We start from the raw sequence: 144,179 nt of genomic DNA on the forward strand, positions 1-144,179 counted from the left end.
TGTGATGTGTGTTATACACCTGGTGATTATACATCCTGTAATCTGTACTGAGCGATGTGTGAGATACACCTGGGGATTATACACCCTGTATACTGTACTGTGCAACATTTGTGATACAGCTGGTGATTATACACCCTGTATACTGTACTGTGCAATGTTTGTGATACACCTGGTGATTATACACCGTTTACTGTACTGAACGATGTGTGAGATACACCTTGGGATTATACACCCTATATACTGTACTGTGCGATGTGTGTTATACACCTGGTGATTATACATCCTGTAATCTGTACTGAGCGATGTGTGAGATACACCTGGGGATTATACACCCTATATACTGTACTGTGTGATGTGTGAGATACACCTGGGGATTATACACCCTGTATACTGTACTGTGCAACGTTTGTGATACACCTGGTGATTATACACCCTGTATACTGTACTGAGCGATGTGTGAGATACACTTTGGGATTATACACCCTATATACTGTACTGTGCAATGTGTGTTATACACATGGTGATTATACACCCTATATACTGTACTGAGTGATGTGTGAGATACACCTGGTGATTATACATCCTGTAATCTGTACTGAGCGATGTGTGAGATACACTGGGGATTATACACCCTATATACTGTACTGTGTGATGTGTGAGATACACCTGGGTATTATACACCCTATATTATTATTATTATTATCCTTTATTTATATGGCTCCACAAGGGTTCCGCAGCGCCCAATTACAGAGTACATAAATAATCAATCAGGAAAACAGCAATTTACAGTTGATGACAGTATAGGACAAGTACAGGGTAAATAAACATAGTTACATCAGCAGATGACACTGGAATAAGTATCAGGTGGCAGAAGACTGCTGGATGTGGTACAGTTGAAGATTATTAAAGTAAGACAAAGGATAAGCACATGAGGGAAGAGGGCCCTGCTCGTGAGAGCTTACAATCTAAAGGGGAGGGGTAGACAGACATGGGTGACACAGATGGGGTACATAGAGAATGTGGAACAGAGGGTTAGGATGAGATTTGGCTGGGTTTGGTGAAGAAGTGGACCCCCAGAAGGCAGAAGTCAATACTTAACATTGCAACATTTTACTGGGCTATGCAGGAGAAAATTAAAAATAGGGGAAAATAAAAATAAAAAAAAAGAATCGATAACTTCTACCGCTTTCAAAAAGGTCAATGGAAGCTGAAATAATGGACAACTACCTCATGGAAGCCAGATACAGTATACCAAACAGTACTTAGCAGAGTTAGGAATGAGTGTTTATGAAATACAGTAACATTTTGTCATAATATTTCAGAAACTGCATGGCTGGTCTCTTGCACTCTTTTGCTCTAATACACCACCTGCTTTAGGATTTATATTCAAAAACATTGGCCCTCATTCCGAGTTGTTCGCTCGGTATATTTCATCGCATCGCAGTGAAATTCCGCTTAGTACGCATGCGCAATATTCGCACTGCGACTGCGCCAAGTAATTTAACAATGAAGATAGTATTTTTACTCACGGCTTTTTCTTCGCTCCGGCGATCGTAATGTGATTGACAGGAAATGGGTGTTACTGGGCGGAAACACGGCGTTTCAGGGGCGTGTGGTTAAAAACGCTACCGTTTCCGGAAAAAACGCAGGAGTGGCCGGAGAAACGGGGGAGTGTCTGGGCGAACGCTGGGTGTGTGTAACCCTTCTTCCCCTTATCGTAATTGAGGGTTATGTAGAATGTGGCGTGCCTCCACCCAAGCCAATAGCTAAACACCCGGGTAGCTTGGGAAAACCCTACTTAAACTAAGCCGTGGGTGTTGAGATGGTGTTACTGGTCATATATATATTTTTATTGGTAATATACTTAGCTCACCTCACCTTCTTTACCAATTGTTTTCTGGTTTTCTGGTTTTCCGCAGGTATACGATAAGTAGAGAACAATCCGGGATCTTGAGGATACACGTGACAACAGTATTCAGGTAATTAATTTTATTATCCCCATCACTATATAATTACTCATATGGTAGATATTAGTAAAGTGAGAGTTAAAGAATACACAATATAAATACCTCTTACAATATGATGTTACAACATAAATGCATGCAATACACAAAAAATATACACTAACCACAGTCGGATAGACTATGGACCCGGGGTTTACTCAGGACCTACTGCGCAGTATATATACTAGGTTACCTAAGTGATCACTGTACCGTTCAATATTATGAGGGCCCAGTCAGTGTATTTCACCTCCCCTAGGAATCCAGCATCCTGGTTGCTTATATTATACTCCTTTATAGATATTAGTCAATTAAAGCACTATCATCAATGAATCCGGAGTACCTAGGAACTGGGTACCACTAGTTGGTTGAGTCTACAACAGTTATATCCGGGTATTCCGGTTAATCCTGGCTATGCTCAAATCATGCTGCATTGGCGTCACTATTTCCATATGAACAAGCTGGTCCTACCATAGTGACAGCTTCTTCCTATAATGCTCCAGCCACACGGATGAACAGTACTTAGTGAATAACCCCAAATATATTTTAGAGCAGCGGTATACGGCAACAGTCCTCTAATAAGTGCAAATCATGTTTAGATAATCTCTATTTGCCTTGATATATATACAAGCAGGGGTGGATGATAACTAATGAGGATACCCTTTGTAGGGTGTGGTATGGCGTCCTTTTGAATATATTTCGGCCCTGGAGGATTCACGACTATCAGCTGGGAGTTCTTTAGTAGTGGCTACGGGTTCATAGATAACACTCCTATGAGGTAACCCCTTTTTCTGGACAGTCTTATATATGTATATCGTCTCTTCAGCGGTTCTCACTGGCTTAATCTGTCCTCCTTACCATCTTGCTTTACCAAAGATTTGGTTTCCAATCAATAATAATGGTATTTCAATATTCTGTATTTAGGGGATAGTGGGGTATTATAGGTGAATGGTTGCTTTCCATTTATCTGGCAGTGTAAGCTCACCTTTATGTCTCCCCCAGTCCCCGGGGTTATTGTAGCAGCTCCGATTCAGATACAAAGTGGCTGCGTCACTCAGCTCCCATGGCAACCGCGGCCCGGATGACTTCCTCTCACTCCTTCTTCCTTAACACGGCCAGCCTCCACACTCTTCGCCGTCTCAAAGTTCAGCGGCTCCGGATCATTGCCGCCTTCTCCGCCATACACTCAGGTACCCTCCGCTCTCCGTTCTGATACCGCGGTCTCCAGGGGTCTGCCGGCACCCTCGATAATCTCTCCTCCTCACTCAGACTCCGTCCGTCCTCCGCTCCAGTCCCTGGGGGGTCTCTCCTCTCTCTCGAGCCCTCTCAGCTTTATCTCCCCCACGCGAGCGCTTAACCCCCAGCACGAGGAGATTCTGGATCCTTCTCTGTCCAGCGCATGCCAGGCTATTTACAACAGCAGTCCTCCTTCGATGCCCAATAACATAACCATCTTTATTATATTTCATAACTGTACATCCATGCTTATTCTGAATTCTACTTCTGATACTATATATATATATTCAATAAAGTCCTAAAATTTACATACAGTTTCTAGCATATCTCTTTTACTTCATATACTTATTCCATAGAGAAATGAATATATATTAATAGATCCCCTTAAGATTAATAGATTTATATTCTAGGGTTACATTCTCCCCCTGGGGATTCCGAAATGCAACGCATAGGTATCACCACTCCTATGATATTCAGAAACTTGGGCTAATCCTGCCCTTTGCTATCAGGTATTACTACCTCTTCATATCCCACATCCAAAATAAGGCCATGGCACTACCACCCTAGGATGGATTATCAGGGGAACCTCTGTTGGTACCCCCAATTGATCATAAGTAAATATTCTAGGTGGTTTCCGTATTCTCTGTGGCCGTGGATCAGAGGGTCTATAACCTGATGTAGTCTCTTCACTACATTCTTCAGTAGTCATATGGGATTCACTAGTACTACCCCTACCATCACTTTCCATACTAGCAGATTCTTCCCATACCTCTGCTGGGTTAGTCCTATTATCCACTACTCCCCACTCTGGGGTGGATAACTGTACTTCTGGCGGTTCTAAGTCTAATTTAGTCGTACTACTGGGTTCCCCCCAGCCGTCATCTTTATAATATACCCCGCCTCCTAACTGGTCCAGTTCCGACTCCCTTTCTTCTTCTTCCAGGTAGAGCGTCTCTGGAGGGTCGGAAGCAGCTGTTGTACTGGGTTTTCCCTGATTATCCCCTTTTGGTCTGGCCTCATTCCATCGGATATCTTGAGCTATGGGCAGCAGGTGTTGTCTATGATAAGTCACTATTGACCCCTCTCCATTCTCCGGTATTAGCTGATACACCGGAATATCAGGTAGCTGTTTCACTACTACATATGGTTCATCCTTCCATCGGTTTCTGAGTTTCTGCCGTCTAGGCATGCCTAATACTTTGATTAAAACTCTGTCCCCAGGCTGTAATAGATGTTCTATCACTTTCCTATCATAATGTGTCTTGTTCCTATCTTCCATTTTCCCGGCAGTATTTCGAGCCAATTGGTAAGCATCATGTAATTGCTGTCTGAGTTGCCTTAAATACTGGGAATGAGAACCCCAAGAAGCAGGGTTAATTTTGGTCGGTAAACACACGTCAATGGGTAACCTGGCTTCCCTACCAAACATGAGTAGATAAGGGGAATACCCCGTAGCATCATTCTTGGTGCAATTATATGCATGGACTAGATATGTTATATGCTGTTTCCACTTCAGTTTCTGTGGTATATTCAGGGTTCCAAGCATATTTAATAGGGTACGATTAAAACGTTCTGGTTGGGGATCTCCTTGGGGATGGTATGGAGTTGTCCGCGACTTCTTAATACCACAACATTGACACAGTTCTTTAATCAGGTTGCTCTCAAATTCTCGTCCCTGGTCGGAATGAATCCGAGCCGGTAGCCCGTAGTGCACAAAGAATTTCTCCCACAAGGTACGAGCCACAGTCCCCGCTCTTTGATTTGGTGTTACATATGCCTGAGCATATCTGGTAAAATGATCCGTGACTACCAAGATATGGCTATCCCTTCCATCCGGTCCCTCTAATGATAAAAAGTCTATGCATACCAGATCAAAGGGTCCGGAGCTCTTGATATGGACTAATGGGGAATTATGCCGGGGTATGGTTTTCCTCAACACACAGTTTCCACATGACTTACAAAATTGTTCCACGTCTCTACCCATGAATGGCCAAAAGAATCTTTCGTTAACCAGTCCCAAGGTTTTTTCCTGCCCTAAATGACCATGGTTATCATGTAACGCTTTGAGTACTATGGTCTTATACTTGTCTGGCAATACTAACTGCATTCTGGTATTTCCCGTGGACCTTCGGGTAACTCGGTAAAGCAATCCTCTCTTTATCCGTAGATTCTTAATCTGTTGAATCAATATTTTAGTTTCTTTCGATATACCGGACATTGAAACTGAGGATGAGGGTTTCTCCAAGTATTGTATAATAGGCCCAATATGAACATCTTCCCTCTGTTCCTGAGCCAGTTCATCGTGCCTTATCATTTCCAACCCCTTCATAGCGGAAGGATCCAACCATTGATAAGAGGCCGGGATGGCTTGGGCCGATGCCCCCGTGGTGACTATGGCGGCCAAGGGTACTTGCGGAGTCACTCTAACTGGATGACATAGCCCCCTTATCATAGCAGCTGGAACCTCAATCCATTCTTCAGATGATATAGGAACTTCATTACCGACCCTCCTGGATAATGCATCAGCGTCCTGGTTGTTTACACCAGGTCGATATTTGATGGTAAAATTATAGTTGGATAAGGTTGCCAACCAGCGATGACCACTTGCATCCAGCTTAGCTGTGGATTGGACATAGGTTAAAGGATTATTGTCCGTATGTACAATAAAAGATGCTCCATATAAATAGTCATGACATTTTTCACTAACCACCCATTTAAGAGCTAAAAATTCCAGCTTATGCACCGGATAATTACGCTCACTTCCCGATAGACCACGACTGACATAAGAAATGGGCCGGAGTTGTCCATCCCTCCACTGATACAGCACTCCCCCGAGTCCTTCAAAAGAAGCATCGATGTGTACTTCATAAGGGAGTTCTGGGTCGGCATATGCTAACACTGGGGAGTTTGATAGACTCTCTTTTAGGTTGATAAAGGCCTTCTCACATTCAGCATCCCATCGATCTCCAAACATTTCCCTAGGGCAAAGGTACTCTTTGGTTTCCGTGGTTTTTTTCTTTCTTTTATGGACACTGGGTGGATATCCTCTGGTTAAATTGGTTAAGGGTCGAGCCAATTTTGAGTAATGCGAAACAAATTTTCGGTAATAGCCACAAAATCCTAAGAAGGACCGTAGCTCCTTAAGGTTTCTGGGTCGTGGCCAATTCCTCACGGTGGCTACTTTGTCTGGATCAGTAGTTATTCCCTCCCTACTGACAATATGTCCTAGGTACTTTACTGTAGATCTACACAATTGGCATTTCTCGATAGATAACTTTAATCCACGATCTTGAAGTCTGTCTAACACCTTTAATAGCCTTTCATTATGTTCATCCAGGGTCTTGCCAAAGACTATGATATCGTCTAAATAGACCAAAACTTCTCGATATCCCATATCTCCTACGGTCTTCTCCATGGTCCTCTGGAAGGTGGCTGGCGCTCCAGTGATACCCTGAGGCATTTTTAGGAATTCGAAAAATCCAATCGGACAGATGAAGGCAGTCTTGGCTCTATCCTCGATGTTCATAGGGATCTGGTAATAACCACACCTCAAATCCAACACTGAGAACCACTGGCTGCCTTGCAGACAATCCAATGCTTCTTCAATTTTTGGCACAGTATATTGATCCGGTACCGTACGTCTATTTAAGGTCCGGTAATCAATACACATCCGTATCTTCCCACTTTTCTTTCGTGCCACCACAATGGGGGAGGCATACTGGCTCTCTGAGTCAGCTATCACCTGATTCTCCAGAAGATTTCGTAGATGCTTCCGCACGTCCTCGAAATCGGCTGGAGCCAATCTTCGAGACCTTTCCCTAAATGGGGTGTTATTGGTTAATTTAATACGATGCTCGACTTCCTTGGCTGTTCCTAGGTCCCACTCACTTTGGGAAAATACAGCTTCTCGTAGCTGTAATTGTTCCATTAACCTATTTTTATTCTTTAGATCGATGTCGCTACCTTGAAAACATGCCTCTAACTTATGGACCCATGATTTTGGGGTGGATATACTGGATTCGGAACTAACTTGTCCTTGTCGACACAGCGCCATATTACTTTCTATAGTGAGCGGCAAATCATTCATGTTTTGATTTTGTCTCTCACACCATTTTATGAGACTCTTATACATATTAGTGTTTGTTCCAATAATTACTGGCAGTTCTCCATTATTGCCAGGAGAATCTGGACAAACCAACGCCACCAACGGTACCATTTCATTGGGGGAGATCAGCCCAGGGTCGAAAGTAATCTGGGCAATAATATATCCTAAATAGGGGTATTTTTGCTCACTCAACCCCCAGATGGTGAGTCCACTAAGAGGGTGTATGGGCACATCTTGTAAATAGGTCTGATACCAGGATTCAAATACGATGGATATCTGTGAGCCACTATCCAACAAGACTGTACAGGCATGTCCGTTGATCATAGCCTTTATTCTCGGTGCATGGCCCATCAGGCTTTCGGGTATTTCATTGGACCACTGAGCACTCCCCATGGCATGTACGGTAATTATTGGGGAGCCTGTGAGGGGTCCACAGCACTCCCGTTGGCGTTTTCCTGAGTAGACAGTCGTCTCCGGTAATTATTATTATTTCCTCTTTGGAAGTGTCCATACATGGGGCATTCAAAGGATCTATGACCCGCTTGTCCACAACTATAACAAATAGTGGGCAATCTGCTTACCCTCCTTACACTTATCTCCCCCCCGGAATCATTTCTCATCCCCTGACTATAAGGAGGATTGGTCTGTAAGGCGATTAGCTGTTCAATTTTTTTGTTCTGGTCTTCAATTAACTTCAACAGTCTTTCATCTATAGAGGGAGAAGAGGGGGTCGGTAAAACTACTTTGACCTTTTTTATGGTTTTCTCACGGTTTTCTATTTGTACCTCTTCGAGTTTCACTTCTCGCACGAGCTCATTCAAGGTCGGAGGGCGATTAATATTCATAGTACATCTGAGCCGTTGTGCTACAGTACTATTGGTTAAGGCCCCCTTAATTACCTGAGTCAGTCTCCTTCTATCCACCCCTTCCTTATCAATCCCCCCTTTATCTACAATCTTGTAAATTAACCTATCGACTCTATAAATGTAATGGGTCAAAGTTTCTCCTGGCTCCTGGTAAGTATGGTTAAGCCGAGCCAGTAGGTCCCCTACATCTTCCAAGGTACCAAAGGAAAAATCTAGAGCCTCCACATAGTCTTTTAGGGTAGCATTGGGGTTGCTCCTTCGGGTGGCTTGAATCACCCCCATCGCCGGTCCCCGTAGGCTTTCAACCACCCTCTGCCGTTTAACATGTTCGGGACACTGCCACTCTTCGGAATGTTGAGTGGCTGCCTCCCTCCACAGCTCGTAGGTCTCCTCTCCTGCTGGTACCGGGGTGATTCCCGAGAAAATCCTAAGGCGACGATAGCCTCCTTCAAAATGCCACCTCTCCAAGTGGCTAACCATTTTACCCATCACTGTTTCTACCTGATTCTCCACCTTGTCCTCAGAGTGGGTGATGGGATCAGTATTTAGCCCAGCGGTAGGAACACCACCTATGAGATGTGGTTCCCCAGTTCCGTGTTCACCCCCGGTGGGACCCTCTTCTTCCCCCACAGGGTTCCTTTCAGGCCACACCAGTTGTACTTTCCATCCCGGGACTCCCTCAACCACTACCATACCAGGGAGTAGCATTGGATCTATAGCGTTCTGATTAGTTATTAACACAGCGGTAATAGTACCGGTAGACCCTTTCCATTTATCTACGATGCGTGGCTCATTAATTCCATAAAGAAATTTCACGGCGTTGATCATACTCTCTTCGCTAGCATTATTCAAATTTCCTCGCAATCCAAAGCTGCAATCGACATCTATATCCTTCTCGTGACACCAACGAAAAATATCTTCCTTACTAACCTCCTCCATCCTATGTATGTTGGTAAACAGGATCCCGACTCGACGCCGGATCTCAGCAGTGCCTCCAAATGTAACCCTTCTTCCCCTTATCGTAATTGAGGGTTATGTAGAATGTGGCGTGCCTCCACCCAAGCCAATAGCTAAACACCCGGGTGGCTTGGGAAAACCCTACTTAAACTAAGCCGTGGGTGTTGAGATGGTGTTACTGGTCATATATATATTTTTATTGGTAATATACTTAGCTCACCTCACCTTCTTTACCAATTGTTTTCTGGTTTTCTGGTTTTCCGCAGGTATACGATAAGTAGAGAACAATCCGGGATCTTGAGGATACACGTGACAACAGTATTCAGGTAATTAATTTTATTATCCCCATCACTATATAATTACTCATATGGTAGATATTAGTAAAGTGAGAGTTAAAGAATACACAATATAAATACCTCTTACAATATGATGTTACAACATAAATGCATGCAATACACAAAAAATATACACTAACCACAGTCGGATAGACTATGGACCCGGGGTTTACTCAGGACCTACTGCGCAGTATATATACTAGGTTACCTAAGTGATCACTGTACCGTTCAATATTATGAGGGCCCAGTCAGTGTATTTCACCTCCCCTAGGAATCCAGCATCCTGGTTGCTTATATTATACTCCTTTATAGATATTAGTCAATTAAAGCACTATCATCAATGAATCCGGAGTACCTAGGAACTGGGTACCACTAGTTGGTTGAGTCTACAACAGTTATATCCGGGTATTCCGGTTAATCCTGGCTATGCTCAAATCATGCTGCATTGGCGTCACTATTTCCATATGAACAAGCTGGTCCTACCATAGTGACAGCTTCTTCCTATAATGCTCCAGCCACACGGATGAACAGTACTTAGTGAATAACCCCAAATATATTTTAGAGCAGCGGTATACGGCAACAGTCCTCTAATAAGTGCAAATCATGTTTAGATAATTTCTATTTGCCTTGATATATATACAAGCAGGGGTGGATGATAACTAATGAGGATACCCTTTGTAGGGTGTGGTATGGCGTCCTTTTGAATATATTTCGGCCCTGGAGGATTCACGACTATCAGCTGGGAGTTCTTTAGTAGTGGCTACGGGTTCATAGATAACACTCCTATGAGGTAACCCCTTTTTCTGGACAGTCTTATATATGTATATCGTCTCTTCAGCGGTTCTCACTGGCTTAATCTGTCCTCCTTACCATCTTGCTTTACCAAAGATTTGGTTTCCAATCAATAATAATGGTATTTCAATATTCTGTATTTAGGGGATAGTGGGGTATTATAGGTGAATGGTTGCTTTCCATTTATCTGGCAGTGTAAGCTCACCTTTATGTCTCCCCCAGTCCCCGGGGTTATTGTAGCAGCTCCGATTCAGATACAAAATGGCTGCGTCACTCAGCTCCCATGGCAACCGCGGCCCGGATGACTTCCTCTCACTCCTTCTTCCTTAACACGGCCAGCCTCCACACTCTTCGCCGTCTCAAAGTTCAGCGGCTCCGGATCATTGCCGCCTTCTCCGCCATACACTCAGGTACCCTCCGCTCTCCGTTCTGATACCGCGGTCTCCAGGGGTCTGCCGGCACCCTCGATAATCTCTCCTCCTCACTCAGACTCCGTCCGTCCTCCGCTCCAGTCCCTGGGGGGTCTCTCCTCTCTCTCGAGCCCTCTCAGCTTTATCTCCCCCACGCGAGCGCTTAACCCCCAGCACGAGGAGATTCTGGATCCTTCTCTGTCCAGCGCATGCCAGGCTATTTACAACAGCAGTCCTCCTTCGATGCCCAATAACATAACCATCTTTATTATATTTCATAACTGTACATCCATGCTTATTCTGAATTCTACTTCTGATACTATATATATATATTCAATAAAGTCCTAAAATTTACATACAGTTTCTAGCATATCTCTTTTACTTCATATACTTATTCCATAGAGAAATGAATATATATTAATAGATCCCCTTAAGATTAATAGATTTATATTCTAGGGTTTCATGTGTTTATGACGTCAAACCAGGAACGACAAGCACTGAACTGATCGCAGATGCCGAGTAAGTCTGAAGCTACTCTGAAACTGCTAAGTAGTTTGTAATCGCAATATTGCGAATACATCGGTCGCAATTTTAAGAAGCTAAGATTCACTCCCAGTAGGCGGCGGCTTAGCGTGTGTAACTCTGCTAAAATCGCCTTGCGAGCGATCAACTCGGAATGAGGGCCTTTATGTCTCCATAATCCCAAAAACGTCAATCGTCTAGGAAAGTGGTTTGTTCCTTTGTAAGGGAAAGAGAACAAACGTTCTCAAACAATGGTTTCTCAATTTCTTTTTACTCTGGGAAGGGATTGTGGATTTGCAGGAATAGCTGAGCATTTCTGTAATCAGAAAGCAGCGACTTTCTACAAATGTTTCTGAATAATTCCAGTGATTTTGTTATTTTCTTCCAGTGATTTGGACCAATAATACCATTGATTAGAACGAATAATTCCAATGATTTTGTCATTTTCTTCCAGTGATTTGGACCAATAATACCATTGATTAGAACGAATAATTCCTGTGATATTGAGGTGTTTGTGTCGCTTAGCTTAGCCGTCCAGCGACCACAGTGCACCTCTTTTTCTCTTTTCTTTGCATCATGTGCTGTTTGGGGCCAATTTTTTTGAAGTGCCATCCTGTTTGACACTGCAGTGCCACTCCTAGATGGGCCAGGTGTTTGTGCCGCCCTCTTGGGTCACTTTGCTTAGTCATCCAGAGACCTTGGTGCAAATTTTAGGACTAAAAATAGTATTGTGAGGTGTGAGGTGTTCAGAATAGACTGGAAATGAGTGGAAATTGTGGTTATAGAGGTTAATAATACTATAGGATCAAAATGACCCCCAAATTCTGTGATTTAAGCTGTTTTTGAGGGTTTTTTGAAAAAAACACCCGAATCCAAAACACACACAAATCCGACAAAAAATATTCAGGGAGGTTTTGCCAAAACGCGTCCGAATCCAAAACACGGCCGCGGAACCGAATCCAAAACCAAAACACAAAACCCGAAAAATTTCCGGTGCACATCTCTAATATCGATGCATATCTTTGATCCGGATGCAACTATGGATATCTTTGCTGCTTAATTAACTATGCATATCTTTTCTCCAGATGTAACTATGAATATCTGTGAAGCTGCTCTGGCAGCCTGCTGTGGTTGGGAGACAAGAGGGGCACGGCCGTCACGGGGTGTGCCATGAGTCAGGGGGGCCTGGCCTCACAGTATACCCTGTATACGTGTATGCAAGTGGGACGGAGGGAGGCGGCATTTACATGGCATATTCACATGGCATTTATATGGCATATTTACTACAAATCAGATATTCAAAGCCATTGATTCTCTGCAGCTTTAAGGGTTGGATTTAAAATAGTAGTGCATTCAAAATCTGGCTTGCTTTGCAAATATCACTTTTGCCTTTTCATATGGAGCCCTCAAAGCCGATCTTTAGTAAATACAACCCTACTAGGGAAGCCAATCCCGGGCCATTTTTTCAATCCCGGGGTTTGGCTTTTAGCTAGGTGGCCGCCCCCTCGCCCCACCACACCCCGCCCGCCCCTCACACATAACTCACCATATACCGGGGGCGGACAGGTCGGGAACAACATCTCATCGCTGCTGGCGGTTCCCTGCAGCAGCTGACTGTGCAGTGTGACCTCTCACGCTGCGCTGGGGAGCCAGAATAAGGAAGCAGGGCAGCATCTGAGCATCCTGTGGACGCCCAACGCTGATCCCTCAATCCCCGGAATTGGAGCTTCCAATCCCGGGATTGAATCCCAGACATTTTTGGCCCTAAATCCCGGGATCCCGCCGATCCCGATCCCGGGATTGGCCACCATAAACCCTACATTTTCCATACTATTCTAGTACTTACGAAGTAATCATTAAATCTGCACAATACAACAATATTATTTTTAATACAAATTGAGTACTTTTTCCTAATAGTAATCTTTCCTTTTGTGGGTTAAACTTACAAGCAGACAAATCTTTAAAATATATTTGTTCTTTATGAACAATGGAACTGTACTTTCATCACAGATATTTGTATGTAAGTACTGAATTGATAAGATTGATCTAGCTGATGGTTTAAGGATAGGCCTGAACATGAGATGTGAATCAATATGTACTGTATACTGTATGTGTCTTATGGGAATTACTGTGCGACATCTGCAGTCACATATGTCTGCTCTTTCTATGCATATAATTATGTATATTATTAAAGGCTGCTGACTAATATGTGAAGAACAAATTTGTATATTTGTTGAAAGCACACAGAGCGGTGTCTCTTATTATAGGATGCTGAGTAATATGTGGAATCATGCGTGCGTATTGTATATCTATAAATAAAATACATTACATGTGAAATATCTTGTGTCAGGAGGCAGAAAGCAATATGTGTGTTTTTTATTCTCTCTATGGGGTCTATTCAATTAGTGTCGGAATTTCCGACAAGTCGGAAAAACTGCACTTTTCGACTTTTTTAGGTCGAATCTGGATTTGACCTCTTCAATTCCAGTGCTGTTTTTTCCAACTTGTCGGAAAACACATGGATCGGCGTGTCCAACAGGTCTTTGGCCCGTTTTCCACAATGCCGATTCAACTTTAAAAAAAGTCAGATCGGCATTGTCGAAATAGGGAAAAAACATGTCGGAAATGCCCACAAATTGTATAGTGAAGTGTCGGATCCTCTCGTCGGAGAGGATCCGACACTAATTGAAAATACTCCTTTATGAACTAGAGATTTTTTTAAATTCATGAAAAACAGCTACAATCACAGAATGTGGGCCTGTTTTTGTTCCTACAGTATTATTACCCTCAATAACATTCATTTCCACTCATTTCCTTTCAAGTTTGACCACCTCAAAGCTTACAATATTGTTTTCATCCTATTTAATCCTACAGGTTGCACCGAGGTAGATGGATGACTAAGCTACGCAACAGCAGTGGGCGGCACAAACATGTGGCACTTAAACTTCCAACATGGCCATCTAGGAAACAGAGTGGCACTGCAGTGACAGATAGGATGGCCGTTTAATAAACTATAAAAATGTTTGTCGTCTACACAGGGTGACAGTCAGCAATGCTCCAAATAGTGCCTAATGTAAAGAAAATAGGTGCAAAATGGAATGGAATTGTCCTTGGGCTCATCGGGCCCACCCACCCTTATGCACAGTTTAACAAACCAATCACTTCAGCGACAGGGACTGCCACTTGTGGCTGAAATGACTGATTTGTTTGGGCCAAAAAAAAACAAACAACCAATGGGCAGTGGACATTACTGGCAATGATCTCTATGTACAAAAAACTGGCTCTACATAGGCAAGCTGTCGTGAACATCATCATCCAATTCCTCACCCTGTTCAGTGTGTACATCTTCTTCACACAATATTAATTCATCCCCGCTGGAAACCACTATTACAGGCGCTTCTATTTTATTTATATAATTGACAGTACAGGTCTTCCTTGTGGAATTTTAAGTTAATTTTGATGAATATCATATTTTCCACATTTTGGGGAAGTAACCTCCTATGCCAGTCACTGACAATGTTTTTGGCTGCGCTGAAAACTCTTTCTCTTACGTCCTAGAGGATGCTGGGGTCCACATTAGTACCATGGGGTATAGACAGGTCCACCAGGAGCCATTGGCACTTTAAGAGTTTGAGAGTGTGGGCTGGCTCCTCCCTCTATGCCCCTCCTACCAGACTCAGTTTAGAAAATGTGCCCGGAGGAGCCGGTCACAGCTAGGAAAGCTCTACAGAGCTTCTTTAGAAAAAAGTTTTTTTGGAGTTTATTTTTTTACAGGGAGGCTGCTGTCAACAGCCTCCCTCCTTTGTGGGACTAAGGGGGGGAGTAGTGTCCGCCCTGCGTGGTCTGAGCCACTATCTCCGCTGACAGAACACTGATCTCCTGAGGGGATCGATCCCCACCACAGGGGATCGCTCACCCCAGCAGCATCCCGCCGCCCCCTTACAGAGCCAGAAGATTGGTGGCGAGTGAGTCACCGACCCCCCTTGCAAGCGGAGGCTGGTGTGAATATGGCGGCAACAGGGTAGGGGGCTCTGGAGCTCAGAGGCACACTGTGCGGCGCTGTGAGGAGGCACCCTGAGCCGGCGCCTAAACCCTGCACTAGTCAGAAAGTCTGTCGGGGTCCGTGGATCTCAGCCAGCATTATCCTCAGGCCAGTATAATCATTGTGAAGAGCGGGAAGACAGTGCCATTTTGGGGGCGGAGCTTCTCCTCAGAGGGACCCAGCAGCGTTCAGCACCATTTTCCTGCCTGCACAGCACTGTCCAGGAAGAGCAAGTCCCTCCACAGCAACTCCAGCTATCTCTCACGGTACCAGGGGGTTGTAGAAGGGGGGGAAGCTAAATACAGACTGTGTAACCTATTAAGGTGCACAGTCAGCGCTGGAAGGGGATCACCTTTTACCTAAAAGGCGCTGTATGTGGGTTGGCTCCAGGGGCGGATCCAGAAGAAAATGATAGGGGGGCACCATGGAAGGGGAAGTACATTTGCATGCGGCTTCGGTGCATGTGAGGTGGCACTTCTTATACAATGCCCACAGTTGTAGCGCTCATTATGCAATGTCCACTGTACTGGTAGTGCCCCTTATATAGACCCCATAGTAGTGGTGCCCCTTATGCAATGCCCGTATTGCCCCCAGTAGTAATGTTGCCTGTAGTAATGCCCGCAGTCATTTAGTGAGTGTGGCCAATTAAAATGAGACGTGATACACAGACATATGCCCCCAATAGTGCAGTGCCAAATCCACAATTGCACCCACAGTGCCAGATCCACAAATGCCCCCACAGTGCCAGATCCACAAATGCCCCCACAGTGCCAGATCCACAAATGCCCCCACAGTGCCAGATCCAAAAATGCCCCCACGGTGCCAGATCCAAAAGTGCCCCTACAGTGCCAGATCCAAAAATGCCCCTACAGTACCAGATCCAAAGATGCCCCTACAGTGCCAGATCCAAAAATGCCCCCACAGTGTCAGGTAAACAATTGCCCTCACAGTGCCAGGTATACAAATGCCCCCACAGTGCCAGGTAAACAATTGCCCTCACAGTGCCAGGTAAACAATTGCCCCCCCCAGTGCCAGGTATAGAATTGCCCTCACAGTGCCAGGTATACAAATGCCCCCACAGCAGGTATACTATACAAATGCCCCCACAGCAGTTCTGCAGCTGCTTACCGCTGCTGCTTCTCTGCCGGCTGTGAGGGTGTCAGGAGGAGAGCGCGGCTATGTCTGGCGGCATGTAGGACTTCAAACTAGCCGCCAGTACGTGAGCCAATCAGAGCTCGTGGACCGGCGGCTCCTGATTGGCTGCCGGTCCGCGAGCTCTGATTGGCTCACAAACCGGTGGCTGGTTTGAAGTCCGCAACACGCCGCCAGATAGCTGCGCTCTCCTCCTGACAGCTGAGACACGCTGCCGCTGGACTGAGCGGCAGCGTGTCTCAGTGACACAAGCGAGGGGGGCGGATGGGGCCACAAATGACAGGGGGGGCACGGGCCCGAGTGCCCCCCCCCCCTGGATCTGCCACTGGTTGGCTCCAATCTCTGTGTCTCTTTTGCCATCCTTGGGGGAGAAAGTCTGTCTGCCCTCCCCTATGTGTGTGTAGAGTGTCTGTGGTCTCCATACAGCTATGTCCAGGGACTCTGTGTCATATGCTGCAGAGGATATGTCCTCTCAGGATGATCCCATTCCATGTAATCAGGATTGCACTGGTTTAGCACAGATACCAGCAAGGGAGCATGAGTGGTTATCCTCTATCAAATCTATGATTTCTCAGATTTCAAATATGGTTGCACAAAATTAATCTGCAACTCAGGCTTTACAGAACTCTATGGCAGTCTGGCCCAATTCTGGTACCTCAGGGCTCCCTGCTGTATATTCCCAATAACGTGCTCTTGCACAGATCATGCAGGATGACACGGATACCGATTCTGACACTACAGACGGTGGTGGGGATGTGTTGCGGGGAGCCACATCTCTTGCTAAAGGGGTGCAGTTGATGATAGAGGCTATTAGAGATGTGTTGAATATTGCTGATACAACACCGGAGCAGGTTGAGGAGGCTTACTTCACTGAGAATAAGAAAGCCTTGCTAACCTTCCCTGCATCAAAGGAATTAAATGCTATTTTTGAAAACCAAATTCCAGATCCCTAAAAGGGTTCTGGTGGTATTTCCTTTCCCGGTAGAGGATAGAATAAAAATTTGAAAACTCGCCCATTGTTGACGCGTCAGTATCCAGACTCTCAAAAAGAGGTGGTTTTACCTGTTCCAGGATCTACTGCCTTGAAAGAGCCGGCTGATTTTAGAATTGTTAATACACTCAAATCCATGTACACGGCTTCTGGGGCAATACTACGTCCCACTATTGCCATTGCTTGGATGCCAAAGCTATAGTAAAGTGGTCAGGCACGTTACTTGAAGATTTGGATACTATGGAGAAATGTGATGTTGAATTGTTTTTCCGTAACATTCAGGATTCGGCAGGATTTCTGGTAGAATCCATGAAAGACCTGGGTTCCATGGCTGCGGGAATTTCTTCCATGTCTGTCTCAGCTCATTGAGGACTGTGGTTGCGCCAGTGGTCTGCCGACGCGGAATCCAGGAGAAGTGTGGAGACCCTACCCTACACAGGTCAGGCTCTCTTAGGGGAAGCGTTGGATGCGTGGCTCTCCACGGCTACGGCGGGTAAGTCACCTTTCCTTCCCTCAGCTGCACCTGCTCCGAAGAAACCATTTTCTTCAACTGCATCACAGCCCTTTCGTCCTGCCAAGCCCAGAAAGGCCAAGCCGTCCAACACCTTCTTTCAGGGAGGTCGGCCCAAGTCCAAAAAACCTGCTGCTGCAGCTTCCCAGGAACAGAAACCTGCTTCAGGTACACCAAAGTCCTCCGCATGACGGTGGACTGCACGCCGTAGAGGTGGCGGTGGGAGCGAGACTCAGGCATTTCAGTCATGTCTGGGTGTCGTCCGGTCTGGATCCCTGGGTGCAAGATATTGTGTCCCAGGGGTACAGGCTGGAATTTCAAGATCTCCATCACTGATTCTTCAAATCAGGCTTGCCAGCTTTGCCGGCAGACAGCATGGTCCTGCAGGCAGCCGTCAAGAAGTTGGTGGAGGCACAGGTTATTGTACCGGTCCCTCCTCATATGCAAAACAAAGGTTACTTTTCAAACCTTTTCATGGTACCGAAACCGGATGGTTCGTTCAGGCCCATTCTGAACCTAAAATCGCTGAATCCCTTTTTGAAGGAGTTCAAATTCAAAATGGAGTCTCTAAGGGCGGTGATATCAGGTCTGGAAGAGGGGGAATTCCTGGTATCCCTGGATATCAAGGATGCGTACCTCCACATTCCAATTTGGCCGCTGCATCAAGCTTATCTCCAATTCGCACTGTTGGACTGTCACTACCAGTTACAGGCCCTGCCATTTGGGCTCTCGACGGCACCGAGGGTATTCACCAAGGTGATGGTGGAAATTATGGTTCTCCGCAGACAGGGGGTGAATATAATTCCATATCTGGATGATCTGATGACAAAGGCATCGTTCAAGAAGAAGCTGTTACAGTCCATTCTTCTCAAGACCCACCTGCTCAGAGAACATGGTTGGATCCTGAATTTTCCAAAATCACATTTGGAACCAACCAGGAGGTTGTCCTTTCTGGGAATGATCCTTGACACGGAAGTGCAAAGGGTGTTTCTTCCAGAAGAAAAAGCGATGGTGATGCAAACAATAGTCCGGGATGTTCTGAAGCCAGCTCGAGTGTCGGTTCATCAATGCATTCGCCTTCTGGGAAAGATGGTGGCCTCTTACGAGGCTCTACAGTACGGGAGGTTTCATGCTCGGTCCTTCCAACTGGATCTCCTGGACAAGTGGTCAGGATCCCATCTACATATGCATCAGAGAATATGTCTGTCACCAAAGGCCAGGATTTCACTCCTCTGGTGGTTGCAACTACCTCACCTTCTGGAGGGCTGCAGGTTCGGGATTCAGGACTGGATCCTTCTAACAATGGATGCAAGTCTCCAGGGCTGGGGCGCAGTCACTCACAGGCAGACCTTCCAAGGAAGGTGGTCAAGTCTGGAAGCCGGCCTGCCGATAAACATTCTATAGCAAAGAGCCATCTACAACGGTCTTCTACAAGCGGACCATCTTCTGAGAAATCGGGCCATTCAAGTGCAGTCGGACAATGCAACGACAGTGGCTTACATTAACCGACAGGGCGGAACGAAGAGTAGAGCTGCAATATCAGAGGTAATAAGAATCATCCTCTGGGCAGAAAAACACGCGTCAGTGCTATCAGCAATCTTCATTCCGGGAGTGGACAACTGGGAAGCGGACTTCCTCAGCAGACACGATCTCCATCCGGGAGATCGGGGGCTCCATCCCGAGGTGTTCAAGGAGGTAACAGATCTTTGGGGTGTACCTCAAATAGACATGATGGCCTCTCTTCTCAACAAGAAGCTTCGGCGATATTGTTCCAGGTCGAGGGACCCGCAAGCAGTGGCGGTGGATGCCCTATTGACTCTGTGAGTTTTCCAGTCAGTGTACATGTTTCCACCACTCCCATTCATTCCAAGATTGCTAAAGCTCATAAGGAGAACAAGAGTTCAAGTGATCCTCATTGCTCCACACTGGCCAAGAAGGTCTTGGTACATGTATCTTCTGGATCTACCGCTAGAAGAGCCGAGGCCTCTTCCTCTTTGGGAGGACCTGCTGCAGCAGGGGACGTTCGCCTATCAAGACTTACCGTGGCTGCGTTTGACAGCATGGAGGTTTAACGCCAGATACTAGTTCGGAAGGGCATTCCGAACAAGGTTAATTCTACCCTGATACAGGCTAGGAAAGGAGTAAATTGTATCTTGGTGTGAGTTCAAGAAGTTTCCTACGATGGAGTTTCAACTGGAATGTTTTCTCCTCTTCCTGCAAGCATGTGTGGATATGGGCCTGAGGTTGGGATCCATAAAGGTCCAGATTTCGGCACTATCTATTTTCTTCCGGAAACAGTTGGCTGCCCTCCCTGAGGTTCAGACTTTTTTGAAGGGAGTTCTGCACATCCAACCTCCCTTTGTACCACCTACGGCGCCCTCGGATCTTAACTTGGTGTTGCAGTTCCTCCAGTCGGACTGGTTTGAGCCTCTACAGGAGGTTGAGGTCAAGTTTCTCATGTGGAAGGCTGTCACTTTGTTGGCCTTAGCTTCTGCTAGACATGTGTCGGAGTTGGGGGCTTTGTCATGTAAAAGCCCATACTTGATCTTCCATGAAGATAGAACTGAGCTTCGGACACGTCAGCAGTTTCTTCCGAAGGTTGTGTCGGCATTTCATATCAACCAATCTATTGTGGTGCCAGTTGCTACTGACTCCTCAATTTCATCAAAGTCCTTGGATGTTGTAAGGGCTTTGAAAATCTATGTGAAGAGGACTGCTCGTCACAGGAAATCGGACTCTCTGTTTGTCCTGTATGATCCCAAGAAAATTGGGTGTCCTGCTTCTAAGCAGTCGATATCTCGCTGGATCAGGTTCACTATCCAGCATGCTATTCTACGGCAGGTTTGCCGTGTCCGACGTCTGTTAAGGCCCACTCTACTCGTAAGGTGGGGTCTTCCTGGGTGGCTTCCTGGGGTGTCTCGGCGTTACAACTTTGCCGAGCAGCAACTTGGTCTGGGTCAAACACGTTTGCAAAGTTCTACAAGTTCGATACCTCTGAGGACCTGAAGTTCGGTCAATCAGTTCTGCAGGAGCCTCCACGCTCTCCCTCCCGTTCTGGGAGCTTTGGTACATCCCCATGGTACTAATGTGGACCCCAGCATCCTCTAGGACGTAAGAGAAAATAAGATTTTGGTTACCTACTGGTAAATCCTTTTCTCGTAGTCCGTAGAGGATGCTGGGCGCCCGCCCAGCGTTGTTTTCCTGCAATTGTTATCTGGTTCAGTACAACTTTGTTTTTAGTTATGTACTACTTTGTTACATGGTAAGTACTGTTTCAGCGGTTGCTGAGTTTTCAAGCTAAGTTAGCTTGATGTGCCTTGTACGTGTGAGCTGGCATGAATCTCGCCACTATCTGTGTTAAATCCTTCTCTTGAAGATGTCTGTCTCCTCGGCACAGTTTCTAGACTGAGTCTGGTAGGAGGGGCATAGAGGGAGGAGCCAGCCCACACTCTCAAACTCTTAAAGTGCCAATTGCTCCTGGTGGACCCGTCTATGCCCCATGGTACTAATGTGGACCCCAGCATCCTCTACGGACTACGAGAAAAGGATTTACCGGTAGGTAACCAAAATCCTATTTTCTGAGTGCACACTGAAGGGTGGGCAACTTAAGTAAAGCAAAGCCAGTTTATGCAAGGGCCTTCAAATTGCCTTTTTTTCCTGCCAGTAGTGAAACGGACGGTCTGACTGCCTATTTAGATGCTATCACTAAAATAATCATCAACCATGAATATTACACTGCAGTACGGCCTGCAGCATCACAGTAATTGTATAAAATATTACACTGCAGTACGGTCTGCGGCATCAAAATACTTGTATGAATATTACACTGTGGTATGACTTACAGTGTCACAATACTTGTATGAAATTGGGATATGGCCTACAGTATCACAATACACGTATGAATATTAAGCTGCGGTACAACCTGCAGCGTCACAATACTTGTATGAAAATTACACTGTGGTACGACCTGCAGCATTACAATACTTGTATGAAATTCGGGGCGACCTACAGCGTCACAATTAGTGATGTGCACCGGACATTTTTCGGGTTTTGTGTTTTGGTTTTGGATTCGGTTCCGCTGCCGTGTTTTGGATTCGGACACGTTTTGGCAAAACCTCCATGAAAATTTTTTGTCGGATTCGGGTGTGTTTTGGATTCGGGTGTTTTTTTACAAAAACCCCTCAAAAACAGCTTAAATCATAGAATTTGGGGGTCATTTTGATCCCATAGTATTATTAACCTCAATAATCATAATTTCCACTCATTTTCAGTCTATTCTGAACACCTAACACCTCACAATATTATTTTTAGTCCTAAAATTTGCACCGAGGTCGCTGGATGACTAAGCTAAGCGACCCAAGTGGCCGACACAAACACCTGGCCCATCTAGGAGTGGCACTGCAGTGTCAGACAGGATGGCACTTCAAAAAAATAGTCCCCAAAGAGCACATGATGCAAAGAAAAAAAGAGGCGCAATGAGGTAGCTGTGTGACAAAGCTAAGCGGCCCAAGTGGCTGACACAAACACCTGGCCCATCTAGGAGTGGCACTGCATTGTCAGACAGGATGGCACTTCAAAAAAAAATAGTCCCCAAACAGCACATGATGCAAAGAAAAAAAGAGGTGCACCAAGGTCGCTGGATGCGTAAGCTAAGCGACACAAGTGGCCGACACAAACACCTGGCCCATCTAGGAGTGGCACTGCAGTGTCGGGCAGGATGGCACTTCAAAAAAATAGTCCCCAAACAGCACATGATCATAGAAAAATGAAAGAAAAAAGAGGTGCAAGATGGAATTGTCCTTGGGCCCTCCCACCCACCCTTATGTTGTATAAACAGGACATACACACTTTAACAAACCCGTCATTTCAGCTACAGGGTCTGCCACACAACTGTGACTGAAATGACTGGTTGGTTTGGGCCCCCACCAAAAAAGAAGCAATCAATCTCTCCTTGCACAAACTGGCTCTACAGAGGCAAGATGTCCATCTCCTCCTCATCGTCCGATTCCTCACCCCTTTCACTGTGTACATCCCCCTCCTCACAGATTATTAATTCGTCCCCACTGGAATCCACCATCTCAGGTCCCTGTGTACTTTCTGGAGGCAATTGATGGTGAATGTCTCCACGGAGGAATTGATTATAATTAATTTTGATGAACATCATCTTCTCCACATTTTCTGGAAGTAACCTCGTACGCCGATTGCTGACAAGGTGAGCGGCTGCACTAAACACTCTTTCGGAGTACACACTGGAGGGTGGGCAACTTAGGTAAAATAAAGCCAGTTTCTGCAAGGGCCTCCAAATTGCCTCTTTTTCCTGCCAGTATACGTACGGACTGTCTGACGTGCCTACTTGGATGCGGTCACTCATATAATCCTCCACCATTCTTTCAATGGTGAGAGAATCATATGCAGTGACAGTAGACGACATGTCAGTAATCGTTGGCAGGTCCTTCAGTCTGGACCAGATGTCAGCACTCGCTCCAGACTGCCCTGCATCACCGCCAGCGGGTGAGCTCGGAATTCTTAGCCTTTTCCTCGCACCCCTAGTTGGGGGAGAATGTGAAGGAGGAGCTGTTGACGGGTCATGTTCCGCTTGACTTGACAATTTTCTCACCAGCAGGTCTTTGAACCTCTGCAGACTTGTGTCTGCCGGAAAGAGAGATCCAACGTAGGTTTTAAATCTAGGATCGAGCACGGTGGCCAAAATGTAGTGCTCTGATTTCAACAGATTGACCACCCGTGAATCCTGGTTAAGCGAATTAAGGGCTCCATCCACAAGTCCCACATGCCTAGCGGAATCGCTCTGTTTTAGCTCCTCCTTCAATGTCTCCAGCTTCTTCTGCAAAAGCCTGATGAGGGGAATGACCTGACTCAGGCTGGCAGTGTCTGAACTAACTTCACGTGTGGCAAGTTCAAAGGGTTGCAGAACCTTGCACAACGTTGAAATCATTCTCCACTGCGCTTGAGTCAGGTGCATTCCCCCTCCTTTGCCTATATCGTAGGCAGATGTATTGGCTTGAATGGCCTTTTGTTGCTCCTCCATCCTCTGAAGCATATAGAGGGTTGAATTCCACCTCGTTACCACCTCTTGCTTCAGATGATGGCAGTGCAGGTTCAGGACTGTTTGCTGGTGCTCCAGTCTTCAGCACGCGGTGGCTGAATGCCGAAAGTGGCCCGCAATTCTTCGGGCCACCGACAGCATCTCTTGCATGCCCCTGTCGTTTTTTAAATAATTCTGCACCACCAAATTCAATGTATGTGCAAAACATGGGACGTGCTGGAATTTGCCCAGATGTAATGCACGCACAATATTGCTGGCGTTGTCCGATGTCACAAATCCCCAGGAGAGTCCAGTTGGTGTAAGCCATTCTGCGATGATGTTCCTCAGTTTCCGTAAGAGGTTGTCAGCTGTGTGCCTCTTCTGGAAAGCGGTGATACAAAGCGTAGCCTGCCTAGGAACGAGTTGGCGTTTGCGAGATGCTGCTACTGGTGCCGCCACTGCTGTTCTTGCTGTGGGAGGCAATACATCTACCCAGTGGGCTGTCACAGTCATATAGTCCTGAGTCTGCCCTGCTCCACTTGTCCACATGTCCGTGGTTAAGTGGACATTGGGTACAACTGCATTTTTTAGGACACTGGTGACTCTTTTTCTGAGGTCTGTGTACATTTTCGGTATCGCCTGCCTAGAGAAATGGAACCTAGATGGTATTTGGTACCGGGGACACAGTACCTCAATCAAGTCAGTAGTTGCCTGTGAATTAACGGTGGATAACGGAAACACGTTTCTCACTGCTCAGGCTGTCAAGGCCTCAGTTATCCGCTTTGCAGCAGGATGACTGCTGTGATATTTCATCTTCCTTGCAAAGGACTGTTGGACAGTCAATTGCTTACTGGAAGTAGTACAAGTGGTCTTCCGACTTCCCCTCTTTGATAACGATCGACTCCCAGCAGCAACAACAGCAGCGCCAGCAGCAGTAGGCATTACACTCAAGGATGCATCGGAGGAATCCCAGGCAGGAGAGGACTCGTCAGACTTGCCAGTGACATGGCCTGCAGGACTATTGGCTTTCCTGGGTAAGGAGGAAATTGACACTGAGGGAGTTGGTGGTGTGGTTTGCGCGAGCTTGGTTACAAGAGGAAGGGATTTAGTGGTCAGTGGACTGCTTCCGCTGTCATCCAAAGTTTTTGAACTTGTCACTGACTTCTGATGAATGCGCTGCAGGTGACGTATAAGGGAGGATGTTCCGAGGTGGTTAACGTCCTTACCCCTACTTATTACAGCTTGACAAAGGCAACACACGGCTTGACACCTGTTGTCCGCATTTGTGTTAAAATAATTCCACACCGAAGAGGTATTTTTTTTGTAATTTGACCAGGCATGTCAATGGCCATATTCGTCCCACAGACAACAGGTGTCTCCCCGGGTGCCTGACTTAAACAAACCACCTCACCATCAGAATCCTCCTTGTCAATTTCCTCCTCAGCGCCAGCAACACCCATATCCTCATCCTGGTGTACTTAAAAAGTGACATCTTCAATTTGACTATCAGGAACTGGACTGCGGGTCCTCCTTCCAGCACTTGCAGGGGGCGTGCAAATGGTGGAAGGCGCCACCTCTTCCCGTCCAGTGTTAGGAAGGTCAGGCATCGCAGCCGACACAATTGGACTCTCCTTGGGGATTTGTGATTTAGAAGAACGCACAGTTCTTTGCTGTGCTTTTGCCAGCTTAAGTCTTTTCATTTTTCTAGCGTGAGGATGAGTGCTTCCATCCTCATGTGAAGCTGAACCACTAGCCATGAACATAGGCCAGGGCCTCAGCCGTTCCTTGCCACTCCGTGTCGTAAATGGCATATTGGCAAGTTTACGCTTGTCCTCAGACGCTATTAATTTTGATTTTTGAGGTCATTTTACTGAACTTTTGTGTTTTGGATTTTACATGCTCTCTACTATGACATTGGGCATCGGCCTTGGCAGACGACGTTGATGGCATTTCATCGTCTCGGCCATGACTAGTGGCAGCAGCTTCAGCACAAGGTGGAAGTGGATCTTGATCTTTCCCTATTTTACCCTCCACATTTTTGTTCTCCATTTTTTAATGTGTGGAATTATATCAGTATCAATAGCAATGGCCTACTACTATATATACTGCACACAACTGAAATGCACGACAGGTATGGATGGATAGTATACTTGACGACACAGAGGTAGGTAGAGCAGTGGCCTACTGTACCGTACTGCTATATATTATATACTGGTGGTCAGCAAACTGTGCAAAACTGAAATGCACCACAGGTATGGATGGATAGTATACTTGACGACACAGAGGTAGGTAGAGCAGTGGCCTACTGTACCGTACTGCTATATATTATATACTGGTGGTCAGCAAACTGTGCAAAACTGAAATGCACCACAGGTATGGATGGATAGTATACTTGACGACACAGAGGTAGGTAGAGCAGTGGCCTCACTGTACCGTACTGCTATATATTATATACTGGTGGTCAGAAAACTGTGCAAAACTGAAATGAACCACAGGTATGGATGGATAGTATACTTGATGACACAGAGGTAGGTAGAGCAGTGGCCTACTGTACCGTACTGCTATATATTATATACTGGTGGTCAGCAAACTGTGCAAAACTGAAATGCACCACAGGTATGGATGGATAATATACTTGACGACACAGAGGTAGGTAGAGCAGTGGCCTTCTGTACCGTACTCCTATATATTATATACTGGTGGTCAGCAAAATTATGCACTGTACTCCTACTATATAATACAATGCAGCACAGATATGGAGCGTTTTTCAGGCAGAGAACGTATAATTCTGGTGGTCACTGGTCAGCAAAACTCTGCACTGTACTCCTCCTATATAATACTGCTGGTCCCCAGTCCCCACAATAAAGCAGTGTGAGCACAGATATATGCAGCACACTGAGCACAGATATGGAGCGTTTTTCAGGCAGAGAACGTATAATACTGGTGGTCACTGCTCAGCAAATCTCTGCACTGTACTCCTCCTATATAATACTGCTGGTCCCCAGTCCCCACAATAAAGCAGTGTGAGCACAGATATATGCAGCACACTGAGCACAGATATGGAGCATTTTTCAGGCAGAGAACGTATAATACTGGTGGTCACTGGTCAGCAAAACTCTGCACTGTACTCCTCCTATATAATACTGCTGGTCCCCAGTCCCCACAATAAAGCAGTGTGAGCACAGATATATGCAGCACACTGAGCACAGATATGGAGCGTTTTTCAGGCAGAGAACGTATAATACTGGTGGTCACTGGTCAGCAAAACTCTGCACTGTACTCCTCCTATATAATACTGCTGGTCCCCAGTCCCCACAATAAAGCAGTGTGAGCACAGATATATGCAGCACACTGAGCACAGATATGGAGCGTTTTTCAGGCAGAGAACGTATAATACTGGTGGTCACTGGTCAGCAAAACTCTGCACTGTACTCCTCCTATATAATACTGCTGGTCCCCAGTCCCCACAATAAAGCAGTGTGAGCACAGATATATGCAGCACACTGAGCACAGATATGGAGCGTTTTTCAGGCAGAGAACGTATAATACTGGTGGTCACTGCTCAGCAAAACTCTGCACTGTACTCCTCCTATATAATACTGCTGGTCCCCAGTCCCCACAATAAAGCAGTGTGAGCACAGATATATGCAGCACACTGAGCACAGATATGGAGCGTTTTTCAGGCAGAGAACGTATAATACTGGTGGTCACTGCTCAGCAAATCTCTGCACTGTACTCCTCCTATATAATACTGCTGGTCCCCAGTCCCCACAATAAAGCAGTGTGAGCACAGATATATGCAGCACACTGAGCACAGATATGGAGCATTTTTCAGGCAGAGAACGTATAATACTGGTGGTCACTGGTCAGCAAAACTCTGCACTGTACTCCTCCTATATAATACTGCTGGTCCCCAGTCCCCACAATAAAGCAGTGTGAGCACAGATATATGCAGCACACTGAGCACAGATATGGAGCGTTTTTCAGGCAGAGAACGTATAATACTGGTGGTCACTGGTCAGCAAAACTCTGCACTGTACTCCTCCTATATAATACTGCTGGTCCCCAGTCCCCACAATAAAGCAGTGTGAGCACAGATATATGCAGCACACTGAGCACAGATATGGAGCGTTTTTCAGGCAGACAACGTATAATACTGGTGGTCACTGGTCAGCAAAACTCTGCACTGTACTCCTCCTATATAATACTGCTGGTCCCCAGTCCCCACAATAAAGCAGTGTGAGCACAGATATATGCAGCACACTGAGCACAGATATGGAGCGTTTTTCAGGCAGAGAACGTATAATACTGGTGGTCACTGGTCAGCAAAACTCTGCACTGTACTCCTCCTATATAATACTGCTGGTCCCCAGTCCCCACAATAAAGCAGTGTGAGCACAGATATATGCAGCACACTGAGCACAGATATGGAGCGTTTTTCAGGCAGAGAACGTATAATACTGGTGGTCACTGGTCAGCAAAACTCTGCACTGTACTCCTCCTATATAATACTGCTGGTCCCCAGTCCCCACAATAAAGCAGTGTGAGCACAGATATATGCAGCACACTGAGCACAGATATGGAGCGTTTTTCAGGCAGAGAACGTATAATACTGGTGGTCACTGGTCAGCAAAACTCTGCACTGTACTCCTCCTATATAATACTGCTGGTCCCCAGTCCCCACAATAAAGCAGTGTGAGCACAGATATATGCAGCACACTGAGCACAGATATGGAGCGTTTTTCAGGCAGAGAACGTATAATACTGGTGGTCACTGGTCAGCAAAACTCTGCACTGTACTCCTCCTATAATACTGCTGGTCCCCAAAATAAAGATATTTGCAGCCCTGAAAGTTCTGAAACAAAGTGAGAGGACGCCAGCCACGTCCTCTCACTATCATTTCCAATGTACGAGTGAAAAATGGCGGCGACGCGCGGCTCCTTATATAGAATCCGAATCTCGCGAGAATCCGACAGCGGGATGATGACGTTTGGGCGCGCTCGGGTTAACCGAGCAATACTGGAGTATCCGAGTATGCCTCGGACCCGTGTAAAATGGGTGAAGTTCGGGGGGGTTCGGATTCCGAGGAACCAAACCCGCTCATCACTAGTCACAATAAGTACTGTATATGAATATTAAGCTGTAGTACGATCTGCAGCATCACAATACATGTATGATAATTACACTGCGGTCTGACCTGCAGTGTCACAATATGTGTATGAATATTAAGCTACGGTACAACCTGCAGCGTCACAATACTTGTATGAATATTAAACTGTGGTATGTCAAACAGTGTCACAATACTTGTATGAAATTGGGGTACGACCTACTGCTTCACAATAAGTATATGAATATTAAGCTGCGGTATGACCTACAGCGTTACAGTACTTGCATAAATTACACTGAGGTACAGCACAAAAAACCACAACAATTTTTTAAACTTATTTATCATATATTTGTAACTTTTTTTTGTTTACACTGGAGCAGAGCCTCTGGACGAACTCAGCAGAACCCCTTGATGACAGACACAGCAGCCCTTGGAGAACACAGCAGCCCCTGGATGGACAACACAGCACCCCTTGATATACACAGCACTCCTGGACGAATTGCATTATAGAATCTCTACCACCGGAGTGAAATTGCACACCGATCACCGGAACCTTTATGCAATCCAAAACCCACAAGAATCCGACAGCATGAGGATGATGTTTTGCCTTGTTTTGGGATCCGAGTCAGATGGGACACCTAGAGTCGAACTCAGATCCCAGCTCAGATTGGTTAGTTCAGGCGTGTCCAGTTCTCTGAGAACCAGACCCGCTCATCTCTAATATGAACTAAACTCCCTATTCCACTCTTTCTTTTGTTAGTGTGTCTGTACCTCATACAGGCTATCATTTTGCACTCATGAGATGTGATGTACACAGTTAGGGATGAGTACATACTGATCAATGTATCTTGATTTCTTAGAATGCCAATTACTGGTATACTTAGTATATAGGTATGACGTATGAATATAGCTTAATTATGCCAGTATGATGGTTTTCATCTGAAACCCATGTACTAAGTGAACCATGAACTGACATGTCCATATAATAATATAATGTGTCAATACTTTGTCAGATTAACTGATCACTGTGTGTTTAAAACTTTATACATATTTCAATTACATCTCATATGTGCTAAAAAGGCTAGCAGTTTTATCTGTATTTTATAAATATTGCCTAATGACATTTATACCCTATGGGGGTTTACTGAAGGAGCAGATCCAGGGGCAAACACAGGATTTCAAGAGGGGGGGGTTCCAAATGCAATCTACAATCTGTCGCTCTGCAGAACACTGGAGCAAGTGCGGCAGACTGAGGGAGCGGTAGAAGAACCTAGTAACAACCCTGGACATAAATATTAGTGATGAGCGGGTTCGGTTCCTCGGAAACCGAACCCCCCCCGAACTTCACCCATTTTACACGGGTCCGAGGCATACTCGGATTCTCCCGTATGGCTCGGTTAACCCGAGCGCGCCCGAACGTCATCATCCCGCTGTCGGATTCTCGCGAGATTCGGATTCTATATAAGCAGCCGCGCGTCGCCGCCATTTTCACTCGTGCATTGGAAATGTTAGGGAGAGGACGTGGCTGGCGTCCTCTCCGTTTATTAATGTAGATGCAAATATTTGTGCTTATTGCTTAATTGTGGGGACTGGGGAGTAGCTGTATTATATAGGAGGAGTACAGTGCAGAGTTTTGCTGACAGTGACCACCAGTATACGTTGTCTGCCTGAAAAACACTCCATATCTGTGCTCAGTGTGCTGTATATATCTGTGCTCACACTGCTTTATTGTGGGGACTGGGGAGCAGCTGTATTATATAGGAGGAGTACAGTGCAGAGTTTTGCTGACAGTGACCACCAGTATACGTTGTCTGCCTGAAAAACACTCCATATCTGTGCTCAGTGTGCTGTATATATCTGTGCTCACACTGCTTAATTGTGGGGACTGGGGAGCAGCTGTATTATATAGGAGGAGTACAGTGCAGAGTTTTGCTGACCAGTGACCACCAGTATACGTTGTCTGCCTGAAAAACACTCCATATCTGTGCTCAGTGTGCTGTATATATCTGTGCTCACACTGCTTAATTGTGGGGACTGGGGAGCAGCTGTATTATATAGGAGGAGTACAGTGCAGAGTTTTGCTGACAGTGACCACCAGTATACGTTGTCTGCCTGAAAAACACTCCATATCTGTGCTCAGTGTGCTGCATATATCTGTGCTCACACTGCTTTATTGTGCGGACTGGGGACCAGCTGTATTATATAGGAGGAGTACAGTGCAGAGTTTTGCTGACAGTGACCACCAGTATACGTTGTCTGCCTGAAAAACACTCCATATCTGTGCTCAGTGTGCTGCATATATCTGTGCTCACACTGCTTTATTGTGGGGACTGAGGACTACCAGTATATTATATAGGAGGAGTACAGTGCAGAGTTTTGCTGACCAGTGACCACCAGTATATGTTGTCTGCCTGAAAAATGCTCCATATCTGTGCTCAGTGTGCTGCATATATCTGTGCTCACACTGCTTTATTGTGGGGACTGGGGACCAGCAGTATTATATAGGAGTACAGTGCAGAGTTTTGCTGACAGTGACCACCAGTATATATAGCAGTACGGTACGGAAGGCCACTGCTCTACCTACCTCTGTGTTGTCAAGTATACTATCCATATAGATTCTATACCTGTGGTGCATTTTAGTTTTGCAGTTTGCTGACAGTGACCACCAGTATATATAGCAGTACGGTACGGAAGGCCACTGCTCTACCTACCTCTGTGTCGTCAAGTATACTATCCATCTAGATTCTATACCTGTGGTGCATTTTAGTTTTGCAGTTTGCTGACAGTGACCACCAGTATATATAGAAGTACGGTACGGAAGGCCACTGCTCTACCTACCTCTGTGTCGTCAAGTATACTATCCATCTAGATTCTATACCTGTGGTGCATTTTAGTTTTGCAGTTTGCTGACAGTGACCACCAGTATATATAGCAGTACGGTACGGAAGGCCACTGCTCTACCTACCTCTGTGTCGTCAAGTATACTATCCATCCATACCTGTGATGCATTTCAGTTGTGCGCAGTATATATAGTAGTAGGCCATTGCTATTGATAGTGGCATATAATTCCACACTTTAAAAAATGGAGAACAAAAATGTGGAGGTTAAAATAGGGAAAGATCAAGATCCACTTCCACCTCGTGCTGAAGCTGCTGCCACTAGTCATGGCCGAGACGATGAAATGCCATCAACGTCGTCTGCCAAGGCCGATGCACAATGTCATAGTAGAGAGCATGTAAAATCCAAAAAAATAAAGCTCAGTAAAATGACCCAAAAATCTAAATCAAAATCGTCTGAGGAGAAGCGTAAACTTGCCAATGTGCCATTTACGACACGGAGTGGCAAGGAACGGCTGAGGCCCTGGCCTATGTTCAAGGCTAGTGGTTCAGCTTCACCTGAGGATGGAAGCAGTCATCCTCCTTCTAGAAAACTGCAGTGCCACTCCTAGATGGCCAAGGTGTTTGTGTCGGCCACTTGGGTCGCTTAGCTTAGTCACACAGCTACCTCATTGCGCCTCTTTTTTTCTTTGCATCATGTGCTGTTTGGGGACAATTTTTTTAATCTGCCATCCTGTCTAACACTGCAGTGCCACTCCTAGATGGGCCAGGTGTTTGTGTCGGCCACTTGGGTCGCTTAGCTTAGTCACACAGCCACCTCATTGCGCCTCTTTTTTCTTTGCATCATGTGCTGTTTGGGGACTATTTTTTTTAAAGTGCCATCCTGTCTGACACTGCAGTGCCACTCCTAGATGGGCCAGGTGTTTGTGTCGGCCACTTGTGTCGCTTAGCTTAGTCACACAGCTACCTCATTGCGCCTCTTTTTTTCTTTGCATCATGTGCTGTTTGGGGACAATTTTTTTAATCTGCCATCCTGTCTAACACTGCAGTGCCACTCCTAGATGGGCCAGGTGTTTGTGTCGGCCACTTGGGTCGCTTAGCTTAGTCACACAGCCACCTCATTGCGCCTCTTTGTTCTTTGCATCATGTGCTGTATGGGGACTATTTTTTTGAAGTGCCATCCTGTCTGACACTGCAGTGCCACTCCTAGATGGGCCAGGTGTTTGTGCCGGCCACTTGGGTCGCTTAGCTTAGTCACACAGCTGCCTCATTGCGCCTCTTTTTTGTCTTTGCATCATGTGCTGTTTGGGGACTATTTTTTTGAAGTGCCATCCTATCTGACACTGCAGTGCCACTCCTAGATGGGCCAGGTGTTTGTGTCGGCCACTTGTGTCGCTTAGCTTAGTCACACAGCGACCTTGGTGCGCCTCTTTTTTTCTTTGCATCATGTGCTGTTTGGGGACTATTTTTTTGAAGTGCCATCCTGTCTGACACTGCAGTGCCACTCCTAGATGGGCCAGGTGTTTGTGTCGGCCACTTGGGTCGCTTAGCTTAGTCACACAGCTACCTCATTGCGCCTCTTTTTTTCTTTGCATCATGTGCTGTTTGGGGACTATTTTTTTGAAGTGCCATCCTGTCTGACACTGCAGTGCCAATACTAGATGGGCCAGGTGTTTGTGTCGGCCACTTGGGTCGCTTAGCTTAGTCACACAGCTACCTCATTGCTCCTCTTTTTTTCTTTGCATCATGTGCTGTTTGGGGACTATTTTTTTGAAGTGCCATCCTGTCTGACACTGCAGTGCCACTCCTAGATGGGCCAGGTGTTTGTGTCGGCCACTTGTGTCGCTTAGCTTAGTCACACAGCTACCTCATTGCGCCTCTTTTTTTCTTTGCATCATGTGCTGTTTCGGGACTATTTTTTTGAAGTGCCATCCTGTCTGACACTGCAGTGCCACTCCTAGATGGGCCAGGTGTTTGTGTCGGCCACTTGTGTTGCTTAGCTTAGTCACACAGCGACCTTGGTGCGCCTCTTTTTTTCTTTGCATCATGTGCTGTTTGGGGACTATTTTTTTGAAGTGCCATCCTGTCTGACACTGCAGTGCCACTCCTAGATGGGCCAGGTGTTTGTGTCGGCCACTTGGGTCGCTTAGCTTAGTCACACAGCTACCTCATTGCGCCTCTTTTTTCATTGCATCATGTGCTGTTTGGGGACTATTTTTTTGAAGTTCCATCCTGTCTGACACTGCAGTGCCACTCCTAGATGGGCCAGGTGTTTGTGTCGGCCACTTGGGTCGCTTAGCTTAGTCACACAACGACCTTGGTGCGCCTCTTTTTTTCTTTGCATCATGTGCTGTTTGGGGACTATTTTTTTGAAGTGCCATCCTGCCTGACACTGCAATGCCACTCCTAGATGGGCCAGGTGTTTGTGTCTGCCACTTGTGTCGCTTAGCTTAGCCATCCAGCGACCTCGGTGCAAATTTTAGGACTAAAAATAATATTGTGAGGTGTGAGTTGTTCAGAATAGACTGAAAATGTGTGGAAATTATGGTTATTGAGGTTAATAATACTATGGGATCAAAATGACCCCCAAATTCTATGATTTAAGCTGATTTTGAGGGTTTTTTGTAAAAAAAACACCCGAATCCAAAACACACCCGAATCCGAAAAAAAAAAATTTCAGGGAGGTTTTGCCAAAACGCGTCCGAATCCAAAACACGGCCGCGGAACCGAATCCAAAACCAAAACCCGAAAAATTTCCGGTGCACATCACTAATTAATATACACTTTGGTCTTTTTATAAACTGGATAGTGTATGGAATACAGTATTAATATTTAACACTATAGCTGGTATATAGTATAGGCTCTATCAAACATATCTAACTAATATAAAAAAATAAGTGGTCAGGAAAAGTTAAACATCCCATATTTAATTAATAAATAAATAAATAAATAAATACACAAACTTTATATAACCAGTAGGATCCAGAACTGCACTTTCTAAGCACATTCTTCTACCTCATGTCAAGGTGCCTGTCTCTTCTTCCTGTTAGCTACTCTCTGGTCCAGTGCACTAATTGAGGGCTCAGATCCACACACAGAAAACTTGGTAGAAAAAGCAGGTACACTATACCTCCCAACTGTCCCGATTTTCGCGGGACAGTCCCGATTTTTGGGGACTGTCCCGCTGTCCCACCCGCGGGCCGCAGTGTCCCGCGGTGGGGGGGGTCAGTTGGGAGGCTCCTGTCATCGCTGCCCTGCTTAGCAGAGCAGCGGTGAATAGACGCTGTGCGCATGCGCACAGCGTCTATTCAGCGCAGACAGTGGGAGAGAGGGCATGCCAGCAGCTCACAGAGCGCTGGGCATGCCCCCTCAGTGGCAAAAAAGTGGGCGTGGCTCGCGAAAGTGGTCCTCCCGTGAAGCCACGCCCCCTTTTCATAGGTCACACCCCCTTCTTGTGAGCGCGGCTTCGCCATGCGTGTGTCCCTCTTCATAGGATTACAAAGTTGGGAGGTATGGGTACACTGCATGTTGAGGTGGCAGCTCGAGTAATCATATAATATGCTACTGCTATTGTGGTCATAATCTGAGCCGCTGGCCAAGAGGAGGGAGGGTTTTGCCCATGAGATCTTATCTAATATAACAAAATCTATCAGTTATTTTGCTGCCAGTTTATGATTTTATTGTTAGTGGTACAAAAAAATGTAATGTACTATTTATAGACGTACATTTTTGTGTATAATAAATGTTTTTCCTTTTTTAAATCTACGGTATGATCTAAATTGCATGATTGATTACCATATTTGGAGTATATCCTATAATAAGGCTATTGGGGGTAATTCTGAGTTGATCGCAGCAATCTAGGAGTAGGTCTGGAGCTACTCAGAAACTGCAAGAAAATATTTAGTAGCAACTCTGCTAATCTTTTGTTCGCTATTCTGCTAAGCTAAGATACACTCCCAGAGGGCGGCGGCCTAGCGTGTGCAATGCTGCTAAAAGCAGCTAGCGAGCGAACAACTCGGAATGAGGGCCATAGGCCAAGTGCTACCACAGGGATATCTATTTGTTCATAGGGAGTGCTACCTAACATAGAAACATAGAAACATAGAATTTGTCGGCAGATAAGAACCACCTGGCCCATCTAGTCTGCCCCTTATTTTTTTTATTTTTTTTATATTATTTTTTATCACTAACCTTATTTGATCCTTATTTCTTTGTAAGGATATCCTTATGTCTATCCCATGCATGTTTAAATTGCTCTACTGTCTTAGCCTCTACCACCTCTGATGGGAGGCTATTCCACTTGTCCACTACCCTTTCTGTGAAATAATTTTTCCGCAAATTTCCCCTGAACCTCCCCCCCTCCAGTCTCAGTGCATGTCCTCGTGTCCTATTGCTTCTCTTCATTTGGAGAATGTTTCCCTCCTGGACTTTGTTAAAACCCTTCATATATTTGAAAGTTTCTATCATGTCTCCCCTTTCCCTTCTCTGCACCAAACTATACATATTGAGATTTCTTAGTCTTTCTGGGTATGTTTTGTGATGTAGGCCATGCACCATTTTAGTTGCCCTCCTTTGTACAGTTTCTAATGTATTAATATCCTTAAGAAGATATGGCCTCCAGAACTGAATACAGTATTCTAGATGAGGCCGTACCAATGACCTATACAGTGGCATTATTACTTCTTTCTTTCTGCTGCTGATTCCTCTCCCAATGCAGCCAAGCATCTGACTAGCCTTCCTCATTGCCTTGTTACATTGCTTACCTAACATCAGCTGGTTGCCTCCCGGCTGCCACTGGAGAAGGTAAAGTGAAAAAAGATCCAATTACCTTCCCCACAGCTGGGGGAGTGGGCTGTCACCAAAATTGCAAGTGCAACTGTGGTTCATATATCACATGTTCAGATGTACATGTGTAATGCGCACAGATGCATGCACATCACATGCGCGGACAGACAGGACATCGCATGCACTGCTGCGCATGCATGCTAGTAACATGATTATCTGTGTGCCAAGGCCTGTTTCCCCTGCAGATTTTAGTTCCAGTGGTTAAATATTGAGGACAGAGTTTCTGTGTCTGCCACATTTAGTTTACATGTGCTCCCATTTGTCAGTATAATATTAGCAGACAGCACACACAAATGCTGTCTAATTCTGACTCCTCCTCATCAGACAAAATGATTTTCAAAAGAAGATGAGCTCTGTTATATCAGACAGCAGCAGGGACAGTGCTGAGGCAGAGAGGGTGGCTCATAAGATTCATTCGCCCTCCATTTCTCCTTTTTCAAGCAAGATTTTGAGAAAAAGTACCCAGAGGAAACATGTGAGTGATATATCTAGATGTATTCTGGAAGAAACATCTCTTTTCCAGGTATTGACCATAACTGGAATACCTGAATAGTGTGTATCAGACTACCATCTCCTGCCAATGGCTGACACATATCTCCAACCACTGACTGGCACCATGTGCAACCATACTCTCATTAGTAGCAAGTAAGCAGCCGCCCAATAACCAGTATGAGGATGACAGTTACACCTCTGTGGACTGGGAATCAGAGGCGATTACCAGACCTACAGCGTCAACTAGAGGTGAATATAGTGATTTGAAAAAGGCCAGAGTGGCATTGGTGGGCATAACACCTCCTAATAAAATATACTCCCTTACATGGGGATTGAGGGATGCTCCCAAGTATATCATTTTGTTCAGTTAGCTTTTAGAACCACTGACATAAAAGAGGATGAAATTGTTCTTTGTAATCATACTGGGATGATGGATCCCAGATATTCCTGATTTTTTTAACCCTGAAATTGACCCAGCACTGTCTTCACTCATTAGCGATAAAGCTCAGAGTGACACTATTGACAAATTACTGAGGAAAATTCACTTTGAAGTATCAGATTCTACTGGCCCCTTGCTGTTCATACTAGATCAAACAGAGACAGAGGGAGCTTCTAGAGACTCCTTACACTACCTAGTGGCCTCTGGGGTGGCCCTAGCACAGCCACCTTAATGATAGGCCACATGCATAGAATCCACTGGCTAGCTAGAGTAGGACTAACTGATTAGCTCCCAGACCAGTGGATATCCATAAACTCATAGACACTTACCTATTTGGCCCAAGGTTAAGATTTGTTAAGTAAAAACTTTAAAGTCATTTGCAGACCTCAGAGATCACCAGTCTTCAAAGCAGCTTTATCACCAGGATGATCATTCTGTGGAAGACAGCAGTTTGACCCGAGACCAGGTAGGTGTCCCTGAGGAAAAGAGCAGGCTTCTCCAGGATACAAGTCACTAGAGGAGCTGTGTCTGCCATTCTCAGCTCCTCCAGGAGAGACAGAGATCATGTTAAGTAATTATGGTTACCTGCTCAGCTTGGCCTCTCTCATGCAATAGTGTTACCACAGACAGGTGACTGCTAAACATTATTCAAAGAGTTTGTTCCTTCCACTATTGAGATTTATTTGCAGAGGTTTCTCTTCACAACAAACTCCAGTTCTATGCTTAACACAAAGAGTTTGTTCCTTCCACTATTGAGATTTACTTGCCAGAGGTTTCTCTGCTCAACAAACTAAAGTCCTCTGCTGAACAAGATTTTGATACTAGTATTAATACAGGGCAAATAGATTGTCAGACACCTCCAAGACCGACTGGAACAGCCACCTTATCCCTATAAGAATGCAGTATTGTTTTTATAGACCCATTTTGAATGCCGAGTCCCTCAATCAATATATATAACACTGCACATTAAGAATAGAAGGTCTAACAGAGGTCCCTTTTCTTCTTGCAATGAGGCCTATTCATGCAATTCAGGTCCATCCAAAATACAGGAAGCTTCTAAGAGTCTTCTGGAACCACATCCTCTACCAATGGACAGTCATGGTCTTTGGGTTATCCAACGTCCCTTACACAATTACCCGGCTTATGTTTGTAGGTTTCTCTCTTCATTCCAATTATTTCTAATGCCTGATCTTTCTTTTGGTTACAGCTGTTCCAAGGGGATGGGTTCGATTTGCTGGTATATGGGATGCCGGTGGTCAGAATACCGACTGCCAGCATCCCGTTGGTCAGAATCCCCAACAGGGGAAGGTATAATTAGACTTACCTTCCCCCCCATGACTCCTAATCCAAAACCCTCCCCTCCCCACAGCCTAACCCTAATCATCCCCAGTGGTGCCTAAACCTAATCCCCTTCCGCACAGCCTAAACCTAACCCTCCCCCCAAACTTAACCCCCCTCCCTGCAGCCTAACCCTAATGCTGGTGTCAGCATTCTGAATAGTGCCGATGTTGGGATTCTGGCTGCTTGGATCACAACAGCCGGGATCCTGACCAGATCCCACTCCAAGGGGTCAGAGGAAACAGCAAGTGCAACCAACAATAGAAATGACTCCAGTCCTTTGTTCTTCGATTCTTCCTTTTTTGGAATGCTAGTAATTTCTTGGTGTGACACCTCTCCTCCAACATTCTTCATAGGATTGGCATCTGTAAGCATCTATAAAATATATAGGGGCTGGGCTTTGGCGCTCAGTTAATCATGCTTGTGTGCTAGTTACCAGCATATGTGCGCCAGTACTTGTGATAGCGTGCTTGTCCACACATGTGTCAGGAGGGGGCCAGGATGGGAGGGACAGGAGTGAGCGTGAAAGAAAGGGGATCTGTTGAGGTGAAGGGGGGTGTATTAAGTAGAGATGTTGGTCGACCCCTGTGTTTTGGTTTATTTCTAATTCATCATCGTACTATGGCCTTGGTTCTGCCAAAACTATCCTCATGTGTTTTTTTTTTCAAAATTGACAAAAACAGCTAAAATCATGTAATTTGGGTTGTTTTGTTCCTACAGTATTATTGACATCGCAACATTAGTTTTGACCACCTCACAGTTAACAATATTGTCCAAAGGCTGGCGGGCTATACTAAGCAACAGAACAGTGGCACAAACACACATCACAGAATATAGCAAATCTAGGAAACGCTGCCACACATCATAGAAACCAAGAATGTGTTTATTAATCAAGAACTGGGAGGCCGATAAAGGATTGATTGATTGATTGACTGATTGATTGATAATACCAGCTATAGCTGACATTACCCTTCATGTCCGAGCCCCAGCGTTGGGGCTTTAGTACATTTGGAAATGCGTCAAAAACCTTGAAAACAGGGTTTTACCACGTTTCTACTTTAGTACATCCCGCTTAAATCTATATCTATAAAAGGCAGCAAATACCACTTATGGTTCAGGAGATTTTGTGACGAGTAAGTAGTCTTTGCCTTTAACATATATATATATATAGATTTCAGATATAAGTACTGAACAACCCTATTTCCAGTCAGGAGAGGATAGTGACATAATTATCAGGGGTTAACCTAACCTGTCACTTGAACTAAACATTGCCGAACCTCTCAGAGAGCAATAGGAGGAAAGAGGACATATATTTTGGCTCTTAAATGCTTGATGGTCTGCAACTGCTTATCTGCTGTGTAAAGGGTACCGATAGCTCTCCCAGTGACCTTAAGTGTTGTGCAAAATTATTTACCTTTTTACTACAAAGGAGGAGCCCTAAGGAAAGCAAGAAGCTAAGCAATTAAACATAGGGCCTTTTGGAATAGAGCCTTTTGACAGCATCAATTCGGGGAAGTCACACCTGCAGCTGCGGCATGACAAAGATTAGCAGCGGCGGGCAGAGCCTGTTGTAAGTCTAATTGCTGATCTTCTGTGATAAAGTAACTAGTTAACTTTAGGTATATCCCATTGTGTAGAAAATAAGACACAGAGACTACAGATTCCCGTACAATAAAATCCATTTATTGTTTTGGTGTGTTCTCGTCCGGTTCCGTGGAGGGGCACTTTGATGCTACCAGTTCTTTGATTCTACCACAAGTGAGCCTATTTTAAAAGCAGTATTAAATTTGCTTAAATACCAGCGTTTTTCATCTCTTTGTGATAATACTTGAAATTCTGTAGCGAAGCAGACAGTGTTATTAACAGGGCAGTAGAGAGCGGGCCTGGGTACTGTAGGGGGCATGGCCTAATGGTGGGGGTGTGGCCACACCTCTGTTACAAAAATAAATAAGTATCAAACAGAGTATACTTAGCCTGGTGTAGATCCAAAGGGGGAATCACTGCAATCACTCCTCCACCCCCACCCAACCTCTGCACATTATGCAGGCAGAGGAGACTGCTACTGCTCAGTGGCAGCAGCTTCCATGGACCCACTGCAGGGATGAGGGAAAGAAGCTGCATGAGAAGTGTGTGGAGGGGGGATGGGGGGGAGGCCCAGTCCAAGTAATTAGTACCCGCTACCCATCCTCTTGGTTATGAATAAAAAACTATAGTACTAATTAAGTTCAAATAAAAATGTAACATTTAACATTTAAAAGACTAAATGGGAATCTGTTTTTGTGATTTGATCAATAGATATCAAATATAGAATGCAAACAAACAGTAGCATCCACACTAATAATAGTATTAGTGGGAGGAGTCAAGACTCAATCAGCTAATCAGAAGTGTATGGGGATCACCATCATCATCTTCTTCAATGTGTAACTTGTTCTAATGGTTGAGCACCTGCAAGTTATACGCCTCCAGTCAGATGTATGTGTATTTATTGTGGTCTGCATGAACACTCCCTTCCTGTTCTCAGCCTGCCCTTACAAGACCATTCCCTCAGACATTTCACTTCTTTTAAGGTTAGTTGTAAGTGAAAATTGCAATCAAATGCGTACACAGACGGATGCACAAGCATTTTTTCATAGTATAACAAAGTGCATTTTGCTTAAAAAACCCCAACAACAACAAAAAAGTGCTTAGGACCAACTCTACATCAGCTCATTAATGTGTATAAATTCTATTAGGAATTATAGCCAACACTATTGCTGCCTTTTATTGCCTTTGAAGTATTAGACATCGACAAAAAGCACAGTCTTCATCATCTTTGGAATGGATGGCTTGTGTAGAAATGTGATGGTAAGATCTGTACTAAGTTATTTATTAAACAAAACATTTTCTGCTGAGTATGGACATTCCACCTGTCTCCATAAACAGAAATGTGTACTTCTTCAATAACTTTTATTATTAAAGTAGAACACAGTTAATGAGACATATGTAATAGGGTCCAGGTTTGAGGTGGGGTGCGGGATGCTGGTCAATCTCAGAGGTTTTTTTTAAAGCAGCAATCATTTACAAGGCAAAACCATGCCATGTAAATGATTGCAGCTTTTAAAAAACCCTCAGAGATCGGCCCGGCATCTCCACCTCCGGCAAACATGCTGTATGTCCCAATGAGTTCAATGATTGATTGTAGTGCTGTTTCTGTACCTCTTAGGGTCCAATTGTACTAGTTTTATTTATACCATTATGAACAATAATAGTACACACCACATTCTGATAGGGTTGGGTCAGTTATGACATCTATTAATATCCTTTCCCTCATCTCATTTGCAGATTTCAGAATTGAAATGACTGTAAAAAGTGGTTGATTATTGAAATCTACCAAACAGTTCTCTATTCTTTACTCTATTAACTATTAAACCTTTGGCCTTCTTATCCAAAAATTAGACTAAATATCTTCTTGTTTAGTGTTCCTATACACTTTTATTGTACTCTGTGGGGCATATCCAACTAGGGGCAAAAAAACCTCACAAACCTTGCACCCAATTTGGATTATGTGGGCAAAACCGGTTGCATCCACCCCTGATTGTTTTTCTCTGTACACAACACCAGCTGCTGTGTACAGGCCGCTGCAATGTATAATAGTAGCACTGCATCTGGTTCCTTCTCTGCCGGGTGCACCGCTTCCATTACACAATGCAACGGGTAGCGCAGCAGCTGACTGTGCCACAGGCTGAGCAGTACTGTGTTGCATAATGTGTATAAGGGACACTGCTGTGTGGTGTAATTTGAATAACAGACACTACTGTGTGGTATAATGTGAATTGGTACTATTCTGTAGCCACACCCTTTCCTGCAAAGCCACTCCCTTCTTAGCAAAGCCATGCCACTGTATTTTTGGTTCCCACTTGCCCTATTTAAAATATGGGGTTTGGCATCAATTCTCTTTTTTGCACTGGCCACCAAAATGTCTGGCTTTCTAGTTCCTGTATTTCACAGTGCTGATACATTTTAATAATATACTGTATCTATCTTGCAGCATCATTTTTACCAATCCAGTATAATTGATTAAATGCACAGGAGGAACACTCCCTTAGATCCATGTAGTACTGACCCCTGTATCTGATTCTTCACTCTTTATTCTAACAAAGCAGTTCTAGTAACCTTTCTGCCCTACAAATTAGAATCTGATCTATCCTATCTCTCTGTATATTACACTGCTTCCAAAACCCCTATTTTCAGAGCAAGCAGCCCTGTAATCATGGGGTTTCAGCTGTAACCCCCTACAGCCCTCATCTGGATGTAACTTGGTTGAAACCTATTTGTCTTTCAGAGTACCAGCCTACAGAGGAACAAGATGAGACATATCCCAGGTTCCCTGTGGTGACTTCTCAGCAGACGCAGAGTTTCTTCTTCTTCACCCCTAAGCTCTTGCAGCTGGCTTATTTTTCCCAGGCTGAAATGATGAAGACACATTGATTTAGGGCTGTGTGGTATGAGCATCCCGCAGACTCTCTTAACACCACACAGAGCTACTGATTAACTACCTTGTCCTCTAATGTTGGAGTCAAAAGAAAAAGTTTTACGTTTGTCTGCTTTTTTTTAGGCAAATTTCAGAGGCTTTTTAAATGCTATTTATATTGAAATTCAAGAGAAACCATAAGTAATAGAAATGCATTAATTTTTCATACAGATTTAATGAGAGAAACTAACAATATGGAAAATCCTAGCAATGAAGAACACATGAAGAAGGATAGTATGAGACAAGTACAGTATATGTAAATTAAATGTATTTAATGTAAAAGTATCTTCACACCACCAGGCATTTACCCAATCGCATGTCAATGAATGTGTCACTAGGAAAAAAGTCTGTACTGCCATTTGCAGAATTGCAGGCTAAGGTGGGTACACTGGCGTAGCAAGGTTTCATAGCGCCAGGAGCACGCCTGCCCAGTATCCATGACCACTACTATAGATAAACCCCCTCCCCAAACCTGTGCAGTGGAGATAGAAGAGCATCTCCGTATCTGATGCTATACTTTTATGTCACTGAGTGATGAGGGAACACAGTGCCCTCATCACTTTAGTTCTAGCCTATCAGTGACTAGAATTTGCATCATCAGCTGCAAGTGTGAAACAGCATGGAAGAAAAGGGCACTCAGTAGAGGGATGAGAGCACTGATTGGAGCTGCTACAGTATATCTGCTCATGAACAATGAGATGCAAGATTGGGAGTGCACAAAAAGCTGCAGAGGGTTCTTAACCCATGGAATCCAAACTCACAGTAAAAACATAAAAAAAGAAAGCATGGTAAAAGTGCCCTGAGCACCGATGGGTCAGGTCACAAAGCAATCTTAAATAACCCTTTGGTCAGGAGGGGAGTCACAGCTGAGCAAGAAAATAAATTGGTACCTATATTAGAGATGAGCGGGTTTGGTTTCTCTGAATCCGAACCCGCCAGAACTTCATGTTTTTTTTCACGGGTCCGAGCGACTCGGATCTTCCCGCTTTGCTCGGTTAACCCGAGCGCGCCCGAACGTCATCATGACGCTGTCGGATTCTCGCGAGGCTCGGATTCTATCGCGAGACTCGGATTCTATATAAGGAGCCGCGCGTCGCCGCCATTTTCACACGTGCATTGAGATTGATAGGGAGAGGACGTGGCTGGCGTCCTCTCCGTTTAGAATTAGAATAGATTAGAGAGACACTTGATTTACTAATTTTGGGGAGCATTAGGAGTACTCAGTAGTGTACAGTGCAGAGTTTTGCTGATAGTGACCAGTGACCACCACTTTTATTTATAATCCGTTCTCTGCCTGAAAAAAGCGATACACAGCACACAGTGACTCAGTCACATACCATATCTGTGTGCACTGCTCAGGCTCAGGCCAGTGTGCTGCATCATCTATATATATTATATATCTGTCTGACTGCTCAGCTCACACAGCTTATAATTGTGGGGGAGACTGGGGAGCACTACTGCAGTGCCAGTTATAGGTTATAGCAGGAGCCAGGAGTACATAATATTATATTAAAATTAAACAGTGCACACTTTTGCTGCAGGAGTGCCACTGCCAGTGTGACTAGTGACCAGTGACCTGACCACCAGTATATAATATTAGTAGTATACTATCTCTTTATCAACCAGTCTATATTAGCAGCAGACACAGTACAGTGCGGTAGTTCACGGCTGTGGCTACCTCTGTGTCGGCACTCGGCAGCCCGTCCATAATTGTATATACCAGTGACCTAACCGTGGTTTTTTTTTCTTTCTTTATACATACATACTAGTTACGAGTAAACTATCTCTTTATCAACCAGTCTATATATTAGCAGCAGACACAGTACAGTGCGGTAGTTCACGGCTGTGGCTACCTCTGTGTCGGCACTCGGCAGCCCGTCCATAATTGTATATACCACCTAACCGTGGTTTTTTTTTCTTTCTTTATACATACATACTAGTTACGAGTATACTATCTCTTCATCAACCAGTCTATATATTAGCAGCAGACACAGTACAGTGCGGTAGTTCACGGCTGTGGCTACCTCTGTGTCGGCACTCGGCAGCCCGTCCATAATTGTATATACCACCTAACCGTGGTTTTTTTTTCTTTCTTTATACATACATACTAGTTACGAGTATACTATCTCTTTATCAACCAGTCTATATATTAGCAGCAGACACAGTACAGTGCGGTAGTTCACGGCTGTGGCTACCTCTGTGTCGGCACTCGGCAGCCCGTCCATAATTGTATATACCACCTAACCGTGGTTTTTTTTTCTTTCTTTATACATACATACTAGTTACGAGTATACTATCTCTTTATCAACCAGTCTATATATTAGCAGCAGACACAGTACAGTGCGGTAGTTCACGGCTGTGGCTACCTCTGTGTCGGCACTCGGCAGCCCGTCCATAATTGTATATACCACCTAACCGTGGTTTTTTTTTCTTTCTTTATACATACATACTAGTTACGAGTATACTATCTCTTTATCAACCAGTCTATATATTAGCAGCAGACACAGTACAGTGCGGTAGTTCACGGCTGTGGCTACCTCTGTGTCGGCACTCGGCAGCCCGTCCATAATTGTATATACCACCTAACCGTGGTTTTTTTTTCTTTCTTTATACATACATACTAGTTACGAGTATACTATCTCTTTATCAACCAGTCTATATATTAGCAGCAGACACAGTACAGTGCGGTAGTTCACGGCTGTGGCTACCTCTGTGTCGGCACTCGGCAGCCCGTCCATAATTGTATATACCACCTAACCGTGGTTTTTTTTTCTTTCTTTATACATACATACTAGTTACGAGTATACTATCTCTTTATCAACCAGTCTATATATTAGCAGCAGACACAGTACAGTGCGGTAGTTCACGGCTGTGGCTACCTCTGTGTCGGCACTCGGCAGCCCGTCCATAATTGTATATACCACCTAACCGTGGTTTTTTTTTCTTTCTTTATACATACATACTAGTTACGAGTATACTATCTCTTTATCAACCAGTCTATATATTAGCAGCAGACACAGTACAGTGCGGTAGTTCACGGCTGTGGCTACCTCTGTGTCGGCACTCGGCAGCCCGTCCATAATTGTATATACCACCTAACCGTGTTTTTTTTTCTTTCTTTATACATACATACTAGTTACGAGTATACTATCTCTTTATCAACCAGTCTATATATTAGCAGCACACACAGTACAGTGCGGTAGTTCACGGCTGTGGCTACCTCTGTGTCGGCACTCGGCAGCCCGTCCATAATTGTATACTAGTATCCAATCCATCCATCTCCATTGTTTACCTGAGGTGCCTTTTAGTTGTGCCTATTAAAATATGGAGAACAAAAATGTTGAGGTTCCAAAATTAGGGAAAGATCAAGATCCACTTCCACCTCGTGCTGAAGCTGCTGCCACTAGTCATGGCCGAGACGATGAAATGCCAGCAACGTCGTCTGCCAAGGCCGATGCCCAATGTCATAGTACAGAGCATGTCAAATCCAAAACACCAAATATCAGTAAAAAGCCTCTTTTTTTCTTTGCGTCATGTGCTGTTTGGGGAGGGTTTTTTGGAAGGGACATCCTGCGTGACACTGCAGTGCCACTCCTAGATGGGCCCGGTGTTTGTGTCGGCCACTAGGGTCGCTAATCTTACTCACACAGCTACCTCATTGCGCCTCTTTTTTTCTTTGCGTCATGTGCTGTTTGGGGAGGGTTTTTTGGAAGGGCCATCCTGCGTGACACTGCAGTGCCAGTCCTAGATGGGCCCGGTGTTTGTGTCGGCCACTAGGGTCGCTAATCTTACTCACACAGCTACCTCATTGCGCCTCTTTTTTTCTTTGCGTCATGTGCTGTTTGGGGAGGGTTTTTTGGAAGGGACATCCTGCGTGACACTGCAGTGCCACTCCTAGATGGGCCCGGTGTTTGTGTCGGCCACTAGGGTCGCTAATCTTACTCACACAGTCAGCTACCTCATTGCGCCTCTTTTTTTCTTTGCGTCATGTGCTGTTTGGGGAGGGTTTTTTGGAAGGGCCATCCTGCGTGACACTGCAGTGCCACTCCTAGATGGGCCCGGTGTTTGTGTCGGCCACTAGGGTCGCTAATCTTACTCACACAGCTACCTCATTGCGCCTCTTTTTTTCTTTGCGTCATGTGCTGTTTGGGGAGGGTTTTTTGGAAGGGCCATCCTGCGTGACACTGCAGTGCCACTCCTAGATGGGCCCGGTGTTTGTGTCGGCCACTAGGGTCGCTAATCTTACTCACACAGCTACCTCATTGCGCCTCTTTTTTTCTTTGCGTCATGTGCTGTTTGGGGAGGGTTTTTTGGAAGGGCCATCCTGCGTGACACTGCAGTGCCACTCCTAGATGGGCCCGGTGTTTGTGTCGGCCACTAGGGTCGCTAATCTTACTCACACAGCTACCTCATTGCGCCTCTTTTTTTCTTTGCGTCATGTGCTGTTTGGGGAGGGTTTTTTGGAAGGGACATCCTGCGTGACACTGCAGTGCCACTCCTAGATGGGCCGGTGTTTGTGTCGGCCACTAGGGTCGCTTATCTTACTCACACAGCGACCTCGGTGCAAATTTTAGGACTAAAAATAATATTGTGAGGTGTGAGGTATTCAGAATAGACTGAAAATGAGTGTAAATTATGGTTTTTGAGGTTAATAATACTTTGGGATCAAAATGACCCCCAAATTCTATGATTTAAGCTGTTTTTTAGTGTTTTTGGAAAAAAACACCCGAATCCAAAACACACCCGAATCCGACAAAAAAAATTCGGTGAGGTTTTGCCAAAACGCGTTCGAACCCAAAACACGGCCGCGGAACCGAACCCAAAACCAAAACACAAAACCCGAAAAATTTCAGGCGCTCATCTCTATAGTTCCCACTGGGGCTTGTGATGCCCGGGCAGAAGGCCAGAAGCTCCAGATGCTCTGCCAATGTTAACGCCCTGGATTGGAAAGTGTACTGTATGCTGAAAAGAGTAAAAAGGAAAATACTATTTCAAAGTGCTGCTTACATTAGAACCACCACTGCATTTATTTACATTTTTCAAATTGCTTCATTTGAACCTTATCCATGTGTTAAGTCAGGAGAGAAAGGAGACATTGGAAGTTACTACATGGTGTCTGATATGTTTTGGTAACAATCAGAATGCAGACCATATGATATCCATATATACAATGTCGAAAAAAAATGTCAAAATGTTAAAAATGTCGACATCCAAAATGTTGACTGGTACATAATGTTACCATACTAATCAAAGCCTCAACCCTAACCCTAAAATTTCTATTGTCAACATTTTCGGTGTAACAATATTTTGCATGTGTTCCCATGTTGGGTGTCAACATTTGTACCACATAGACATTATGACAATCGACATTTTGTTGTAGACTTTTTGATTGTTGATATTGCAATTGTCAACAAAATACAGTGATACAACCCCATTAATTGTGTAACATTTGAAGCTAATGGGCCTGGGTCTTAAAATTATAAAGTGACTATTGGTAGCTGCAGAAGAGGTTTTACCTAATCTGCTGGCTGATTGGAACAAAAGTCCAGCAATAAATGGGAGCAAATGACAAAAACAGTCATTCAAATTGCTTAAATACGCTTAACCAGCTTTTATCCAAGCATAATCTGTACTTTTACAACTTTACCACTAAGAATCTGATTCACATTGTACACTACATGTGTCACCTCACAGGTTTTTCTAGATCTGACTCATTTTCAATTATTTATTTTCTCCATGTTGGTACAAATTGTCTAAATTATGTTAGTGTCATTGTTGTATATATGCTTCTTTGTGCATCTCTGTGGAAGATGCTGGCCCTTTATAAAGCAAAAAAAGATTTAAAAGCAACACTTTGACATGCATGTTCCAGAATAGACAGACAGACAGACAGACAGACAGACAGACAGATAGATAGATAGATAGATAGATAGATAGATAGATAGATAGATAATTATTTCATACAGTGCATATTCCAACATGTCAGGAAAGAAAATGTAATACTAATGATATATAATTATGTATTTATTTTATTTTGACATCTTGATAGCAAAATTGGAAAGACTGAGCCTTTGATACCTAACATTTCCATGTACATAATCTCTGTTCCCGTTTAGAGGATTTCCCCCCGTTCCCCACTAGGTAAACAGACTTTTGATGTCTCCAGCGTGCTTAGAATGTGGATGGCAAGTTGTGAATGGCCCTAGCTGTCTACATGAGTGCATTTTGGCCCATCATACACATACGGATAATTTGTTTGCTCTCAAAATATAAAAAAAGGATGTCAGGAATGTATTGCATAGTAGAGAGGCTGTGCAGACCTCAGGTATCCAAAGAGCTTTTTTAACTCTCACGCATAATATGGATAAAAACAGCATATAAACTTTAAAATAATCAATATTATAAAAGAACTATTCAGAGGTGACCAGTGATTTTCTTATATTCTCTGAATTCTCTGTTTGTTATTTTTCAAGAGATTCTCACATTCTGTATTCAAAATTCTGACCAAATATTTTACTGCTTTTCAAATAATATATGTTCCTCAGTCAGCCAAAGATTCCCTGGAGCTAATTCAGTAATGCATCCCGGGAGCTGTTCTAAAAAATGTTTCTGCAAAGCAGTCAATCATACAACCAGTGCCACATTAAGAATTTAATATGGTTATACGCTACCAGTTTCTTCATCAGATATACCTGATTATTCTGTTTCTCACAATGTTTTCTCCCCATACATTCACCAGATTATATTTTTGACTCCTAGGCAAGTTTTTATAAAAGTTATGACCGCAGGATATATACATGGGGTCCCCCCCTGATTTTAGGGCTACTTGTACTTGTCTTTGCCAGCCTCGGCTATTGAGACCATAGAGCGTAGACCAACATCATCATGGTTCCAATACCCAAGGCTAGCTGACACCAATGCTGGCTACCCTAGAGAGGTTAAGCCCGCAAAAATACATGTGGGCCCCCATCCTGGGTATAACCAGCTTTAGTGCCAATAGCATTAGTGCTCTTCCAGTACTTGATGCTCCAGTGTGTACAGGATAACAAATGTGCTAAGAATTGATAAAGCACTTTGTCCTTGGTGCACTAAAGGTACCAGAATGGCAAAAATGGCCACGAAGGCATGCTTGCACTTGGAGAAACCCAAGTGCCAGTTTGCCCTGGCATCCAGGCACACTGTCACCTGTATTGTGCCAGTGAAAATGCAAATAAAAGCATACACACAAATTTCAGAGATCCACTTGAACAATTTGACAATATTTGCTTCCAAAACCATGCCTTGTAAATGAGATCTGCTGGCATCCCGCACCACCGGCAAACTTAGACCCTATAACATAAGCACCATTGTGTTGTAAAATCTAAACAATATTTCAAATTGTTAAAGAAAACATCAGCTCTAATAATAAAGGGAACTTTTACTGCCAAAAAATGTAAAGTTTCTAACATGCCATATGCCACATGCAGTGGAAAGGAAAGGCTCAGGCCATGGTCTTTGTCTCGTGCACTAGAAGAATACCTATTGCGGAAGCTGGAGCCAAACATGGACATCTTCCTCTGTAACCTCATAAGATGATGCAATGCCTTCTCGAGTCTAGCAGAGGTGTCACTTTTAAAACCGATAAATCAGTGCCCAAATAAAACAGAACACTAAGGAGGAAGAACAAACTGTGTGTTCACAAATTCCTGAGAGTCTAGGTGTGTCCAGGTTAGCTATGTGTGAGTCTGACATTTACTGTACTCGTAAAGAGCATACTTCCACCATTTCTGTACCTTCTGCAAATGTGGGAATGAGCAGTACAAGTAAAGATTGTACTATAAAAATTGAGGATGCTACTATGGAAGTGCAAGAGGATGAGGGGGATATTTGTGTCTCTTTGACACTAATGAGGATTCTGATGATTAAGATGTTGATGAGGATGTTGTTTGTGTCACAGTAAGTCAGCACGAGTGTCCGCAGTTCTTGCCAGTGATAAAAAGAAAGCCATTGTAATGCTTGGGTATAAGACCAAAAAAAGCTGCTTCCCTTGGTTTCTGGGGGCCCAAACAAACCAGTTTGGTTTGTTAAACTGTGCATGTCCAATTTGATGAATAATTTTTATTAAGAACATTTCAGTTACAAGTATTAAAATATTACAGAAAGCCAAGTGCTAGTACAGAGAAACAGGGCCGGCTCTAGACCTTCTAGAACCCTGAGCTACAAAATATCGAATCTCCCCCCCATGCTCCTGTAAGAGTGGGCATGGCTTTGCAACTTTATATTATCAGAATACAAATAAATATATTTTCACACCCCTCTAGACACACAGTTAGCAGCCTTGCACATAACGCCCACAGTAGTGCTCCTTACAAATATTGGGGGGAATTCAAATGTATTACAAGAAAAAACAGACACCCAACTGACTTTTCAAGCATTTGAATTCCCCCCAATGTCTCCAGTATAGTGTCAGATACACATAATGGCCCCAGTAGTGCAGTGCCAAATACACATACGCCGCCAGTAGTGCCAAATACACATACACCCACAGTAGTGACAGATACACATTATATGCCCCTAGCAGTGCCAGGTACACATAATATGCCCCTAGCAGTGCCAGATACACATAATATGCCCCCAGCAGTGCTAGATACACATATGCCCCCAGTAGTGCAGTGACAGATACACATATGCCCCCAGCAGTGCAGTGCCAGATACACATGCCCCCCCACAGTGCCAGATACAAGTGCCCCCAGAGTGCCAGATACACCTGTCCCCACAGTGCCTAATACACAGTGCTACTCACCACCGCGGGCCTCTCTTGCTGCTGCCGCCACCTCCGCCGCTGCTTCTGTGTGAGAGGAGGAGTGCGCAGCCCCTCAGTCCAGTGCCTACGGCAGCCCCCTGACTGAAATCAGCCATTGCTCCATCAGCCAGTCAAAGCTCGCGGCTGGCTACCTACCGACCTTAGGAGTCAGCGCCCAGCGCGGCCGCTCCTAAGGAACGTGCCTGGAGCTGGCTCTGTAGAGAGGTACCCCATGTCAGTTACATAGGCGTATTTCAAGGATATCGAGAAAATTAATGAGTAACCAAATTTTACCAGAATAGATGACGACAAAATACAGAAGGGTAGTACATAAAGAAAGAACAGTAACTCGTTTTGTGCATGTCCTTTTAAACATAAAGCATAAAGGTGTGTGGGAGGGCCCAAGGTCAACTCCGTCTTGCACCACTTTCTTTTCATGATGGGCTGTATTTTTGAGGTCCTTTGGTGATGGTCTTTTTTGCATTTTTATTACATTTAATACATTACTAATTTGCAGTACATTTTAATCAGAAATAACTGTTGTGTGTTTATGCCGCTGCTCTGTTGCTTAGTTTAGCCAATAGCAAGTAGGGATTTGTGATTCTGCACCAGCTAATCAATTATATTACAAATATATACAAAACAACAATTGGACAGTGTAGTGGGAGATTAGTCCCTAAATGTGTCCTCCAGGTGATGTGCCCTGAGTCAGAAAAATGAGACAAATCTGGAGAGAAGAAGACTCTTGTGCGGGCGCATTCTTGAACTGTTTAATACAAATTTCATCTTCTATGTGGTAAATAAATCAAAGTTATGTTTTTAACTTATACTCTCATCCTTTTCTATTGAACTATAAAGAGTGCTCCCACACAAGAGTCTTCTTCTCTCCAGATTTGCTTAGTTTAGCAAACCAGCCTTTGGCCAATATTGGCGAACAATATTGTGAGCTGTGAAGTGGTTAAAATTCACTGTACTCAGAATCAGAGTCAGTTTTATTGGCCAGGTGTACTCAAGTAAACTAGGAATTTTTGTGGTACAATGCATTGCCAAGCAGCAACTTGAATGGGGAATACATAGCATAAGAAGAGGAAAGAACGTAGCATACATTACAAACATTACACGTACAGTTGCACGTTGCAGCTGTTCGAGAGACTCAACATATTAGACATATTATACATGTAAAACGAAGGCTGCTTGGCAGAAAAGCACAGAGGCAGCCATCCGCAGCGCCATCTTGAACTCAACCAATGCACATAATACAAAAGATTTAAGTAACACATCAAAATATAATACTACAACATAAGAACAAAGGGTGCAGGTGCACCATACACCATTAAAATTATTATAACCATAATATAATATTTGAGGTTCTTGGCAAATATTGGCCAGCAGAGGCATAACTAAGGTTTACGGAGCCCAGGGCAAGATGAAGAGTAGCGCCCCCCCCAAAAAAAACAAACAAACCCACACACAAAAAGAAGTATGTGCGCGCGCCTTCGGGGGTGGTTTACGCACCAGAAGGGGTGTGGCCACGCACCAGGAGGGGTGTGGACACTGAAAATGGGGCGTGCCAACATGACTAACACCTACCCCCTGTGTCGCCTCTCAGCACACTATCACCTACCCCTTGTGTCGTCTCTCAGCACACCTTCATTCAATTTTTGCACAGTACGCATGCAGAGTAGAGATGTGCACTTGAAATTTTTCGGGTTTTGTGTTTTGGTTTTGGGTTCGGTTCCGCGGCCGTGTTTTGGGTTCGACCGCGTTTTGGCAAAACCTCACCGAATTTTTTTTGTCGGATTCGGGTGTGTTTTGGATTCGGGTGTTTTTTTCAAAAAACACTAAAAAACAGCTTAAATCATAGAATTTGGGGGTCATTTTGATCCCAAAGTATTATTAACCTCAAAAACCATAATTTCCACTCATTTTCAGTCTATTCTGAACACCTCACACCTCACAATATTATTTGTAGTCCTAAAATTTGCACCGAGGTCGCTGGATGACTAAGCTAAGCGACCCTAGTGGCCGACACAAACACCTGGCCCATCTAGGAGTGGCACTGCAGTGTCACGCAGGATGGCCCTTCCAAAAAACACTCCCCAAACAGCACATGACGCAAAGAAAAAAAGAGGCGCAATAAGGTAGCTGTGTGAGTAAGCTAAGCGACCCTAGTGGCCGACACAAACACCTGGCCCATCTAGGAGTGGCACTGCAGTGTCACGCAGGATGGCCCTTCCAAAAAACACTCCCCAAACAGCACATGACGCAAAGAAAAAAAGAGGCGCAATGAGGTAGCTGTGTGAGTAAGCTAAGCGACCCTAGTGGCCGACACAAACACCTGGCCCATCTAGGAGTGGCACTGCAGTGTCACGCAGGATGGCCCTTCCAAAAAACACTCCCCAAACAGCACATGACGCAAAGAAAAAAAGAGGCGCAATGAGGTAGCTGTGTGAGTAAGCTAAGCGACCCTAGTGGCCGACACAAACACCTGGCCCATCTAGGAGTGGCACTGCAGTGTCACGCAGGATGGCCCTTCCAAAAAACACTCCCCAAACAGCACATGACGCAAAGAAAAAAAGAGGCGCAATGAGGTAGCTGTGTGAGTAAGCTAAGCGACCCTAGTGGCCGACACAAACACCTGGCCCATCTAGGAGTGGCACTGCAGTGTCACGCAGGATGGCCCTTCCAAAAAACACTCCCCAAACAGCACATGACGCAAAGAAAAAAAGAGGCACAATGAGGTAGCTGTGTGAGTAAGCTAAGCGACCCTAGTGGCCAACACAAACACCTGGCCCATCTAGGAGTGGCACTGCAGTGTCACGCAGGATGGCCCTTCCAAAAAACACTCCCCAAACAGCACATGACGCAAAGAAAAAAAGAGGCGCAATGAGGTAGCTGTGTGAGTAAGCTAAGCGACCCTAGTGGCCGACACAAACACCTGGCCCATCTAGGAGTGGCACTGCAGTGTCACGCAGGATGGCCCTTCCAAAAAACACTCCCCAAACAGCACATGACGCAAAGAAGAAAAAAAGAGGCGCAATGAGGTAGCTGTGTGAGTAAGCTAAGCGACCCTAGTGGCCGACACAAACACCTGGCCCATCTAGGAGTGGCACTGCAGTGTCACGCAGGATGGCTCTTCCAAAAAACACTCCCCAAACAGCACATGACACAAAGAAAAAAAGAGGCGCAATGAGGTAGCTGTGTGAGTAAGCTAAGCGACCCTAGTGGCCGACACAAACACCTGGCCCATCTAGGAGTGGCACTGCAGTGTCACGCAGGATGGCCCTTCCAAAAAACACTCCCCAAACAGCACATGACGCAAAGAAAAAAAGAGGCGCAATGAGGTAGCTGTGTGAGTAAGATAAGCGACCCTAGTGGCCGACACAAACACCTGGCCCATCTAGGAGTGGCACTGCAGTGTCATGCAGGATGGCCCTTCAAAAAAATACTCCCCAAACAGCACATGACGCAAAGAAAAATTAAAGAAAAAAGAGGTGCAAGATGGAATTGTCCTTGGGCCCTCCCACCCACCCTTATGTTGTATAAACAGGACATGCACACTTTAACCAACCCATCATTTCAGTGACAGGGTCTGCCACACGACTGTGACTGAAATGACGGGTTGGTTTGGACCCCCACCAAAAAAGAAGCAATTAATCTCTCCTTGCACAAACTGGCTCTACAGAGGCAAGATGTCCACCTCATCATCATCCTCCGATATATCACCGTGTACATCCCCCTCCTCACAGATTATCAATTCGTCCCCACTGGAATCCACCATCTCAGCTCCCTGTGTACTTTGTGGAGGCAATTGCTGCTGGTCAATGTCTCCACGGAGGAATTGATTATAATTCATTTTAATGAACATCATCTTCTCCACATTTTCTGGAAGTAACCTCGTACGCCGATTGCTGACAAGGTGAGCGGCGGCACTAAACACTCTTTCGGAGTACACACTTGTGGGAGGGCAACTTAGGTAGAATAAAGCCAGTTTGTGCAAGGGCCTCCAAATTGCCTCTTTTTCCTGCCAGTATAAGTACGGACTGTCTGACGTGCCTACTTGGATGCGGTCACTCATATAATCCTCCACCATTCTTTCAATGGGGAGAGAATCATATGCAGTGACAGTAGACGACATGTCCGTAATCGTTGTCAGGTACTTCAGTCCGGACCAGATGTCAGCATCAGCAGTCGCTCCAGACTGCCCTGCATCACCGCCAGCGGGTGGGCTCGGAATTCTGAGCCTTTTCCTCGCACCCCCAGTTGCGGGAGAATGTGAAGGAGGAGATGTTGACAGGTCGCGTTCCGCTTGACTTGACAATTTTGTCACCAGCAGTTCTTTGAACCCCAGCAGACTTGTGTCTGTCGGAAAGAGAGATCCAAGGTAGGTTTTAAATCTAGGATTGAGCACGGTGGCCAAAATGTAGTGCTCTGATTTCAACAGATTGACTACCCGTGAATCCTTGTTAAGCGAATTAAGGGCTCCATCCACAAGTCCCACATGCCTAGCGGAATCGCTCCGTGTTAGCTCCTCCTTCAATGTCTCCAGCTTCTTCTGCAAAAGCCTGATGAGGGGAATGACCTGACTCAGGCTGGCAGTGTCTGAACTGACTTCACGTGTGGCAAGTTCAAAGGGCAGCAGAACCTTGCACAACGTTGAAATCATTCTCCACTGCGCTTGAGACAGGTGCATTCCACCTCCTATATCGTGCTGAATTGTATAGGCTTGAATGGCCTTTTGCTGCTCCTCCAACCTCTGAAGCATATATAGGGTTGAATTCCACCTCGTTACCACTAGTGATGAGCGAGGTTCGGTTTTACTCGGTTTTACTCGGTTCTCAAAACGGCATCTTATTGGCTATCCAAAACACGTGACATCCGTGAGCCAATAAGATGCCGTTTTGAGAACCGAGTAAAACCGAGTAAAACCGAGTAAAACCGATTACCACTTCTTGCTTCAGATGATGGCAGGGCAGGTTCAGGCGTTTTTGGTGTTGCTCCAGTCTTCTGTACGTGGTGCCTGTACGCCGAAAGTGTCCCGCAATTCTTCTGGCCACCGACAGCATCTCTTGCACGCCCCTGTCGTTTTTTAAAAAATTCTGCACCACCAAATTCAAGGTATGTGCAAAACATGGGACGTGCTGGAATTTGCCCATATTTAATGCACACACAATATTGCTGGCGTTGTCCGATGCCACAAATCCACAGGAGAGTCCAATTGGGGTAAGCCATTCCGCGATGATCTTCCTCAGTTGCCGTAAGAGGTTTTCAGCTGTGTGCGTATTCTGGAAACCGGTGATACAAAGCGTAGCCTGCCTAGGAAAGAGTTGGCGTTTGCGAGATGCTGCTACTGGTGCCGCCGCTGCTGTTCTTGCGGCGGGAGTCCATACATCTACCCAGTGGGCTGTCACAGTCATATAGTCCTGACCCTGCCCTGCTCCACTTGTCCACATGTCCGTGGTTAAGTGGACATTGGGTACAACTGCATTTTTTAGGACACTGGTGAGTCTTTTTCTGACGTCCGTGTACATTCTCGGTATCGCCTGCCTAGAGAAGTGGAACCTAGATGGTATTTGGTAACGGGGGCACACTACCTCAAGAAATTGTCTAGTTCCCTGTGAACTAACGGCGGATACCGGACGCACGTCTAACACCAACATAGTTGTCAAGGCCTCAGTTATCCGCTTTGCAACAGGATGACTGCTGTGATATTTCATCTTCCTCGCAAAGGACTGTTGGACAGTCAATTGCTTGGTGGAAGTAGTAAAAGTGGGCTTACGACTTCACCTCTGGGATGACCATCGACTCCCAGCAGCAACAACAGCAGCGCCAGCAGCAGTAGGCGTTACACGCAAGGATGCATCGGAGGAATCCCAGGCAGGAGAGGACTCGTCAGAATTGCCAGTGACATGGCCTGCAGGACTATTGGCATTCCTGGGGAAGGAGGAAATTGACACTGAGGGAGTTGGTGGGGTGGTTTGCGTGAGCTTGGTTACAAGAGGAAGGGATTTACTGGTCAGTGGACTGCTTCCGCTGTCGCCCAAAGTTTTTGAACTTGTCACTGACTTATGATGAATGCGCTGCAGGTGACGTATAAGGGAGGATGTTCCGAGGTGGTTAACGTCCTTACCCCTACTTATTACAGCTTGACAAAGGCAACACACGGCTTGACAAATGTTGTCCGCATTTCTGGTGAAATACTTCCACACCAAAGAGCTGATTTTTTTGGTATTTTCACCAGGCATGTCAACGGCCATATTCCTCCCACGGACAACAGGTGTCTCCCCGGGTGCCTGACTTAAACAAACCACCTCACCATCAGAATCCTCCTTGTCAATTTCCTCCCCAGCGCCAGCAACACCCATATCCTCCTCATCCTGGTGTACTTCAACACTGACATCTTCAATCTGACTATCAGGAACTGGACTGCGGGTGCTCCTTCCAGCACTTGCAGGGGGCGTGCAAATGGTGGAAGGCGCATGCTCTTCACGTCCAGTGTTGGGAAGGTCAGGCATCGCAACCGACACAATTGGACTCTCCTTGTGGATTTGGGATTTCGAAGAACGCACAGTTCTTTGCGGTGCTTTTGCCAGCTTGAGTCTTTTCATTTTTCTAGCGAAAGGCTGAGTGCTTCCATCCTCATGTGAAGCTGAACCACTAGCCATGAACATAGGCCAGGGCCTCAGCCGTTCCTTGCCACTCCGTGTGGTAAATGGCATATTGGCAAGTTTACGCTTCTCCTCCGACAATTTTATTTTAGATTTTTGAGTCCTTTTTTTACTGATATTTGGTGTTTTGGATTTTACATGCTCTGTACTATGACATTGGGCATCGGCCTTGGCAGACGACGTTGCTGGCATTTCATCGTCTCGGCCATGACTAGTGGCAGAAGCTTCAGCACGAGGTGGAAGTCGATCTTGATCTTTCCCTAATTTTGGAACCTCAACATTTTTGTTCTCCATATTTTAATAGGCACAACTAAAAGGCACCTCAGGTAAACAATGGAGATGGATGGATACTAGTATACTTATGGATGGACGAGCGACTGCCGACACAGAGGTAGCTACAGCCGTGGACTACCATACTGTGTCTGCTGCTAATATAGACTGGATGATAATGAGATAAAATTAAAATATATATATATATATATTACACTAGTGCTGCAGCCGGACAGGTATATATTATGTAATGACGGACCTGCTGGACACTGTCTGTCAGCACTGCAGACTCCTAAAGTAAGCTACTAGTATCAAGAAGATAGAAAAAAAAAATAAACCACGGGTAGGTGGTATACAATTATGGATGGACGAGCGACTGCCGACACAGAGGTAGCTACAGCCGTGGACTACCGTACTGTGTCTGCTGCTAATATAGACTGGATGATAATGAGATAAAATTAAAATATATATATATCACACTAGTACTGCAGCCGGACAGGTATATATTATGTAATGACGGACCTGCTGGACACTGTCTGTCAGCACTGCAGACTCCTAAAGTAAGCTACTAGTATCAAGAAGATAGAAAAAAAAATAAACCACGGGTAGGTGGTATACAATTATGGATGGACGAGCGACTGCCGACACAGAGGTAGCTACAGCCGTGGACTACCGTACTGTGTCTGCTGCTAATATAGACTGGATGATAATGAGATAAAATTAAAATATATATATATATATATCACACTAGTACTGCAGCCGGACAGGTATATATTATGTAATGACGGACCTGCTGGACACTGTCTGTCAGCACTGCAGACTCCTAAAGTAAGCTACTAGTATCAAGAAGATAGAAAAAAAAAACAACCACGGGTAGGTGGTATACAATTATGGATGGACGAGCGACTGCCGACACAGAGGTAGCTACAGCCGTGGACTACCGTACTGTGTCTGCTGCTAATATAGACTGGATGATAATGAGATAAAATTAAAATATATATATATATATATATATCACACTAGTACTGCAGCCGGACAGGTATATATTATGTAATGACGGACCTGCTGGACACTGTCTGTCAGCACTGCAGACTCCTAAAGTAAGCTACTAGTTTTAAGAAGATAGAAAAAAAAAAAACCACGGGTAGGTGGTATACAATTATGGATGGACGAGCGACTGCCGACACAGAGGTAGCTACAGCCGTGGACTACCGTACTGTGTCTGCTGCTAATATAGACTGGATGATAATGAGATAAAATTAAAATATATATATATATATATATATATATATTACACTAGTACTGCAGCCGGACAGGTATATATTATGTAATGACGGACCTGCTGGACACTGTCTGTCAGCACTGCAGACTCCTAAAGTAAGCTACTAGTATCAAGAAGATAGGAAAAAAAAAAAAAACACGGGTAGGTGGTATACAATTATGGATGGACGAGCGACTGCCGACACAGAGGTAGCTACAGCCGTGGACTACCGTACTATGTCTACTGCTAATATAGACTGGATGATAATGAGATAAAATTAAAATATATATATATATATCACACTAGTACTGCAGCCGGACAGGTATATATTATGTAATGACGGACCTGCTGGACACTGTCTGTCAGCACTGCAGACTCCTAAAGTAAGCTACTAGTATCAAGAAGATAGAAAAAAAAAAAAAACACGGGTAGGTGGTATACAATTATGGATGGACGAGCGACTGCCGACACAGAGGTAGCTACAGCCGTGGACTACCGTACTGTGTCTGCTGCTAATATAGACTGGATGATAATGAGATAAAATTAAAATATATATATATATATATATATCACACTAGTACTGCAGCCGGACAGGTATATATTAGTAATGACGGACCTGCTGGACACTGTCTGCAGAATGCGTTTATAAAAACACCACACGACGAGTGTTTAACTTTTTCAGGCAGACAATCACAATATACTTGTGGTCAGCAGGCAATCACAATACTGGTGGTCAGTGGTCACTGGTCAGTCACACTGGCAGTGGCACTCTGGCAGCAAAAGTGTGCACTGTACTTAAAATATGTACTCCTGCTATAACTGCTCCCCAGTCTCCCCCACAATTAAGCTGTGTGAGCAGTGAGCACTCAGCAGTCAGATAATGATATACAGTATATGATGCAGCACACTGGGCTGAGCACAGATATGGTATGTGTGACTGTGTCACACTGTGTATCGTTTTTTTTTCAGGCAGAGAACGGATTAATTAAACTGGTGGCACTGGTCACTGGTCACACTATCAGCAGCAAGTAGTACTCCTCCTATATGCTCCCCAAAATTTGTGTCTCTCTCTAGTACTAGTCACTCTAAACGGAGAGGACGCCAGCCACGTCCTCTCCCTATCAATCTCAATGCACGTGTGAAAATGGCGGCGACGCGCGGCTCCTTATATAGAATCCGAGTCTCGCGATAGAATCCGAGCCTCGCGAGAATCCGACAGCGGGATGATGACGTTCGGGCGCGCTCGGGTTAACCGAGCAAGGCGGGAAGATCCGAGTCGCTCGGCCCCGTGTAAAAAAAACTGAAGTTCGGGCGGGTTCGGATTCCGAGGAACCGAACCCGCTCATCTCTAATGCAGAGTCCCTTTTTTACACAGTGCCAGATACACAATTGCCCCACAGTGCCAGATACACAGTGCCCCACAGTGCCAGATACACAGTGACAGATGCAGCACCCCACAGTTAAAGATACAGCGCCCCACAGTGCCAGATACAATGCCCCAGAGTGCCAGATACAGTGCCCCACAGTGCCAGATACAAAGCCCCACAGTGCCAGATACAAAGCCCCACAGTGCCAGAAACATGCCCCACAGTGCCAGTTACAATGCCCCACAGTGCCATACATGCCCCACAGTGCCAGTTACATGCCCCACAGTGCCAGATAAAAGACGTTTCCCCCCCCCGCCCCCCGCTTACTTCAGTCAGGAACATCAGTCACTCACCACTTCCCTCTGCTATGCGAGGGGAGGAGAACGCAGCGCCTCTCCTGCCCCTCAACGCTCCGGTGGCGGCTATCTTAAATGTGGTGACGGTTCGTTAGCCAATCAGAGCTCGCGGACCAGCAGCTAATCAGGAGCCGGTCCGCAAGCTCTGATTGGCTAATGCCGCCGGAAACCGGACACCCACGCAGCGCTGCTGGCAGCTCGGCAGTGGCAGTGAGCACATTGAGGGGCAGGAGAGACGCTGCGCTCTCCTCCCCTCACATTGCAGCGGGACGGGGGCAAGTGGGCATGATGCCCTGGCCGCCGGAGGCGCCCCCCTCTGCTGGGCCTGCCAAGGCGCCCAGGGCACGTGCCCCACTCTCCCTGCCTTGGTTACGCCTCTGGCTGAAAGTGATGAAGGGAATATTGTGTGACCAGTACTGCGGGAACAAGAGGGCAATTGGATATTGCAAGGGGGGTGGACAGAAGGACTTACTATAACAAAGGAGGGGGGTGGGCAGAAGGAGCAACTGAGGTCAGAACAGCAGAGAGGGGGTGGTACAGACCAGAGCGAGGGCAGAATGAAGCAGAGTGGGGGGTGATGGTGACTTACATGTCTAACATTATATATATATATATATATATATATACATACACATACCGCCGGCACTCAGACTGCCCCCAGGGCTGACTTGCTCCAGTGCCCTCCACTAGGGTATGACCCCCAAATCCATAGAACAACAAATGAGGCGGCACTCGGAGACTTTGAAAGCAAAAAGTGACTTTAGTGCATAATGTGCTAGATCGACGTTTCGGGGTACTGGACCCCTTCTTCAGGATAACACACAGTGCAAATTAACCACAATTTATAAGAACACTCACCCCTAAAAAAGCCCCCACGCCTGGGTCCCGCTGGCCACGCCGTCCCGGGCCCGACATCCGTGCATCCGGAGTGAAGTGGTCACTCCGGATGCACGGATGTCGGGCCCGGGACGGCGTGGCCAGCAGGACCCAGGCATGGGGGCTTTTCAGGGGTGAGTGTTCTTATAAATTGTGGTTAATTTGCACTGTGTGTTATCCTGAAGAAGGGGTCCAGTACCCCGAAACGTCGATCTAGCACTTTATGCACTAAAGTCACTTTTTGCTTTCAAAGTCTCCGAGTGCCGCCTCATTTGTTGTTCTATATATATATATATATATATATATATACACACACACACACATACTTAAATCAAATATATATCACAATACAATTATTAGAATACGGCAGTGCAGACAGACGGAGCATACCGTTTTCAGAAGCTCAGGCTCCAAGGCATGGGCACCACATTACTCATTAGCAGCAAAAGCCGGATAGTGAGCAGACGCAAGGCACATAGGGGAGTACTTTCATGTTCTGGTCCCCCATCAACTAGTGATTGCAGGCTCTCCCCAATTACTAGAGCACAGATAGGGAGCACCATCCAAGTGCGACCCCCCACTGGCTGGCAGCAGCAGCGCCTCCACAGTCACCTCATCCACAATCCATTGCACGCAGGTACTCTACTCTCCCGCGTACATGTGCCCGCAGCGCGCATGCCCATCCACGGACACATTGAGCATAGGAAGGAGGGGAGGAGACTAGAGTGTGTGTGGGGTGTGAGCGCTGGAAGGGAAGGTCTCGTAACAGCCCGCTGCCGGTGGGGGTAGAGGAATGAGTCAATTTGACTCATTACAGCTGACTGTAGTTCTGCCACTCCGTGTGTGAGCACCAGCCTCCCTGCCTGCCAGTGACCCGGGCTGTCAGCAGCGGCGGCGTGTATCTTATTTGTCAGCCTGTATGAGCGGCGGTGGACGCATGGGGAGAGCGGGCCGTGCAGGTGCCGGTGGCGCCCCCCCCCCTTCTCCTGATGGGGTTGCCACGGCGCCCAGGGCATGCACCCTGCTCGCCCCGTGCTCGTTACGCCTCTGTTGGCCAGTACATGAGTCTGCCCACCTGCTTCACGGTGACCTCATTGGACAGGTCCCTAACACTATAGGGGTTCACCTCCGGGATGCAGAGCACCCCCAGACCACCCCAGCCACACCACCCCAGGGCACCACACAGAAAAAGGATAGAAGTGAAAGATCAGTGTTAAGCAAATGAAAGAGGCTGCTGAATGTAAAAGGAGGACAGCAGTAAAGTGTCAGAGTGTTAGAATGTGAAGTTTAGCTGAGCAGTGTTATAAGTGTAAAAAATATGTGAAAAATGCTACATAAATATAAAACAAACACAATGTGATATAAGTGTTAAAAGTAAATGTAAGGTGGTGATGCCCCAAGGTGGCCCAGCCAGAGCAATATAGGGAGCTCCACGCCGCAGACGCTCATCCCCAAACTGACTTTGTATATAATTAAAAGGATCTTACCTATGTGTTTTGTCACTTGTGCTGGTTCCCTGTTTAAAAGCCTGAGAGACAGTGGGTGGGGTGCTAATTCAGAGATGAGGGCTGTCCCAATCCCTCAGGTGTGTATACACACACATAATATAGACTATATGGAAACGGGACCTCGACTGCACAACCTAGCTTATTATAATGGGATGTGCTACCTTGCTGGGACCAAGTACTGCAATACTACAACATAGGAACAAAGGGTGCAGGTGCACCATACACCATTAAAATTATTATAACCATAATATAATATTTTAGGTCACGGTGACCTCATCGGACGGGTGTAGTATGGTATGCCGGCGGCTGGGCTCCTGGCGACCAGCATACCAGCGCCGGGAGCCCGACCGCCGGCATACCGACAGCGTGGTGAGCACAAGTGAGCCCCTTGCGGGCATGGTGCACGCTATTTATTCTCCCTCCAGGGGGGTCGTGGACCCCCACGAGGGAGAATACCTGTCGGTATGCCGGCTGTCAGGATTCCGGCGCCGGTATACGGTGCGCCGGGATCCGGACAGTCGGCAACCTGAAGACCACCCTCATCGGACAGGTCCCTATAGTGTTAGGGACCTGTCCGATGAGGTCACCGTGAAGCAGGTGGGCAGGCTCATATACTGGCCAATATATGCCAAGAACCTCAAATATTATATTATGGTTATAATAATTTTAATGGTGTATGGTGCACCTGCACCCTTTGTTCCTATGTTGTAGTATTGCAGTACTTGGTCCCAGCAAGGTAGCACATCTCATTATAATAAGCTAGGGTGTGCAGTCCAGGCCCCGTTTCCACATCAAAATATAAACCACACAGATATAAATGAAAACCTTGAGCACACAGCATAATACATGATTGGTGTAGGCATTTTGGGTAATAACCTCCAAGGGTTGTGTATTCCACCCTCACAAGGTCCCAGGTGCGGCAGCCACTTTGGTTGCACTGCGTAGGATTACCCAGGGTGGAATAGTCCACTCCTAGAAGAGATAACACAAAATGGGGAGATTGCAGAGTCTTAAAGTTCAGAGTAGGGTTTCCAACAAAACCATCCGAGGCAGCCATGTGGGGTGCACTGCATTGGTTGCTGCTGGCAGGGTGTGCAATCAGTGGAGGTAAACATTACAGGAATAGCACACAGTGGGTGGAAGTACGCTGTATGAAGAAAAAGGGAAAAAACACATTTGCAGGAAAACTGTACAACATTATTTGTAAATGATATGTTATTGATGTTAATAATACTGTAGCAACAAATAACAGATGTAGCCATGCTCATTTTAATGCGATGCAGCATGTTGCGATTAATGGAGCGATCATCGGCTGCGGACATTCACAGGCTGGCATGCCATGCAGCAAACCATGTTCCAGCATACTGTATCACAGCAAAGATGAGCATGGCTACATCTGTACATGATTTTAGCTGTTTTTAGCAATTTAAAACAATATCTAGATCCAAAACCAAAACAAATGAGGGTGGTTTTGGCAAAACCAGAAAACAAAAACAAAACATCAACAGTGACTTTGGCAAAACCAAAACACAGGGGTCCACACACACATCTATACTCCTAACCACCCCTCCCATTGCCAAACCCAAATTGTTCTAGCCCACAGCCTAACCCTAACCCTCCCCTTCCGCAAGTCTAACCCTAACCCCCCACTGCAGGCTATCCCTAACCTCTCCCCACCGCAGCCTAAACTTAACCCCCCCTCCCATAGTGCTAACCCTAATCCCTATACTTACCCTCGGGATTTGTCAGGATCTCGGCAGTCGGGATCCTACTGTAAGTATTCTGACTCTCGGATCGCGCTGCCGGGATCCTGACCACATCCTCCTAAAAGAATCTAGGCATGGCTCATAATCAGGAAAGGGTAGTAGCTAGAGGCTATAAGATATGAATAGAAGTCGACGGTCAGTCAATGATCAACGAGTCAGTTGTAAGTGCTGGTACTGACCAATTTGGTGTGCTAAGCAAGATTATAGCTGATGCCGCATATCTTCACTGTGGCTGGTACTCACTTTGTCCCACTGCTAGGATAGATCATGTGCTCAGCTGGCGGCTCCTCTGTCCATCTGCCAGCAGACGTGACCTCTCCCAACACTGCTACAGAAGCATTGTGGAATAACAAAAAATATGTACCACAGTCACTGCTAAAGATAATGGGCCTAATTCAGACCTGATCGTAGCCGCCTGCGTTGGCCAAACTGCACCCACAAAATGGCGGGCAAATGACACCGTGCCGCCCCCTCCCGCCCAGCGACCGCCTCTGCCTGTCAATCAGGCACAGATGATCACTAGGCAGCAACAGCCGTCGGCTGCCAGCCATGCGCGGCACACTACGGTGCCGATTCATGCGCACTTCTGACCTGATCGCAGCTCTGCGAAGAACTGCAGCGAGGGTTCAGGTCACAATGATCCCCAATGTCTGCTGATGGCATCTCCTTTCAATGCATGTTAGGTGATACGCTGGTGGGATGTCGTGCCTGCTGGGAACCCCTGAAGCAATGGAGCCCTAGACATTAGCTTATATGCTCAGGACTGGCTCTGGGTTCTTTATCCTTGATGTAAGTGGAAATGGACCAATTTATTCCTGAGATGGAGCCAGCAATGAAAGTCAGAGAGAGATGATTGTCAGTCAGCAGAGATGGTATCACTGAAGCAAATGTTCCAAGCAACTGTAAGGAAACTCATTAGGAGAAAGGTACAGTATTTGTGCATAGTACGCATTCACCAGCGCACATTTAAGTCAAGCTAGAAGCGCTTATTGAGGCACAGATGACCCCATGCAACAATTGGAAATGAGTCATTAGCAAAAAGATTGCTGCACTAGAGGCAACCTAAAAAACATGTAGTATAGAATGAAAAAGTATCCGACATTTCTCACCATCACTAGGGCTGAGGGGAAGAGGCGAGTGGACACCACAACTCGGCCGCCTGCTTGTAAGCAATAAACATAGAGCCCTGCTGATCAGAGCTGTCTGAGGAGCTGCAGTTCCAATCATGGAAATGTGATCCTTCAGGGAAGTTTTGTGTACAGGAACTAGGGATGTGCACTTGAAATTTTTCGGGTTTTGTGTTTTGGTTTTGGGTTCGGTTCCGCGGCCGTGTTTTGGGTTCGACCGCGTTTTGGCAAAACCTCACCGAATTTTTTTTGTCGGATTCGGGTGTGTTTTGGATTTGGGTGTTTTTTTCAAAAAACCCTAAAAAACAGCTTAAATCATAGAATTTGGGGGTCATTTTGATCCCAAAGTATTATTAACCTCAAAAACCATAATTTCCACTCATTTTCAGTCTATTCTGAATACCTCACACCTCACAATATTATTTTTAGTCCTAAAATTTGCACCGAGGTCGCTGGATGACTAAGCTAAGCGACCCTAGTGGCCGACACAAACACCTGGCCCATCTAGGAGTGGCACTGCAGTGTCACGCAGGATGGCCCTTCCAAAAAACACTCCCCAAACAGCACATGACGCAAAGAAGAAAAAAAGAGGCGCAATGAGGTAGCTGTGTGAGTAAGCTAAGCGACCCTAGTGGCCGACACAAACACCTGGCCCATCTAGGAGTGGCACTGCAGTGTCACGCAGGATGGCCCTTCCAAAAAACACTCCCCAAACAGCACATGACGCAAAGAAGAAAAAAAGAGGCGCAATGAGGTAGCTGTGTGAGTAAGATAAGCGACCCTAGTGGCCGACACAAACACCTGGCCCATCTAGGAGTGGCACTGCAGTGTCACGCAGGATGGCCCTTCCAAAAAACACTCCCCAAACAGCACATGACGCAAAGAAGAAAAAAAGAGGCGCAATGAGGTAGCTGTGTGAGTAAGCTAAGCGACCCTAGTGGCCGACACAAACACCTGGCCCATCTAGGAGTGGCACTGCAGTGTCACGCAGGATGGCCCTTCCAAAAAACACTCCCCAAACAGCACATGACGCAAAGAAAAATGAAAGAAAAAAGAGGTGCAAGATGGAATTGTCCTTGGGCCCTCCCACCCACCCTTATGTTGTATAAACAGGACATGCACACTTTAACCAACCCATCATTTCAGTGACAGGGTCTGCAACACGACTGTGACTGAAATGACGGGTTGGTTTGGACCCCCACCGAAAAAGAAGCAATTAATCTCTCCTTGCACAAACTGGCTCTAGAGAGGCAAGATGTCCACCTCATTATCATCCTCCGATATATCACCGTGTACATCCCGCTCCTCACAGATTATCAATTCGTCCCCTCTGGAATCCACCATCTCAGCTCCCTGTGTACTTTGTGGAGGCAATTGCTGCTGGTCAATGTCTCCACGGAGGAATTGATTATAATTCATTTTAATGAACATCATCTTCTCCACATTTTCTGGAAGTAACCTCGTACGCAGATTGCTGACAAGGTGAGCGGCGGCACTAAACACTCTTTCGGAGTACACACTTGTGGGAGGGCAACTTAGGTAGAATAAAGCAAGTTTGTGCAAGGGCCTCCAAATTGCCTCTTTTTCCTGCCAGTATAAGTACGGACTGTCTGACGTGCCTACTTGGATGCGGTCACTCATATAATCCTCCACCATTCTTTCAATGGTGAGAGAATCATATGCAGTGACAGTAGACGACATGTCCGTAATCGTTGTCAGGTCCTTCAGTCCGGACCAGATGTCAGCATCAGCAGTCGCTCCAGACTGCCCTGCATCACCGCCAGCGGGTGGGCTCGGAATTCTGATCCTTTTCCTCGCACCCCCAGTTGCGGGAGAATGTGAAGGAGGAGATGTTGACAGGTCGCGTTCCGCTTGACTTGACAATTTTGTCACCAGCAGGTCTTTGAACCCCAGCAGACTTGTGTCAGCCGGAAAGAGAGATCCAAGGTAGGTTTTAAATCTAGGATCGAGCACGGTGGCCAAAATGTAGTGCTCTGATTTCAACAGATTGACCACCCGTGAATCCTTGTTAAGCGAATTAAGGGCTCCATCCCCAAGTCCCACATGCCTAGCGGAATCGCTCCCTTTTAGCTCCTCCTTCAATGCCTCCAGCTTCTTCTGCAAAAGCCTGATGAGGGGAATGACCTGACTCAGGCTGGCAGTGTCTGAACTGACTTCACGTGTGGCAAGTTCAAAAGGTTGCAGAACCTTGCACAACGTTGAAATCATTCTCCACTGCGCTTGAGACAGGTACATTCCACCTCCTATATCGTGCTCAATTGTATAGGCTTGAATGGCCTTTTGCTGCTCCTCCAACCTCTGAAGCATATAGAGGGTTGAATTCCACCTCGTTACCACTTCTTGCTTCAGATGATGGCAGGGCAGGTTCAGGCGTTTTTGGTGGTGCTCCAGTCTTCTGTACGTGGTGCCTGTACGCCGAAAGTGTCCCGCAATTCTTCTGGCCACCGACAGCATCTCTTGCACGCCCCTGTCGTTTTTAAAAAAATTCTGCACCACCAAATTCAAGGTATGTGCAAAACATGGGACGTGCTGGAATTTGCCCATATTTAATGCACACACAATATTGCTGGCATTGTCCGATGCCACAAATCCACAGGAGAGTCCAATTGGGGTAAGCCATTCCGCGATGATCTTCCTCAGTTGCCGTAAGAGGTTTTCAGCTGTGTGCGTATTCTGGAAAGCGGTGATACAAAGCGTAGCCTGCCTAGGAAAGAGTTGGCGTTTGCGAGATGCTGCTACTGGTGCCGCCGCTGCTGTTCTTGCGGCGGGAGTCCATACATCTACCCAGTGGGCTGTCACAGTCATATAGTCCTGACCCTGCCCTGCTCCACTTGTCCACATGTCCGTGGTTAAGTGGACATTGGGTACAACTGCATTTTTTAGGACACTGGTGAGTATTTTTCTGACGTCCGTGTACATTCTCGGTATCGCCTGCCTAGAGAAGTGGAACCTAGATGGTATTTGGTAACGGGGGCACACTGCCTCAATAAATTGTCTAGTTCCCTGTGAACTAACGGCGGATACCGGACGCACGTCTAACACCAACATAGTTGTCAAGGCCTCAGTTATCCGCTTTGCAACAGGATGACTGCTGTGATATTTCATCTATATATAATGTGTGTAAAATCTATCTCCAAATGGCGCGGCACTCCTCCCACTGGCAGCTGCTTCGGTGCCATCCAGATTAGTGTAGATATGCTCCAATTCAAACAGGCAGAGGCACTACTCGGAGACCTTGGCAAAGGGGTAATTATTTTTCGTAATGTTACTATGTCACCATTTTTTTATACAGTTGAAAACTATTTGAAGGTCTCTGAGTGCCGCTGCCTGTTTGAATTGGAACATTTATATATATATATATATGTTTATTTTTTATTTTTTGAATTAAGCAGAAAAGTCCTGCACTCCACTTAAGCTTTTGCATGTACAGTACCTGGGTGCCCTCCCTGGAATTGTCAATTGCAAACATTCTCCTGTACCTATGGGAGGGTGTAGTATGGTATGCCGCCGGTCGAGCTCCCGGCGACCAGCATACCGGCGCCTGGAGCCCGACCGCCGGCATACCGACAGTGTGGCGAGCGCAAATGAGCCCCTTGCGGGCTCGCTTCGCTCGCCGCGCTGCGGGCACGGTGGTGCGCTACGCGCGCCACGCTATTTTATTCTCCCTCCAGGGGGGTCGTGGACCCCCACGAGGGAGAATAAGTGTCGGTATGCCGGCTGTCGGGATTCCGGCACCGGTATACTGAGCGCCGGGATCCCGACAGCCGGCATACTGAAGACCACCCCTATGGGAGGCACTCCATGGAGTTCAAAGGAGTATACAGTATCTATCACGATCTCCCTAATTATAACCCGGCCTTTACCCTAATACCTTAACCCAAACTGATAAACCAACCCTAATATCCTATCCCTGATACTCTAACCCCATCCCCCAAACTAACCCTAATACCCTAACTGAAAGTATGAAACCACTAAAACAACCCTATAACCTATCCGTAATATCCTAACCCAATCCAGTTAACTAACACTAATATCCTTACCCCTAACCTATCCCGTATACTCTGAGTCCTAACCATAAAGGGCAGACTGGATAGGCCATATGGCTCTTATCTGAGGAAAATATTCTTTGGTGTGGCTCTAAAGGCCCATACACATTAGACGATGTCGCTCTCTGAGTGACGTCGTCTAATGTTTCCCCTCCCGGGCCGGTCGGCGGCCGACTGTACACACTGAGCGTTATGACCGCTCATATTGCTGAGTAACGTCATGCCTCCGCCAGCCCGTGGACGACAGTCCAGATCCTGCATGCATGCCCTACCGACAGCGACGATCGTCGCCGACCCGCGGGGCCGCGCATCGGTCGTCGCTGGCGGCATACACACTTGCCGATAAACTGAGTGACGTCGTTCAGGGAGGGGGAAAATGAGCGACGTCGCTCATGTTATCGGCAAGTGTGTATGGACCTTAAGTCACAGTTATCAGTTGTCAATAGCTAGCACAGTTGTTGCTGTGGAATTTGTAAGATGCCACCTCCGCACTTTTTAACATTTCAGCTGAGGGGCTGGCTACTGGGGGAATGATGGGAATGGGGGGGGGGGGGCAGAAGTTTTGCCTAGGGTGCTGAGGAACCTTGCACCGGCCCTGTCTAGAAGGTATTCTTTTCCATACTTGTACTTTAAGGTCAAAGATGCCCATCCCCTTTTAACATTAATGACAAGTATTAGGTCCATCTTCTTAGGAAAGCAAAGAAGATAAGGAGAGTAAAGTTGTAAAAACATAATACATGTTAAAATTAGAGATGTGCACCGGAAATTTTTCGGTTTTTGTGATTTGGTTTTGGATTCGGGCGCGTTTTGGCAAAACCTCCCTTAAAATTTTTTGTCAGATTCGGGTGTGTTTTGGACAAAAAACCCTCAAAAACAGCTTAAATCATAGAATTTGGGGGTAATTTTGATCCCATAGTATTATTAACCTCAATAACCACAATTTCCACTCATTTCCAGTCTATTCTGAACACTATTCTGGACTTCTGAACAGTCCTAAAATTTGCACCAAGGTTGCTGGATGACTAAGCTAAGTGACCCAAGTGGCCGGCACAAACACCTGGCCCATCTAGGAGTGGCACTGCAGTGTCAGACAGGATGGCACTTAAAAAAATTAGCCCCAAACATCACATGATGCAAAGATAAATAAATTTTAAAAAAGAGGTGCACGATGGAATTGTCCTTGGGCCCTCCCACCCACCCTTATGTTGTATAAACAGGACATGCACACTTTAACAAACCCATAATTTCAGCGACAGGGTCTGCCACACGACTGTGGCTGAAATGACTGGTTGGTTTGGGCCTCCACCAAAAAAGAAGCAATCAATCTCTCCTTGCACAAACTGGCTCTACAGAGGCAAGATGTCCACCTCCTCCTCATTCTCCGATTCATCACCCTTTTCATTGTGTACATCCCCCTCCTCACAGAGTATTAATTCGTCCCTACTGGAATCCACCATCTCAGGTCCCTGTGTACTTTCTGGAGGCAATTGCTGGTGAATGTCTCCACGGAGGAATTGATTATAATTCATTTTGATGAACATCATCTTCTCCACATTTTGTGGAAGTAACCTCGTACGCCAATCGCTGACAAGGTTACCGGCTGCACTAAACACTCTTTCGGAGTACACACTGGAGGGGGCAACTTAGGTAAAATAAAGCCAGTTTGTGCAAGGGCCTCCAAATTGCCTCTTTTTCCTGCCAGTATACGTACGGACTGTCTGACGTGCCTACTTGGATGCTGTCACTCATAATCCTCCACCATTCTTTCAATGGTGACAGAATCATATGCAGTGACAGCAGACGACATGTCAGTAAGCGTTGGCAGGTCCTTCAGTCCGGACCAGATGTCAGCACTTGCTCCTGACTGCCCTGCATCACCGCCAGCGGGTGGTTTTGGAAATCTGATCCTTTTCCTGGCAGCTCCAGTGGCGGGAGAAAATGAAGGAGGAGCTGTTGGCGGGTCACGTTCCACTTGACTTGACAAGTGTCTCACCAGCAGGTCTTTGAACAGCTGCAGACTTGTGTCTGCCGGAAAGAGAGATAAAATGTAGGCTTTAAACCTAGGATCGAGCACGGTGGCCAAAATGTAGTGCTCTGATTTCAACAGATTGACCACCCGTGAATCCCGGTTAAGCGAATGAAGGGCTCCATCCACAAGTCCCACATGCCTAGCGGGATCGCCCCATTTTAGTTCCTCCTTCAATCTCTCCAGCTGCTTCTGCAAAAGCCTGATGAGGGGAATGACCTGACTCAGGCTGGCAGTGTCTGAACTGACTTCACGTGTGGCAAGTTCAAAGGGTTGCAGAACCTTGCACAACGTTGAAATCATTCTCCACTGCGCTTGAGTCAGGTGTATTCCCCCTCCTTTGCCTATATCGTAGGCAGATGTATAGGCTTGAATGGCCTTTTGCTGCTCCTCCGTCCTCTGAAGCATATAGAGGGTTGAATTCCACCTCGTTACCACCTCTTGCTTCAGCTGATGGCGGGGCAGGTTTAGGAGTGTTTGCTACTGCAGTCTTCGGCACGCGGTGGCTGAATGCCGAAAGTGGCCCGCAATTCTTCTGGCCACCGATAGCATCTCTTGCACGCACCTTTCATTTTTTAAATAATTCTGCACCACTAAATTCAATGTATGTGCAAAACATGGGACGTGCTGGAATTTGCCCGATTGTAATGCACGCACAATATTAGTGGTGTTGTCCGATGTCAAAAATCCCCAGGAGAGTCCAATTGGGGTAAGCCAATCTGCTATGATGTTCCTCAGTTTCCGTAAGAGGTTGTCAGCTGTGTGCCTCTTATGGAAAGCGGTGATACAAAGCCTGCCTAGGAACGAGTTGGCATTTGCGAGATGCTGCTACTGGTGCCGCTGCTGCTGTTCTTGCTGCAGGAGGCAATACATCTACCCAGTGGGCTGTCACAGTCATATAGTCCTGAGTCTGCCCTGCTCCACTTGTCCACATGTCTGTAGTTAAGTGAACACTGGGTACAACTGCATTTTTTAGGACACTGGTGAGTCTTTTTCTGACGTCTGTGTACATTCTCGGTATCGCCTGCCTAGAGAAGTGGAACCTAGATGGTATTTGGTACCGGGGACACACTACCTCAAGAAATTCTCTAATTGCCTGTGAACTAACGGCGGATACCGGACGCACGTCTAACACCAACACAGCTGCCAAGGCCTGAGTTATCCACTTTGCAGCAGGATGACTGCTGTGATATTTCATCTTCCTCGCAAAGGACTGTTGGACAGTCAATAGCTTACTGGAAGTAGTACAAGTGGTCTTCCAACTTCCCCTCTGGGATGACGATCGACTCCCAGCAGCAACAACAGCAGCGCCAGCAGCAGTAGGCGTCACATTCAAGGATCCATCAGAGGAATCCCAGTCAGTAGAGGACTCGTCAGACTTGCCAGTGACATGGCCTGCAGGACTATTGGCGTTCCTGTCTAAGGGGAAAATTGACATTGAGGGAGTTGGTGGTGTGGTTTGCAGGAGCTTGGGTACAAGAGGAAGAAGGGATTTAGTTGTCAGTGGACTGCTTCCGCTGTCACCAAAAGTTTTTGAACCTGTCAATGACTTCTGATGAATGCGCTCCAGGTGACTTTAAGGGAGGATGTTCCTAGGTGGTTAACGTCCTTACCCCTACTTATTACAGCGTGACAAAGGCAACATACGGCTTGACACCTGTTGCCCGCATTTCTGTTAAAATAATTCCACACCGAAGAGATGATTTTTTTTGTAATTTGACCAGGCATGTCAATGGCCATATTCATCCCATGGACAACAGGTGTCTCCCCGGGTGCCTGACTTAAACAAACCACCTCACCATCAGATTCCTCCTTGTCAATTTCCTCCTCAGCGTCAGCAACACCCATATCCTCATCCTGATGTACTTCAACAGTGACATCTTCAATTTCAATATCAGGAACTGGACTGTGGGTGCTCCTTCCAGCACTTGCAGGGGGCGTGCAAATGGTGGAAGGCGCCACCTCTTCCAGTCCAGTGTTGGGAAGGTCAGGCATCGCAACCAACACAATTGGACTCTCCTTGGGGATTTGTGATTTAGAAGAACGCACAGTTCTTTGCTGTGCTTTTGCCAGCTTAAGTCTTTTCATTTTTCTAGCGTGAGGATGAGTGCTTCCATCCTCATGTGAAGCTGAACCACTAGCCATGAACATAGGCCAGGGCCTCAGCCGTTCCTTGCCACTCCGTGTCGTAAATGGCATATTGGCAAGTTTACGCTTCTCCTCAGACGCTTTTAATTTAGATTTTTGGGTCATTTTACGGAACTTTTGTTTTTTGGATTTTACATGCTCTCTACTATGACATTGGGCATCGGCCTTGGCAGACGACGTTGATGGCATTTCATCGTCTCGGCCATGACTAGTGGCAGCAGCTTCAGCACGAGGTGGAAGTGGATCTTGATCTTTCCCTATTTTACCCTCCACATTTTTGTTCTCCATCTTTTATTGTGTGGAATTATATGCCAGTAATATATCAATAGCAATGGCCTACTGTACCGTACTGCTATATATATATATATATATATATATATATATACTGGTGGTCAGCTAAATTCTGCACTGTCCTCCTACTATATACTGCGCACAACTACAATGCAGCACAGATATGGATAGTATACTTGACGACACAGAGGTAGAGCAATGGACTACTGTACCGTACTGCTATGTATATATATATACTGGTGGTCAGCAAAATTCTGCACTGTCCTCCTACTATATACTGCGCACAACTACAATGCAGCACAGATATGGATAGTATACTTGACGACACAGAGGTAGAGCAATGGACTACTGTACCATACTGCTATATATATATATATACTGGTGGTCAGCAAAATTCTGCACTGTCCTCCTACTATATACTGCGCACAACTACAATGCAGCACATATATGGATAGTATACTTGACGACACAGAGGTAGAGCAATGGACTACTGTACCGTACTGCTATGTATATATATATACTGGTAGTCAGCAAAATTCTGCACTGTCCTCCTACTATATACTGCGCACAACTACAATGCAGCACAGATATGGATAGTATACTGTACTTGACGACACAGAGGTAGAGCAATGGACTACTGTACCGTACTGCTATATGTATATAGATATATATATATATAGGTGGTCAGCAAAATTCTGCACTGTCCTCCTACTATATACTGCGCACAACTACAATGCAGCACAGATATGGATAGCATACTTGATGACACAGAGGTAGAGCAATGGACTACTATACCGTACTGCTAAATGTATATATATATATATATATATATATATATATAGGTGGTCAGCAAAATTCTGCACTGTCCTCCTACTATATACTGCGCACAACTACAATGCAGCACAGATATGGATAGTATACTTGACAACAAAGAGGTAGAGCAATGGACTACTGTACCATACTGCTATATATATATATATATATATATATATATATACTGGTGGTCAGCAAAATTCTGCACTGTCCTGCTACTATATACTGCGCACAACCACAATGAAGCACAGATATGGATAGTATACTTGATGACACAGAGGTAGAGCAATGGACTACTGTACCGTACTGCTATATATATATATATATATATATATACTGTATATATATATATATATATATATATATACACTGGTGGTCAGCAAAATTCTACACTGTCCTCCTACTATATACTGCGCACAACTACAATGCAGCACAGTTATGGATAGTATACTTGACGACACAGAGGTAGAGCAATGGACTACTGTACCGTACTGCTATATATATATATATATATATATATATATATATATATATATATACTGGTGGTCAGCAAAATTCTGCACTGTCCTCCTACTATATACTGTGCACAACTACAATGCAGCACAGATATGGATAGTATACTTGACGACACAGAGGTAGAGCAATGGACTACTGTACCGTACTGCTAAATGTGTATATATATATATATATATATATATATATATATATAGGTGGTCAGCAAAATTATGCACTGTCCTCCTACTATATACTGCGCACAACTACGATGCAGCACAGATATGGATAGTATACTTGACGACAAAGAGGTAGAGCAATGGACTACTGTACCATACTGCTATATATATATATATACTGGTGGTCAGCAAAATTCTGCACTGTCCTGCTACTATATACTGCGCACAACCACAATGAAGCACAGATATGGATAGTATACTTGATGACACAGAGGTAGAGCAATGGACTACTGTACCGTACTGCTATATATATATATATATATATATATATATATATATATATATATATACTGTATATATATATATATACACTGGTGGTCAGCAAAATTCTGCACTGTCCTCCTACTATATACTGCGCACAACTACAATACAGCACAGATATGGATAGTATACTTGACGACACAGAGGTAGAGCAATGGACTACTGTACCGTACTGCTATATATATATATATATATATACTGGTGGTCAGCAAAATTCTGCACTGTCCTCCTACTATATACTGCGCACAACTACAATGCAGCACAGATATGGATAGTATACTTGACGACACAGAGGTAGAGCAATGGACTACTGTACCGTACTGCTATATATATATATATATATATATATACTGGTGGTCAGCAAAATTCTGCACTGTCCTCCTACTATATACTGTGCACAACTACAATGCAGCACAGATATGGATAGTATACTTGACGACACAGAGGTAGAGCAATGGACTACTGTACCGTACTGCTACATATATATATATATATATATATATATATATACTGGTGGTCAGCAAAATTTTGCACTGTCCTCCTACCATATACTGCGCACAACTACAATGCAGCACAGATATGGATAGTATACTTGACAACACAGAGGTAGAGCAATGGACTACTGTAACGTACTGCTATATACATACTGGTGGTCAGCAAAATTCTGCACTGTCCTCCTACTATATACTGCGCACAACTACAATGCAGCACAGATATGGAGCGTTCTCAGGCAGAGAACGTAGATATTTGCATTACACTGAGCACAGATATTTGCAGCACACTTAGTACAGATATTTGCAGCACACTGAACACAGAAACGGAGAGAACGCAGCCACGTCCTCTCACTATAATCTCCAATGCATGAGTGAAAATGGCGGCGATGCGCGGCTCTTTATATGCAATAAGAATCTTGCGAGAATACAACAGCGGAATGATGACTTTCGGGCGCGTTCGTGTTAACCGAGCAAGGCGGGAAGATCCGAGGCTGGCTCGGACCCGTGTAAACCACGTGAAGTTCGGGGGGGGTTCGGATCTCGAGGAACCGAACCCGCTCATCTCTAGTTAAAATGTTTTAACCTTCTGAAACATTTCTACCAGGATCTGCAAATCCACATGCTTACTATAAAAAGTAAAATATTCATCTGAATGCATTACAGGTAAGATGGTCTTTTCATGTGGCAGGTCTGTTCCAAAAATGCCTTATGTGATTATTCTGGTAAGTGACAGTTCAATAATTGTAAATTAGAAGTCTCTTCTCCTTTTGAAGACAGCTGTGTTAGGGGAAATCCGGTCTCAGTGTATTTTTGGAGAATGTTAGCATTGCTGATTTGTGTAAATTTATATTTCCCAGATCTGTTTAAATATTTATTTTGACAGACAAAAAGAAACCTTCAAAAACAAATAACTAGTTTAAAATTGATTTTAAATGATTTTTCTATGGTTATTTAAAGTAATAACTTTATTTCACAGAAATAAATACAAAAATGTCCTATAATAACATAATAGAAGAACAAAACGTTTTATGGTTTATAAGACAAAAATGTACTTTATAATTTGAGAATTTGTTTCTAAAACAATTTCCTGAAGGTTACATGAGTGCCATTATATGACTATTACAATAACTGATTTGTGAAGGGTAAAAATGGGAGCAGTGACATTTTGGTAAACGTATTAAATGTTCTATACTGTTTAAGATTGAAATATACTGTTATTACAGCCCAGTTGGCTACAGGTGCATGTACCCTAACACAAATGCTAATGCAGACTTTTCTGTACCAATTGACTCTGCTTCAGGGTTGCCGACTTTCTGGTTGCCCCCTCCAGGAGAGGGCAGCCAGCTCGGCGCAGCAGGGGGAGGGGAGGGTGGGCGTGCCATCACATAGGGGGTGTGGCTATGTATTTAATGCAGCATAGGAGGCAGACGCTTGCAGACACTTCACCGTGGCCACACCCCCTCTATACAGTGGCGCTATTACAAGCATTGTACAGCAGGGACGGGGCTGCGATGACACAATTCAGCGTGAATCTTGTCATCAGGTCCCCTCGGACCGCCCCCTTGTTCTCTGTAAGTGGGCGGCGGGGGGGGGGGGGGGGAGTTGCAGGGGAGCTGTCGGAGACTTGCACACCTTTCTGGGGGGGGGGGGGGGCGCATCTGATTTTTGGGAGCCACCCTGCATTCCAGGAGGGTAGGCAAGTATGCTCTGCTCCATTGTGCAATCACCCAAGACACATAGTGTAGGGTCTGATTCAAATTTGGATGTACAGTAAACCCAATGGTTTACGTGCAAATCTGATGATGGGTGCACTGGTCCACATGCACATGTGTGAAATGGATCATGCATGATTGCTCGCAGTCCCCCTTAAGGGGGGTACTCACGGAGCGATATTCTAAGCAATCTGACTAGATTGCTTAGAATATCAGTATGATCGCTCCGTGTGTAGCCCCCTCGGCGATAGCGATGCGCGGCCCCGCACATCGCTATCGCTGCTGCTAGATTGGCCTGCATGCAGGCCAATCTAGCGGGTCGCTCACTTCACCCGCTGGGTGAAATGAGCGGCCCCCCCGTCTCCCCCCGTACGCTCAGCACAGATCGCGCTGTGCTGAGCGGCAGGAGAGATGTGTGCTGAGCGGTTCGCTCAGCACATATCTCTCCTGCATCGGCCCGTGGGTACTGGGCTTAAGTCACAGAGTGTTTGACATGATGTTTGTCTGTGGGCGGAGCAGGGGCAGTGACTCGGACCATTCTACAAAACAGAGACGTGTAGCTCCCATTTGTCAGAAGCAGGCTTCCGGGACTTGGCAAAGGATTTTCAGTGGCCAGTCTAAGTAAGCTTTGGCTTATGCAGATAGCTGAGGGCTGTGTCACCTTCTGCAGCATTAGAAGGAGTTTTTTCTCCTGTCTGTCTTGCCCCTTACTGGAAAGATTCCTATAACATGTACCTCTTGCAGCAATAGCATATTAGTTGTATGGTATTGGACAGCCGTTTCCCTTCAGCTGTACAATATCGAACATATCGGAATAAGGCTCATATGCAACAATTAACAAGGCTGGAATAAAGACAAGCAGCAAAAACGCTTTTCATATGCAGAATCTTTACACAGGTGTACACTCTCTGTGTACTAACACTTTTCTTTACTGTGCTATAAAAAGGTGTGCTTTGGTGAGAGTGATCTGACATTACTACTGTGTTTTCTGAGTGCATGCTGTACAGTACACCTTTCTCCTCCTTGTGATTTTGTGTTATGAAACACAATGCTGAGAGTGGGTGGTTTGCCCTCTGCAACTCTAAGTTCCAAAACATAAGTCAGACACCTTATTCAGTGTAGAATCGTCTCTAAAATGACACTGGTGTAAAAAAAAAAAACGAAAGGAAAAGACAGCAGGAAAGGGGGATGGGAGGTCTCTCAGATCTCAAGCAAAACAGGGGCGAAGGGGGCAGCAATGGCGCCGCAGCGGGATAAGGAGGAGGGGTGCCGGGTGTCCCGAAGGCGCGAACGCCGAAGAGGGACCCCCTCCCCTTTTCATCACCTGCAGGGAGCCCTGGGCCAGTAAAAGGTGCTGCCCATAGGCGGGGGGGGTGGGGGTGGTGAGGAGGGAGAGGCAGATAAAAGCAGCAACCCGGGGGGGGAGGGAGTTAATAGCTCCATTTTCCCCACACAGGAAAGGAAGCCCACCCACCCGCCCTGAGTTGGCAAGGAACAGGGTCGGTAGTAGCTAGGACAGGGGAATGGGCCAAGGGAGCGCAGGACTTAGGCAGTTTTTTTCGTCAGTTTTTTAACTTTTTTTCGTCACTTGCTAATGAATGACACGTTGTGAGAAGTTATTATGGTGTTTTGTTTTATTGCAATAAACATGGTTTGGTGTAAATCATTTGTATTTTCTTGTCACAGCGGGTTGCGGGGAAGGAGCGGTGCACAAGGCATGGTAAGGGAGGATTGTCAGAATGCCTCGCATAAGTCACCAATTAGTAGGCCGTACGCCTGGTTCCAGCTAAATGCGGCAGGGTTGCGCGTCGTGGTAGGGTGTTATGCGCATGGTTGCTGGTCCCCCAGCGCAGGGGGCGTGGTCCGTCGGCCCGCAAGGGCGGGCCAGGTATGCCTCAGGCGGGGAGGGGGCGTGGCTGTCGCGGTAAGGCGGCGTAAGGCACGCCCCAGTCGTTTCTCTAAACAGCGGGAGAGCCATGCACCGCTTCCTCTCCTTTTTACCCTGTGTGTTTTTTGGTATTAGGTGGAAATAAAGCTGTGACCATTTATTCTTTGCACAAAGGTGGTCATTCCGAGTTGTTCGCTCGCAAGCTGCTTTTAGCAGCTTTGCACACGCTAAGCCGCCGCCTACTGGGAGTGAATCTTAGCATAGTAGATTTGCGAACGATAGATTAGCAGATTTGCGAATAGACAGTTCTTAGCAGTTTCTGAGTAGCTCGAGACTTACTCTGCCACTGCGATCAGTTCAGTCAGTTTCGTTCCTGGTTTGACGTCACAAACACACCCAGCGTTCACCCAGACACTCCCCATTTCTTCAGACACTCCCGCGTTTTTCCCAGAAACGGCAGCGTTTTTTCGCACACACCCATAAAACGGCCAGTTTCCGCCCAGAAACACCCACTTCCTGTCAATCACACTACGATCACCAGAACGAAGAAAAAACCTCGTAATGCCGTGAGTAAAATACCTAACTTAATAGCAAATTTACTTGGCGCAGTCGCACTGTGGACATTGCGCATGCGCATTAGCGACTAATCGCTCCATTGCGAAAAAAAAATAACGAGCGATCACCTCGGAATGACCACCAATATTACCAGTCTCGTCTCCAGTTATTTGATTAGAGTAAGCCGGCGGGGGCGCCGGAAGGTCACCCTCTCCATCCTTAACAATTTAGGCTACATCTCTCCATTACATATGGAACTGGCTAATATTTTTGGCCAAATTGTCAGTTTTATATTATCAAATAATGAACACAATAGCTGTATAAGCCTGATTCAGTATAACTTAATTAAATAGCTATCTAAGAAAATAAAATGTACAATTTTGAAGGACAGCACTCCAGGAATGGTAGACCAAATATAAAATGGCAACAGTGACACTGTTTTACCTAATCCGTATCAGTTTTTTATTAAAACTTTTGTCCATGACAGTTCTAGGGACCGCATATCACTGCTGACTCTGAGTGGGGGATGTGGGGTTGCAATGAACACAGACCATGGGCCTAATTCAGAGTTGATCGCAGCAGCAAATTTGTTAGCAGTTGGGCAAAACCACGTGCACTGCCAGACAGTAGCGGATCTTGCCACGGGCAAGCAGGACTTTTGCCCGGGGCGCTGCCTTCCGGAGGGCGCAGGGCACCATCCAGAGGGCGCCGCACCAGGGCAAGATCCGCTGCTGCTGTGCCCCCCGCTGCCCGCTGCCCGCCGCTGCCGCTGTGAAGGGAAACTAGACGCGTATGCGTCTAGTTTCCCTTCGTGGAGAGGTCCTTTACTGTGCGGTGCGCGATGACATCATCGCGCACCGCACATCATTTCAGTCTGTACAGGGGGCGTAAATGACCACACCCCCTGTATGAAGCCACGCCCCCTATTGTTGCCCGGGGCGCACAGCGCCCAAGAACCGGCCCTGCTGCCAGATTAATGTCCACATATGCCTCTGAGCTGAATTTTATGAAGGGCCTATTGCGTTCCACCACGGGCCGAATGATCAGCGCCAAAGAGAAGTTCTCCCTGGGTGGGCAGGGTGGTGTAGTGGCATACTACATCACTATACTACCGCCACACATCACATATCTTTACTATACTACATCTCTGCACTACGTACCACTCCTACACTACATCTCCGCACTATGGGGGTAATTCAGACCTGATTGCAGCAGCAAATTTGTTAGCAGTTGGACAAAACCATGTGCAGTGCAGGTGGGGCAGATCATATAACATGTGCAGAGAGAGTTAGATTTGGGTGGGTTATATTGTTTCTGTGCGGGGTAAATACTGGCTGCTTTATTCTTACACTGCAATTTAGATTTCAGTTTGAACACACCCCACCCAAATCGAAATCTCTCTGCACATGTTACATCTGCCCCCCCCTCCTGCCCCCCCTACAACTGCTAACAAATTTACTGTTACAATCAGGTCTGAATTACCCCCTATATCACTGCACAACATGCCTGAACTATATCACTTCACTACCACCCCACACTACACTCCAGCACTATACGTACCCAAACTTCCTCCCAACACTACATCGCTGTTACCTACTTACACTACATCCCTGAACTATATCCCTGAACTACCACCCCACACTACATCACTATGCTACCTCCCCACACATCTCTGCACCATGGCCCTCATTCCGAGTTGATCGGTCGCAAGGCGAATTTAGCAGAGTTACACACGCTAAGCCGCCGCCTACTGGGAGTGTATCTTAGCATCTTAAAATTGCGACCGATGTATTCGCAATATTGCGATCACAAACTACTTAGCAGTTTTAGAGTAGCTCCAGACTTACTCTGCCTGTGCGATCAGTTCAGTGCTTGTCGTTCCTGGTTTGACGTCACACACACACCCAGCGTTCGCCCAACCACTCCCCCGTTTCTCCGGCCACTCCTGCGTTTTTTCCGGAAACGGTAGCGTTTTCAGCCACACGCCCATAAAACGGCCTGTTTCCGCCCAGTAACACCCATTTCCTGTCAATCACATTACGTTCGCCGGAGCGATGAAAAAGCTGTGAGTAAAAATACTATCTTCATAGCAAAGATACTTGGCGCAGTCGCAGTGCGAATATTGCGCATGCGCACTAAGCGGAATTTCACTGCGATGCGATGAAAAATACCGAGCGAACGACTCGGAATGAGGGCCCATATCTCTGCACTACCATCCCACACTACATCACTACGTTACCACCTCACCACTATAATACACTTCCTCCCCCACTACATCACTGCGATACTTTCCCACATTACATCTCAGTACTATGGGGGTCATTCCGAGTTGATCTCTCACTACAGATTTTCGCAGCGCAGCGATCATGGCAGAACGGGGCCAATCTGCGCATGTGTATGCACCACAATGCGCAGGCGCGTCATACGAGTACACAGTGGTTTGTTACCGAGCGATGGCTACTACGACGATTCCGTTCGCATGGCCGGTCGCAAGCAGATTGACAGGAAGAAGGCGTCTGTGGGTGTCAACTGACCGTTTTCTGGGAGTGTTTAGAAAAACGCAGGCGTGTCCAGGCATTTGCAGGGCGGGTGTCTGACGTCAATTCCGGGATAAACAAAAAGACTGAAGTGATCGCAAGTCCAGACCTACTGAAACTGCACAAAAGGTTTTTGCAGAGCTCGGCTGCACAGGCGTTCGCACACTTGCAAAGCGAAAATACACTTCCCTGTGGGCGGCGACTATGCGTTTGCATGCCTGCTAAAAGTAGCTAGCGAGCGATCAACTCGTAATGAGGGCCTATATCTCTGCACTATCTCCCCACAATACATCACTATACACAACACTGAACTGCTTTCCCATGCTACATTTTTATTTAGTATGCATTCAGGATCCCAGCTATCGGGATCCGGTCAGCCATAATACTGATACCGGAATCCTGACAGCCACCAGAATACCGATACAGGCATCCCAAAGAGATTAGGATCCCGACGACAATATCCCAACAGTCAGGATTCTGAAGGTAAGTATGAACTGCCAGGGTTAGTTGCAGCGTGCAGGAGGGGGCGTTAGGTTTACGCACACTCCAGGGGGGTTATGGTTAGGCTGCGGGTTAGGGGAGGATAGGGTTAGGCTGCAGAGAGGAGGGGGGGGGGGGTTAGGCACCACCGGGGGAGTATTAGTCACTAAGTAAGGGGGGGGGGGGTTAGGTTAAGGCACCACCGGGACGGGGGGACGGGGGGGGGGGGGAGTTTAGGGTTAGGCACCAATGGGGGAGTTCAGAGATAGGCTGCGGAGTGGGAGGATTAGGGTGTGCCTTGGCGGCAGTGCCGTGATCGGGATGCCGGCGTCACATACTGAACACCAGCATTCCGACCACCGGCTTTTCATATTGAACCCTTTTATTTTTATCTGTGCTCTGGTCTTTGCGTACATGGTTGGCTGGCTTAGGCATGTGGACATGCCTATTCTCTGTGCCCAATCTGTACCTCCCTCCTGGGGGCCTTGGGCCACTGATGACTGCCACTATGTTCTCATGTAAAGCCCTGATCAATCAGCCTTTTTGTTGAGCAGCTCCCCAAAATGTCATCAACCATAAAAAAGTGCTCCGTACCTGCTGGATACATAGTTAAATATTGAGCAAGTTATACTGTGGGACATAGTGCGGGTCAGATACAGTGCGGGTGGGATACAGTGTGGGATGGATACAGTGCGGGTGGGATACAGTGTGGGTGGGATACAGTGTGGGATGGATACAGTGCGGGAGGGATACAGTGAGGGACGGATACAGTGTGGGTGGGATACAGTGCAGGTGGGATACAGTGCAGGGAGGGATACAGTGTGGGACGGATACAGCGCGGGAGGGATACAGTGTGGGAGGGATACAGTGTGGGATGGATAGAGTGTGGGTGGGATACAGTGCAGGTGGAATACAGTGCGGGTGGGACACAGTGCAGGCGGGATACAGTGTGGGATGGATACAGTGTGGGACGGATACAGTGTGGGTTGGACACAGTGCAGGTGGAATACAGTGTGGGTGGGATACAGTGCGGGAGGGATACAGTGTGGGATGGATACAGTGTGGGATGGATACAGTGTGGGTGGGATACAGTGTGGGATGGATACAGTGTGGGATGGATACAGTGTGGGACGGATACAGTGCGGGAGGGATACAGTGCGGGTGGGATACAGTGTGGGACGGATACAGTGCGGGAGGGATACAGTGCGGGAGGGATACAGTGTGGGACGGATATAGTGTGGGTGGGATACAGTGTGGATAGGACACAGTGTGTGACGGATACAGTGTGGGATGGATACAGTGCGGGACGGATACAGTGTGGGATGAATACAGTGCGGGTGGGATACAGTGCGGGACGGATACAGTGCGAGAGGGATACAGTGTGGGACGGATACAGTGTGGGTGGGATACAGTGCGGGAGGGATACAGTGCGGGTGGGATACAGTGCTGGTAGGACACAGTGTGGGTGGGATACAGTGTGGGACAGATACAGTGCGGGTCAGATTCAGATGCTGTGTGGGACAAAGGGAAAGAATATGTGCCCTGGTCACACCTACAAGCTCTCCCCCGACGCACACATATTCACACTTGATTTAAATTGTAGAGCGTTATGCTGTGCGTTGGTGGGCAGAGAGGGGAGGACGTTGGTCTCAGGCAGCAATTGGATGAGATCGCTGCCAGCGGTGAGAGACTGACTGCACAGCACGTCCTGCAGGACCCACTCATTTTTAAAAACAGGGTCAAAAACTGCCTATCTCTGAATCTCTGATATCACATGCTTGTCTTCTTTTCTAATCTCTCACAGTATCATTTTTTACTTTTCTAACATACCTTAATCACATACCTGTCTATCTCAGGTGCACTACTGTTCTTCAACTGCACTCCTTCCTTACATTCCATCTTTCACTTTCCCTCCAATGTTACTTCTCTCTCTCTTACCTTTTCCTGCCTTAACTCAGTATAGTAGTGTGTGACATGGAGGATGTGTCTATGTTACCTTCGTGCTCAGGACCTGGAAGTGACAAAACAAGAGGAGGGCAGGAGAGAACTTCCGTCCTTACAGCTCCTAAATGTTTTCTTCGCACTCCGTTCGTTTGGGGTAATTTTTTTTTTTATGCAGCATTGGACGCTCGCCACGCTTCAGGCTCGGTGTCTCGCTTCACTCGCAACACTTTACTAATCCAAATAGATTGTGTCATGGACCCAGGGGGTTATGGGAAAGGTCCTCTCCATGAAGTTAAACTAGACGCTACCGTAACATGGATGGCAGCAGTGTTGAGTGCTGGCCCCGCCCCCTTCACGATGTCATGCAGTGGGCGGGGCTTGCAGTATCAGGAAGTGCTGCACACAGGGCCGGTACTACACCTTGCGGCGCCCAGTGCGAAAGTGGCTTCCTAGGGGAGGGTTGTGGCCACAGTTATGCCCCCAGTAGCTGTGCCCCCAAATTTGCCCCAATTAGTTGTGCCCTTAGTTGATTTTCCCCCTGTAGCTGTGCCCCCCTGTAGATTTGGACCCAGTAGCTGTGCCCCCAGTTAATTTGCTCCAGTAACTGGTCCCCCTGTAGTTGTGCCCCCTGTAGCAGTGCCCCTTGTAGCTGTGCCCCCAGTAGCTGTTCCCCCTGTAGCAGTGCCCCAGCATGTGCCCCCTGTAGATATGCCCCCAGTAACTGTGCCCTTTGTAGCAGTGCCCACTGTAGCAGTGCCCCCAGTAGCTGTTCCCCCTGTAGCAGTGCCCCCAGTATGGTCTCCCTGTAGATTTGCCCCCAGTAGCTGTGCCCTTTGTAGCTGTGCCCCCTGTAGTAGTGCCCCCAGTAGCAGTGCCCCAGTATGTGCCTCTGTAGCTGTTCGCCCTGTAGTAGTGCCCCCAGAAGCTGTGCCCTTTGTAGCTGTGCCCCCTGTATGTGCCCCCTGTAGTAGTGCCCCCAGTATGTGCCCCTTGTAGTAGTGCCCCAGTAGCTGTTCCCCCTGTATCAGTGCCCCCAGTATGTGCCCTCTGTAGTTGTGCCCCTTGTAGCTGTGCCCCCAGTGATAGGGCCCCTTGTAGCTGTGCCCCCTGTATGAGCCCCCAGTAGTAGCGACGCTTTGAAAGCCTAAAAGAAAAAAGAAAATACTTACCAGCCTCGCTCCTGTTTCTGGACTGCTGTTGCCGCTGCTGCTGTCTCCGAGCGCCAGCTCCGCTTTATGGGAGAGATGTAATGACGTCTCTCCCATAGCAGCGCCGCACTGACACTAGGGGTCAATTTTGACCTCTAGCGTCAGTCTGTGATGCCGGCTGTAGCGGGCACACACAGCGCTCGCTGCAGCCGGGGAGCGGGGAGGGAAGGAGGAGCAGTAGCAGCTCTTGCCACGGGCGGCGCCCTCAGGGTAGCGGCGCCCCGGGCAAAAAGCCTGCTTGCCCGTGGCAAGAGCCGCTATTGGCTGCACAGCCTACGGAGCCCAGCCACCGAGCACCAGCACAGGCTGCAGCATCAGGGATACTGGCTGCGCGGGGTGCTGTTACCATACGCTGCCTGGTCGGGGTTGAGCTCCGATCACGGCAGCTGGACCAGTGGAGGGGTAAGTGCAGGCCTCTGTGGGGAAAAAGCAATGCAGCCAGTGTTTTTTTTACTACTGGCTGCATCGCAGGAGATCCTGTGGGCCTATTTTCAATGGGGGGGCCTGGAACTGCAGCTCCATCCGCCCCATTGTTAATCCGCCCTGACCATGTGCACTGCAGGGGGGGCAGATATAACATGTGCAGAGAGAGTTAGATTTGGACAATATAACCCACCCAAATCTAACTCTCTCTGCACATGTTATATGATCTGCCCCACCTGCACTGCACATGGTTTTGTCCAACTGCTAACAAATTTGCTGCTGCAATCAGGTCTGAATTACCCCCATAGTGCGGAGATGTAGTGTAGGAGTGGTACGTAGTGCAGAGATGTAGTATAGTAAAGATATGTGATGTGTGGTGGTAGTATAGTGATGTAGTATGCCACTACACCACCCTGCCCACCCAGGGAGAACTTCTCTTTGGCGCTGATCATTCGGCCCGTGGTGGAACGCAATAGGCCCTTCATAAAATTCAGCTCAGAGGCATATGTGGACATTAATCTGGCTCCGGGCGACAATAGGGGGCGTGGCTTCGTACAGGGGCGTGGTCATTTATGCCCCCTGTACAGACTGAAATGATGTGCGGTGCGCAATGACGTCATCGCGCACCACACAGTAAAGGACCTCTCCACGAAGGGAAACTAGACGCACACGCAAATTTACTTGGTGCAGTCGCACTGCGGACATTGCGCATGCGCATTAGCGACTAATCGCTCCATTGCGGAAAAAAAATAACGAGCGAACAACTCGGAATGACCACCAATGGGGGTAATTCTGAGTTGATTGCAGCAGGATTTTTGTTAGCAGTTGGGAAAAACCATGTGCACTGCAGGGGAGGCAGATATAACATGTGCAGAGAGAGATAGATTTGGGTGTGGTGAGTTCAATCTGCAATCTAAATTGCAGTGTAAAAATAAAGCAGCCAGTATTTACCCTGCAGAGAAACAATATAACCCACTCATATCTAACTCTCTCTGCAAATGTTATATCTACCACACCTGCAGTGCACATGGTTTTACCCAACTGCTAACAAATTTGCTGCTGTGATCAACTCTGAATTACCCTCTGTGAGCGATCCTGTAAGGATGACTAATCACAGGGGGTAATTCAGTAAGGATCGCCGATGCTGGAAGAGAATTATGGGGAGATGCTGCTGCCCGTTTCTTCCTGCAGCCATGGGTGTGGGCCTGTGGGGGATACTCTTAGAGGGGGGAGACTGGAGAGGGAGGTTGCATTGGAGACCCACGACCCAGGGTAAATTTGCTAAGATGGGAGTTCTATTTAAGATGGGAATTTGGCCATAGCAACCAATCAGATTCTACTTCTCATTTATCTAGCACCTTCTAGAAGATAATACCTGGAATCTGATTGGTTGCTATGGGCAACATCTCATCTTAAATAGAACTCCCATCTTAGTAAATTTACCCCCCACCCTTCCAGTTGGCTGTGCTGATTACCTTCCAGTGGCTGCCTTTGGGCATGTCTAGTAAGGTTACATCAGATGTCCATAAAATCCTGGTAGTTACAATGAATATTAAATTTTATTATAGGTCAACCTACTTCTAGTGTATCCTCCAGCCCATATTTCTCAGACAAGACAATTTAATGTCATAAGAAACAAACAAGAAAACATTAATAACTCAATAGCATTTTTGGGTTTTTCATCTATCTACTTATATTAGATATAGGACAGGTAATTTATTTTTAGTAAATTGTGAATGGAAACTATTTGCAATTTTTATTTTACTAATTATTTTTAATACATCAAAATCAAAGACTTGCGGGGTCTGTTTAATATGCAGGTAATGAGAGAAGGAAAAAAGGAAACAAACTGAAAATAGATAATACCAAACAACTGGCACCCAATTACATTAGTCACATCAGCTGCCTAAATGTCTCTGTGGGTGGAATAAACAGGGTTTATCATTAGAAATTATTTGGTCTATACTGAAAATATTTATTTCACCATTAAACGGCAGATTCACTATTTCTATTAATAGCTGATTTTTTACTTTCCCATGCTTAATGTTGTTATTTTGAGTTGCTTTGTATTCGTAATCAAGCTCATGTTAACCCTTGTTAACATGTACTTCTTCGACAAAATATTAATATTAATCCATGAGCTGTGAAGTTCAGACTGACTATGGGGACTGGCACGTAAAAAAACATAAAATCGGGTCATGGGCAAGAATACCCCCACTGATTTTGCAGTTTACGCAGAATTAGTGGGTTTTCATATGTGTGTATCCGATTTTTCTGGGTGGAAAAAGGCTATTTAAATGAATAGCCTTTGCCCACACCATGGGGATGTTTACCAGCAATTAGTCGTGGGGTATACCCTGTGGCTAGTTGAATATCCCTATGGGCCAGATTCTGAGCTAGAAGCAAATCAATAAATCAAGTAACTTTGCTCCTGGAACAAACCATATTGCAATACAAGGGAGGGGTATATCAAAGCCGCAAACCGATAAGTGCTGTATCTATGTGAAGATGATGTAGGATGAAACAGATACAGAATAGAAAGAAAAATAGTCCCATTCAAGTTCCTTGATGAGATCTTAATTGTACCAGACATCTTTGGTAAGGATTGATGTCAGAAACTTTGAAATGTGTATTTGCTAATTTCTAGCGCTGCTGTCAGTGAGGCGGGGATGCACTGTTGTCAGTGAGGCAGGGTTGCGCTGTTGTCAGTGAGGCAGGAATGTGCTGCTGTCAGTGAGGCAGGGATGTGCTGCTGTCAGTGTGGCAGGGTTGCGCTGCTGTCAGTGAGGCAGGAATGCGCTGCTGTCAGTGAGGCAGGGATGTGCTGCTGTCAGTGAGGCAGGAATGCGTTGCTGTCAGTGAGGCAGGGATGTGCTGCTGTCAGTGAGGCAGGGATACGCTGTTGTCAGTGAGGCAGGGATGTTCTGCTGTCAGTGAGGCAGGGATGTTCTGTTGTCAGTGAGGCAGGGATGTGCCACTGTCAGTGAGGCAGGGATGTGCTGTTGTCAGTGGGGCAGGGATGTGCCGCTGTCAGTGAGGCAGGGATGTGCCGCTGTCAGTGAGGCAGGGATGTGCCGCTGTCAGTGAGGCAGGGATGTGCCGCTGTCAGTGAGGCAATGATTTGCCGCTGTCAGTGAGGCAGTGGAGACAGTGATGTGCTGCTGTCAGAGAGGCAGTGGAGGCAGTGATGTGCTGCTGTCAGTGAGGCAGTGAAGGCAGTGATGTGCTGCTGTCAGTGAGGCAGTGAAGGCATTGATGTGCTGCTGTCAGTGAGGCAGTGGAGGCAGTGATGTGCTGCTGTCAGTGAGGCAGGAACGTATTGGCTGTGAGTAGTGTCTCTGTGAGTGATGCTGTTGTTTATAGTTGTGGAGTGATACTGCTGTGGCTTTCTGATGAGGTGACAGTTGGAAGTAGTTTAAGCATGCAGTTATGATGGAAGGTGTGTTGTCATAAGGAAATAATGAAAAGTCATCCAATCATGGTAGTGGGATTTCTGTCACTGTAACATAGCATATTAGAAATATACATATCTAGATACTGACATGTGGTGAGGGCTGGGGAGGCACTGGCTGATTCCCCCCCCCTCCTTTATTTATCCAAAACCACCAATAGGCTGAACCAGCCTGGAGGGTAATGCCATGAAGGGGGTGGGGGGGTGGGGGTGGCACTCAATGTGGGGTCCCCGGCCATCACATTAAACACCCGCTGAACCAGTCGGCCCAGGGCTGAAATGCCTCAGAAAGTCAGAACCCCTAAAACCGCACATTAGTAATGTGGACATGAGAATGTCACCAGGGTCCATTGGCCTTGGCAACATACATCATGTAGATAGCGATGAAATGCCAACATGTTAAAACAGCGTCGGACTAGGGCATGAAGGGCCCACCGAGGGAATGCATTTGTAGGGGCTTATGTTTGGTGGTGTGGCCATTCTCAGGAAATTTAGCTAACCAATAAAGGGTGCGTGGCATGGACCCCTTGATAAGTATATATATATATATATATATATCCTCATATATATATATATATATATATCCTCATCCAGGCATCCATGGCTCTGTGAGTCGGTTGGCAAATCGTCAACCTTGCACCATTTTGCACTTTTTCTGCACGTTTTGTACAATACATGGTAAGGGTGTACTACCACCGCCATATTGCTATACCATTTTGCACTTTGTCTACTGTGATCCAGCAACACCTGTTCGGGATGGCAGCTCCCACTACAACAGAGGAGTATATTAGTGGGTTTATGCCCAAAGTAAGCCCTTTGGGCATTATACATATGTATTCGGAATCTGAAGCGGAGGGAATACTATGTGACGCAGTGTTACAAGATCAGGCGGAGGCAAGTTCATTGGACAGCATCTTCCGGACATTATTAAAGTACAAGCGTAAAGAGATAGACTTTTACTATCATTGTCTATCATTAAGCGAATACTATCGATCAAAGAAGATCCCCCGTGGCCTCCGAATAAAAAATGCACCTACAATAGGTCGTCATGATCCGACCTTCTGCAGAAAGTGGGTGAGCATCATGAACCGGTGCTCTATGGGCCTAATGCTGCTTATCATCGAACAAAGTACCAAAGAAATGAATGCAATAAAAGATAAGATTGCAACCTTTGAAGCAACGCATAAACCGGTGATGGTGGCAGACGAAGAAACGAATTGGTATGAGAAGCTGAGCAATCAGCTGCAGACCTATAAAAGAGAGCTGATTAAATTCAAAGCAGACAAAAAGACCAAAGTCGATCAAGATTATGAAAATAATAATGTTTACAGATGGAACGATAATCAGCATCAATATGGTCCAAAGAAACCATTCTTCCGCCGCCGTCAAGATAATAGACGTTACCAGGATTCATCCAATGAATATACTTCTACAGCTAGTGAATCGGATGCATGTGCAGCACCATCTCAAAGGCAGGGCTCTTTAGGAGTAGCCACCCGAGCAAAGGAGCAAGGCGACCACGATGGCGAGCGTTCATGCGACGTGGGCAACAATGGAAAAGGCAAGGGGTGAGGCAGAGCCACGAAACCACCAAAAGCGAAGATAGCCCCATAGTTAATCTTTCAGATTACACATTCAATGAGGTTGAACTTGAGGTCCTTTCTAAAGGATTATCATTTGTCCCTGTGCCAAAACCACAGCTGCTGCAATGGAAAATTGAAAAATATAGTTTGAATAGAACTTTGAAACTGAAAGAATTTTTTGCTAAACAGCCTCCAATAGCCGCATCTAATCCAGTTCTATCCACCATACAAATGCCGGAGAAATTAAAAAAGATTCTGCCTAAATCTACATTTGATCCGCAATCGAATAATGCGTCTATACGTACATTCATGCGGTTGATTGAACAGGATTGTGATCGGCTTATTGAGAAACCACCTCCAGTTCGTGACAACCTTACTAAAGGTCAAAGAGAAGCACTCACCCAACTGGCAGCCAATAAAGATTTAGTATTTCGACCTGCCGATAAAGGCGGTGCTTTAGTGGTACAAAATTCGAAAGACTATAAGCAGGAGATTGTGTCACAGTTGGCTGATGGTTGTACGTATTGTCAGCTAACAAGTGATCCAACTGTCCAATTTACCAAGGATTTAACACAATGTTTAGATCTGGCTGTACAATCTAATCTTATTCCGACAGATGTCAGAAATGCGCTGATTCCGTCTCACCCAGTAGTTCCTGTACTATATACAACACCAAAAATTCATAAGAATATGGTTAAACCCCCAGGTCGACCGATTATATCGGCCAGGGGGTCATTATTTCAGCCTGTGGCAATTTTTTTAGATGACATCTTTCAACCATACATTCAGCGTAATTCTCGATATCTGTTGGATACAAGTACATTGTTGAGGCGTTTGGATGAGTTACCTATGTTACCAGAAGGTACATTACTCTGCACAATTGATGTGCAGAGTCTGTATACTTCTATATCCCATGTGGGAGGTTTGGCGGCTGTCACTCAGTTCTTAAGGGCTCAATCGGATTATGTCGGACCTGATATTCCATTATGTGTGCAATTGAGAGAAATGACATTATGCAAAAATTATTTCCTGTACGACGGGAAATTCTATTTGCAGCGACAAGGGTGTGCCATGGGGTCCAGTGTGGCCCCATCGTACTCGAACATATATATGTTTGGAGTTGAGGAGGAATTGCTATTTGTTGATACAGAGATTTCCAAAAATATAATTTTCTTTTGCAGATATATTTATGACCTGTTGGTCATCTGGCAAGGTACACGGGAGTCTTTGATGTCTGTCATTGATGCCCACAATAAGAGGGAGCACCACATAAAACTTACATACCTGATTGCTGCAGATACTATTCAATATTTAGATGTTCAATTGACCATTAATAATGGCAGAATAGTAACATCACTTTTTTCTAAACCTACAGACAGGAATAATTTGTTATACTTTAAAAGTTGTCACCCATACCCTCTTAAGCGAGGTCTCCCCTATTCTCAATTTATAAGGGCTAAACGTATCACCTCAGATCCAGCAGTAGCGGCTGAACAAATTGACAACATGTCCCAAAAATTTAGGAGGCGTGGCTATCATCCCACATTGCTCAAGGCAGCTAAGACAAAGGCCTTAGCATTGGATAGACATCAACTTTTATACCCCCAACAAGATCAGGTATCCGATGCTCGCATTCCATGGGTGCAAGAATTTAACACAGTGAGTAAGTCCATCAATTCTTCAGTTAAAAAACATTGGGAAATAATACAGTCGGACCCTGAGTTGAAACTGTATAACACCAGAATTATGCCCTGTTACAAAAGAACTAGAAATTTACGTGACATTCTAGTTAGAACAGATATCTTTGACCCGATGCCGCAATCCATCTTTTATGGTATGAGAAAGGGATGTTATAGATGTACGTGTACTACATGTCAGTTCCTTATACCTGGCGACAAGTTCCAACACCCACATACAGGGAAAACTTACCATATCCAACATCGACTCACCTGTGGGTCTCGTTTTGTGGTCTATCAATTGATATGCCCCTGTGGGCTGTCATACATCGGCAAAACCGAAAGAACATTCAAGGAATGTATGGCAGCCCATAGGTCGGCTATTAAGGCAGCCATCAGTACTGGTAAAAGTGACCAACCAGTCGCACGTCATTTTAGCACTGCACGTCACCCGTTGACCACGGTTAGGTACAGAATGATTGACCAAATATTGCCTTCACTTAGGGGTGGCAACCGGGGGTTAAAATTATTGCAGAGGGAAGCACAGTGGATCCAAAGGTTGGACACTGTGGCCCCACGAGGTTTGAACGAATATTTAACCCTAAGTTACTTTAGATGAATTTATATGAGGGCAATATTACATTAGCCAGGTTATATTATCCACTTTTCTGTTGGATAAATGTATATGTTGGTTGATATATGGTTTATGCATAAATGTAATGTATAGTAATAGCTGTCATTGTGTTTAGTTGCAGCGCATATTGTTACCATGGTGATGGGGAGCACATGGATGACGTCACTCTTGACGTTCACGCCGCTGGGCGGGTGTTTGTCCCGTTTCCGGAATGACGGCGCCGCACACCTGGTGAGAGTTCTGTATATATGTGAGTATTGTTTGTACTTTTTGTAAGCCTGAGGACAATGTATATTACATTGAAACGTTGCTGAAGTTCTGCTGTCTGTGTCATGATTTAACAAGCCGCCTTGGAGTGCCGTGCCATCATCCACTTGTGTACACTTTCATTGCACAGGCACCCGGCGCACACTTGCAGTCTGCTGATGGGAAAGACGGTACTCTCTACTTGTGTATATATATATATATATATATATATAGATATGTGTATATATATATATATATATATATATATATATACATATATATTGGTGCAGGATCCGGCACTCTGAGGACAGCGTTACCTCCTAATAGCTTGCTGGTGTGCCATCCAAGAGACGATTTTCCCATAGATATTGTAAAACAAAGGCGGCACTCCCAGACTTGTAAAGGTGAAGAAAACTTTATAGCAACGTTTCGGGGGGTCTCACCCCATCATCAGGATAACACAAATAATACAAAGTGAACAGATTTATACTCACCGGTCTTCTGTGCTCCCGCCCGTCACCGGCCGCTGCCACGAGCTCCGTCAATGATAATAAGTTACCATAACAACATGTAAACATTCAAAGTGCAAAAACCTCTAAGATGCGGGAACACACCCCACAATTAAAACAACGTGCAAACTAACCATAACTACTACATGTATGTGGTAACTACCTCAATAGAACAGCACAGACTACATGACAACTCGCAGATACTTATGACCTATATGGAATCGCTATTCATTGCTCCAACAAGACGTTAGCATCTCTATGCTTAAAGTCAATATATATCCATATAGTCATATCTAACTTGCAGCATATTTTTTACATGTTTTTAAATCAGCTATCTCCTAAGCTCGTCGCTAATAGTGCAACTATTAAACACAAAAGGGAAAATATATAACCTTACAGAGGAATAGCCAAAATTTATAAAAAGGCAGAAAGACTTAAGGACTCATTCAGCCCCGTTGAGCTGATGGTGTCAAGCGTATAGATCAGAGGTTCTCAAACTCGGTCCTCGGGAGCCCACACAGTGCATGTTTTGCAGGTAACCCAGCAGGTGCACAGGTGTATTAATTATTCACTGACACATTTTAAAAGGTCCACAGGTGGAGCTAATTATTTCACTTGCGATTCAGTGAGGAGACCTGCAAAACATGCACTGTGTGGGCCCCGAGGACCGAGTTTGAGAACCTCTGGTATAGATCCACCACGCCTCTAGTTGAAGAAGTTTCTTGGCACGATCTCCCCTACGTAAGGTGTCCGGGACCTGTGCAATCATTCTGTACCACAGAGCCGACATACCATGTCTGGCCTGCGCAAAGTGTCTTGCCACCGCCTGGTCACTGGTGCCTGCCACCAGTGCTGCCCTGATGGCAGTACGATGCTGGGCAATTCTCTCTTTGAATTGTCTCTCTGTCTTGCCCACATAGTGAAGACCACATGGGCAAGACAGGCTTCCAGGCACATCCCTTTAGGTGTGGATACCCGGGCCCACAAGGCAGGGTCAAGAAGAAACCTACGCAAAGGGGGAGGCAGACGCAGAGGCGCAAACAAGCCTCCGAAGGGTCCAAGGACCTAATTTTCAATCTTTCCAGCTGCACGTTGACTGAAGCAGAGACACAGGTTTTGGCCAAAGGTCTTAGTTTTGTCCCCACACATTTCCATCAAGATTTTCAAGGGATGGTTGACAACTTTAAATTTCACCGCAAGCTTAAGATCAAAGAATTCTTTGACAAACAAAGGAATAAGGAATTGAGTTCACCGGGCAGCAGTGGTGATGTTGCTAGCTATAAAAAGTAGTTCAAACCTGCTTCTACGTTTGACCCTCAGTCATTTAATCCTTCAGTTAGGACTTTTTCCAGATTATTGGATGGGTGTAATAAGGAAGCACATGGTACCCCCCCCCCCCCCCGTATGTACATCAGAACCTTTCGAGGGAGGAACATTCTGCTTTGATGAACTTGAGCAAGCGCCAAGATATCATCATAAGGGGCGCCGATAAGAGGGGAGCCATAGTGGTTATGGACCTTATTGCCTATAAAGAAGAGCGTCTCAGATTGCTAGATGATGTCAATACTTATTGTAAATTAACAGTGGATCCTACAGATAGATTTAAGAAAGAGCTATGTGTTTTAGTACAGGATGGAGTCAGCAAGGGCATTATTGATTGTGATACGAAAGCCTTCTTGTGTAAGACAGCACCGACTGTCCCTGTTTTCTATACCATCCCTAAATTACACAAAGATCCACAACGGCCCCCTGGTAGACCGATCATCTCTAGATACACAGGAAAATGGAAAGTGATAGGCGCAAAAACACATATAAGAGGGTCCTTACATCTGATATAGATGAATGTGAGAAAGTCCCCTTGTAATCCCTTTATAGAGTGTTTGTAGGTGTCCTCTGTGACGTCCTCCAAAAAGTAGTCTCTTATCTCAAGACAAAAAAGCAAATCATAGGGCAGACCAAACTGGAAAAGGACAGGACAACAAAATTTATTTCACAGAACACTCACAATAGGTAAAAAGATACAAGGCATATAACCACACACGTAGGTGGGTAAACAGGGTGCTGGCAGCTGGAAAATGAATTACCCTCCCAAGAGGAAACACTGAAGAATCCGGACTTCTACAGCGGATCAGAAGGGAAGAAGGTCATCCAAAGAAGACAGCTCCACTGCTCCACACCTGGTACCACTAGCTGCCAGCACCCTGTTTACCCACCTACGTGTGTGGTTATATGCCTTGTATCTTTTTACCTATTGTGAGTGTTCTGTGAAATAAATTTTGTTGTCCCGTCCTTTTCCAATTTGGTCTGCCCTATGATTTGCTTTTTTGTCTTGAGATAAGAGACTACTTTTTGGAGGACGTCACAGAGGACACCTACAAACACTCTATAAAGGGATTACAAGGGGACTTTCTCACATTCATCTATATCAGATGTAAGGACCCTCTTATATGTGTTTTTGCGCCTATCACTTTCCATTTTCCTGTGTATCTATTGTTTGTGGAATTTTTGTGAAAGTGTTAGTGGTTGGCTGCACACACAATATTGGCAGCGCATGGTGTTTAATTTATTTTCGCAGACCGATCATCTCTGCCCGGGGGTCGTTGTGTGAGCCGGTATCTAGCTTCTTGGATTTCTATCTGCAACCAGTTATTCAACATACTGACACACATCTGAAAGACACCTCTTCATTGTTAAGAAATTTTGCGGAAATTACTACAGTCCCCGAAGGTTTGGTCATGGCTAGTATTGACGTTACCAGTCTATACACATGTATGCAGCATAATTTGGGATTGGCAGCAGTATTTATACTGATTTCCAATAGTGCGGTATACATGGGTCCTGACGTGGGCTTCTTTAGTAAACTATTGGAATTTATGTTAACACACAATTATTTTTTATTTGATGGAAGTTTCTTTCTCCAACAAGCGGGTTGTGCAATGGGGAGCCGAGTGGCCCCTGCATATGCAAATTCCTTTATGCATGAAGTTGAACATAGGTTGTTTTTTGAGGACCCCAACATCAGGAAGTTTGTTTTTACATATTATCGTTACATTGATGATATTTTGCTTTTCTGGACGGGAGAGGTGGGCCAGCTGGAGGATATTATTATTCAATATAATTCCTCTGCGGTCAAACTCACAGCTAATATTAGTCAGCAGAGAGTCCATTTTCTAGACGTAGATATCAGTGTGGTTGACCAACAGCTGAGAAATAGTCTGTATGTCAAACCCACTGATCGTAACACTCTTCTTAGCTACAATAGCTTCCATCCACAGGCCACTAGAGACAGCTTGCCTTTCTCGCAATTTGTGAGAGCATGCCGCATCGCTAGTGATGCGAGTGATAGAAAGGCACAAGTGGATAGCATTGCCAATAAATTTCTAGCTAGGGGATACCCCAATGAGCTATTAGATCAGGCTAAAAGGAGGGCTCTGTCTCTTGACCGCCAGGACCTAATTAAAGAAAAAGTACCCAAACCGGTTATCACACAGAGGTTTCCATGGGTTAATAGATACACGAGTAAAAGCAAATACATATGCAAAAAGGCCAAACATCTTTGGCCTATTATTAGCTCGGACCCCAAACTGCCATCTCTGTGCAATACACGGCTTCTCCCCAGCTTTACTAGGGGTCCTAACATTAAAGATCTAGTACTGCGTACAGACGTTACAGGGATGGGACCCCCCAAACAGCACTTCTTGTCTAGAAAAGGAGGTTCCTATAGATGCACAGGGTGCACTACGTGCAATGCACTTATCACGGGCAATAAATTTAGCCATCCGTATTCAGGCAAGCAGTTCATCATTAAGTCTGTTCAGTCATGCTCATCTAGGTTTGTTGTTTATCTCTTGTCTTGCCCATGTGGTCTTCACTATGTGGGCAAGACAGAGAGACAATTCAAAGAGAGAATTGCCCAGCATCATACTGCCATCAGGGCAGCACTGGTGACAGGCACCAGTGACCAGGCGGTGGCAAGACACTTTGCGCAGTCCAGACATGGTATGTCGGCTCTGCGGTACAGAATGATCGCACAGTTCCCGGACACCTTACGTAGGGGAGATCGTGCCAAGAAACTTCTTCAACTAGAGGCGTGGTGGATCTATACGCTTGACACCGTCAGCCCAAAGAAGCTGAATGAGTCCTTAAGTCTTTCTGCCTTTTTATAAATTTTGGCTATTCCTCTGTAAGGTTATATATTTTCCCTTTTGTGTTTAATAGTTGCACTATTAGCGACGAGCTTAGGAGATAGCTGATTTAAAAACATGTAAAAATATGCTGCAAGTTAGATATGACTATATGGATATATATTGACTTTAAGCATAGAGATGCTAACGTCTTGTTGGAGCAATGAATAGCGATTCCGTATAGGTCATAAGTATCTGCGAGTTGTCATGTAGTCTGTGCTGTTCTATTGAGGTAGTTACCACATACATGTAGTAGTTATGGTTAGTTTGCACGTTGTTTTAATTGTGGGGTGTGTTCCCGCATCTTAGAGGTTTTTGCACTTTGAATGTTTACATGTTGTTATGGTAACTTATCGGAGTTCTGTTGCTTTGTCCTAGACCCTCCCGGCGCAGGTCACGTCTGTCCTTGGCTTCCGCTGACGTCAGTGGACTGAATCCGGAAGTTCATTGACGGAGCTCATGGCAGCGTCCGGTGACGGGCGGGAGCACAGAAGACCGGTGAGTATAAATCTGTTCACTTTGTATTATTTGTGTTATCCTGATGATGGGGTGAGACCCCCCGAAACGTTGCTATAAACTTTTCTTGGCCTTTACAAGTCTGGGAGTGCCGCCTTTGTTTTACAATATATATATATATATATATATATATATAAATATATATATATATAGTAAATACTGCTTGAAAGATAATGTACCAGATTAAAAATAGCAGTGCACTGTAAAAAGTACACCATACAATAGTCATGTGCAGTAAATGGTAACATATGAATAATGAATAATTCAAGTGGACAGTCTGGAACCTGATTTTTAGAGGAAGAGGTGGGACCTCCATGCAGTAGGGCCCACCAGGGTCTCCCCTGTGGTCCATTCTATCCCTGTGTTATACTGCTGCCTTACAGTATCTCCCCTGGTGGCCCAATGGAGACTTTTCTTCTTCTGGCAGCTGCAGCAAATCCAGATGGCTTCTGGATCCCAGCAATTAGGTGACTGGGACTTCCCATTAAGACCTATGATCCTCCGGCATTAGGGTAAGAATTTTGCCACTATCCCTAACCCTAATCCCTACCCTTAACCCTACCCCTAGTGCCTAATCCTAACTTTTGAGCCCACAGCCTTAGCCTAATATCGACATTCTGACAATGTCAACATTTTACCTGTTGACATTCTGACAATGTTGGAACGTTGCTTGTCAAAAGTTTAACAATGTTGACATCACAACATTGTATGAATGTCAACATTGTTATAGTCTACTTTGTGACTGCATTCCCCCTTTGACCGTTATAATAATTTTGAGCCAATAACTACATTAAAATAATATTTAAAAGTTTGACTTGGGAAGGATTTCAGTTTTTGCTCTGCCAGATATCATAAAATACATTTGCTTGACATGTTCATATCTGAGAAGTCTAACTATAGAAAACAGCTACCGTAAACCTTGCCTGTTGGTATAGTCAACTTCTGAAGTTGGATCCGTTCTACTGCAAGGTTTCAGAACTGATTTCTAAGTGGAGCACCCATTTAATTGCTGGATACTGTTTTTAGGTTACTTCTGCCACAATGTAGAATGTGTCTAATAATGGTCTTGGCTTGTCAGTGGGAGTTTCTAGAAGCTCTAAACCTTATAAAAGTATGGAGAAGTGAGCCAGTGGAGAAGTTGCCCATGGCAACCAATCAGCATTGAAGTAACATTTATAATTTGCATACTATACAGTTGTACAGAGCAGTGGATTGGCTGCCACAGGTTCACTTCTCCACTCTTTAAACTGCTTCATGAATAGGCCCCCTTGTCTTACATATTTCTCCCCAATGCCACCTGTTTTAAGAATAGAATCTAGCATTTTACATTTTCTAGTTCAATTCCTGCTAATGTCTATTAACAACATTTAGTACTTTAGCAAAAAAAGGTTCATAAAATTGTATAAAAATTAGATTTTTCTCATTGCTTTTCTGAAATGCTGTGGCTTGCATACTTATCTTAGTACAGCTATTAAAATCTACAAATTTGCCTCTTGCTGAAGGCTATTAATTAATGCTCATTTCTGACTATAATGTTTCATTATATTGCTCGTGTAACAATCTCAATAAAAAAAAACATTGATAATTGATTTGTGCGAGGAGTCCATGTGAAAACGGTTTAGTACTGTACAATTATGAACATACGCCTTGGGTAGATAAAATTTAATGACTTTTCACTTCGTTTATAGAACATGTCAGTCTCCCAGTGCATAAGAGTTATTGCCTCTACAGGAATTCTCCTTCACTGCACTCTCACTAATGTGAAGTAGCTGTTGTAAACACTTTAACTTGCTGCCTAAAACCTTATGTGCTAATACCGTTCATTTTAATTTGGTGATTATTGAGTATAATATAATATAGTTTTGAAACATTTTCTCTGATCCGCTGTCAGACATTTAAAGGATTGGTTTTATGCACCAATTGGCTTCTGATTGGACCAGTGCCAAGACCAGTCAGAAGTCTGTCATTTTCATGTAGTGTGTAGGAACTCTGCTTTAACAGACACCTACAACTCACCAACAGAGATCATCATTATTAATTTGTACAGTAAACAGCTGTATCTCAAAAGCACTGATAGTCCTTCACTGATCTACTAGTCATTAAAATGTAAATGCCATTTCAGGAGCAAACGCAAGTTTCGTAGGGGTGTTTCATTGTATAATATATATCGTACATCACTCATTTGTCTAAATTGTATCACGTCTGAGTAAAAATTATTTACCAAACATAAATGTCAGACTGTCTAGACTCAAGGTGCAGGACTTATTTACATGTCTCTATAAAAGTTTCTGCACGTGCACAAGTCTGTCACTGTGTTATTGGAGCACCACAGTGCTGTAGTACAGTACTTAGCAGAAGAAAGATTAATATGTTATCGTATTGACTGCTGTTTGTCTTTTATCACATGTATCCTGTTATATTCAATAAAACCTACTCTAGTTTGGAGTCAATGTGTGAACTACCTTACTTGCTCACATCCGCAATGCACCTACCAACTTGTTGGCATCTGCGAATAGGTTATTGACTCAGGTCTGAGGCTGTAAAGGACACATTCAACATGATTACAACAGGATTACATTAGCAAGTGAAGCTGACAAGTCTCACAGAGGGAGGGATTACAGTAAACTCAGTCTCATAAAGAAAACACTCTCATAATTTGAAAAACAAACAAACATGTATTATATATTTGTGTAAAAAATAGCTTTATATCTGTGTGAAAATGATCATCCAGTTTTTTTAGTTTTCTCAAAACAATTTCTGTCATACTTTGTATACAGACTCAGACATGAACACAGATATACAGACAAAATTAGAAAAAACCGTATGTGCTACTTTTTAAACAAATATACAAGTGTGACTTTTTAAATTACGAGAGTTTTATCTTTATGAGACTGAATTTACTGTATTTCTTCCTGTTCCTCTCCATTGCTTTAATAGGCAGACTACCCCACCCCCAATCCCAGCCCAATGAGACTTGTGATTTCACAACTGGGTGTACTGCTTGTATTTTTCTTATACTTTTTATAGTCTAAATTTTAGAGTATACTGGAGTATAACAGAAGAGGCTCTGCCTCACCTGCCTTACCTCACTGCACGTTACTGCATGTTGGACTGAAATTATGCAATAGCAGTGTGCGTCCCTATGCTCAGGTTAGCTTCTGCCCATATTAGCCTATACTCGCAATTGCTAATATCAAAAGATAGCAACAGCAAAGTGCAAGATCAACCACATCTGAATTAGGCCCCATATGACTTTCTATTATATCAAATAGACTTAGATTCATTTCTTTATAGTGAACTAGATCAATATATCTTTATGAAGCCACCAGAGAAATATGATAATAAAACTTTGGGTGTTATTCAGACTAGAGATGTGCGGCGGGCACTTTTCGTGTTTTGTGTTTTTGTTTTAGATCTGAATCCTCACTAGTGTTTTGGATCTGGATTGGTTTTGCCAAAACCACTCTTTCGAGTTTTGGTTTTGGATCTGGATGATTTTTGAAAAAAACACAAAAATAGATAAAATCACAGAAATTGGGGGTGATTTTGACCCTACAATATTATTAACCTCAATAACATTAATTTCCACTCATTTACAGTCTATGCTGAACACCCCACACCTCACAATATTGTTTTTAGGCCAAAAGGTTGCACCGAGGTTGCTGGTTGACTAAGCTAAGCAACCCAAGTGGGCGGTACAAACACTTGGCCCATCTAGGAGTAGCACTACAGTGGCAGACAGGATGGATGTTTTAAAAACTAGGCTGCAAACAGCACATAATGCAAAGAAAAAAAAGAGGTGCAAGATGGAATTGGGCCCTCCCATCCACCATTATGTTGTATAAACAACACATGCACACATTAACAAACCAATCATTTCAGCGACAGGGTCTGCCACACGAATGTGGCTGAAATGATTGGTTTGTTTGGGCCCACACACAAAAAAAAAGCAATTAATCCCCACATCAAAAAAGAAGCAATTCATCTCTCCTTGCACAAACTGGCTCTACAGAGGCAAGATGTCATCTTCATCCTCCGATTCCTAACCCCTTTCAGTGTGTACATCCCCCTCCACACAGAGTATTAATTTGTCCCCACAGGAATCCACCATCACAGTTCCCTGTGTACTTTCTGGAGGCAATTGCTGGTGAATGTGTCCACGGAGGAGTTTATAATTAATTTAGATGAACAACATCATCTCCACATTTTGTGGAAGTAACGTCCTACGCCAATCACTGACAAGGTGACTGGCTGCACTAAACACTCTTTCGGAGTACACACTGGATGGGGGCAACTTAGGTAAAATAAAGCCAGCGCAAGGGCCTCCAAATTGCCTCTTTATCCTGCCAGTATACATACGGACTGTCTGACATGCCTACTTGGATGCTGTCACCCATAAAATTCTCCACCATTCTTTCAATGGTGACAGCATCATATGCAGTGACAGTAGACATGTCAGTAATCGTTGGCAGGTCCTTCAGTCCGGATCAGATGTCAGCACTTGCTCCTGACTGCCCTGCATCACCGCCAGCAGGTGGGCTCAGAAATCTTATCCTTTTCCTCGCAGCCCCAGTTACGGGAGAAAATTAAGGAGGATGTGTTGATGGGTCACGTTCCGCTTGAGTTGACAATTGTCTCACCAGCAGGTCTTTGCACCTCTGCATACTTGTGTCTGCTGGAAAGAGAGATACAACGTAGGCTTTAAACCTAGGATTGAGCACGTAGGCCAAAATGTAGTGCTGTGATTTCAACAGATTGACCACCCTTGAATCCTGGCAAAGCGAATGAAGGTCTCCTTCCACAAGTCCGACAACCTTAGCGGAATCGCTCCACTTAGCTCCTCCTTCAATTTCTCCAGCTGCTTCTGCAAAAGCCTGATGAGTGGAATGACCTGACTCAAGCTGGCAGTGTCTGAACTGACTTCACGTGTGGCAAGTTCGGAGGGTTGGAGAACCTTGCATAAGACGGAAATCATTCTCTACTGCGCTTGAGTCAGGTGCATTCCCCCTCCTTTGCCTATATCGTAGGTGGATGTATAGGCTTGAATGGCCTTTTGCTGCTCCTCCATCCTCTGAAGCATATATAGAGTGTTGAATTCCACCTCGTTACCACCTCTTGCTTCAGGTGATGGCAGGGCATGTTCAGGAGTGTTTGCTGGTGCTCCAGTCTTTGGCACACAGTGGCTGAATGCCGAAAGTGGCCCGCAATTCTTCGGGCCACCGACAGCATCTCCTGCACACCCCTATCATTTTTCAAAAAATTCTGCACCACAAAATTAATTGTATGTACAAAACATGGGATGTCCTGGAATTTGCCCAATTGTAATGCACGCACAATATTGGTGGCGTTGTCCGATATCACAAATCCCCAGGAAAGTATAAGTGGGGTAAGCCATTGTGCGATGATGTCCCTCAGTTTCCATAAGAGGTTGTCAGTGGTATGCCTATTACGGAAACTGGTGATACACAGAATAGCCTGCCTAGGAATGAGTTGGCGTTTGTGAGAAGCTGCTACTGGTGCCGCAGCTGTTGTTGCTGCGGGAGGCAATACATCTACCCAGTGGGCTGTCACAGTCATGTAGTCCTTAGTTTGCCCTGCTCCACTTGTCCACATGTCCCTGGTTAAGTGGACACTGGGTACAGCTGCCTTTTTCAGGACGCTAAGGACACTTTTCTTAATGTAAGGACACACTACCTCCATCAATTGTCTAAATCCCTCTGCACCAATGGCAGATACTGGATTCAAGTCTAACACCAACATAGCTGTCAAGGCCTCAGTTATCCGCTTTGCAACAGGATGCTTGTTGTCATATTTCATCTTCCTCGCAAAGACTGTTGGACAGTCAATTGCTTAGTTGAAGTAGTACAAGCAGTCTTCCGACTTCCCCTCTGGTATGACGATTGACTCCCAGCAGCAACAACAGCAGCAGTAGCAGCAGTAGGCATACCACTCAAGGATCCTCCGGAGGAATCCTGGTTAGGAGAGGACTCGTCAGTCATGCCAGTGACATGGCCTGCAGGACTACTGATGTTCCTGACTGAGGAGGAAATTGACGGTGAGGGAGTTGGTGGTGTAGCTTGCAGGAGAATGAGTACAAGAGGAAGAAGAATGGATTTAGGTGTTAGTGGACTGCTTACGCTCTTACCCAAAGTTTCTGAACTTGACAATGACTTCTGATGAATGTGCTGCAGGTGACTTATAAGGGAGGATGTTCCAAGGTGGTTAACATCCTTACCCCTACTTTTACGGATTGACAAAGGCAGCACACTGAAGAGGTGGTTTTTGGGGGATTTTGCCCAGGCATGACAATGGGCTTATTCATCCCATGGACAACAACTGTCTCCCCCGCTGCCTGATTTAAACAAACCATATCACCATCAGAATCCTCATCAACTTCCTCCTCAGCGCCAGCAACATCCATATCCTCATCCTGGTGTACTTCAACAGTGACATCATCAATTTGAATATATAAGAAACTGGACTGTGGGTGCTCCTTCTAGCACTTGCAGAGGGCGTTCAAATGGTGGAAGGAGCCACCTCTTCCCATCCAGTGTTGGGAAAGTCAGGCATCGCAACCGCTGACACACTTGGACTCTCCTTGGGGCTTTGTGATACCATCTTAGGGGCAGGGCCGTAACTACGTGTGTGCCAAGTGGGCCTGGCACTCAGCGCAGTTGCCCTGAGGGCGCACGGCCAGCGGCATGTAATGAGTCAAATTGACTCATTACATGCCGCCTCTTAAATCTGCGCCGTGCGCCGCAGCCGCGCTAGAGGAGAGAGAAGCGCCGGAGGCAGGTGAGAGAGAGGAGGAGGGAGGGGGACTGGAGCCGCAGCAGCGCTATTTCATTGGTAGTAAGCGCCGCTGCAGCATCCCCCTCTCCTTCCGTATTGGCTGCCCGGCGCTGCTGTGGATGCTGGGATGCGGTTCCTCCATCCCAGCATCCACAGCAGCGCCAGGCAGCCTATACGGAAGGAGAGGGGGATGCTGCAGCGGCGCTTACTACCAATGACATAGCGCTGCTGCGGCTCCAGTCCCCCTCCCTCCTCCTCCTTGTCCGATGCCTGCACAGAGGGAGATGCCAGCACGAGGAGCCTGTCAGCGGGGAGAAGGTAAGTATATCCCTCTCTCTCTCTTTCTCTCTCTCTCTCTGTCTGGGGGACACCGTCTGCCATAATGTGTAAAAAGGGGTCCTGGCTGCTGCAATGTGTAAAAAGGGGGCCTGGCTGCCGCAATGTGTAAAAAGGGGCCTGGCTGCCGCAATGTGTAAAAAGGGGGCCTGGCTGACGCAATGTGTAAAAAGGGGGCCTGGCTGCCGCAATGTGTAAAAAGGGGGACTGGCTGCCGCAATGTGTAAAAAGGGGGACTGGCTGTCACAATGTGTAAAATGGGGGACTGGCTGCCGCAATGTGTAAAAAGGGGGACTGGCTGCTGCAATGTGTAAAAAGGGGGCCTGGCTGCCGCAATGTGTAAAAAGGCGGACTGGCTGCCGCAATGTGTAAAAAGGGGGACTGGCTGCCGCAATGTGTAAAAAGGGGGACTGGCTACCGCAATGTGTAAAAAGGGGGACTGACTGCCGCAATGTGTAAAAAGGGGGACTGTCTGCTGTAATGTGTAAAAAGGGGGACGCTGTCTGCTGTAATGTATAAAAGGGGCTCTACCTGGTGTAGTGGCGCTACTGTGCAGCGTAATTTGAATAATGGAGACTACTGTGCACCGTAGTTTGAATTGCTATTATTTTGTGGCCACGCCCCTTCCCCATGAAGCCACGCCCCTATATATTTTTCGCGCGCCTGCGGCGCGCACTGCCCCTACAGCGCGCACTGCCCCTATCTTGAATGGGGGGGAAGACCAATGTCGTTTCTTGCACACAGCGCTAAAATGCCTAGTTACGGCACTGCTTAGGGGTATATTCACTAACCTCCCGATTTTGACCAATTTGGTGTTTTTTCATCAAAGTGTCATCTCGGGAATTTAAGAAACTCAAATCTCGGCAGTGATGAGAGCATTCGTATTTTTTTTTAAGTAAAAGAAAAAAAATACGAATGAATACACCATTGGTCAAACACGCCTGTTATTTTACACAACTCGGTAATTTACTAAAAATTCGATTTCACAATCACTGCCGGCGATAGCCAAACACTGCCGTGAAAAAATACAAATTGTAAAAAAAAGCTGTTTTCAAATAGACCTGCTTTTTTTTACCGTGTTCTGATAGGCATGCACAGATCGTGAGATCCGTGCATGTTTATCAGTGGGAAGGGGGTGTGAAAGAGTTAAAAATCTGGGAAAAACTTTGCGTGGGGTCCCCCCTCCTAAGCATAACCAGCCTCGGGCTCTTTGAGCCGGTCCTGGTTGTAAAAATACGGGGGGGAAATTGACAAACAAAAAAACGAAAATACCCGATCCACGCACTGAAAGGGGATCCATGTTTACACATGGATCCCCTTTCCCCGACTGGCGGGACCCACCGTGACTGCTGTCAAAGAGGGTCCCTTCAGCCAATCAGGGAGCGCCATGTCATGACACTCTCCTGATTGGCTGTGCGCTCCTGAACTGTCAGTCAGGCGGCGCACTGTAGATACAATGTAGCGCAGAGGTGCTACATTATATCCAATGGTGGGAACTTTGCGGTCTGCGGTAGACCGCAAGGTTAAGTGGGGCCAACCACAAGAGTGACCCCACTTAACCTCGCGGACCCCTACGTCTTTTATCCTCCGTATTTTTTGCACCAGGACCAGGCGCAGAGCCCGGTGCTGGTTGTTAAAATATGGGGGAACCCCTGTCAATTTTTTCCCCATATTTTTACAACCAGGACCTGCTCAAAGAGCTCGAGGCTGGTTATGCTTAAGAGGGGGGACCCCGCGCAATTTTTTTGGGTGATTTTTAACACTTTCCACACTTCTTTTAAGGTACACAATGAAGCCCTGCACGGATCACACTGACCCGGCCGGGATTCATTGCGTTAAGTCCGGCAGTGTTTTACTAATCACTCCCGTAAAACACTGCCCGACATTACGAATGACATCGACATTCGAAAACACGACAATGCAGAATACGACAGCATAGTAAATGAGGCGTAAAAAAAACAAAAAGTTGCACATTCACACATTCGATTTCATTCGTGTTTAATCTCCCTCCAAATCCCAACAATTACGAATCTTAGTAAATATACCCCTTAGGACGCACACTGTGCTTTTGCCAGCTTAACTTTTAGCATTTTTCTAGCGGGAGGATGAGGGCTTCCATCGTCATGTGAAGCTGAACCACTAGTCATGAACATAGGCCAGGGCCTTAGCCGTTCCTTGACACTCCGTGTCGTAAATGGCATATTGGCAAGTTTACGTTTTTCCTCAGACCATTTCAATTTATTTTTTTGGGTCATTTTACTGAACTTTGGCTTTTTGGATTTTACATGCCCTCTACTATCACATTGGGCATTGGCCTTGGCAGATGATGTTGATGGCATTTCATCGTCTATGTCATGACTAGTGGCAGCAGCTTCAGCACTAGGAGGTAGTAGTTCTTGATCTTTCTCTATTTTATCCTCCAAATTTTTGTTCTCCATTATTTTTCTGGAGTTATATAACACAATATGCGGCACAGAAGAGCGTACCCCTACACCACACAGGGCAAACCCTGTAAGAATGATTTAGATTAAATATTAATAACCCCTTTATTTGGAGTAAATAATATACAGCACAGGACAGCACCACTGGACTTATACGTCAGTACCAATGGACTTATACAGCAGTAACACTGGACTTATACGGCAGTACCAATGGACTTATACAGCAGTAACACTGGACTTATACGGCAGTACCGACTTATACAGCAGTAACACTGGACTTATACGGCAGTACCAATGGACTTATACAGCAGTAACACTGGACTTATACGGCAGTACCAATGGATTTAAACGGCAGTCAGGACATGATTTAGGAGTCAGACAGCCCCTAAGAACAATGATATTTGCCGCCCCCCAGCACAATATTGGCGACTGAACATCCAAACAACCCCCTCATATACACATTGCAGCAGGTAGCCCACTATACACGTTGCACCAGGTAGCCATTTACACGTTGCACCATGTAGCCCATTATACACATCTCCATCTCCACACAAAAATAACTGCTGTCTCACTTTTTCCTCCTCAGGGAAAAAAGTCTGATCACCTGCGTGGCAGCACACTGCAGTGCCTGCTATATGCTCGCCGCCAACCCAGGCTCCTTCCTTACAGCCCGCGCGGCGGCTGGTCAATAAGATCAGAGAGCCTGCGCAGGCGCAAGATTTCACAGTCACATTGTCACATATTAAGCTTGTCCATGATGGGTACGTCTCCACGCTTACCTCCCTCCCCAGCCGCCCGGCGCTGCCTTTCTCTGCCAATGTTTTCTCTGCGAATCAATGATTCAGAAGCACCGGTATGAACTATCAGTAGCTCCGCCACTCCTCTGTTGCGGCCACCCCGGGCTCGACGCATACGGAGACAGAGAAGGACCAATAGGCAGACAGTGGGGGCAGGTAACGTGATGGTAAGGAAACGTGATGCGAAAACAACTGAGGAGAAGGCAGCGCTGGGTGGCAGGGAAGGGAGGTAAGCGTGGAGAAGTACCCATAGCGGTAAGAGGGCTTTTAGCGCCGTGGACAAGCTTCGTACATCCTGCCCCGAGCTTGTGCTGTGATCAGAGGCGGATTTAGATCTCATGGGTCCCTAAGCAAGACACCGATTTGGGGCCCCCCTTCCTCAAACAATCCATAACACTATATTTTCATTCCTGATTTACTCCCCTTACATTATTTGTCATTTTTTTCCTCCTTATATTCTAATTTGTGAGTGGAAATGCGTATTATGCACCACAGTATGAGCCGATAATATACATTATGCCACACAGTATGAGCCAAAAAATCATATTACGCCACACAGTATAAGTAGAAATGCGTATTATGCACCACAGTATGAGCTGAAATATTCATTATACCACACAGTATGAGCTGAAAATACACATTATGCCACACGGTATTTGCCAAATTCACAATACTCCACAGATATGAATCAAAATGCATATTATGCCACAAACTATGAGCCGAAATATATATTGCAACGTACGGTATGAGTAAAAATGCATATTATGCACCACAGTAAGAGCTGAAATATACATTATGCCAAAGAGTGCACCCTCCCACAGCACCCATCGCCCCCTTAGTTTCCCCCAGAGCCCCTCTGCCCCCGCAAAAACTTTAAAGGCAGCCAGGCCACAGCCACAAAATTCACTGAGCAGCTTCTGCCAGTGAGTCACACTCTTCTCCCTCTGTTCAGCCGCAGCGCACGGTGACCTCTCCTCTCTCCTGTGGCTGGGCACTGCAGCGGCTCTCCTCTCTAGTCTCTCCCGGTCTTCGTGCTGCCGCTGCAGTGCTTGTCAGTCACATGGAGGAGAGGAGGAGGGGGCTGCACTGTGGGCGTGAGTTGGCGCTGGTCCCAGCGGCAGCTGTCCAATCAGCGTGCGCTGACAGACTGCTAGGGCCGGGCGGCTCAGAGATGCATGCCCCTGACTGCGATGCTGGGCTGTAGTGGCAGCGCTGCGGATTGTTTATTAAGATCCAAGCTGCAAGAAGTGGCAGACGGGGGGAGGGGGAATCCTGTGCCGCCCCAGCAGGTGCTGCCCCTAGGCACATGCCTAGTGGGAAATCCGTCTCTAATGGCAGTACCACTGGACTTAATCGGCAGTATCACTGGACTTATACGGCAGTACCACTGGACTTATATGGCAGTATCTCTGGACTTATACAGCAGTACCACTGGACTTATATGGCACTACCACTGGACTTATACCGCAGTACCACTGGACTTATACCGCAGTACCACTAGACTTATACGGCAGTACCACTGGACTGGACTTATACCGCAGTATCACTGGACTTATACAGCAGTATCACTGGACTGGACTTATACGGCAGTACCACTGGACTTATACAGCAGTATCACTGGACTGGACTTATACGGCAGTACCACTGGACTTATACGGTAGCATCACTGGACTTATACGGCAGTCCCACTGGACTTATACGCCAGTACCACTGGACTTATACGCCAGTACCACTGGACTTATACGGCAGTACCGCTGGGCTTATATGGCAGTACCGCTGGGCTTATATGGCAGTACCACTGGACTTATACATCTGCACCACTGGACTTATACGGCAGCATCACTGGACTTATGGCAGCACAGGGACACCAACACTGGACTGATGCAGGACAACACAGCACCACTGCAATGGACTGGACTTATACAGCAGCATTTGACATATGGCAGCAGAGGACACCACCACTGTGAATGGACTGATGCAGCACAAGACACCACCACTGGATTGATGGAGCACAACACAGCACCACTGGACTGGACTTATACAGCAGCACTGGACATATGGCAGCAGAGGACACCACCACTGTGAGTGGACTGATGAAGCACAAAACACCACCACTGGACTGATGCAGCACAACACAGCACCACTGGACTGGATTTATACAGCAGGACTGGACATATGGCAGCAGAGGACACCACCACTGTAACTGGACTCATGCAGCACAAGACACCACCACTGGATTGATGCAGCACAAGACAGCACTAGAATGACACATAAGACAGAGCAGGTCATCACACCACTTTCCCGCACAGACACTGAGGAGAGAGACACATCCTCTCACTACACTCTCCAGGACTGGAGTGAAAATGGCGGCAACGCGTGGCTCCTTATATGGAATCCAAAACCCGCGAGAATCTGACAGCGGGATGATGACGTTTTGCCTCGTTCTGGATTCTGAGTCTGGTGGGAAAACCCAAGCTGGGCTCAGATCCGGGCTCGGGATGTGATGTTCGGTAGGATTCGGTTCTCAGAGAACCGGACCCGCTCATCCCTAATTCAAATCTGATCGCTGTTGTGCGAATTCGCAAGCCAGGCAATTATCGATCTACTGTGCATGCATATGGATCGTAGTACGCATGCGCGAGGTCAAACAGCAAAAAAATCCAGTGACTGTGTAATCGCTAGGCGTACGCAAGTTTCGCGACAGGAAGCCGGCATTTGGGGGAGTTAACTGGCCGTTTTCTGAGGAGTGCCAGGATAAACGCAGGCATGGCCAAGCGTTTTCAGGGAGAGTATGTAACATCAGCTTCGGCACAGATCAGCCTGATCCTATCGTACTTTCAGGAGAGGTCCTGAGCTACGCACTGACTGCACAGACTGGAAAAATCATTCGATGGTGAGTGAGTTGCGAATGAATTTGCAGCTGACATGCAAATGCCGAGATTTTCACAAGGTGTATGCAGACTTGCACGGGGCGGGCTTTCACTCTGTTTAGGCGGCGGCTATCTAATCTCAGACCTCTGCAAATTCTCAGAGGAGCGATCAGGTCTGAATAACCCACTTTGTTTCCAGAAGCAAAAGTATGCCTACTTAACCACTTAACTGACGATTTTTTCCACAAAAAAAAAAAAAGCTCACAAAGTGTCGGGTTTTTAGGTGAAGAACATCAATTTAACCCTATCCAAAATGATTTAAGTTTAAAAAAATAAAAAATAAAATGTATTTTTTTAAACATCGATCGGGAGCATCATGACCATCGGTAACATCGTGACCATGACGACTTTAGTTTTTAGAGCCTGGACAGCTGCCAGGTATACAGGGTGGGTCTGGGGGTGGCTTGGAGTTAATGATTTACACTTACCAGTGGCTGCTATTGTCTGCAGCCGCTGGGGGTGGGTGATCATGCCGTGCTGACCGATCAGCAATGATCGGCAGCACGGCAACACTGGGGGCTGGAAGGCAGAGGGACTTTATGGTCCCTCTGACAGCAGCAGCGGAGAGAAGTTTCCCTTCCCTGCCGCTGCTAACACAGTTTATCTGACTGGTCGCATCCTGTGCGACCAAGTCAGATAAAGTACTTGCAGGCATGGTTGCATGTGATGCGACCATGCCAGGCAAGTGGTTTTAATAAATCATTATACGGCTTAAAACATAGTGACAGATGTTGATACATCATACTAGACACTGTGGGGTAAAAGTAGAAAAAGTGGTTATAGGGAAGCGGTATCAGCGCACGTTATGTGCGCTATACCGCTTCCCCACATGTACAGATGGGCCATGTTGTCTATCCAAAATGATTTTAGTTAAAAAAAAAGAAAAAAGTACATATATTGTTTAAAAATATTTTCTCCCAAACATTTAAACATCGATTGGAAACACAGCGACCATCGGAAACATTGCGATAATCGCGGCTTTCATTTTGAAAGCCGGGACAGCCTCCAGGTATACAGGGGGGTCTGGTGGTGGCTTGGGAGGATTCATTTACACTCCCCAGCGGCTGCCATTGTCTGCAGCCACTGGGTGGGAGGTCCTGCCGTGCTGACCGATCAGTAGTGATCCGCAGCACGGCAATCAGTAGGGGAGAGTGCAGGGAGGCAGACAGCAGCAGCCGAGGGAAGTTTCCCATCCCTGCCGCTGCTAACACTCTCTGGGTGGGATGTACTAAACTTAGAGAAGTGATAATTTCACTGTGAAAAAGTACCAGCCAATCAGCTCCTAACTGCCATGTCACAGGCTGGGTTTGAAAAATGACAGGAGGTGATTGGCTGGTACTTTATCACAGTGAAATTATCACTTTTCAAGTCTTAGTACATCCCGCCCTCTATCTGACTGGTCAACTCCTGTGCGACCAGGTCAGACAGAGCACTTGCAGGCAAGTGGTTAAAGGGCCAGATACAGTAGTACTCGTGGTGCCAGCATCGTTAAAGTCAGAGTCACTGGTGGTAACATAATCTTGTTGGTAATCAGTATCATGGCGAAGGTTATGGTAAGACTTATGTTGTGCATAATTCCAGTCACACTACCCCCCCATTAATCCAAAAGTAAACTCTATTTTTTTGGGAGTGGTAGAGTCACGTTGCTGGCAGGGCCAGATAAACAATGGGGCAGATGGAGCTACAGCTGCAGGCCTCCCCTTAAAAATAGGCCCATCATCGTGGCAGCATGATAATCAAAAGCCACGAGCTGGCAACATGGTCAGCCATAAATCATAGCTATGCTGGTCTCCCAGCCCCAACCCCTATTAAGATTGCATTTATATTTTTCTCATAAAATTATGCAAATTGTTTATATTTTTACATATTTATGGATACATTGGAGCTGACAGTGCAGGGGTGTACACGGCCACATGGCTCTGGCCACACCCACACAGCACGGATCACACCTCCCCCATTTCTCACAATAGGCTCTTGAATATTTTCAGCTTCAGACACATGTGGCCCCTAATCCAGCCCTGGGGGGAGTCAGGCTGCAGGAGGTTTCAGAGATGTGGGCGGGAGGGTTAGCCGCCAGGATGCTGCTGTCACTGTATCACTAATAGTCCGGCAAAACGGATGATCCGGCACAGTGCTGGAAGCAAGGGTGCTGGATTATCGGTGGTGTACCTGTACTAATTCATTAAAACTTAAGTTTTCAGGGACTAAAACTGTAAAACTTGGAATATTCCGTGATGCAGATTGGGGAGCAGATGAAGACGACAGACGTTCTTAGGTGGGATACCTACACTGGTTGAAATAGCAGGCTAAGTGGTAAGCTGGTTAAGTAAGAAATAACCAGAACGTGCAAATAATCACTAAACTACATGAACATCGGCATTGTATGTGGGTTTGAATCAGGCCCTAAATCTGAAGCTTAGTATATTACCATTATCAATTGCATATTGTTTATATTATCACTTATTTACACTAAATAAACTGTATTTTCACTTTATATATTTTTGTCTTAACATTTTTTAACTGACAATAGATAATTTTAGTGTCTTGCACTACAGAGATGTAAGTACATTATACAGTACATGATCACACTGAGGTGCAATTGTCTTGCAGTTGCTTTTAATTCTTCACAAGTAGATGCAAGTAAAACTTTGGGATCTTGGCTCTATCAGTATATATTCACGGCCCGATTTGGGGAGAGATGTGTGCTGAGCGAACCGCTCAGCACGCATCACTCCCCCACCCACCTCCGGCTCAGCACAGCGCGATGTGTGCTCAACATGCGGGGAGAGATGGGGGAAGGGGCGCTCATTTCACCCAGCGGGTGAAATGAGCGACCTGCTAGATTGATAGGCCAATCTAGCACCAGCGATAGCGATGCACAGGGCCGCGCATCGCTATCGCTGTGGGGGGTACACACGGAGTGATCATGCTTAAAATCTAAGCAATCTAGTCAGCATGCTTAGATTTTAAGCAGCGATCACTCCGTGAGTACCCCCCTTTATAGTAATCCAATTATACGCTATTATTTTCAGCATATAAATAGCTTTAGTAATATTTCTTTATACAATTCTCTTCACATTACTTTTCAATAGCTGTTACAGTACATGTGTCAGTATAATATCCCAATGGGTGGGATGCCGGCAGCCAGCATACCGACAGTGGCATGCCGACCATCAGAAACCTGACAGCCCCCAAGAAAGTACCATAAGCCTCCCCTACCCCCTACCCTAACCTTCCCTTGTGGGTGCCTAACCCTAACGCGAGCGCATCCCGTTAAAACTACGGTCAAGATTCCAGGCATCGGTATTTTGACGCTAGGATCCTGACCTCTGTCAGGATTTTGACGCCACTGTTATGCCGTTGGTTGGGATTTCAGCATCGGTATTTCAAGTGCCGGGATCTTGTCCGGCGGCATTTTAACTGCATCCCCGTCTGTGTACAAACCAGATAAGACTTGTGGCTGTAGATGGCAAAAGGACTTCTGTTCATTGGAAATAACAGGAATTTAGTTTCTAAACAGGGCCACCAAGACAGACGGTGGGCCCAGGAGACACAGGGGGCATGATCAAATTCCAGGAGGTATGGCCATGCAACTTCATAAAAAAAAAAAAAAAATAATAATGACATATGTTATGCGTAGTTTGCTCGCAGGAACTGACTCCATCTTCAGATGGCCTTAGCTCCTGTTGGTCCGCTTTTTCTTATTGGAAGGAGTTCTGTAATGTGAAGAAGGATCTTCCCTCCTCCTGTGGCCCTCTCTTTGAGCACGAGTGAAATAAGTTCATGCATGTGCACTTACCATACACTGACTTTAGAAGAGGCTGTCCCCCAATGGGAGCAACAATAATGAACTCACAGTGAGCTGAATAACTCGTGCCTATTTAATTATCAGGGGTCAATACTGTAGGTCACTTACAGAGAAAAACTGTCAGGTATCAGAGTCTAGTGAATACGACTTGCTTTGGCCTGATTGCACCATGTATCTGAATATAGTATGTTCCATCTGCATACAAGTATGACTAAGGCAAAGGCATCTAATCTATTCCAATTATTTAGCTACTTTAATTTTTTTCTCTCAATTTTTGGATATTCATGCATCTTTGATGACATATTTTTCTGGAATATTGGATTGTAAAACCTCTCCAATTTCTGACTGGAGGTGTGTTAACCTCAATTCATATAGAGCCAGCGGTGATTTACCCCATAGGCAGTAAAGGTTGTTAATTATCTCCAGCACACAGTATAAATGGGATTTGTCTGTAATTGCTGAAATAATGCAAGACTTGCTTGTGTTTTCCAGAATCAGCAGAAGCAGAAAGCAGGTAATACACCATTAATGTAATAGCCTCCCATTGTTTTAATTAACAAGAGTCTTTCACTGGTTATATTACAAGCATTATACTAACACTCTACAGATTGTGAACAGAGAATCATATAGACTGTTTGCAAGCGTGGACAAGTAACATATACTTAAGTCCTGCTTATTGCATTATCTTTATAAATTTCTACATTCATTTCTAGTTTCTCCATTCATCTGTTTACATCACTGCTTCAGTAACTTTTCAGTAAACTCTATACCTGGGCACTAGCAGAAACTCAGCACAGTCTCTCTAATGCAGGCCATACGTTTGTGTTGCATTTCCCTAATTTCTCAATCAGATCCATAGATTATCATCGATACATTGGGAAATCAGGGAAATTCGACATGTTAAAATTCTCAGATTTGCAAATGCTGGTGATTTTTTTGTTGGGATCAGCAAATCAGTGTCGTGGAATTGCCCCAATCTATCTCAGATATACAGTATGGGGCCCTTTAGTTTCATTGATTGCTAGTAGAGATGGTTCTCCAGAAATACGAATCCACCCTAATTTTGTCGATCTGAACTGAACCAAAACTTGGTCTGGATCTCCAGAGGAGTCGCGGTTCAGATCATCATGCAGTTTTAATTTTAAATCCAAATTTTGGGTTTTGGATTGCAAAAATGACATGATTTTAGCTGTTTTTATAAATTTTTATCAATGATTATAGACTTTTTTATTAATTTTAAACCAAACCAAAATCTGAATATGAACCAAAAAACTTGAGGCTATTTTGTAAAACCAAAACACGAGAATGAAATTAGAATTAAAACCAAAACATAACACTCTGTGTACATCTCTTGCTAGTGACTAGTGTTAATCATTTCTGAATCATTATAAAACTTAGAATTAGAGATGTGCGGCTGGCATTTTTCGTGTTTTGTGTTTTGGTTTTGGTTCTGGTTCCATGCTCGTGTTTTGAATCTGGATTGGTTTTGCCAAAACCACCCTTTCGTGTTTTGGTTTTGGTTTTGGATCTGAATGATTTTTGAAAAAAACATAAAAACAGCTATTGGGAGTAATTTTGATCCTACAGTATTATTAACCTCAATAACATTCATTTCCACTCATTTCCTGTCTATTCTGAACACCTCACAATATCATTTTTAGGCCAAAAGGTTGCACCGAGGTGGCTGTATGACTAAGCTAAGTGACACAAGTGTGCGGCACAAACACCTGGCCCATCCAGGAGTGGCACTGCAGTTGCAGACAGGATAGCACTTAAAAAAAATAGTCCCCCAAACAGCACATCATGCAAAGAAGTAAAAGAGGTGCAATGAGGTAGCTGTATGACTAAGCTAAGTGACACAAGTGTGCTGCACAAACACCTGGCCCATCTAGGAGTGGCACTACACTGGCTGACAGGATGGCACTTAAAAAAAAACTAGGCCCCAAACAGCACATCATGCAAATAAGAAAAAGAGGTGCAATCAGGTAACTGGATGACTAAGCTACGCGACACAAGTGTGCGGCACAAAAAACATGGGACATGCTGGAATTTGCCCAGATGTAAGATTAGCTGAAGGCTGCATAAGCCTGAGGCCATATAAGAGCCCAACTTTTGGTGATTGGTTGTTTTATGACTAAGCAGTTGCTAGGCAGATCATGTTTCCGGTGGTTTTTTCCTATAGGATCAGAGGGTTGTCCGTCAAGCTTTAAGGGGTTGGTCTCAGGATAGTATATAGGGCAGGGTCATGTGCCTCAGACATCCTCTTGCCATTTATTGTATGGCCCAGGAAGGCTGAGTATACTGCCTCAATTTTGATAATAAATTGTTTGCTTTGTCTGTACATATTATTTCATTTGCTGCCCCCCCCCCCTCATTTTCCCTACCTTCCTCACAGTTTGTTGGGTCCTTGTGGTTGCTCTGCTCCCTGCTATGCCGCTTCCACGCCACTCCGCCCCCCCTCCCGCCGCCTCGTGGAGGCCGTGGGCACCCCTCGCTCCCACTCCCGTAGTGCGGCCCCCCGGAGGTTGCTTCCGGCGGCGGCAGATTCGCGGCAGGGTCGAGCCGCTGCGGCCCGCGCCCCTGCTAGCGGGGATCGTGCGGCCGGCGCCCGCTCTGCTCGTGCCGCTGAGGTGCGCTGCTCGGCCGGGCCGCGGTCGCGGGCGTCCCCGGCAGTTTCTGTGCGCCGGGCGGCTCCCTCGCCCGGCGTGTTGGTCGGCGCCGCATCTCCCCTTCTCTCCCCGCCGGCGGCTCCAAATGGCGGCGCGGGCACCCACGTGGTGCCTGGCATCCGCGGCCAGGCTGCGGCGGGGAAGGGGGGGCATATCATGCAGAGGGGTGGGATCGGTGTGGGGCTGCAGGGTGCTCCTGGGCCCTCTGATAACCAGGCCTGGGTGGACGCGGAGTGGCCCCTCCCTGCGGGGGGGCCATTTTTGCCCGCATATAGGATTGGGGATGGGGTGGTGGGGACTGGCCCTGGGGTCTTTAGGGGGGTGGGTGTTGCTGGGGCTTTCGCGGTGCCCGCCCCTCACGCAGTTTCGGGGCTAGGGTCCCCGGCTGGGGATCCTGCAGCGGGAGCCTTGTTGCTTGGCTCCCCGTCACCCGTTCCGCGTCCCCGGGTGTCGGGCTCCTCCCCCCGGCCCGGTGGGGGCGGTGCAGCTGGTGGCGACACAGTCGTCAATTGCTGCGGCTTTCCACCTGCCTGGCCCTCCTCTGACGTTTGCCTGGCCTCACAGTTTTGCCGGGGGTCAGTTTTTCCCCGGCGGCCTTCCCTGGCCGGAGCGCCTTCCTTAGGCCTCACAGTTCCGTCCTCACCGCATTTTTCACCGTACTTTGCTGGCTCGGCCGTTGGGGTCCAACCCACGTGGTCGGTCAGCGGCCCCCGGGTTACGGTTCCCCCCCAGCCTTTGCGGGCTCGTATGCCGGGTCCTCCCCGGCTGGGGCGAACCCGTTGGCCCACTTTTGGCAGCCGTCCCCCGCGCCTACTCCGTTCCATCCTGTGTCGTCGGGATTTCCTGGGGCGGTCGGTTACCTTCCACCTCCCGTGTGGCGTCCTGCCTACACCGTTGGTGGCGCGTGGGGGGTCGGGTCTGCCTTCCCCCTCTCCGTTTCATCCCCCTCCATTGGGGGTCCTCTCCTGCCGCTTCCCGCTGGCCCCCTCCATCGAGCGACTGCGCTTTCCCCCCCTCCCGCCTGTTACCCCCATTTCCGTCGATGCGCTGGTTTCTCCGGCGCCTGTTGTCCCTTCTATTTCCTCCTCTCAGGTGCTGGCTGTTTCCGGGTCTTCGTCGCGGAGGGGCCGGAGGTCGGAGAGGGCCGCGGCACCGGCACCGGCGGGTGCTGTTTCGCCGCCGCCGGAGTCGGGTGCAACGGACGATGCTGTTCCGGGTTCCTCAGGCACTAGTGAGCACGCTATTATTTCCCATTGTTCTTCTAGCACTTCTTCCACCTCTTCTAGCAGTGTTTCTTCATGAGTTCCCGAATTGCGGCGCTGGCTTAGTTTATACCCCGACAAGTCGGCAGTGTTGTTCCTTTTGGTGGGTTTTCAGCATGGTTTTCGCCTGCCCATTTCAGATTCGGTGCACGTGGTGGCGCGCCAGAATTTGAAGTCGGCTCGCGAATTCCCGCATGAGGTCCGGCGGAAAGTGGACGCGGAGATTGGCTTGGGGCGCATGTGTGGGCCCTACGCTTTTCCCCCTATGCCCTCCTTGTGCATCTCCCCCGTGGGGGTGGTGCCCAAGAAGGCCCCGGGTAAGTTCCGCCTGATACAGCACTTGTCGCATCCTCCTGGCGTTTCGGTTAATGACTCCATTCCCGAGGCCGTGTGCAGGGTGCGTTATCAGTCTTTTGATGACGCTCTGCGCTTGGTACGGGACTGTGGCCCAGGGGGCCTGTTGGCGTAATTTAGACGTGGAATCGGCTTTTCGGCTCCTTCCCCTCCACCCGGATTCCCTGCGGTTCCTGGATTTCAAATTGGGTGACGAGTTTTACGTGGATCGGTGTCTCCCATGGGCTGTTCCATCTCCTGCGCCTATTTTGAGAGATTTAGCACGTTTTTGCACTGGTGCGTCCAAGCCGCCTCTGGGCAACCTGGGGTGGCCCATTGCCTGGACAATTTTCTCTTTGTGAGCCCAGGGGGAAGTTCGGTCTGTGGCGATATTCTGTCGGTGGCTAGGTCCTTGTTCGAAAACTTGGGAGTTCCCGTCACGCAGGACAAGTGTGAGGGCCCCTGCAGTTGTCTTAGCTATTTGGGAATCGAAATAGACACGGTGGCGGGTTGCTGTCGCCTCCCCGATGATAAAGTGCGGAAGCTGTTGGGTTTAATTCACGATTGTTTAGGCAAGCGCAGGGTTCGGCTTAAGCAGGTACAGTCTTTGCTGGGTTCTTTCAACTTTGCATGTCGGATTATCCCCATGGGTAGGGTTTTCTGTCGCAAACTTGAACGGGCCACGGCGGGGACGGTCCGGCAGCATCACACCGTGTACCTTTCCCGCGAGATCAGTGATGATTTGCGGATTTGGGTTTCTTTCCTGGTATCCTTCAACAGGGAGGTTTTGTGGCCTTTCCCTTGTTGTTCCAACAGTTGGCTCCAGTTGTTCACTGATGCTTCGGGCAGTCAGGGATTTGGGGCATTTTTTGCCGGGGCATGGTGCGCTGCTGCTTGGCCGTCCTCTAGGGTGGCACGGGGTTTCACCAAGAACCTCCTTTTGCTGGAGTTGTTCCCGATCATAGTTGCCCTTGAGTTGTGGGCCTGCCAGTTCTCGAATCGGGACATCTCGTTCCGTTGCGACAACTTGGGGGTGGCGCACGCTATCAATAACCAGCGTTCTTCTTCTCCACAGGCTTTGCGGCTTTTGCGTCATCTGGTGTTAGTTTGCTTGCGGTGCAATATTAATTTCAGGGCCCGGTATTCCCGGTATCGACAAACGGAATTGCGGATGCGTTGTCTCGGTTCCAGTTTGATAAATTCCGGGCGTTGGTTCCAGGAGCGGCGGCGGAGGGTTTACCGTGCCCGCCTTCTGTCTGGCAGATTGTCGAGTCGGGTTACAGGGCGTATGATGCGGCCTGGCGTGATTGGTCGGCCTTTCAAAGTAGGTACTGTGTGGCAGGTGAGTCCCCGGCTGACGTTTTGATGGTCTTTGTTTGGGAACATTATCAAAGGGGTAGGTCAAAAGCGGCCATGTCTTCTGCCCTTGCGGGCATTTCTTTTCACTCTTGGCTCCGCGGGATGACGGATCCCACGGGTCTTTTGTCCTTTCCAGAGCACTTAAAGCAGGCATGTCCAAACTGTGGCCCTCCAGCTGTTGAGAAACTACACATCCCAGCATGCCCTGACACAGCTTTAGCATTCTCTGACAGCAAAACTGTGTCAGGGCATGCTGGGATATGTAGTTTCACAACAGCTGGAGGGCCGCAGTTTGGACATGCCTGACTTAAAGGATGGGCTAGGATGCGACCGGCGCCTGCGGACTCCCGTAGACCCGTGACGTTGCAGCTTCTAACGGAGTTGCTGCGAGTGCTGCCTCAAATTGCGACCTCGGAGTTCGAGGTGGCTCTATTTAGATGTGCTTTTGCCCTGGCTTTCTTTGGGGCTTTCCGAGTGAGCGAGTTAGTGGCGTGCAGTAAGGCATCTCGTGAGTCCGGTATGCTTTACGGGAATGTGCGCCTGCAGGATGGCCTGTTGCTCTGTAGGATTGTGCGGTCCAAGACAGATCAAACAGGTCGGGGTCGCTGGGTGTCCTTCGAGGCCCAGGAGGAAGCGAGTGTTTGCCCACTGCGGTTGGCGCAGGAGTATCTCCGGTTGAGGCCTTCGGGGGGCGACCAGTTGCTGGTGCACGCGCACGCTGGCCCGCTGACGAAGTTTCAATTTGCTGCAGTGTTTAGGAAATGTTTGGAGGCGCTAGGCTTGCACGGGGCGGACTTCGGTACCCATTCCTTTCGGATTGGGGCGGCTACCCATGCAGCGGCTACGGGCTCATCCCCGGCGGCTATTCGGGAGTTGGGCCGTTGAAAGTCTGCCTCCTATAAGTCTTATGTCCGTTTTGATAAGATGTAGGTGCGCCTGTTGCGCTAACCCAAAAATTTGTTTACTCGTCGGTTTTTCAACGCTTACCGTTCAGGAATCGAGGGTGTGAAGTGAATTTTTAAATTTTCCTCCGAGGGGGCCTAATTTCAATTGGCTGTTCTCTTAAGGTCCACGGGAGGTTTTTTGAGTTTTCTCCTTCACTTGGGTTATTTCTGTTTCTTGCATTATCTATGTTTTGTAGTTCAAATTTCTGATGTTAGGGTGTTTTTCTTTTTCAGCTGTCGTTGATTTTGGGGAGCATGTGTGGCTGGTTGGCCATTCATATATTTTTGGGCGGCAAGGCATCCCATGGCACTTAGAGCGGCTGATGTTTTTGGGTCTAGGGAGTTGCGTTGGTTAGGTGTCAGGGGCATGCTTTGGGGTGATTTGTTGCGGCTCCTTTTTGGGCCGAGTTAAGGGCATAGATTTAATTTTGTCCATTAAGGCGGATTTGGTGGCGATTCGTTGTCACTGGCCGGGAGTCCGTATTGTGTGGTCGGAGATAGTTCCGCGTTTTCATTGGCGTGGTGCGGTGCGTTTCTCGGCTCTGGAGAAGGCTCGCAAGAAGGTGAATTCGGCGGTGTCTCTGTTTGTTAGGGCCATAGGGGGAGTAGCTGTCAGGCATCCTTTACTTGTGCTGCGTAATCGGCAGTTCTACAAGGAGGATGGGGTTCATCTTTCTCCGGACGGAGTGCAGGTTTTCCTGGAGGATGTTTTTGGTCCTTTTTGTTAGGGTTCTTTAGTTTGTTCTTATTTGTTTGTTCAGATGGCGGTGGCGGTTTTGTAAACCTTTGGTGGCGGGAAGTCGCTACCAACCAGCGGTCAAACAGGCATAAGTGGTCATTGTGGGGCACCCTCTTTAGAAGGACGGCAGGTGTGTCCTTCTCTTGCGGTTGGAGGGGGGTAATTCCAAGTTGATCGCAGCAGGAAATTTTTTAGCAGTTGGGCAAAACCATGTGCACTGCAGGGGAGGCAGATATAACATGTGCAGAATGAGTTATATTTGGGTGGGTTATTTTATTTCTGTGCAGGGTAAATACTAGTGATGAGCGGGTTCGGTTCCTCGGAATCTGAACCTCCCCGAACTTCAGCCTTTTTACACGGATCCCAGGCAGACTCGGATCTTCCCGCCTTGCTCGGCTTACCCGAGCGCGCCCGAACGTCATCATCCCGCTGTCGGATTCTCGCGAGGCTCGGATTCTATCGCGAGACTCGGATTCTATATAAGGAGCCGCGCGTCGCCGCCATTTTCACACGTGCATTGAGATTCATAGGGAGAGGACGTGGCTGGCGTCCTCTCCATTTAGATTAGAAGAGAGAGAGTGAGAGTGAGACACTTGATTTACTGGAGCTTAGGAGTACTCAGAGAGTGCAGAGTTTACTAGTGACTGACCAGTGACCACCAGTGCAGTTTTATTATATTATTATTTAATATAATCCGTTCTCTGCCTGAAAAAAAACGATACACAGTGACACAGTAACAGTATACCATATCTGTGCTCAGCCTCAGTGTGCTGCATCATCTATGTATATCTGACTGTGCTGAGTGCTCAGTGCTCACACAGCTTAATTGTGGGGGAGACTGGGGAGCAGTAGCAGGAGTACATATTATTTAACAGTGCACACTTTTGCTGCCAGAGTGCCACTGCCAGTGTGACTGACCAGTGACCACTGTCTGACCACCAGTATATTGTGATTGTCTGCCTGAAAAAGTTAAACACACGTCGTGTGGTGTTTTTATTCTATAAACGCATTCTGCTGACAGTGTCCAGCAGGTCCGTCATTAATTATATAATATATACCTGTCCGGCTGCAGTAGTGATATATATATATATATATTTTTTATATCATTATCATCCAGTCTATATTAGCAGCAGACGCAGTACGGTAGTCCACGGCTGTAGCTACCTCTGTGTCGGCAGTCGCTCGTCCATCCATAATTGTATACCACCTACCTGTGGTGTTTTTTTTTCTTTCTATCTTCTTGATACTAGTAGCTTACTTTAGGAGTCTGCAGTGCTGACAGTGTCCAGCAGGTCCGTCATTATAATATATACCTGTCTGGCTGCAGTAGTGATATATATATATTTTTTATATCATTATCATCCAGTCTATATTAGCAGCAGAAGCAGTACGGTAGTCCACGGCTGTAGCTACCTCTGTGTCGGCAGTCGCTCGTCCATCCATAATTGTATACCACCTACCTGTGGTGTTTTTTTTTCTTTCTATCTTCTTGATACTACTAGTAGCTTACTTTAGGAGTCTGCAGTGCTGCTGACAGTGTCCAGCAGGTCCATCATTATATAATATATACCTGTCTGGCTGCAGTAGTGATATATATATATTTTTTATATCATTATCATCCAGTCTATATTAGCAGCAGACGCAGTACGGTAGTCCACGGCTGTAGCTACCTCTGTGTCGGCAGTCGCTCGTCCATCCATAATTGTATACCACCTACCTGTGGTGTTTTTTTTTCTTTCTATCTTCTTGATACTACTAGTAGCTTACTTTAGGAGTTTGCAGTGCTGCTGACAGTGTCCAGCAGGTCCGTAATTATATAATATATACCTGTCCGGCTGCAGTAGTGATATATATATATTTTTTATATCATTATCATCCAGTCTATATTAGCAGCAGACGCAGTACGGTAGTCCACGGCTGTAGCTACCTCTGTGTCGGCAGTCGCTCGTCCATCCATAATTGTATACCACCTACCTGTTGTGTTTTTTTTTTTTTCTATCTTCTTGATACTAGTAGCTTACTTTAGGAGACTGCAGTGCTGACAGTGTCCAGCAGGTCCGTCATTATATAATATATACCTGTCCGGCTGCAGTAGTGATATATATATATATTTTATATCATTATCATCCAGTCTATATTAGCAGCAGACGCAGTATGGTAGTCCACGGCTGTAGCTACCTCTGTGTCGGCAGTCGCTCGTCCATCCATAATTGTATACCACCTACCTGTGGTGTTTTTTTTTTTTCTATCTTCTTGATACTAGTAGCTTACTTTAGGAGTCTGCAGTGCTGACAGTGTCCAGCAGGTCCGTCATTATATAATATATACCTGTCCGGCTGCAGTAGTGATATATATATATTTTTTATATCATTATCATCCAGTCTATATTAGCAGCAGACGCAGTACGGTAGTCCACGGCTGTAGCTACCTCTGTGTCGGCAGTCGCTCGTCCATCCATAATTGTATACCACCTACCTGTGGTGTTTTTTTTTTTCTATCTTCTTGATACTAGTAGCTTACTTTAGGAGTCTGCAGTGCTGACAGTGTCCAGCAGGTCCGTCATTATATAATATATACCTGTCCGGCTGCAGTAGTGATATATATATTTTTTTATATCATTATCATCCAGTCTATATTAGCAGCAGACGCAGTACGGTAGTCCACGGCTGTAGCTACCTCTGTGTCGGCAGTCGCTCGTCCCTCCATAAGTATACTAGTGTCACGATCCGGGTATCTGGACGCCATTTCTTACCCATCAGATGCCTCCTAAGGCTGGCTCAGCGCTCCAGGACCGGATCCCATCTGTTATCCTGATGTGCATATTCCCGCATCCTCTCCTGTCTCTCTGGACGCTGTCACAGTAACGCCTTATACATCTGGCATGGTGTCTCCCGCGGCCTCCGCCGCCGTTCCTGAGCTTCTGCATTCAGAGTGGCGATTACGTCAGCCGCGGCCTCCGCTGTGTCCGCGTGGTTGGATGTGCACCTGTCAGCCTGGCGTCTCCTGTCTCCGGTGGCCGGCGCCGCCATTACTGTTTTCCAGACCACATGGATTACAAACCAAACTTCCCTCCAAGTGTCTGCATGGGCGCAGCCATCTTGGATTCTGTCATCTGATCATATTCACCAATCTGCTGTCTGTATTATTAATTTGCATAATTGCCTAGCCAATGCCTTCCTTGCTGCAGGTATAAATAGGTTGTGCCTGAGCAAGGAAGGCGTCAGTGCTTTGGTTGTCAAACCTAGTTCCAGTTTGTCTCTCTTCTGTGAATGTCTTCCAGGTTCCAGCTCCTGTCTCCAGACTTCTGCTATAGAGACCCGCACCAGCATTCCATCTACGGTGTAGCCTGACTCTCCGATCCATTCTGGACTCACCTGTTTCCAGCTACAACATCACCTGCTTCCAGCTCAGCTTCCAGCAGTGTACAGCTTCTCTTAAAGGGCCGGTGTCCTTTCTGCAGTTTACCACCCTCCACCGGTATTATTATTTCTCCGCTCTCAAATTCTACATTTCATCTATATTGCATCGCTCTCAAGCTTTATTTATTATTTAACTGGTTCCAGCCAGTATCCACTCCGTGCCAACACCTGTCTGGTTCTAACCAGTACCCACAGCAGCATTTTATCTACAGCAGTACAGCTTTCCCTGGAACACCAGCTGGTACGATCCTGGGCTTTCCTCATTGCTACAGTTGAGCCTGGTAAGGACTTTCCAACTTGCAGATAATAAGAACTGTCTCATACCACCAGAGCTCTGTGGCCCCTGCCACCCTGTAGTACCCAGGAACTGTATTATTATTTCTCTGCTGATTTTTATGTTACTTTTTACTGCTACTGTGATGCATGGAGTTTGTCATAAATAAATATCATTGACTTTTACTCAAGTTGTCGTGGTCACGCCTTCGGGCGGTTTCTCTTCATGTTACTTACATGTCCAGGGGTCTGATACAACCTCCCAGGTTCCGGTACATCTCAGCCCCTACAACTGAGGCTGCCTTCCGTCAGGTCAGGCCCTCAGTTGTGACAGTAAGCACTGACCAAATGAATCCAGCCGGAGACCAGGATCAAGCGGCCAGGCCGATGCAAGAACTGGCAGCCCGACTTGAACATCAGGAGGCTGCACAGGGCCACATCATCCGCTGTCTCCAGGATCTCTCTACTCGGCTGGATGGGATTCAGACAACTCTCCGTGGATCAGGCGCATCTGGGGCGTCAACCACAGTGACTCCAACTATAACCCCACCCACCTTACCCGTTTCTGCTCCACGTCTTCATCTTCCAACGCCAGCAAAATTTGACGGATCTCCAAGATTCTGCAGGGGATTTCTCAACCAGTGTGAGATTCAGTTTGAGCTACAACCTGGCAATTTTCCCAGTGACCGTACAAAAATTACCTACATCATCTCTCTTCTCAGTGGCTCAGCCCTTGACTGGGCATCACCATTATGGGAGAGGTCCGACACCCTGCTATCTTCTTACACTGCATTCGTGTCAACATTCAGGCGCATCTTCGACGAGCCAGGCCGGGTAACTTCAGCTTCGTCTGAGATTCTCCGTTTACGCCAGGGATCACATACTGTAGGACAATATCTTATACAGTTCCAGATCCTGGCATCCGAACTGGCATGGAACGACGAGGCCCTGTATGCTGCATTCTGGCATGGTTTATCTGAGTGTATTAAAGACGAGTTAGCTACCAGAGACTTACCCTCCAAGTTAGATGAGTTAATCTCACTTTGTACAAAAGTTGACTTACGTTTCAGAGAGAGAGCAACTGAGCGTGGAAGATCATCTGCTCCAAAATCTTCTGCTCCTCCTCCTCGCCAACTGTCACCAACTAAAGATGAGCCCATGCAAATTGGCCGTTCCCGTTTAACTCCTGCTGAGCGCCGAAGACGTCTCTCCGAGTCTCTCTGTCTTTATTGTGCAGCTCCGTCTCACACCATTAATGCTTGTCCCAAACGTCCGGGAATCCAGACCCTAGCTCGCCAAGGAGAGGGCCGGCTAGGAGTAATGATCTCCTCTCCATCCCCTCAAGATTGTAATCTCCCAGTCTCGCTTCAAGTTGCTCAACGTTATCAGAACGTCATTGCCCTCCTTGATTCCGGAGCAGCTGGGAACTTTATTACCGAAGCCTATGTTAAACGGTGGTCCCTACCCACCGAGAGACTTCCTTCCTCCTTTTCCTTAACTGCCGTGGATGGCAGTAAAATTTTTGATACAGTTATTGCTCTAAGGACTCTACCAGTTCGTCTGAGAGTGGGAGTTCTTCATTCCGAACTTATTTCACTTTTAGTGATTCCAAGAGCCACACATCCTGTGGTCCTGGGCCTTCCATGGCTCCGTCTTCACAATCCTACAATTGATTGGACGACTACGCAAATCCTGGCATGGGGTCCCTCCTGTGCTGAGACATGTTTGTTTAAAGTGTTGCCTGTCTGTTCTTCCTCCCCCAGGTCGTCTGATGTTCCACCTCCTCCATATCAAGATTTCACGGATGTGTTCAGTAAGGCTTCTGCTGATATCCTTCCTCCTCATAGAGAATGGGACTGCCCGATTGATCTCGTTCCAGGGAAGGTTCCACCTCGAGGCCGAACTTATCCGTTGTCTCTGCCCGAGACGCATTCTATGGAGGAATACATTAAAGAGAACCTAGCAAAGGGGTTCATTCGACCTTCTTCTTCTCCAGCCGGCGCAGGCTTCTTTTTTGTAAAAAAGAAAGATGGTGGTCTGCGGCCGTGCATCGACTACAGAGGTTTGAACGACATTACCATCAAGAACCGCTATCCTTTACCCCTGATTACTGAGCTCTTTGACAGAGTTAGCGGAGCTACCATCTTTACAAAGCTGGACTTGAGAGGTGCATACAATCTCATCCGGATCTGTGAGGGTGACGAGTGGAAGACCGCATTTAACACCCGTGACGGACATTATGAGTACCTCGTCATGCCCTTCGGATTGAGCAATGCTCCAGCTGTCTTCCAGCATTTCGTCAATGAGATCTTCAGAGACATTCTATACCGTCATGTCGTGGTCTATCTAGATGATATCCTCATTTTTGCCAACAATTTAGAGGAACATCGTTTTTGGGTAAAGGAGGTTCTGTCCCGTCTCCGTGTCAATCATCTCTATTGCAAATTAGAGAAATGCGTCTTTGAAGTCAAGTCCATTCCGTTTCTAGGGTACATTGTGTCCGGTTCCGGACTAGAGATGGATCCTGAGAAACTACAAGCAATCCAGAATTGGCCGGTACCCTTAACCCTCAAAGGGGTCCAGAGGTTCTTAGGGTTCGCCAATTATTACCGAAAGTTTATACGAGACTTTTCCACCATTGTGGCGCCTATTACTGCTTTCACCAAGAAGGGTGCTAACCCGTCCAAGTGGTCTGAAGAAGCCATGCAAGCTTTTCATCTTTTAAAACAGAGGTTCATCTCTGCGCCTGTCCTGAAACAGCCTGACATCGACTCTCCTTTCATCTTAGAGGTGGATGCCTCCTCCGTTGGAGTAGGAGCGGTGTTATCTCAGAGGGCTAAAGATGGCCATTTACATCCTTGCAGTTTCTTCTCACGGAAGTTCTCCCCAGCGGAACGCAACTATGCCATTGGCGACCAGGAGTTGCTAGCCATCAAGCTCGCTCTAGAGGAGTGGAGATATCTGTTGGAGGGAGCTTCTCATTCAATCACCATCCTTACAGACCACAAGAACCTTCTATATCTGAAAGGCGCACAATGTCTCAATCCTCGTCAGGCCAGATGGGCACTTTTCTTTTCCAGGTTCGACTTTAAACTCCAGTTCTGTCCGGGCTCTCAGAATCGCAAGGCCGATGCCCTTTCCCGCTCATGGGAGCAAGAAAATGAGTCAGAGTCTTCAGACAAGCATCCTATTATAAATCCGTTGGCATTCTCCACGGTAGGGATGGACTCTACGCCCCCATCAGGGAAAAGTTTTGTGAAGCCGACACTAAGGAAGAAGCTCATGCATTGGGCCCATGCTTCCCGCTTTGCCGGACATACAGGTATCCAAAAAACCCTGGAGTTTATCTCTAGGTCCTATTGGTGGCCAACTCTGAAAAAGGACGTTTTGGAGTTTATTGCATCTTGCCCAAAGTGTGCTCAACATAAAGTATCCCGCCAGTCGCCTGCGGGGCAACTGGTTCCACTATCTGTTCCCCGTCGACCATGGACCCATTTGTCGATGGATTTTATTACAGATTTGCCCATGTGCAATAAGTTCAATACCATCTGGGTGGTAGTTGACCGGTTCACCAAGATGGCACACTTCATTCCTCTCACCGGTCTTCCGTCAGCTTCCAAGTTGGCTCAAGTATTCATACAAGAGATCTTCCGACTCCACGGTCTTCCAGAAGAAATTATCTCAGATCGAGGAGTTCAATTCACAGCCAAATTCTGGCGAAGTTTATGTCAAGTCCTCCAAGTCAAGCTAAAGTTTTCCACGGCTTACCATCCTCAAACCAATGGTCAGACTGAGAGGGTGAATCAGGACTTGGAGTCCTTCCTCCGCATCTATGTGTCCTCCTCTCAAGATGACTGGGTTCAATTACTTCCCTGGGCCGAGTTCTGTCATAACAACCAGTATCATTCTTCATCTTCTTCAACACCATTCTTCACCAACTTTGGATTCCACCCTAAAGTCCCTGAGTTCCAACCGCTTCCAGCAACTTCTGTTCCCGCAGTGGATATCACCATGCATCAGTTTGTCAATATCTGGAAGAGCGTACGATCAGCTCTGCTCAAGGCATCGTTCAGGTACAAGAAGTTTGCGGATAAGAAGCGTCGAGCAGTTCCTGCTCTCAAGGTGGGTGATCGGGTATGGTTATCCACGAAGAATTTGAGGTTGAGAGTTCCCAGTATGAAGTTTGCACCTCGCTTCATCGGTCCTTTTAAAATTGATCAAGTCATCAATCCTGTTGCTTACAGACTCCAGTTACCTCCTTTCTTAAAAATACCCAGGACATTCCATGTTTCCCTGTTGAAACCGTTAATCTTGAATCGGTTTCATTCCTCACTTCCTCCAACTCCGAAAGTCCAAACTCAATGAGGCGTTGAGTATGAAGTGGCCAAGATCCTGGACTCACGTCACCGTTACGGTCGACTTCAGTATCTTATTGACTGGAAGGGTTATGGCCCTGAGGAACGTTCATGGACCAATGCTTCTGATATCCATGCTCCTGCCTTGGTCCGGAGATTCCATTCCAAGTTTCCTCAAAAGCCAAAGAAGTGTCCTGGGGCCACTCCTAAAGGGGGGGGTGCTGTCACGATCCGGGTATCTGGACGCCATTTCTTACCCATCAGATGCCTCCTAAGGCTGGCTCAGCGCTCCAGGACCGGATCCCATCTGTTATCCTGATGTGCATATTCCCGCATCCTCTCCTGTCTCTCTGGACGCTGTCACAGTAACGCCTTATACATCTGGCATGGCGTCTCCCGCGGCCTCCGCCGCCGTTCCTGAGCTTCTGCATTCAGAGTGGCGATTACGTCAGCCGCGGCCTCCGCTGTGTCCGCGTGGTTGGATGTGCACCTGTCAGCCTGGCGTCTCCTGTCTCCGGTGGCCGGCGCTGCCATTACTGTTTTCCAGACCACATGGATTACAAACCAAACTTCCCTCCAAGTGTCTGCATGGGCGCAGCCATCTTGGATTCTGTCATCTGATCATATTCACCAATCTGCTGTCTGTATTATTAATTTGCATAATTGCCTAGCCAATGCCTTCCTTGCTGCAGGTATAAATAGGTTGTGCCTGAGCAAGGAAGGCGTCAGTGCTTTGGTTGTCAAACCTAGTTCCAGTTTGTCTCTCTTCTGTGAATGTCTTCCAGGTTCCAGCTCCTGTCTCCAGACTTCTGCTATAGAGACCCGCACCAGCATTCCATCTACGGTGTAGCCTGACTCTCCGATCCATTCTGGACTCACCTGTTTCCAGCTACAACATCACCTGCTTCCAGCTCAGCTTCCAGCAGTGTACAGCTTCTCTTAAAGGGCCGGTGTCCTTTCTGCAGTTTACCACCCTCCACCGGTATTATTATTTCTCCGCTCTCAAATTCTACATTTCATCTATATTGCATCGCTCTCAAGCTTTATTTATTATTTAACTGGTTCCAGCCAGTATCCACTCCGTGCCAACACCTGTCTGGTTCTAACCAGTACCCACAGCAGCATTTTATCTAGAGCAGTACAGCTTTCCCTGGAACACCAGCTGGTACGATCCTGGGCTTTCCTCATTGCTACAGTTGAGCCTGGTAAGGACTTTCCAACTTGCAGATAATGAGAACTGTCTCATACCACCAGAGCTCTGTGGCCCCTGCCACCCTGTAGTACCCAGGAACTGTATTATTATTTCTCTGCTGATTTTTATGTTACTTTTTACTGCTACTGTGATGCATGGAGTTTGTCATAAATAAATATCATTGACTTTTACTCAAGTTGTCGTGGTCACGCCTTCGGGCGGTTTCTCTTCATGTTTCTTACATGTCCAGGGGTCTGATACAACCTCCCAGGTTCCGGTACATCTCAGCCCCTACAACTGAGGCTGCCTTCCGTCAGCTCAGGCCCTCAGTTGTGACAACTAGTATCCATCCATCTCCATTGTTTACCTGAGGTGCCTTTTAGTTGTGCCTATTAAAATATGGAGAACAAAAATGTTGAGGTTCCAAAAATAGGGAAAGATCAAGATCGACTTCCACCTCGTGCTGAAGCTGCTGCCACTAGTCATGGCCGAGACGATGAAATGCCAGCAACGTCGTCTGCCAAGGCCGATGCCCAATGTCATAGTACAGAGCATGTAAAATCCAAAACACCAAATATCAGTAAAAAAAGGACTCAAAAATCTAAAATAAAATTGTCGGAGGAGAAGCGTAAACTTGCCAATATGCCATTTACCACACGGAGTGGCAAGGAACGGCTGAGGCCCTGGCCTATGTTCATGGCTAGTGGTTCAGCTTCACATGAGGATGGAAGCACTCAGCCTCTCGCTAGAAAAATGAAAAGACTCAAGCTGGCAAAAGCACAGCAAAGAACTGTGCGTTCTTCGAAATCACAAATCCACAAGGAGAGTCCAATTGTGTCGTTTGCGATGCCTGACCTTCCCAACACTGGACGTGAAGAGCATGCGCCTTCCACCATTTGCACGCCCCCTGCAAGTGCTGGAAGGAGCACCCGCAGTCCAGTTCCTGATAGTCAGATTGAAGATGTCAGTGTTGAAGTACACCAGGATGAGGAGGATATGGGTGTTGCTGGCGCTGGGGAGGAAATTGACCAGGAGGATTCTGATGGTGAGGTGGTTTGTTTAAGTCAGGCACCCGGGGAGACACCTGTTGTCCGTGGAAGGAATAGGGCCATTGACATGCCTGGTGAAAATACCAAAAAAATCAGCTCTTCGGTGTGGAAGTATTTCAACAGAAATGCGGACAACATTTGTCAAGCCGTGTGTTGCCTTTGTCAAGCTGTAATAAGTAGGGGTAAGGACGTTAACCACCTCGGAACATCCTCCCTTATACGTCACCTGCAGCGCATTCATCATAAGTCAGTGACAAGTTCAAAAACTTTGGGCGACAGCGGAAGCAGTCCACTGACCAGTAAATCCCTTCCTCTTGTAACCAAGCTCACGCAAACCACCCCACCAACTCCCTCAGTGTCAATTTCCTCCTTCCCCAGGAATGCCAATAGTCCTGCAGGCCATGTCACTGGCAATTCTGACGAGTCCTCTCCTGCCTGGGATTCCTCCGATGCATCCTTGCGTGTAACGCCTACTGCTGCTGGCGCTGCTGTTGTTGCTGCTGGGAGTCGATGGTCATCCCAGAGGGGAAGTCGTACTCGTAAGACCACTTTTACTACTTCCACCAAGCAATTGACTGTCCAACAGTCCTTTGCGAGGAAGATGAAATATCACAGCAGTCATCCTGCTGCAAAGCGGATAACTGAGGCCTTGGCATCCTGGGCGGTGAGAAACGTGGTTCCGGTATCCATCATTACTGCAGAGCCAACTAGAGACTTGTTGGAGGTACTGTGTCCCCGGTACCAAATACCATCTAGGTTCCATTGCTCTAGGCAGGCGATACCGAAAATGTACACAGACCTCAGAAAAAGACTCACCAGTGTCCTAAAAAATGCAGTTGTACCCAATGTCCACTTAACCACGGACATGTGGACAAGTGGAGCAGGGCAGGCTCAGGACTATATGACTGTGACAGCCCACTGGGTAGATGTATGGACTCCCGACGCAAGAACAGCAGCGGCGGCACCAGTAGCAGCATCTCGCAAACGCCAACTCTTTCCTAGGCAGGCTAAGCATTGTATCACCGCTTTCCAGAATACGCACACAGCTAAAAACCTCTTACGGCAACTGAGGAAGATCATCGCAGAATGGCTTACCCCAATTGGACTCTCCTGTGGATTTGTGGCATCGGACAACGCCAGCAATATTGTGTGTGCATTAAATCTGGGCAAATTCCAGCACGTCCCATGTTTTGCACATACCTTGAATTTGGTGGTGCAGAATTATTTAAAAAACGAGAGGGGCGTGCAAGAGATGCTGTCGGTGGCCAGAAGAATTGCGGGACACTTTCGGCGTACAGGCACCACGTACAGAAGACTGGAGCACCACCAAAAACGCCTGAACCTGCCCTGCCATCATCTGAAGCAAGAAGTGGTAACGAGGTGGAATTCAACCCTCTATATGCTTCAGAGGTTGGAGGAGCAGCAAAAGGCCATTCAAGCCTATACAACTGAGCACGATATAGGAGGTGGAATGCACCTGTCTCAAGCGCAGTGGAGAATGATTTCAACGTTGTGCAAGGTTCTGCAACCTTTTGAACTTGCCACACGTGAAGTCAGTTCAGACACTGCCAGCCTGAGTCAGGTCATTCCCCTCATCAGGCTTTTGCAGAAGAAGCTGGAGACATTGAAGGAGGAGCTAACACGGAGCGATTCCGCTAGGCATGTGGGACTTGTGGATGGAGCCCTTAATTCGCTTAACAAGGATTCACGGGTGGTCAATCTGTTGAAATCAGAGCACTACGTTTTGGCCACCGTGCTCGATCCTAGATTTAAAACCTACCTTGGATCTCTCTTTCCGGCAGACACAAGTCTGCTGGGGTTCAAAGAACTGCTGGTGACAAAATTGTCAAGTCAAGCGGAACGCGACCTGTCAACATCTCCTCCTTCACATTCTCCCGCAACTGGGGGTGCGAGGAAAAGGCTCAGAATTCCGAGCCCACCCGCTGGCGGTGATGCAGGGCAGTCTGGAGCGACTGCTGATGCTGACATCTGGTCCGGACTGAAGGACCTGACAATGATTACGGACATGTCGTCTACTGTCACTGCATATGATTCTCTCCCCATTGAAAGAATGGTGGAGGATTATATGAGTGACCGCATCCAAGTAGGCACGTCAGACAGTCCGTACTTATACTGGCAGGAAAAAGAGGCAATTTGGAGGCCCTTGCACAAACTGGCTTTATTCTACCTAAGTTGCCCTCCCACAAGTGTGTACTCCGAAAGAGTGTTTAGTGCCGCCGCTCACCTTGTCAGCAATCGGCGTACGAGGTTACATCCAGAAAATGTGGAGAAGATGATGTTCATTAAAATGAATTATAATCAATTCCTCCGTGGAGACATTGACCAGCAGCAATTGCCTCCACAAAGTACACAGGGAGCTGAGATGGTGGATTTCAGTGGGGACGAATTGATAATCTGTGAGGAGGGGGATGTACACGGTGATATATCGGAGGATGATGATGAGGTGGACATCTTGCCTCTGTAGAGCCAGTTTGTGCAAGGAGAGATTAATTGCTTCTTTTTTGGTGGGGGTCCAAACCAACCCGTCATTTCAGTCACAGTCGTGTGGCTGACCCTGTCACTGTAATGATGGGTTGGTTAAAGTGTGCATGTCCTGTTTATACAACATAAGGGTGGGTGGGAGGGCCCAAGGACAATTCCCTCTTGCACCTCTTTTTTCTTTCATTTTTCTTTGCGTCATGTGCTGTTTGGGGGGTGTTTTTTGGAAGGGCCATCCTGCGTGACACTGCAGTGCCACTCCTAGATGGGCCAGGTGTTTGTGTCGGCCACTTGTGTCGCTTAGCTTAGTCACACAGCTACCTCATTGCGCCTCTTTTTTTTCTTCTTTGCGTCATGTGCTGTTTGGGGACTAGTTTTTTGAAGGGCCATCCTGCGTGACACTGCAGTGCCACTCCTAGATGGGCCAGGTGTTTGTGTCGGCCACTTGGGTCGCTTATCTTAGTCACACAGCTACCTCATTGTGCCTCTTTTTTTTCTTCTTTGCGTCATGTGCTGTTTGGGGAGTGTTTTTTGGAAGGGCCATCCTGCGTGACACTGCAGTGACACTCCTAGATGGGCCAGGTGTTTGTGTCGGCCACTTGGGTCGCTTATCTTACTCACACAGCTACCTAATTGCGCCTCTTTTTTTCTTTGCGTCATGTGCTGTTTGGGGAGTGTTTTTTGGAAGGGCCATCCTGCGTGACACTGCAGTGCCACTCCTAGATGGGCCAGGTGTTTGTGTCGGCCACTTGGGTCGCTTATCTTACTCACACAGCTACCTCATTGCGCCTCTTTTTTTCTTTGCGTCATGTGCTGTTTGGGGAGTGTTTTTTGGAAGGGCCATCCTGCGTGACACTGCAGTGCCACTCCTAGATGGGCCAGGTGTTTGTGTCGGCCACTTGGGTCGCTGAGCTTAGTCATCCAGCGACCTCGGTGCAAATTTTAGGACTAAAAATAATATTGTGAGGTGTGAGGTGTTCAGAATAGACTGAAAATGAGTGGAAATAATGGTTATTGAGGTTAATAATACTTTGGGATCAAAATGACCCCCAAATTCTATGATTTAAGCTGTTTTTTAGGGTTTTTTGAAGAAAAAAAAACGAATCCAAAACACACCCGAATCCGACAAAAAAAATTCGGTGAGGTTTTGCCTAAACGCGTTCGAACCCAAAACACAGCCGCGGAACCGAACCCAAAACCAAAACACAAAACCCGAAAAATTTCCGGTGCTCATCACTAGTAAATACTGGATGCTTTATTTTTACACTGCAAATTAGATTGCAGATTGAACACACCACACCCAAATCTAACTCTCTCTGCACATGTTATATCTGTCCCCCCCTGCAGTGCACATGGTTTTGCCCAACTACTAAAAAATTTCCTACTGCGATGAACTTGGAATTACCCCCATGGTTTTGCCCAACTGCTAACAAATTTTCTGCTGCGATCAACTCTGAATTAGGCCCTTAGAACCAAAAAAACAACAGAAATATAAGAGTGAATAATTGTGTCTTACCTATACACATAAAAATACACAACATTAAGAACACAGCACTAATGTTTCCATTTAAAAGCTTAGATTTGTCATGCTTCAATTCACTCTTGAAATGAGATAAAAGAAACTGCAATATCTTAGCATATCTGAATGGTAGAGATAATGAGTCAGCTGGACAAAGAGCATGATATGCCACAGGGATGACAGTGCTATTATTAAGGAGATATGGCAACCCATTGTTTCTAATGTATTAGTGTTGATTGGGAGATAAGGAAATCAGGTTGAGAATAAAAGGAAATGCACAATATTTTTTGGTATTTGTGACCATTTGAAAATCATAGATTAGGTACAGTAGGTTAAAAAGTCAGTGTTAAGCATTCATTTGGTGCGCTGCTGACATCGGTATTGCGACCGCCGGCATCCTGTCCACCAGTCACACATACCAAACCCGCAGGGAGGGTGTGGGAGAAAATATAATCCATTACATGTTGGATGTTCTTATCTTTGCTAGGTTGGTAAAGTGCTCGTTGGTTAATGCTGAGATGGAAAACATTTGTATTAGTTATCTTTGTAGTGACTGTGCATTGTGAAAAGCACATACTGTACCAATTGCTTTGTTGCTATATACTGTTGGTGTCTGCATTGAGTGTACATAAATCTCTGTGAAACTTGTAAATTAACAATGAGGTGTTAATGTCTCTGATCAGCTTGTCACCAGAGGATGACACTCTGGAGCCCGAAATGCTGCAGATGGAGAAAGCTGTAGTAGCAGATAGGTACCACTGAAGACACGGGAGAATAAAACGTTGCCGTCTATGGGGTTTATTCATGAAGCAGTGAAAACAGTGAAGAAACAGACCAGTGGAGAAGTTGCCCATGGCAACCAATCAGCAACTCCCTTACATTTTATAGAATGTACTTGACAAAGGCTTCCTTCAAAGCTGATTGGTTGCCATGGGAAGCTTCTCTACTGGTCCTTTTCTCCAGTATTTTCACAGCTTCATGAATAGACCCCTGAAGACTCTAGAAGGGGTCTATTCATGAAGCTGTGAAATGTGTGGAGAAGTGAGCCAGTGAAGAAGTTGCCCTTGACAACCAATCAGTATTGAAGTAACATTTATAATTTGCATACTATAAAATAATACAGAGCAGCTGATCGGTTGCCATGGGCAACTTCTCCACTGGCTCACTTCTCCACACTTTTCACTGCTTCATGAATAGACCCCGAAGTCTGTAATGCTTTGTAAAACAGACTGTATGATGAAAATTCAAGATAGTGGATGATTCTGCTAATCACTAGCTGATCTAGTGGGTGATGGATACACACAGATTCACTCAGGAAACTAAAATAAGAATTTACTTACCGATAATTCTATTTCTCGGAGTCCGTAGTGGATGCTGGGGTTCCTGAAAGGACCATGGGGAATAGCGGCTCCGCAGGAGACAGGGCACAAAAATAAAGCTTTTACAGGTCAGGTGGTGTGTACTGGCTCCTCCCCCTATGACCCTCCTCCAGACTCCAGTTAGGTACTGTGCCCGGACGAGCGTACACAATAAGGGAGGATTTTGAATCCCGGGTAAGACTCATACCAGCCACACCAATCACACCGTACAACTTGTGATCTAAACCCAGTTAACAGTATGATAACAAAGGAGCCTCTGAAAGATGGCTTCCTAAACAATAACCCGAATTAGTTAACAATAACTATGTACAAGTATTGCAGATAATCCGCACTTGGGATGGGCGCCCAGCATCCACTACGGACTCCGAGAAATAGAATTATCGGTAAGTAAATTCTTATTTTCTCTATCGTCCTAAGTGGATGCTGGGGTTCCTGAAAGGACCATGGGGATTATACCAAAGCTCCCAAACGGGCGGGAGAGTGCGGATGACTCTGCAGCACCGAATGAGAGAACTCCAGGTCCTCCTTTGCCAGGGTATCAAATTTGTAAAAATTTACAAACGTGTTCTCCCCTGACCACGTAGCTGCTCGGCAGAGTTGTAATGCCGAGACCCCTCGGGCAGCCGCCCAAGATGAGCCCACCTTCCTTGCGGAATGGGCCTTAACAGATTTAGGCTGTGGCAGGCCTGCCACAGAATGTACAAGTTGAATTTTGTTACAAATCCAACGAGCAATCGACTGCTTAGAAGCAGGTGCACCCAACTTGTTGGGTGCATACAGTATAAACAGCGAGTCAGATTTTCTGACTCCAGCCGTCCTTTAAATGTATATTTTTAAGGCTCTGACAACGTCCAACAACTTGGAGTCCTTCAAGTCGTCTGTAGCCGCAGGCACTACAATAGGCTGGTTCAGGTGAAACCCTGATACCACCTTAGGGAGAAAATGCGGACGCGTCCGCAGCTCTGCCCTATGTCGAATGGAAAATTAAATAAGGGCTTTTATAAAACAAAGCCGCCAGTTCAGATACTCTCCCGGCCGAAGCCAGGGCCAGTAACATAGTCACTTTCCATGTGAGATATTTTTCAAATCCACATTCTTTAGTGGTTCAAACCAATTGGATTTGAGGAAATCTAAAACTACATTTAGATCCCACGGTGCCACCTTAGGCACCACAGGAGGCTGTATATGCAGTACTCCTTTGATAAAAATCTGGACCTCAGGGACTGAGGCCAATTCTTTTTGGAAGAATATTGATAGGGCCGAAATTTGAACCTTAATAGATCCCAATTTGAGACCCATAGACAATCCTGATTGCAGGAAATGTAGGAAAACGACCCAGTTGAAATTCCTCCATCGGAGCACTCCGCTGCTCGCACCACGCAACATATTTTCGCCAAATACGGCGATAATGCTTCGCGGTGACTTCCTTCCTTGCCTTTATCAAGGTAGGAATGACTTCTTCTGGAATGCCTTTTCCTTTTAGGATCTGGCATTCAAACGCCATGCCGTCAAACGCAGCCGCGGTAAGTCTTGAAAAAGACAAGGACCCTGCTGAAGCAGGTCCCTTCTCAGAAGTAGAGGCCACGGATCGTCCGTGACCATCTCTTGAAGTTCCGGGTACCAAGTCCTTCTTGGCCAATCCGGAGCCACTAGTCTTACTCCTCTTTGCCGTATAATCCTCAATACCTTTGGTATGAGAGGCAGAGGAGGAAACACATATACGGACTGGTACACCCAAGGTGTTACCAACGCGTCCACAGCTATTGCCTGCGGATCTCTTGACCTGGCGCAATAACTGTCCAGTGTCTTGTTGAGGCGAGACGCCATCATGTCCACCATTGGTTTTACCCAACGGTTTAATAGCATGTGGAAAACTTCTGGATGAAGTACCCACTCTCCCGGGTGAAGGTCGTGTCTGCTGAGGAAGTCTGCTTCCCAGTTGTCCACGCCCGGGATGAATACTGCTGACAGTGCTATCACGTGATTCTCCGCCCAGCGAAGGATCCTGGCAGCTTCTGCCATTCTGTTTCTTGTGCCGCCCTGTCTGTTTACATGGGCGACTGCCGTGATGTTGTCCGACTGGATCAACACCGGTCTTCCTTGAAGCAGAGGTTCCGCCTGGCTTAGAGCATTGTAGATTGCTCTTAGTTCCAGAATGCTTATGTGAAGAGACTTTTTCAGGCTCGACCACACTCC

This window comes from Pseudophryne corroboree, chromosome 2, assembly GCF_028390025.1.
Source record: "Pseudophryne corroboree isolate aPseCor3 chromosome 2, aPseCor3.hap2, whole genome shotgun sequence".
NCBI lineage: Eukaryota > Metazoa > Chordata > Amphibia > Anura > Myobatrachidae > Pseudophryne > Pseudophryne corroboree.